The 144,179-nt window shown below is 40.5% G+C and overlaps 4 protein-coding genes across 10 annotated transcripts in view; 2 read left to right on the top strand and 2 right to left on the bottom strand.

Moving 5' to 3' along the window:
- Positions 1–43,560, top strand: part of LOC139356888 (uncharacterized) — an 81,370-nt gene extending 37,810 nt beyond the window's left edge. Inside the window, exons 1-6 of one of the 3 annotated variants that reach the window (XM_071072242.1) lie at positions 19,199–19,523; positions 20,402–20,497; positions 21,944–22,027; positions 29,839–29,913; positions 41,236–41,293; positions 42,817–43,560. In XM_071072242.1, coding sequence (XP_070928343.1) covers positions 19,442–19,523; positions 20,402–20,497; positions 21,944–22,027; positions 29,839–29,913; positions 41,236–41,293; positions 42,817–42,829 — 408 coding nt within the window. In that variant the 5' untranslated portion in view covers positions 19,199–19,441 and the 3' untranslated portion in view covers positions 42,830–43,560. Of the gene's footprint in view, positions 1–19,198; positions 19,524–20,401; positions 20,498–21,943; positions 22,028–29,838; positions 29,914–41,235; positions 41,294–42,816 lie in introns of those variants that run through there. The other 2 variants (XM_071072241.1, XM_071072243.1) reach the window with 2 other exon arrangements.
- A 31,807-nt stretch (positions 43,561–75,367) lies between these two features.
- LOC105499929 (GABA type A receptor associated protein like 1) lies at positions 75,368–85,593 on the bottom strand. The gene is made up of 4 exons (XM_011772817.2): positions 85,225–85,593; positions 80,326–80,404; positions 77,917–78,035; positions 75,368–76,708 (listed from the first exon to the last, which is right to left on the bottom strand). The coding sequence occupies exons 1-4, from the start codon at positions 85,312–85,314 to the stop codon at positions 76,643–76,645; spliced, it is 354 nt and encodes a 117-aa protein (XP_011771119.1). The 5' UTR covers positions 85,315–85,593; the 3' UTR covers positions 75,368–76,642.
- Positions 85,594–85,652: 59 nt separating this feature from the next.
- Positions 85,653–140,961, top strand: LOC105499926 (oxidized low density lipoprotein receptor 1). 5 transcript variants are annotated; one of them, XM_071072238.1, is made up of 8 exons: positions 107,327–107,466; positions 111,561–111,663; positions 126,903–126,991; positions 129,849–129,950; positions 132,049–132,294; positions 138,327–138,466; positions 138,790–138,905; positions 139,262–140,961. In XM_071072238.1, exons 2-8 carry the CDS (start codon positions 111,623–111,625, stop codon positions 139,401–139,403), a joined length of 876 nt encoding a protein of 291 aa, XP_070928339.1. In that variant the 5' UTR covers positions 107,327–107,466; positions 111,561–111,622; the 3' UTR covers positions 139,404–140,961. The 5 variants fall into 5 exon arrangements, with proteins under 5 accessions (XP_070928341.1, XP_070928340.1, XP_070928339.1 ...); XM_011772813.3 differs by having other exon boundaries at positions 138,737–138,905; positions 139,262–139,400; XM_011772812.2 differs by lacking the exon at positions 107,327–107,466 and adding an exon at positions 122,473–122,639 and having other exon boundaries at positions 111,569–111,663.
- Positions 107,460–120,092, bottom strand: LOC105499927 (transmembrane protein 52B). The gene is made up of 5 exons (XM_011772814.3): positions 119,444–120,092; positions 116,414–116,457; positions 112,995–113,033; positions 111,777–111,946; positions 107,460–108,882 (listed from the first exon to the last, which is right to left on the bottom strand). Exons 1-5 carry the CDS (start codon positions 119,540–119,542, stop codon positions 108,659–108,661), a joined length of 576 nt encoding a protein of 191 aa, XP_011771116.2. The 5' UTR covers positions 119,543–120,092; the 3' UTR covers positions 107,460–108,658.
- Positions 140,962–144,179: the final 3,218 nt, after the last annotated feature.

Here is a 144,179-nt window from a genome sequence, read left to right as displayed (position 1 = left end):
AATTTCTTTTTTGTGGTTGTCTGGATCAGAGTGCACAGTATCTCTGAGGTATGCCTGTATTTTACATAAGTAGAGTACAATGTCAAAACCAGGAAATTGACATTGGCACAATCCATAGACCTTATTCCGATTTTAGTAGTTTTATATATGCGTTCATTTGCTTGTGTGTATTTGTGTGTATGTATGTATGTCATTTTATGCAATTTTATCATGTGTAAATTCGTGTAACCGTCATCACATAACCTCTGATTTTATATTCCAGAAAATACTGGTCACCAATTATTTTGTTACTCTACAGTATGGTTATTAAAGAAGAGACAAATACTGAAACTTTTCCTTTATTCAGCAATTTTCATTTTAATAAGTTTGTTTATTAGGGGAGAGTTGCAAACATTTATTGAGCACACATTACATTGCAATTTTAGTGCTCAATATGTATGCCGCATTTCAATGTGTGTGTGTGTGCGTGTGTGCGTGTGTGTGCGTGCATGTATCAGGAATTCTATTACATCCAATGCTTTCTTTAATATAAATAAGATCACACAAATTTTCCCAGCAATATGAAATCATTTTAAATTCCTTCTACCTCTGATTATTCTAAATTCCTTCTACCTCTGATTATTCCTAGAGTTAAAGATCCTAACATCATTTTAAATTAAATAGCCAGCTTCTTATTGGTCATTCATTTTATCCATGGAACTTTTCTAAGAGTTGACTTTATAGGTCTTGCTCTGGCCTTTCCCAAGGAGTAGAGATGACCATTTCGTAGCTACAATCCAGTAAGGAAATATTTGCCATGGTGGATGTTTGCTATGTTGACTTTCAGTTCTCATTCAACATACCATTTTAATCTATGTTGTCCAATGCCTTTGCAGTTATATTTTGGGCATTGGAAACTGCCTTGTTGTTGTTCCTTCAAATATGGCATCATTTTACAGTTTCAATTTTAACTAAAGATTGCAAATTCAGCCAGGCGGAGTGGCTCATGCCTGTAATCCCAGCACTTTGGGAGGCCGAGGTGGGTGGATCACCTGAGGTTGGGAGTTCGAGACCAGCCTGACAAACATGGAGAAACGCCATCTCCACTAAAAATACAAAACTAGTTGGGCATAGTGGTGTGTGCCTGTAATCCCAGCTACTCCACAGGAGAATTGCTTGAACCTGGGAGGCGGAGGTTGCGGTGAGCCGAGATTGCACCACTGCACTCCAGCCTGGGCAACAAGAGCAAAACTCCATCTGAAAAAAAAAAATACAAATCCAATTATGGATATTGACCACATACATTACACAAACATTTCCCCTTTTTGCATCTGCATCAAGTTAAAAGAATCCAGAAAACTGCTTCCCACTAAAAGAAATAAGGAAATAAACAAACCAAACCAAAGCAACTACCAATTCCACATGTGGTTTAGGAATAGGCAGGATCCAAAAGAAACAAAATAATGTTCAAGTTATGCATGCAAGTAAATCTACACTGCCCAGTAGCTATTTACAAAGTGACATGTTTATGTAGTAAAAGAAGTGTGCAAAAGTGATCACAGAATTAGTAATACATATTTTGAATAAAACATTGACAGTCTCCCTGATTGTTTAGCATAGAAAGAAGTTCATGAAGCCAATGTGGAGAAAACATAACTTGTTTCAAAATTTCTTAATTAGAGTCCTTAATGTGTATCTTTTCTAAATAATAGATTAGTGCCTCATATGGGACCCAGCAAGGCCTAAGAACCTCCTGAAAGAGTTGCAAAGAGCTCAGCTGCAGCTGCAGCTTGTCAACTTCTATGCGGCTGGAAACAAGTTTCTCTGTGGTGAACTGTTGGGTGGCCCTTAGGGTTCTCATTCTGAAAGAACAAACCGAAGTCGACGTATTGGTCGCTTCCTAAAGTCCAAAGCCTGCGTAATGTCACTAAGTGTCAATGAAGTGGAACTGAGCCTCTGTCTTATAGCCTTTCGGCAAAACTGTCTACATTGCGAAGCTCGATGGTCAGTGTCTGCTGATGGAACTTTGGCATAAAGAAAAAGAGACATGGGAAGTAAAAGGATTCCCTAACTCAGAATAGTAAGACACATAAATACGCAAACAGGAAATGAAGAATCAGACCAGTAAAACTCTATCAGACTAACCAACTCACCTTCTAACATTTTTGACTAAACACTTACTTGGTACGCATTAAACAATTTATACATTCTCAAGTTCCAGTAGCCTGAAATGAATCTTAGAAAAAGAGTCTTATAAAGGATTATCACTAATATTTTATAATTTACCTCTAATTCTTTCATAGTGATGTATGTAGTCTATAATGGATTATATTTAATGATTATCTATAAAACCATTAACAATTTTTGAGTTTACTTTATGCCAGGCTCTGTGTTTGATTATTTTATAACATTTATTTCATCTAATCTTCATAAACCCTATGAAGATTTTGATAGTACTAGTTCTTAAATTTCATAGTTGAAGACACAGGAGATTATCAAGGAAACATGCTCAAAGTCAGCCAAGCAGTGGTCAAACTGAGTCTCACTAACCTTTGTCTACCTCTACCTCTAACGGATTAAAATCTAGAGAGCCATTTTTCATAACTGTAAGAAAATTATATTTTATTTTGCCTCAATTGTGCTGGGAATTTTTAGTTTTTGTTCAAATTTAGATAGATAAGTCACCACAGATATATTGAATGTAGGTTTATTATATAATAATAACAACATATATTTACATAATGTACACATATGTATATATGTGCATGCACACACACTTGACTATGTACTGACTGATCTTTTTTTTTTTTTTTGGTTTTTTTGAGATGGAGTCTTGCTCTGTTGCCCAGACTGGAGTGCAGTGGTGCAATCTTGGCTCACTGCAACTTCCACCTCCTGGGTTCCAGCGATTCTCCTCCATCAGCCTCCTGAGTAGCTGGGATTACAGGCACACACCACCATGCCCGGCTAATTTTTGTACTTTTAATAGAGACGGGGTTTTACCACGTTTCTCAGGCTGGTCTCAAACTCCTGACTTCGTGATCCACCTGCCTCGGCCTTCCAAAGTGCTGAGATTACAGGCATGAGCTACCGTGCCTGGCCTGATCTTTCTTATAGAGGTAAAATCCATATTTAGACAGATAATTAAACTAACTTATCCCCATAGTGTTGTATAACCTAGGGGTGATTTTTAAAGTTCTAGTAAGTTTTTAGTTACCTGTTTTATTTCCTAGTTTCTCTATTTTCATGCCTCTGTCTTCTAAGAAGCATAATTTAATTCATAAAAGTATCTTTCTATATATAACAATATCTAATTATGGGTTTTATAATACTTCAGTATATAAATAATTCACTTGAAAAGGATGTTGACACTAAAATGGATGGTCTTTTTTAAAACTTAAAATTTATTTGGATTTGTTTGAAGTTAGGTTTCATGGGAGGAAATGCTCTCATTATTTATATAACATTTTTTTGCAACCTAACCGTGAGAGGTCCAAGCGTTAAATTAAAAAAAATTTTTGGAGTTATTTGTATGTATGCATGTATTTGTGTATGAAACAAATACCAACAAATACTTATTGATTATACCAATCTCATACATACCTTTGCATTCTCCCATGGCTGTTTAACTTCAAACCTGTGCCTTACAATGCATATTCATCTTTGCTTTAGGTACAGTTTTGCCATGGTTTTTAATTATCAAAAAAACACAAACAAACAATTTTTTAAAAGAGGGTTTTTTTTTCATTTTTGTTTTGAGACAGAGTCCCGCTCTGTCTCCCAGGCTGGAGTGCAGTGGTGCAATCTCAGCTCACTGCAACCTCTGCCTCCCAAGCCATTCTCCTGCCTCAGCCTCCCCAGTAGCTGGGACTACAGGAGTGCCACCATGCCCGTCTAATTGTTGTATTCTTAGTAGAAATGGGGTTTTGCCACATTGACCAGGCTGGTCTTGAACTCCTGACCTCAGGTGATCCACCTACCTCTCCTCCCAGAGTGCTGGGATTACAGGTGTGAGCCACTGCACCCGGTGCCCAGTGAGGTTCTTTATAAGAACAAAACTATATAAACAGTTACAGGACCAGGTGCAGTGGCTTACGCCTGCAATTCCAACACTTTGGCAGGCCAAGGTGGGAGCATGACTTGATCTCAGGAGTTCAGGACCAGCCTGGGCAACAAAGTGAGATCCTGTCTCTACAAAACAAACAAACAAACAAACAAAAACAAAACAAAGCGCCACAAGCGAAATAAAATGCTGATTCAAAGACTATTTTGCATTCCAAACTAATTTCTAATCAGTCCTTATCAGGTAATTGTTCTTTCTGCTTCTTCAATCTGCTAAACACAAGATGTCAAACGTGAATAGTTTCAAGTGCTTGATTCTGCTTTTGGTAGATTGTAAACTTGAGTAGGTTACATAATCCCTTTAAGATTCTTTTCCATCATCTGTAAAACGTAAAATGCAACTAAATAATTTATTGGCAATATATCTGAGAATGGTTTAATGTATAAACATATAGGGTATTTAACACCTAATTTGTGCTCAAAACCATTAAGAAACATATTGATAGGACACAAGCTATTCATTATTAGTTACAGTGAGTTTGCAGACTGAACTTTAAACTTTCATGGAAATCTCTGGATTCTGATATGACCCTGGCCCCCTGTAAGACCTCAGTCATCAGTACACTTTATGTGTAATAGGTGTGGCTGACACATCGCACTATACGGTACAGAATGTTTCCAACCACAGAGTTGCTGCTGCCTGAAATAACAGTTAACACCTACACTGGTCTTGGTGTGACCGCAGGAGGTAGGGGATAAAGTGGATGGGTAATGGGTAGAGGAAATGGCGTGTCTGGTGAAAACAATAAGAGGCTGTTTCATACAATATTGGGAGTTGAAGCAATTTACCTGGGCAAAAAACAAAAGACATAGCTTAGGGAGGAGAGAAGAGACCAGAACTGAGGTTTACAAGCATGGATGCGGCTGATCATTACCACTATAACTGCACTATTTTTGTTATTCCAGCAAGTGTAACCATAGGAAACATTACTAAACTTAGAACTACGACACTATTTACCTGTTAAGAGAAGAGGAGGGAATAAGAAGGAGTCAATCACAAAGAAAGAAATAACATAAGAATCATAAAGCATTGATTGGACTATAAATCTAGTCATATTTTCAATGAGATGATTTTTAACTGGAAATTTTATTCTGATAATGTGCTTACAGATAGCATGTTTTGTAGGTGGAAATAATGGGCAGGTAAAGACACACACACAAAAAAACTTTAAGGTACCATGAAGAAAGATGTTAAATAGTACCTTAAATTATCATGGTGACTATTGATACATAAAGGACTCATTTAATATTGGAAGCTTAATGACAGGAATGGTTTGTCCCTGAGTTATTTCTGAACCCTTATCATGACAGAATGGTGACTGTAACAGAAATTTTTGAGACTAGACATAAAAATGGTTCACGCAAGAGGAAAAGAAAGCTAGCATATGGCAAAAATAATTCCTGGAATAAAAGTGACTTGACCAGCTATGATTTTACAGACGGTTTTTTTTTTATGAGACGGAGTCTCGCTCTGTCCCCCAGGCTGGAGTGCAGTGGCTCAATCTCCACTCACTGCAAGCTCCGCCTCCCGGGTTCACGCCATTCTCCTGCCTCAGCCTCCCGTGTAGCAAGGACTACAGGCGCCCACCACTGTGCCGGGCTAATTTTTTGTATTTTTAGTAGAGACGGGATTTCACCGTCTTAGCCAAGATGGTCTCGATCTCCTGACCTCGTGATCTGCCCGTCTCGGCCTCCCAAAGTGCTGGGATTACAGGCATGAGCCACCGCGTCCGGCCATACTGTTTTTAAAAGAAGCCATCCATTTCTATCAGTCACAAGACTCTCTACTTAAATTTCAATTTTAGCAACAACACAATCTAAAGGTAAGAATTTGTTTTATTAATAGAAGTAAAGTATTTTGAAAATACGGAAATGGTATTTTACTCCAGGTTAATATACAACATTGCTAGCGCGGTACCACTGGCAACATCAGTAGAGCCAGATAATGAAGAGAGCTCTCACAGGAATCGGCCAGAGATTATTCTTTTATATACAGTTTTCTCACCATACATTTAAAAACTTTTAGGTGGAAACTAAATGATGTGTAGGATTCAGAGACCCTAATTTCTTTTTTTTTTTTTTTTTTTTTTTTTTTTTTTGAGACTGAGTTTTGCCCTTGCTGCCCAGGCTGGAGTGCAATGACACCATCTCAACTCACCACAACCTCTGCCTCCCAGGTTCAAGCGATTCTCCTGCCTCAGCTTCCCGAGAAGCTGGGATTACAGGCATGCACCACCACACCTGGCTAATTTTGTATTTTTAGTAGAGATGGGGGTTTCTCCATGTTGAGGCTGGTCTCGAACTCCTGACCTCAGGTGATCCACCTGCCTCGGCCTCCCAAAGTGCTGGGATTACAGGCATGAGCCACCGTGCCTGGCCCAGAGACCCTAATTTCTTATCTGGAATTTATGGATAGAAATGTATTTTAAAATTTATTAGTTTGTATTTTAAAATAAATGTGTTTATACATACATGAATTAACAGCCCCATTGGCATTTGATGATGCACCCTGTAACCAAACACATTAATATTTCCACAGCAAAATGTATAAAACAAAAACTACGATTAGCTAAGTTCAGGTTTTGGAACCAAACTAATGAAAACATTTTGTTTATAGATATTTGGTTTTTAGCTTTATGGATAAGGAGTTGGAGACTTATCTCCTGTGTCAGTATGTGGATTAAAGTATACTCAGTTCTTTGTTCAAAACACCTATTCCCCCCTCCACATGTGGTTTCTTAATGATAATTTATCTGAGTGATTTTACACACATGTTATAGTAAACCTATGTATAGATTGGACAAGATAAGTTGAATCTCTTCACAGAATATTGTGTTAACAGGTCTTTTGTTGTTGTTGTTCTTGTTGTTTTTTGAGACAGAGTTTCACTCTTGTCACCCAGGCTAGAGTGCACTGGTGCCATCTGGGCTCAATGCAACCTCCACCTCCCTGTTCAAGTGATTCTCCTGCCTCAGCCTTCCAAGTAGCTGGGATTACAAGCGCCTGCCACCATGCCCAGCTAATTTTTTTTTTTTTTTTTTTTTTTTTTAGTAGAGATGAGATTTCACCATGTTGGCCAGGCTGGTCTCAAACTCCTGACCTCAGGTGATCCGCCCACCTCAGCCTCCCAAAGTGTTGGGATTAAAGGCGTGAGCCAGTGCGCCAAGCCAACAAGTCTTACTTTTGATTGAGTATGAAAAGTATCTTTCCCAAAATATTATGGTTCTATGCTTTGATAGATTTGGTTTCCCCCCCTCTGTCAGTCACTTTTCTCTTTGCCCTGCCTGGATTTCCCCTGTTCTGCTTGTTTCTTGGGGTGCTGATTCCTGCAACACATGTTTCACCGCCTCCATGGCTAACCAGCTTCCAGGTAGGTGCAGTCAGTGGAGCCACTGGGTTGAGATTTGGAAGGTGGGAAGAGGGGAGAAGCCTGTTACTTTGTCTTTCCCCTCTCTGCTTCAGGCTTTATCTCCAGCAGTGGCCACAGATGCTATGTACTATTCTGTTTTCTTTAATTTTAAGATTATTTTACTGTGATAGGAATACAACACGAGATCTACTCTATTAACAAATTTTGAAATGTACAATACAATATTGTTAACTCTAGGCACAATGTTGTGCAGCAGATCCCTAGAGCTTACTCATTTTGCATTACTAAAACCTTATTCCCATTTTCCACTCCTCACTGTCCCTGGTAACGACTATTCTGCTCCTTGCTTCTATGAATTAGACGATTTTAGACACCTCATACAAGTGGAATTGTGTTTTTGTCCTTCCTTCATGCTATGTGGTTTGAACTGCTGCCAAATAGCAACTTCTTCCTGGCAGGCACCAGCCACTGTGGTGCCAGTCCCATCAAGTGGTTCTGGTGAACCCACCTGCTCCCTTGTTTCTCCAGCTCTGGGAATAGTACCAGCTTTCTGTTTTGCCCGTATCTGAATTGTCTTCTTTCTCCTGACTGACTCTTGGAGTTCTCCAACTGTTTGGTAAATACCCTCCTGTGTTAACTTCCCTCTATGTAATGACTTGGCACAGAATTTGTTTTCCTGCCTGGACATTCATGAATACATCAACCTACCTTGAATAATATCTACTACACTCGTGTTCCCCTGACAATTTCTCTGTCTTTATGTCTGCCTATTTCTGCTCACTCCCTCCCTCTGATCTAGCCCTAATGCTATTTCTCAAACAAACCATTCGGTTTTATGTTTTAGAGACTGTCCACTATTTGAACAGTTCCTTTCTCAAATATTTTAGAAGCTCTCTACTGTCCAATGTCACTCATTTGACATTACTCAAATGACACCTCCTTTGGGATGCCTTCCTTGAACACATCTTCTAACTTTGTACCCACATCATTATGTATGCTCCACAATATTTCTTACAACAGAGCAAGAAGCCAAAGGTCGGTCACAGGACCAGCAACTTAAAGCCAAAATATAAAGTGGCATACCATTTTAAACATAATACTATATATGAACATTAGAGTAATTATATTTTTATTTGCCAGGCGCAGTGGCTCATGCCTATAATCCCAGCACTTTGGGAGGCCGAGGCGGGCGGATCATCTGAGGTCAGGAGTTCGAGACCAGCCTGACCAACATGGAGAAACCCCGTCTCTACTAAAAATACAAAATTAGCTGGGCATGGTGGTGCATGCCTGTAATCCCAGCTACTCAGGAAGGCTGAGGCAAGTGAATCACTTTGAACCTGGGAAGCAGAGGTTGCAGTGAGCCGAGATCACACCATTACACTCCTGCCTGGGCAATAAGAGCGAAACTCGGTCTCAAAAAATATATTTATGTGTGTGTGTGTGTGTGTGTGCGCTTTCATATTTGATATTTCTAACTTTATGGAGAAAGTATTTTATTATGTAATGCTGACATTAAACAAAATTATAGGCAATGTTAGAGAAATCAAATATTTATATTTTTATACAAATAATGAATAGAAGAGTGACATATAACCATCAGAGTATTTTATTCTCAAATTCACAAAAACGATAAACCAGAAGATTAAAGCTAGAAGAGATTAGTGGTTATTGGTATATTTAACAGAATTCAGATTAAAAGGCTCACATTTGTATGAGAATTATTGTTTCTCAAGATTTCGGAATTCTATTTATGTAACCAAAACAATTAGAATAATTCAGATACTGCCTGTGTAAGTTTACGGCCAAGGTTTCCCTCAATTTCCCTCTAAACTGGATATGTAGTCTTGCTCTTCACCTGCTTCCCCGGAGTCTCCAACTATGTAAGTAATTCTCAGATAATTGTCTCTCAGTCATTTTCAGTCATAGGAACATGTCATTTCAGGAATTCAAATTCCTAAATCCATATACTAACAAAATTTTTGAATTTTATGCAAAGTTAAAGTTTTTCTTTTTCCTTTGGCTCCAACTGAACTCAGATGAGAAAATCAGCACAGAAAAAGGTAGTGTAGATGACTTCTCTCTTTGTCTCGGGAGAGAATCTCAGGGAGTTCTTGCATACATCCCTACAGAGCCCTGCAACTACAGCTCCTGACATGGGTCATGAACCTGCACTTGTGTGTTGTGTGGTTTTGATTCTGCCTCACCCTCAAACCAGGTGTCTCATATTTTCTGTTAGAGCTCTGTATCCCACCCATCACTCTTCATGCATGGCAGCTGTCTAAGTATGCTATTGCTGCTGTAACAAATAAGCACAAATTTAGTGGATAAAAACAACAAAAATTATTCTCTTACAGTTTTAGAGGGTTGGAGTCTGAAAAGTCTTATGGAGCTAATACCAAGGTTACAGCAGGGCTGAATCTGTGCCTCTCCTCACCCAGCTTCTCATGTCTGCCAGCATTCCCTCACTTGTGGTTTTATCATTCCAGCTTCTGCTCCCATGATTGCACTGCCTCCTCCTTTTCTCTACTCAAATCTCCCTCTGCATCCCTTTTGTAAGGATACTTGGGATACATTTTAAGCCTACTCTGACAATCCAAAATAATCCTTCAATCTCGAGATCCTCAATCTCTTCTCACTTATGCTATGTATTTTTTGCCCTATAAGGTAGCATTCACAGCTTCCAATGATTATGACCTGGATATACTGGGCGCCATTATTCAGCCTACTACAGAATCTAGGATGAGTCCAGGTTATTCCCTGCTCTCATTTGGACACCTTTTACCCACAATAAACATTCACACATAGTTTATTTCATATGGATGTGCAGTGGGTTCCCAGTGGATCTTTCACAACTCTACCACTACAGACTTCTGGAAGCATGATTCTCAACACCTGTTTTTCAAACCACACCTCACCTCCATTCTCCACGCTCTTTTGCTGCATTTTGTGCAGCTGAATTCTAACAACTGCATCACACAGTCTTCCTCACCCTCTGACTTCTGTCTGTTTTCAACCACTGGGAGACATTGGTAGGAGAAGAGAAGCTAGGAGAAGAAAGTGGAAAAATTACATAATTCTCTAGCTCCTTCCTCATTTTCAGGTCCTGGAAATGGCTAGAATCTGTCCTGAACTCTTGGCATCTTCTGTTACTCAACAATGGAGAATGGCATGAACGTCATCCTGCTGCCCTACACAATATTGTCTAGACTATGGGTAGCTAAAAAATCTATTTGCAATTAATAGTAAAAAAATAAAAACTAGGTTCTGATTAAGTATTCTGCTGTATTTTGCTAGAATATTGGCTACTTAAATGTTTTCCATATAATTATTCAATAAATATTTATTCTGATATGGCCCATCTCCATTCTGATATACCCCGTGTTGAATTTTTTCTTCAGAAAGGAAAAGAGATTTTTCTCCTTCATTTAATCCAGTGATTATTTTTCATTTAAACATCAGGCATCTGGTTAATATACTGTAGGTGTGCAAAAAGTGTCACTGACACATCCTTTCATGGTGCATTCCTCTGTACAAACACTTCCAACCACAGTGTTGCTAGCCCTTGAAAGGACATTTAGCACCTAGACCACTGATGTTATTGTAATGATTCTCGGTAATTCTAACTTGGGTCATGAGAAAGGAGAAAGACATTTCTGATGAAAAATAATAAAATTCTACTGCAAGAGATGTTGAAAGTCAAATCTGTGTATCTGGCCCAGAAGCAGTAGGTTTCGCTTAACAGAGGAGAAGGAAATCAAAACTGAGATTTGCAAGCCTGGATGTGGGTGACCGCTATTAACTATCACATTAACATCGTTATCATTTGGACAAGCATGACCACAGGTAACAACATTAGCTTCAGAATCATGAAAGGATTTTTTGTTGGAAGAGGAAAGAGGGAGGAATGTAGAGACAGGTAATAATGTGAAATAACATGAGGCAGGAAAAATTTTGATGCAATGAGAATAAGAAATAATGTGAGGATGGAAAAATTATTGATACAAGTTATACATAAGATTATATAAGTGTTATAATCATGTTCTGAACATGCATTCTTTGAGATTTTGTCTCAATTGGATGTATTTAGGTAACGTAATTTGTAAACAGAAATAATGGGCAAGTGCATGCACATAAAGAAAACTCCTGAATATCTGTCATACTGCCCGCTTATATAAATCAGAATCCTTCACAATCTTGAACTCATTCTGCTTAGAAAAATAAAATGTGATTTGATAATAAGATTTCCAGAAAACACATTCAGGCATTTATATTAGAGAAACAGGAAGCTAGACCATTTTAAAAATCATTTTTCTTAAATTGTAAGTGACTAAAGCATCCATGAATACTATGCAGCCATATAAAACAATGAGATCATGTCTCTGCAGCAACGTGGTTGGAGCTGGAAGACATGATCCGAAGCAAACGAACACAGAAACAAACAGAAAATCAAGTACTGCATGTTTTCACTTATAAGTGGTAGCTAAACTTTGAGTACACATGGACACAAAGAAGGGAACAACAGACCCTGGGGCCTGCTTGAGGGTGGAGAGTAGGAGGAGGGTGAGGATCAAAAAACTACCTATTGGGTACTATGCTTATTACCTGGGTAATAAAATAACCTGTAAACCAAACCCTTGGAATACTCAGTTTACCAATGTAACAAACCTGCACAGGTACCTCCTAAAGCTAAAATAAAAAAATAAATAAAAATTAAAAAAATTTAAAAATGAAAACTAATGCTAACATGTTTTACAAAAAAAAAAAAAATGGATTGTAAAACACAATGAAAATAGCATACGTATCTGAGAAGCCATTTAACATATTAAACATTCCCTTTAAGAATGCGTAGGCATCTGTGCAAATCTGCTATATCTAAGGCAAGAAAGTTGTTCATACAGAAAAAAAAAAAAACCATGATTTGCATAACATGTTAGAAGAAGCAACTTATTCTTAGCAATCAGGAGCAAAAAACTCTACTTAAGCGGCAGTTTTTGGAAGAATATAATTTAAAACTAAGGACTTATTTTGCACATAGTGGTGCTTTTAAAATCAGTGGTTACCATTAAACACAGCTTATATCGCATACACAAGATAAGCAATAGTGTCAGAAAATAAATAGGAATCAAGACAGCACTGGTTCAGGGGCTGTTCTTGAATTCATAATATGTGGACCAAGAAAAGATGAGGAAGGTAGAGTCAGAAATTGCTTTTGTGTAATTTTGAGGAGGCCATACCAAAGCTTAACACTACCAGATGCCTGTAGATTGTAGCGAGCATGGAAGTCCATCAAATCCTTTGAATTTTAGCCTTATACGTGGCTCTTTTGATAAGATGGGTGCCATTTTCAGACTGTGAATGGCTTGGAAACCTGAAAACCTGACACGGATTATTTTCATAGGTCAAACGGAATGGCTTGAGTTGGCTGATAAGATTGGAATAGGAATACTGTCACCCAGGAAAGTGCTCACAGAGTGAGGTTCAACTGATAGCTACAAGAGAGGGTCAAACATCCATTGTAGTCAATCTGCCAAAAGTCGTAGGGGCAATGCCCTGTGCAATGGGGTCTCCTCCTCCAGAAAACAATAGGATCATCTTAGGCAGGAACCACAAGTCTGGCATGCAGCGGAAGCCTCTGCATCAGAAACATCCCGTCACTCTGTGCCAATCTATGATGGTTGCTGTGTTGTCATGTCCAGCATAACAATAGATCCAGGCAGCAGTGGTAGAGATCAGATAGTGTGCAGACTTTAAACCTTCCACAAAATTGAATCTGAAATGCATCACAGATGTATACATAAAAGGTAGATGTCCGCATTCTCTAACGAGACCAGTTGGAATCAAGCTGTTGATTGAGTCTACACTGTATGATCAATATTTTCTGAAATCTAAAACTTTTCTAAAACCCAAAGTCTATTAACACGTTTACAAAGCACAGGGACTAATTGAAGCAAAATCATAAAATAAACAAAAACATAATTTCAAAACAGTATATTACAGTTAAGATTGTATTCAAATACATTGTAATCATGATTCTCACATTCATCTGTGAAATATTTTTACACAATTTTAGAAAATAAGTGAAGTAAAAAAAAAATCATTTTTTCCATAGGCTGTTTATATCATAACATAATCAATTAATGGCAGAACTGAGTCCCAAATTCACAAATTCAGCTTCCAAATTCTACTCTCCTTCATTCTTTCTTTCTTTCTTTCTTTCTTTTCTTTTTTTTTTTTTTGAGACGGAGTCTCGCTCTGTCACCCAGGCTGGAGTGCAATGGCGCGATCTCGGCTCACTGCAAGCTCCGCCTCCCGGGTTCCCGCCATTCTCCTGCCTCAGCCTCCCGAGTTGCTGGGACTACAGGCGCCCGCCACCTCGCCCAGCTAATTTTTTTTGTATTTTTTTAGTAGAGACGGGGTTTCACCGTGTTAGCCAGGATGGTCTCGATCTCCTGACCTCGTGATCCACCCGTCTCGGCCTCCCAAAGTGCTGGGATTATAGGCTTGAGCCACCGCGCCCGGCCCTTTCTTTTTTTTTAAGATGGAGTCTTGCTCTCTTGCCCAGGCTAGAGTGCAGTGGCGGGATCTCGGCTCACTGCAGCCTCTGCGTCCCGGGTTCCAGCAATTCTCCTCCCCCCAGCTCCTGAGTAGACTAGCTGGGATTACAGGCGCCTGCCACCACGCCTGGCTAATTTTTGTATGTTTAGTAGAGATGGGGTTTCACCATGTTGGCCAGGCTGGTCTCGAACTCCTGACCTCAGGTGATCCACCTGCCTTGGCCTTCCAAAGTGCTGGGATTACAGGTGTAAGCCACCATGCCCGGCCTGCTCTCCTTCATTCTTTTCCACCATGAAGTGGGGAAATAATAATAAACTCAGTAAAAAACAACAACACCTGTCAGGTGCAGTGGCTCGCGCCTGTAATCCCAGCATTTTGGGAGGCTGAGGTGGGTGGATCACCTGAGGTCAAGAGTTCGAGACCACCCTGACCAATATGGTGAAACCCCGTCTCTACTAAAAATACAAAAATTAGCCAGGTGTGGTGGTACACCTGTAGTCCCAGCTACTCGGGAGGCTGAGACAGGAGAATTGCTCAAACCTGGGCATCAGAGGTTGCAGTGAGCCGAGATCATGCCACTGCACTCCAGCCTGGGTGACAGAGCAAGACTCTGTCTCAAAAAAACAAACAAACAAACATACGACAACAACATCTATCCAAAACCAAAATGGCAATTGATTTATTGAGGGACTAAGTCATCCCCTATAATAAAAATTAAAATGACTATTAATTAAGGAGTTAATAACATTTGTTTCTATTTTTCCCTTTTCCACTTCCTCCTTGCCTTTCTTATCTCAGTGAATGTATTAAAGGTCTAAATATTTCGTGCAAGAATTAGAACCAATAGTGGGGATACAGTTAAATGTGTGAGTCTCAGTGAGTCTACAGTTCCATGTACAGGGCATGTCTGAGACAGATCAGAAGCATCTCTACCTTTGGAACATCAAATATCTTCAATGAAGATGTTTAAAAAACAACAACAACAACAACAACCCTGTGAGGCCAACATTTGCCTTTGTATTTATTTCATTCATTCTGCTTAATTTCTTCTTCAGGCTTGACTTAAAATTTCTCATTTGTTGCTACTGCCATGCCCTAACCACACAAAACTAGACTTAATGATGAGTCACCTGAATGATTTTATTGCCGCTGATTTCTTATTTTCTATTACATATGCCTAATTAACTGTGGCATGCAGCTAAGTTAAATTTCATCTTCTCTTGTCACTAAGTGTGCAGAAAAAAATTATTAAAATTTTTAAAACAAAACTTCATCTTCTCTTTTTCTGTATCCAGATTGCATACTCTGATGATAGAGGTCAAGCTGCCTGGTGCTAATTCATATCAGGCTCTCAGATTTCACCTTGATTATCACTGGAAATTGACCATTATTTTACTTATTTTTTTTGGTCAAATTTTATGGTGGTGCTCACCTGTAATCCCAGCAACTTGGGAGGCTGAGGCAGGATTGTTCCTTGAACCTAGGAGGGGTAGGTTGCAGTGAGCCGAGATCACACCACTGCACTCCAGCCTGGGCAACAAGAGTGAAACTCCATCTCAAAAGAAAAAATAAAAATTTCTTACTTTCAATACCAAAATGTTTTGTTGTTATTTTCAAATTTTGACCACTGCCCTGAAACCATCTCTCTTACAGGAAGTGAGCAAAGGCCAAAAGGATAAAGAAACTAAAAGGCTGTGATAAACAGAAAATGTCAAAGGCTACCCTAGAGAAATGTATAACCATTTATACCCATATATCCACCTAGTCACTAAATATCCAAACAAAGCACAAGAACAGAAGACATATTACAATTTTAAATATAGATTACAAGTGTTGTGAAACGATAATTTACAAAATACAGACAACATCCAAGGCAACATTATTTATAATAGTCCTAAAAAGAAAGCAATTAAATTTCCATCAAAGACAGAGTAAGTAAACTGATTGAGAGTATATCATACAAAGAAACCACATACAAAAGTAAACCACAGCTGTCCAAAGCAACACAGATAACTCTAATAAATACAGAATAAAACAATGCAAAAAATGTACAGTTTCATTCTATTCACATAAATAAAATTAAAATAAGCCAAAAAGCTACTGTCTAAGAATATATGCATAAGAAGCAAGAAAATCAGAAGAATGGTTAATTCTAGGAGGAAGCATTATAATAAGGAGGATCAATTCAGGAAACACTCGGGGTGTGGTAATATCTATTTAGACCTAACTTTTATTATTATTCATTAATCTCTACATATGTTTTCTGTACTTTCAGAAAATGTTTGTCATATTTCAGAGGGAAAAATATTAATTGATTTATTTATCTAATTGGTAATTTTTATTATCATAAAAGTTTATCTTAAAAAGAATGGAGGATACACAAATGCAGTTTTGCATATTATCTCACTTGATATTAGAGGTATGACTAAAATAACACTCCATTGTAACTATGAACTTCGAATACCTGGTTTCTCATGTAACTCAACAATTCCCACAACACCTAATCCTAACTACATGCTTCGGATAAGGTAAACTTAAATCAAATCAGCTTTCCCCTGATGGTTGAAAGGAATATTTTCTTCCTGAAATAGTATCTCCAGAGCCAGACATCATGTGGATTTGCAGGCTGCATTAACACCACCACTGGTTAAAAAGATCAGCAAGTCAAGATTTCATTTTAAAATCGTCTAAATTAGTAATATTTCTTGTCACCTAGCAGAAAAAAATACAAACTTAATTTGTAGTGTTCTCTAGAACAACCCATTTCATCCCAAGCTTAATGATTTACCATGAATAAATTAGTAAGAAAGATGAGACACTCAGAGCTAGAAACAAATAAAAAACTAAGCACACAAGCAAACAAAGTACCTTAAAAAGAACCAGTAGGAACAAAAAAAGACAGAAGATACAAAATAACGGCTAGGCTTGGTGGCTCATGCCCATAATCTCAGCATTTTGGGAGGCTGAGGCAGGCAGATCACCTGAGGTCAGGAGTTGGAGACCAGCCTGATCAACATGGTGAAACCCCACTCTACTAAAAATACAAAAATTAGCTAGGTGTGGTGGCAGGCATCTGTAATCCCAGCTACTCAGGAGGCTGAGCAGGAGAATCGCTTGAACCCGGGAGGTGGAGTTTGCAGTGAGCCGAGATCACACCATTGCACTCCAGCCTGGGGGAGAGAGGAAGACTCCATCTCCAAATAAAAAAAAAGAAAAAGATACAAAACAACGATTACATCAATAATCAGACACATGGTATAAATTAATTGTATTTACCATGGTTAAGGGAACATAAGACAAATTTGGAAATGTGTTTAGAAAACAAAAAACTCTTTAAAATACATAAATGTATGGATTTGTAAAAGAACTAAATATAAGTTTTTGAAAGACAAAATAATATATTGGATATATTTAATGTCTACTTAGATATGGATGAAGAGAGAATTAATGAATTGAATGACATTTCTGAAGTCATTTTTCAAAATACAGCCCATAGAGACAAAAAGACAGCATGAAAAAGAAATCAAACATATGGCAGTTTAGACAAATGCCTCCAGGTAGCACAATTTAAATCTAATTGTGTTAAAGGGTTATATTAAAATTGTGAATACTACTGTTGAATTGAAACTTTTATTATTATTAAAAGACCCATCTTTTTACTACATTTTTCCTTAGAGTGTGTTTTGTCAGATATCAGGAGCTATGACACTTTAGTTTGATTAATGTTTGCATTATATAAATGTTGATCTTCTATTTTCAACCATTTCACATCCTTATCTACTAGATGTAGTTTTTGTAAATAACCTATAGCATTAAAAAAAAAAAAAAATTCTTTTTTGAAATGTAGTATCAGTCTGTCACCCAGACTGGAGTGCAAAGGTGCAATCTCAGCTCACTACAACCTCCGCCTCCCAGGTTCAAGCGATTCTCCTGCCTCAACCTCCCAAGTAGCTGGAATTAAAGACATGCACCATCGCTCCCAGCTAATTTTGTGTTTTTAGTATAGATGGGGTTTCACCATGCTGGTAAGAATGGTCTCAAACTCCTGACCTCAGATGATTCACTCACCTTGGCCTCCCAATATGCTGGGATTACAAGTGTGAGCCACCGTGCCCGGCCAACATTTTAAAAATTTTAAGAACTCATTGTGATAATTTTTAAATGTTTTTCCTGGAACATTTACAGAGTTTACCTTTACTGTTGATATGTCTGATGTACTATAATTTACATTAATTTATGCTTTCTACTTGTCCTGCCTGATCTTACATCCTCCACTCCACCCACCTTTATAACTTCTTTTGGAGGTACTTATTTTTCTCAATCTATTTTTTCTTCTATAATTTTTGAAATTTTACTTTCTTTTCATCATTTTATTACTCACTCTAGAATTTAATCCATGTATACGTGAATTATTAATATCTGAAGTTGATCATCATCTTTGCACTCTTCCAAAACAACTTAAGACCCAACAATGCTCCATAGCCTGCCAGTCAAATTATACGCTTTTGTTATGAAGTTTATTTCTATCCATCAAAGGTGAGGGCAGTTGACCTGTGGTTACTGTGGTGTGTATGTCTCAGAGCACCCATTAGACTATAAAAGAATTTCACATATGCACACTTCAGTCCTTTCAATGATAAAAATAAATTATGCTCATCAGAAACAGTAACACAAAAATAGAAAACCACATATGAAAAATACAAATTTAACAAGTTAATGACCAAAATATTATTACATTACAATCTTATCAGGTCAGACACATAAAGTTATTCTATTACAAACACACATATAATTATAGAATTCTTTCTACCAAAATGTAAAGTTATATTATATAATAATTTTATTACATAGAAATGAGTAATAATTGTTTTCATTATTTAATTTGACAGTTATTTTACTTTTTAAAGTAAAACATCCATTGGTCATTTGAAAAATTAGATAAAGCTATGAATAATTATGTTAGAGATTATATTGAGGGACTAGGGTTACATGTTGTGTTCACTGAATCATTTACAATGAACATAAACATTTATAATCACAAAAAAGGTATTTCTGAAAATCGGTATCTGTTACCATCATTCAAATGCAATGTCATTGATTTATATTGCATTATTTAGTCTATTGTTTTCTCATTTTTTAAAAAAATAGCAATTAAGGCAAAGAGGAAATCTTTATGGTTAATATTTAAAATTTTATCTTTAGAAATAAAAAAGTGGTTCATCATACATAAAAGAAAAAACAAATTTAATCTGTAAGAGTACATTATCTTTAATTTTCTTAAGTCAAAAACAGTTTACATATTAGCATCAGTGTAAACATCCTCTCTGACGTCACAATGTTAAGACTTCTGTTGCCTTGGTCCCATCTCATTCTGACCCTGGGCTCATTGGCCCTTATAATTTAATCTGAACAATGGAACCGGAGACATCAGCAGTGTCCAGGCTCTCTGATGATCTTCATCCTTCGCCAGTGGCAATTCATGAATTAAATACAGGTAAAACCAGATTCTGCTGTTATTGCTAAATAATCTCTTCTTTTGATGAGAAAATAATATTTAAAATAATGAGTTCATAACCAAGTGCTTTTAGAGGAGGATTTCAAAATCTTTTGTCTTTATAAATGAGTTTAAGATTTTCTAATTGAAGGGGATTTAAATCTCAGAAAATTACAGTTTGGTAAGTAAATATATACAATTGCACTAGGTGTAATATATTTAGGGGAATGTGATTGACTTTTGGTGAATGTCGTTGACTTTTGGTGTCTATGAGTTCTGTTTCACTTGTACTGAAGAAATACATGCAATATGCTGTGGAGAGAATTTATTTAGTGAGAATTAGATAAAGGCTTTTCCTGCTCCTTTCATTAAGATTAAATTCAACTTTAAGAAGAAGCAGAAATAGGCATTTAAATTAATTTGAGTATTTCTACTCTTGCTTCTATTTCCAATTTTACTGCAGATGCCAATGCCCATTATATTCTTACAATTACTATTCTACACCACTGGTATTATTACTACTACTAAAGAAAAACACGTATTGAGTGGTTAATATGTTTCAAGCATATACTATCAACTTTGTATACATTAACTTAATCTCTACAATATATCTATAAATGATTATTGTATTGTTACCTGTTTATTATATATCAAGGAACTAAGAATTTTTTGAATGAGTAAGAATTTACCACATTTCACAAAGCAAAAAAAAAAAAAAAAAGAAGCCAATTTTAAAACTTTCTTATGATTATAAAATTTGACAATTTGTATCATGTATAATATGCCATGTAATTATATGTTCATGTATCATATTAGTATGTGTATATACATATATCTGGATTATAGTTGTTGGATGCATTTTTTTTTATATTTTTTAGAGTTTTCTGAGGAAAGTACAATATACTCAGACCTCAAAGTTCATTGTTCTTCAAATACCCAGAATGGAAAAATAACTAAAACTTCGAAAACAAAAGGTAAAAAACATTTAAAACTCTAGATTCACTTTTTGGCTTAAATATTTTAATGAACTAATCATGAAAACAGATATTCTCGGGCTAATGTTTGAATCAGGATTTATTTCTTGTCCCTACACTTTTTAACGGATCATAGGAACCTACAGTGCTCTGTTAAGAGCAAATGAGAATGGTCAACGAGGCAGCGATAGACACAGTGACTTAGAGCAGGGTACCAAGGTCGTGGAAAAAGAATGTTTCAGGCCTGGCACGGTGGCTCACGCCTGTAATCCCAGCACTTTGGGAGGCCGAGGAGGGCGGATCACGAGCTCAGGGGATCGAGACCATCCTGGCTAACACGGTGAAACCCCGTCTCTACTAAAAATACAAAAAATTAGCCAGGCGTTGTGGCGAGCGCCTGTAGTCCCAGCAACTCGGGAGGCTGAAGCAGGAGAAGGGCGTGAACCCAGGAATCGGAGCTTGCAGTGAGCTAAGATCACGCCACTGCACTCCAGCCTGGGGGACAGAGCAAGACTCCGTCTCAAAAAAAATAAAACAAACAAACAAGGAATGTTTCATACACAATTTCCTGGTTTGATATTTTAATTTTGAAAAAGTTAAGTCTCTTTTTAGTGCTTCAGTATTTCTACAAATGGAGGATGTGAGATAGCTCATGATGAACATGATTAATGAATTTTTATTAAAACCGTCACAGAATACCTGTCTGGCCAACAGCAAAAGTTGGAGTTTTTTTCTTAACCTAGTTCTATTACAAAGATGAAAGATATAGTTAAAAAAAAAAAAAAAAAATAGGGAGGGGGGCCCGCCGTGGTGGCTCACGCCTGTAATTCCAGCACTTTGGGAAACCGAGGCAGGCGGATCACCTGAGCTCAAGAGTTCAAGACGAGCCTGGCCAACAAGGTGAAACCTCGTCTCTACTAAAAATACAAAAATTAGCCGGGCATGGTGGTATGCCCCTGTAATCCCAGCTACTGGGGAGGCTGAGGCAGGAGAATCACTTGAACCCAGGAAGCGGAGCTTGCAGTGAGCCAAGATCGTGTCACTGCACTCCAGCCTGGGGGACACTGCGAGACTCCGTCTCAAAAAAAAAAAAAAAAAAAAACACTTATGGGAGGGAAATGAACTAAATCCAGAGTAGGATTTCTGAAGTGCTCTTTTGTAGCCTTTGGAAGAGTTCTTTACTAGGGCAAGTTGTTAGTTCATAAACAGCTCATATCTACATCAAAATGTTAATATCTTCCCAGGATGCACCTAAATCTGCAAAATAATTTTTAGAATTACTCCCCCACAGGCTGACGTATTTTCCCACAGCACGGTGCTCCCATGAGCTTAGATTTCAGACCAATTCAAGTGGGTTAAATATTCTTGGCAAAAGTTATTTTTAGTATCAACTCCTGAATCTGGTTTCCTTTGATTACATTAGCCAACTTCTCTCTTTTTGAACAGTGTCTCCGTGGTGCATTGCTGCTGTGATATTTGCCTTCCTTTATATAATCACTCTGGTAATAGTTGCAGCTATGGTAGCTAAGAGTAAGTATATTTTAGAGCAATTTCATTAATTTTTTAATTACTAAAATATAATTTTAAATAGCCTTTAAATTTGGTTCTAAGGTTTTCATGAAGATATTTTTCTCATTTGTTATTTTAGTTATTTAAGAGTAATTTCATCAATTCAGTGTTTTGAGTTATCAGCAATGGCATAGGCCCAGGTGTCCTCATCAAAAGATGTTAGTGGATAGCTGAGTATTTTGACAGAAATGGAAAATAGTACCAGTATTCTATATTTTATTATATTGTTATTGACATTAGATTCATAAGCTGTGAGATGTAATAAAATGTGAAAATGTTTATAAATATTATTGGTTTGGCAGTTAAAAGTTAACTTATTATGATATCAAGTTCAGATCTTTTGAAAGAGCAATTTAATAGAGGCAATAGAAGATGGTGGGTAGAGAATCATCAAAAAAGGAAAGAAAATCATCAAGATATCAAACTGAGTCTGCATATTGCTTGCACTAAATTTGTCTTAATATTATAAAATATAAGTCTTTTAAAATAATAAATTTATAAAATAATCCATACTATAAGAAAACTAGAAACATGAAGTTCTTTTAATATAGAAAGTTAAGATGAATTTGATTCATTAAAAAAAGAAAACCCAAAACATATGAAGTTATAAATAGATATAAAGCAATTCTAATGTCAAAGTGAACTATACTAGTACGGAAAACAATATGTAACTTTTAGTAATAAACATCAACTTTTTTGAAATGTATGATTCCCTGTGAAGATACATACTATGATAAAATGACTCAGGAAAAAAGAGATAATTTGAATAAATATTACTATATACTGCAGAAAAAATAAGTAAATTAATCAAAGATGTGCCTCCAAATAGATACCTGGCTGATAATTTTTAAAGAATGAATTTGAGGTTGAGCATGGTGGCTCACGCCTGTAATCCCAAGACTTTGAGAGGCCGAGGCAGGAAGATCACCTGAGGTCAGGAGTTGGAGACCAGCCTGGCCAACATGGTGAAACCCCGTCTCTACTAAAAATAGAAAAATTAGCTGGGTATGGTGGCAGCCGCCTGTAATCCCAGCTACTCGGGAGGGTGAGGCAGGAGAATTGCTTGAACCTGGGAGGTGGAGGTTGCAGTGAGCCGAAATCACACCACTGCACTCCAGCCACGGTGACAGAGTGAGACTCCATCTCACACACACAAAAAAAGAACGAACTCGCATATATCTCAGTAACAGCAAATGACTACTAGATGAAGTGTTCAGTACCTACCAAAGGATGGAAGATTCTCATGCCACCCCACCTAAAATCAGTAAAATTAGTTTAGGATTATTTCTATGCACAGGAAAATATTTTAGGACAATATTCCTTACAAACAGAAAAACAAAAATTCTGCATAAAAGAGCCAACATAATACATCACTGTTATAATGATAAAATTCTGGTTTAAGTTGGGGATAAAAATTTGTTCACTTATCAAGAGGTGTTTCAATAGGAGATAATGAAATAAATACAAACATATTAAACTTGATTAAGAGTATTTATAAGAGCCTTCAGCAAATATTATCTTTCACAGTGAAACATTATAATCATTGTCAATAAAATCAGGAAGACAAGGATGACTGCTATAACTATTAGGATTCAACTTTTTTTGCATGTCTTCGGCAAGGAAAAGTCACAATGTAAGAAAACCTAGTGGCCGGGCGCGGTGGCTCAAGCCTGTAATCCCAGCACTTTGGGAGGCCGAGATGGGCGGATCACGAGGTCAGGAGATCGAGACCATCCTGGCTAACACGGTGAAACCCCGTCTCTACTAAGAAATACAAAATTAGCCGGGCGAGGTGGCAGCGCCTGTAGTCCCAGCTACTCGGGAGGCTGAGGCCGGAGAATGGCGTGAACCCGGGAGGTGGAGCTTGCAGTGAGCTGAGATCCGGCCACTGCACTCCAGCCTGGGCGACAGAGCGAGACTCCGTCTCAAAAAAAAAAAAAAAAAAAAAAAGAAAACCTAGTTAGACATAATATAAACCGGAATTGAAATTAACGACTGCAATTATATGCAGATAATGCGCTTTCTTATCCAGATGCTTTAAAAAGAAACTACTGGAAAGAAAGAAATAATCAAAATAAAAAGAACAGTTCAATAAGTAAACTCAATCCAAAATTTAAATAGCTTTCTTATATACCAGCAAGATATAATATTCAATTTCCAGGTCCACTTTTCAAGCCTCTTATTTGACATTTTTTCTTAGATAGCTTTAAAAATGCTTGGCATATTACTTTCAAGCAAACATTTTATATTCTCAGCCCTGGTCCTTACTAGGATCAAGAAAAAAATCAGATACTTTAATACTATTAACTTTCTCTGCATCTGTTGACCGAATGTCTAGTGAGGTGATGCTGGGGGCCATCTGTGTTATCTCACAGCCACTGAATATCTTGGCTCACTGAGCCAGTGTAATTCTCCACATCTGCACTCCTACCCATCTAACTGAGGCAATAACCTCCCGCTCTGTCTACTCCCTAAACCCCCAAGTGATATTACTATACCTACCCTTGATTCTTTCTAATCGATTTCCAGAATTGTCTCTTCAAAATGCAAATTTTATAAATTCACTTACATTTAATGATTAGTTTCTTAACACTGTGGATTCAGTGTAAATTTTAAAATCCTGAACATGGTTTACAAGGCCCTTCCACCCCTTCCACCCTTCCATACTTGGTCCACAGCTCCCTTCCCCAGCTAGATGCACACCCTTTCTCCTGAACCAGCCTCCAGCCACAGTTGTTCTTTTAGTTCATGGAATGTAACATCGGTAGTGTGACTGCGTAACTATTGTGCAAACAAGGATAACCGTAAGAATGACAGCAGATCATATTAACAGTTACTCTGCGACAACAGACATAAATCAGGATTTCTCTGGGAAAATTTGTGTGAATTGTAACTTTAGCCACGATCCTTCTTGCCACAGAGCATGTGCGCAGAATGCTCTTTTTTCATTCTGTGACAGGTAAAAGGAGAATTCAAATTATTCGCTTATAATTAGGCCAAATTTCTCTGTTATGATATCTTATGTACCAGTCATTTGTAGCATTTTCCAGTCTCGTGTGTATAATTATTTCTGTGATTATGTACTCAATGGCTGACTTCTGCTAGATTATCTTCATGAGAACAGAGCCTTTGCCTTTATTTGTTCAACGTTTTATCTTCTGCTTTTGAATAGTATGTTGACACATTGTAAATATTTAGTGAAATTTTTTTACTAAATAAACCGATATACCTAATAATGTATTTGGCATATATATATAAGAGACTATGATACTTATTAAAAGGCATAAAGAAGGTCATTAGTGAAGACATTATTATAAATTGAATATATATTCAATGTACCTTGGTGGGAAGATGAACGCTAAGATGATAATACTTTTCTAAATTCACCCAGCACTCATGTAATTTCAATGCAAGTGTATTTTCATGATAAATCAGTTCATTGTAAACTATACATTAAAGTAAAATTTTGTGAGATTAATAAAATACATATTGAAAGATGTATTAACACAAGAGGTAAGGATCTAGCCTTTCTAGAAATAAGGCTATAAGTGATTTCACATGATACTTTTATAAAGTAAATGTATCAAAATAAAAGAAAGGAACCTAATAATAAAGTCATATGCAAATATGTACAAATAATATAGAATGAAGTCATATGCACCTGTGTACAAATAATGTGTGCATATATATATGTATGCATATAAAGAAAATAAGATATAGTAGGCTCTTCAAAATGACAGATATCTAACAATAGGTAGGGAAAAATAACTTTTTTAAGAATATAAAAACTAAAAAATAATTTCTAGGTAGATTACAGTGCTAAAAATAACAGACCAGGAAAAAAAATGTTGAAACAGTTTGAATACATATTCAAATCCATATAATATTATCAAAAGTATAACAGTCAAAGAAGTACAAATAATTTTTTTAAAAGATGAGGCAAGGATACATAAGTAGGAAAAATGTCCAACTCTAAAGGTTGGACATTCTCATGGAAATGAGAATGAATTTTAAAATACATCATTTGCCCATTGAATTGACAAAAATAATACTTTTCCTCATAGATTAAAGTGTGGAGAACGGACCCTCTCACACAAATTTGATGTATGAAACTGTCAAGTTATATTTTACTTATATTTTACATTTACTTATACTTTAAAAATAAGAAAAAAGTATGTATGTACACATACAAACACATACACATGTATAAATTTACCCAGTTAAGTGGGAAAGACATGCAATAATCTATTAATGTGGAAGCAAGTGTTAGTATGGAAGCAATCAATAATCTGTTTGCTATGGAAACAAGAATTAACTAAATTTATTCATAAGCATGCAAAAAATTGAAAATGGTCAAAAAATATGTATACACGGCATTTTACACTGATTTTTGTGGTTTTTATTTTTTTGCTGAAGTAAATAGTGTCAGAGGGACCATGAAGGGAGGTGTTTTTCTCTTTTTACAGTATATATTCAATTTCTTTTGTAAAGTAAATTCATGTGTTACTTGTTTAAAAGAGAAAATAATTGAAAGAGGAAATTATACTCCAGAAATGAAAAATCTGTACAGGGACGTGTCAGACACACACAAGATAGTAAATAGCAAATGTAGAGGTATGGCCTAGGCCTAAGATTCTTTTTTTTTTTTTGAGAGGGAATCTCACTCTGTCAGCCAGGCTGGTGTGCAGTGGCACAATCTCAACTCATTGCAACCTCCACCTCCTGAGTTCCAGTGATTCTCCTGCCTCAGCCTCCCAAGTAACTGGGCTTACAGATACGTGCCACCATGCCTGGCTAATTTTTGTATTTTTAGTAGAAAGAGGGTTTCACCATGTTGGCCAGACTGGTCTCGAACTCTTGATTTCAGGTGCTCCATCCGCCTCGGCCTCCCAAAGTGCTGGGATTACAGGCATGAGCCATCATGCCCTGCCATATGGCCTAAGATTCTGATGGATGCTCCTCTGTAATGGTGTTGTGCTGTTACAGTCCAGATATATATATTGAAATGTATTAACAAGACAGGTAGGGATGTAGCCTTTCTAGAAATAAGACTGTGAGTAATTTCACATGATAAGTTTATAAAGTAAATATATCCAAATAAAAGAAATGAGTCTAATAATAAAGTCGTATGTCTCTCTGTACAAATAATGTGTGCATATATATGTGTATGTCTATATATAATATTATACGATAGTTTCTTCAAAATGACAGATATTTAACAGTAGATTTTGAAAAATAATTTTTTAAAGTAAAAAATAATTTTTGAAAAATAATTTTTTAAAAGTAAAAAATAATTTCTAGATAGATTATGGTGCTAAAATTAACAGGTAAAATATAAGGAAATATGTGCATGTGTGTGTTTGCATGTGTGTGTACATATATAGAGAGAGAAGGTATTATTCAGCCTTAAAAAAAAAAGGAAATCTTGCCATTTGGAAAACATGGATGAACTTGGAGGACATTATGCTTAGTGAAATAAGCCAGACACAGAAAATATTGCATGATATCACTAATACGTGGAATCTTTTTTATTTTTAAGTTGAACTTAGAGAAACAGAGAATAGAATGGTGGTTTCTAGAGTCTAGGCAGTAGAAGAAATGGAGAGATATTGGTCAAAGGATACAAACTTTCAGTTAAAAGATTAATAAAGTCTAGAGATGTAATGTTCACCATGGTAATTATAGTTAATGATAATGTATTGGACTCTTGAAATTAGCTAAGAGAGTAGATGTTTAGCTCTTAAGTGTTCTCACTACACACACACACACATACACACACACACACACAAGGTAAATATGTGAGGCGATGGACATATTAAGTTGCTTGTGGGAATTATTATACAGGTCTACTTACACCAAAATACCACATTGTACACCCTAAATATATACAATTTTTGTCAGTCATACTTAAATAATGCTGGAAAATAAATACAATTCAATAAAATGAATTACCACTCCATATAGAAGACTATTTTATTGCTAGAGCCAAGCTGTGTTTTATAGCAATTGGACATACTGCTTTGATAATTACACCTTGGTAATGTTTGAGAACACTAGCATAGTTTAAGTGTAGTGAATACTTACTTTTAAATGAAATAAAATATAAATTGGTAAAATATCCTGATAAACAGATGCTTTTCCCTCTGTTTTACTATTATCAAACTTTGTCCTAATAACCAAAAGGTAAGAGAGAAGCAGTTGAACCATTAGAAGTAGTTCCCTGCATCAAATGAGCTAATCCTATATGTTGTGAATTACCAATTAGAAGGGAAACCTTCAGTGGATATTAAGGGCTTAGCATAAATGAACCAGAAATCATTAAATATATGACAGAAATAGAGGAGGAAATGGTAAATAAACAAGAATATTCTTGGGTAGAAAAATAATTCATGCATAGCTTGCTTATGCAGTGATGCCTTAAGACTTAGCTTGATTATTTGGTTTCTCATTTGGGACAAGATAGGGAAGTGGTTGTTTCACGTTCAACTAAGATCATGTTCATGACTAGCCACATCCATCCTGTGAGAATATATTTAAAATACAGACTAACCCAATTTGGGAACAAAATGGAAAATTGCAAATTTGAGCAAATGGAAAACTGGTGACAATATTTTCCTCTTTTTCCATTAAGTCATCATAAGAAAAATACTCAACTTCAGTACTCTGGGTCTGGTGAGGGAACGATTCAGCAATACTTACGACATTTATTTCCATGAGTCTAGCAATGCATCTGGTACTCAAGCTGGAATAACTTGGTTCAGATAACTTAAAATCATAGGGATATGAGTTTGTACAGGACTAAACCAAAACCTTGTGGGTAAAATATTGTAAGATTCTGTTACTGGACAGGAATCAGATCTGATCTTAGTAAAGCAGAAATGTGGACAGATTTCTTCTACAATTCATGTCAAGTCTCCCAAATCTTTTATACGTGACCATGGACCATTAAGACTGAAATTAATTCAAATTAGGGATCTTTGTTCTTATTTTAAAAATTCAAAGTGTGCCATCTTTAGTGTCAGAGTCATAAAACTATAAAACACATCAATGCAAAATCATGTAGTTTAAAGATTTTATATATGAAGGTAGTTAGAAATATAACTGATAAAAAATAGTACAGTTGTGTAAATGGTACAATTTTGTATAAGTTTAATGTTAATGAATTAGAATTTTAGCATATAAATAATTCATAGCCTCTGAAGATGACTGAAAGGGTACCATTATTCAAGGTATGGTCTGGGGGTGCTTACTCTGGAGGTAATTTGTAGAAAATATTGGAAAGTAATAGTGGAAAACTAGAGAAAGAGAGTTTGCATAATACTAAAATAGCTCAGCATAAAAATAATGACAATCTGAGTAGGAAAAAGTTATGTTACTGTGAAGAAGGAAACAGATATATGAAGCATTGTCATGATAAACAGTACTTTGTGACTAATCAGATGTATGCTACGTCTAAGGTGTTTGCTGCAAAAATAGCATAGGTTGTTTTTTCCTGACTGCCTAGGTTAACTAACTGCTTAGAATAACATCAATCATATAGACAAACATGTGCTTATTAAGTCACCAGTCATTGACTCATAAATACATTTCATAAGTAAAAGTTCATACCTTAATATAAATTGCCAATGATAATTTACTATTTGTTCTTCATTCAATTAAAACAATGACTGCATAAATTGTGTTTAAGAAATGTTGGATATCTGTTTTGTTTGCCATCCCAAACGTTTGAAAGTGATAATAGTATTTTCTTTTGCAAATATTGTGAATTTCAGTTCATTGTCTTGAGGAGAGCCTGCAAAAGGCAGCCATTGAGACTGCACATTGCAATATAATATCACAAAACAAAGGTAAGTATTGGTTTACAATGGGAATGTTGGTATCTATCACACATAAGCTGTTTAAATCTAGACATAATTTGTAAATATATGTAAATATGTATTAGGTAAATATTCACTTTGTAAATATAAGACCAAAGTTAGTTAACAATGGTGTACTTATCAGAAAAACTCTCATAAATCAGGACTTCTCTTGCCGTTAGGGAGGACAATTGAAAACAATAATGCAAAAATTATAATTCACTGAATGACCGTAGGTGACAAAGTTATCTTCTTGCATGTACTTTTTGTTTGTCAAGGTAATTGGTCTTCCTCCAAAGAAAACTGACATTTTATATCTACTGAAAATAAAATCTTGGCATCAAGGAAATTTGTTCTGAAGCATTGAGCTCCAGTCCCACCAAGGCAAATAATGAACAATTGGAAGTGTTTCATGTGATATTCGTTCTTATATTTTCTTACACATCATATAATTATAAATAGAGAATTTTTAACATCTTGTGTTCATTTAAGCATGCTAAACTCAACATTTTATAAATTGGAGACATCTCAATCAAACTCAAAAGATCAAAATATGACCTTAAAATGGTTTTAGATTTTAAATATATTTGCATACAGAAGTAAATGCAAATATAAGAAATTTCAAATGTTGGCTAATAATGGGGGAAGAAATCACATAGACATAGAAACTAAAGGGAATCTGGTCACAAGTGGCACCTAAAAAAGAGCTAATATTTGTTGATTGCTTCAAATATTCCTGGTACTACATCAATGATTGTGGGCATTAACTCATGTATTTTCCCAGTAATCTTATGATACAAGTATTATCATTGCCATTGTTGTATTAATAAGAAAACCAAGACCCAGAGAGAATGATAGTTTTTTTCTGGGTATCAGAAATAGTAAGAATTAGATGCTTAAACTATGATTTAAGCTAAAAGAGTCTAACTCTAAAGATCAGGAACATAGCCATTACACTATGCTGACCCCAGAACAAAAAATCTTAATGAATCAAATTGTAAGAATATTGCTTCTTTGTAAATAGTCAGAGCTGCTTATACAAGCAGATTTACATTTTTCCACCCTGGATGTATCTTCTAAAGAGGAACAGTGAGAAAAAGAATAGTAGCTCTTCATAAGGACTATTTTGATACGAATTATTGTTTGGAATGTGAATAAATGTTTCCCCCCAGTAGATCCTAGCAAGCCAAAAGAATATAGATGTCTTTTATATTTTTGTTCTCCTCTACTATGTGACTATTACCTCTATATTATTTCTTCTTTTTCATTGTATTGAAGTTCTGTTATTGCCTTTAATGAAGACTTCAATGCAGATCAATGACGATAAATTTAGGGCATATATGCTGAAAATTTCCATACAGTATTCTTAGAAGGCACTGTTCATCATATCCTTCCCTATGATATGCAATATCATAATTGCAATCCTTCATAATTGCAAAAAAAGTGAGCGTAGACTTCACTTTGAATAACTTTCAACAGAGCATACCAGAAAGTCTCCTCCAATTGAATTACTCTCATCTCATCTACATATGGTGCTTCAAAGTGAACTTGTATATACACATCAGCAATGAGCTCTTTCAGCAAAAGCAAGCAAAAACTGCACACAAAGAGCAATGAATTTGCTAAGGCAATCGCTCCTATGGTCTATTACCTCAAAATTTGTTTTTTTGTTTTGTTTTGTTTTTTGAGACGGAGTCTCGCTCTGTTGCCCAGGCTGGAGGGCAGTGGCGTGATCTCGGCTCACTGCAAGCTCCGCCTCCTGGGTTCACGCACGCCATTCTCCTGCCTCAGCCTCCCGAGTAGCTGGGACTACAGGCGCCCACCACCACCCCCGGCAAATTTTTCTGTATTTTTTAGTAGAGACGGGGTTTCACTATTTTAGCCAGGAAGGTCTTGATCTCCTGACCTCCTGATCCGCCCGCCTTGGCCTTCCGAAGTGCTGGGATTACAGGCGTAAGCCACCGCGCCAGACCCAAAATTTGTTTTTATAAATCACAATTTCCCCATAACCTAGAGTAGAAGAGATAATATCTGAATTTTTCACAACTGATACAAAATATCAAACTATATATTATCAAAGGCTTATGAACTCCAGTAGGGCGAATAAAATGACAAGTTAGGTGTATCATATATAACTGTTGAAAAAAAAGACAAACAGAAACTTAAAGATAGGAAGAGAAGCAAAGTTTACTTTCAAAGGAGCAACAATTATAATGGCAGCTAACCTATAAAAAGGAAAAAAAAATGAAGGCTATATGATTACTGATTGACAACTGCCATAGTAAAATTCTATTCTCAGAGACAACTATCTAATCAAATGTGAATGATATGAGCATCTAATTATACTCCATAGGTAAAAGAAAGATCATTTAAGTAGAACAAAAACAATGTATTACCTTTATATCTGTATTAAGAAAGTACACTAGAAGAATATCCTTTTTTTTTTTTTTTTTTTTTTTTTTTGAGATGGATTCTCACTCTGTGGCCCAGGCTAGAGCACAGTAGCATGAACTCAGCTCACTGCAGCCTCCGCCTCCTGGGTTCAAGCAATTCTCCTGCCTCAGCCTCCCAAATATCGGGGATTACAGGCACGTGCCACCACGCCTGGCTAATTTTTGTATTTCTAGTGAAGACCGAGTTTCACCATGTTGGCCAGGCTGGTCTCAAACTCCTAACTTCAGGTGATTCGTGAGAGCTGGGATTACAGGCGTGAGCCACCGCGCCTGGCCCAGAATATTCTTTTGGTTTAAGAAAATGATCTCAGATGAGACCTCAAAGACTCTGGATAAAAGACAATGAAATAGGTAAATACAGATGTAAGTCTAAATGAATAGCAATTATATCAAACCATAAATAATGTCTACTATTTTAATTGCATAAAACTAAAGTTTACTACGTTACATTCACTTACATTAAAATAAGAGTTTTACTCTTATTTTTATTAAGAGTTTATTACTCTTTTAACTCAAAAGAGTAATAAATAGAACAAAAAAGCTCTAAGTTTCTTATAATGGCTGGGAAGATGTAAAGTAACTATATATATTGGACATTAGTAAGTCAAGGATGAATATTATGACTTTCAGAAAATGACCAAAATAATAGCAAAATACTCTATATAACTATGATGATGATGGAGGAATGCATCTTAAAAATGGAACAACAGTAATGTAATGGAGTAATTATCAATCACTAGAACAATATTTAATTAAGTCAATAAGAAGAATATATATTAGAATCATTCTTAGAATTTTATGCTGAAGGCTGTGGGCATTCTAGCAAGAACTATCTACTGTGTCTTTAGTGGGGTATTCAGGAGGTCATGGGTTACTCAGGGTGGATATTACAGAACAGAATAAATGCTTTTGATCTCAAAAGTAGAAGCATCCCCAGGTACCTCAGAATCACAGTATCCTTGTGTTCCTCTTTCCTATCAACTAAGTCTTGCTTGCAGACTAGTTCTAATTATCTCTGCTCATTGCTCCTTTTGCTACAAATGATTTAACTTTCTTTGGCTTCCTCATAGGTCTTATGGATTTCCTTTTCCCAAGGTTTGGTGTATATATCTAGAGCTTGGGAAACCATATATATTTTTTCAACCTCTTTTTCTAGTGAAAGATAGCCATGTGCATTTCTGTGAAGAAGTCATATTAAGAGTCTCATCTTCACATAATTCTTCACTCTCTATTTCTTTCAGTGACAAGCGAAGACATGAATTAAACGTTCGAAGTCCCCATTTAGCTCTATTTCTTCCCCCTGAGACATATATGTCTTTGGAAGGACTACTTTGTCTCCAGGTAGACTTAGTGGTAGTTGATTCTTCCAATTTTTTCAATAGCTGAAATTTCAAACATAGTCATGATCTAAATTTCTATTTTTCAATAGATTCTTTGTTCCAGGACTTTGTAGTCCCCAGATATAATTCCTATGAACAACTTATCACTGACTATTCTATTTTGGTTGAATTTCCCATTATTGTTCCCCCAAAGAGAATGCCTCCTATCCCAAAGTGGTTGGAGCGAATATGTGAATATGTTCTACTTCCAAAAGCCTATTATTCAGAAAGAGTAGTTTATATTCTGTGTTGAACACTGTCTACTAATGAAATAATAAAAACACCACAAATGACTCATGATACAAGATAAAAAACAGGGGTAGTGCATGGTGCCACTGAAACTTGTCAGAGCAAAAAGAGGTGAGCTTGAGCTAAGCACAACTGAACACAGTATAAATTTTACTACAGAAAAGAAATTCTGTTTCCTTTGGACTCATATGTTTATAGAGGTATTGGGGTAAGCAAGGAAAAACTGACCTAAGCTAGATACACTAGGTCATCAGCAGGCTAGCAAGTTTGTCTCCCTACAATTATAAAAATACTCAGAATGTTAAGTAAAGAAGTCAAGAAAATTTGGAATGTGACTCTCCAAGACATTAAGACATTCAAAAGTAGCCACATATATGGCAAAACAAAAAGCCACATAAAGACCCAGGAAAAATTCATGCTCCAAAAGACCTGAGAAGATCTCAAGCCTTTACCTAAGGCTAATCCCAAGGCCTAATGTACATAGTTAATAAATAGAGAATTGCCTTGGCACAGAGCCAGTCTTCAAAGATTGGGAGAGGTAGCTATTTTTTTCAAGGGCTCAATTTTCAAAAAACATCACAGGGCATACAAAGAAACAGGAAAATACAACCCATTGGAAGAAACAAAATGAATCTTTAGAGATTGTTCATGAGGGAGCACAAATACCAGAGTAGTGGACTAAGACTTCAAAATAACTGTACTAAATACGTTCAAAAAGTTAAAGAAAAAAACAGAAAAGTAACTAAAGAAAATTGGGTGATACATAGAACAAAATAAGAATATCAACTAATAGAAAATATTAATATAAAAATAAACCAAACAAATTCTAGAGATGAAAAATTAAATAACAGAACTGAAAAATGTACTGTTACTACAAAAAAAAAAAAAAAAAAAAAAAAGAATCAGCTACCTGGAAAGTAAACCATTTGAAATTATTGAGCCAGAAGACAAGAAATTTTTTAAAAGAATAGAGAAAAGTGAACAGAGACTAACAGATTTAAGGGACATTATTTAACAGACCAATATACCCATTATAAGTGTCATAGAATACGAAAAGAAACAGTATTTTAAAAATAAAGAAATTTGCCAAATTTGATTAAAAAAAAAAAAACATGAATCTACAAATCCAAAAAGCTTAATGAATTCCAAGTAGTATAAATGCAAAGAGATCCACGAAAAGATATAATCAAACTGGCAACAGCCCCAAAGCCAAGAAGCAAATCTAGAAGGAAGAAAGGAAAGAAGGAAGGAAGGAAGGGAGGGAGGGAGGGAGGGAGGGAGGGAGGGAGGGAGGAAGGAAGGAAGGAAGGAAGGAAGGAAGGAAGGAAGGAAGGAAGGAAGGAAGGGAGGGAGGAAAGAGAGAGAGAAAGAAAGGAAAGGAAGGAAGGAAGGAAGGAAGGAAGGAAGGAAGGAAGGAAGGAAGGAAGGAAGGAAGGAAGGAAGGAAGGAAGGAAGGAAAGAAGGAAGGAAGGAACCAAAACAAGAAAATATTTGTCACAAACAAGGGCTCCTTGATAAAATTACCAGTGGAGTGTCCAGCAGAAACTTTGGAGGCTGCAAGACAGAGAGGTGGTATATCTAAACTTGTGAATAAAAAATCTGTCAATCAAAATTTTACTATCTGGCAAAACTGTCCTTAAAAAATGAGGGTGAAATTAAAGCATTTCAAGATAAAAAAAAAAAAAATCGGAGGCAGTTTATTGCACTAAGCCTGCCCTACGAGAAAAGCTAGAGAGAGTTCTATAGAGTAAACTGAAAAGATGCAAAACAATAATTCATAATCATCATATAAAGATACAAAGATCTCTGGTAAAGATAAATGAATCAGCAAAATATAATGCTCAGCATCATTAAGATTCTGGTGTGTAATATCACTTTTTATTTTTTATAAGATTTAGAAGCAATCGAGTAAATATAATAATAAATCTATGTTAATGGTTACAAAATAAATGCAGATGTAATTTGTGATATTGATATCATAAAGCAGAGGGGTGGAGCTGTGTAGGAGTAGAGTTTTAGTTTGCCACTGAAGTTGTTAGTATTCATTAAAAATAGGTTGTTAAAAAATGTAAATATTATAAATAATCCTTAAGTTAACACAAATTATAGAATATACACAAAGGAAAGGAGAAGATAATAAAAATGTGTCTCTACAAAAAAAAAAAAAAAAAAAAAAAAAACAGCTAAACACAAAGAAAGGCAATAATGGAAAAAATGAGTGAGAAAATAACTATAAGACACCCTGAAATAAATAGGAAAATGGAAAATATAAGTCCTTCCCCATCAGTAATTGCATTAAATATAAATGAATTAAAATTCCCAATTAAAAGGCATAGATGGACAGAATTGATAGCAAAAACAGGATCTAACAAGAAGGTGTCTATAAGAGCTCACTTCAGATCTGAAAACACATATAAGTTGAAAATGAAAGAATGGAAAAGATATTCCAAGCAAATAGTAACCAAAAGAAATTGGGATGGCCATACTAATGTTAGATAAAATAAAAGTACATGTATATATAAAAGACAAAGAACATCATATATTAATAAAAGTGTCAATTCATCAAGAATAAATAACAATTATAAACATATAGGCACTAAATATCAGAACCTCTAAATATATGAAACAAACATTGACATAACTGAAGAGAGAAATAGACAGCTCTCCAATAATACTTGGATAATGTAATGCCTACTTTCAATAATGCAAAAAACAACCAGGGCAATAAGAAAGTAGAGGACTTGAGCAGCACTATAGACCAACGGGACCTCAAAGACATATAGAACACTCCATCCAACAACAGCAGAATATACATTTTTTTCAAGTGCACATGGAGAATTCTTCAGGACAGATTATATGTTAGACCACAAAGCTGGTCTTAATTAATTTTAAACAACTAAACTCATAGAAAGCATTATTTCCTATCACAATGGAATGAAACTAGAATTCATTAACAGAAGTACAACTAAAAAATTGAAAATTAGGTGGAATGTAAACAACACTTTTAAATAACCAATGAGTCAAAGAAAAAAATACAAGGGAAATTAGAAAATATCTTAAGGCTAATGAAATTTAAAACACGACATATCAAAACATATAGGATGCAACAAAAGTAGTGCTTAGAGGCAAATTTATATCTTTATATACATTGGAAAAAACATCTTTTTTTTTTTTGAGACGGAGTGTCACTCTGTCGCCCGGGCTGGAGTGAAGTGGCCGGATCTCAGCTCACTGCAAGCTCCGCCTCCCAGGTTTACGCCATTCTCCTGCCTCAGCCTCCCAAGTAACTGGGACTACAGGCGCCCGCCACCTCGCCCGGCTAGTGTTTTATATTTTTTAGTAGAGACAGAGTTTCACTGGGTTAGCCAGGATGGTCTCGATCTCCTGACCTCATGATCCGCACGTCTCGGCCTCCCAAAGTGCTGGGATTACAGGCTTGAGCCACCGCACCCAGCCAGAAAAAACATCTTAAACCAACAACCTAACTTCATCCCTTAAGAAACTAGAAAAAGGAAAAGAAATTAAACCCAACACCAGCCAAATGAACAATATAATAAATATTAAAAGATATGTACATAAAATAGAGTGGAAAAATAGAGAAAATTTAAAAAGCCAAAAGTTGGACTTTAGAAAAGATTAACAATATTAGTAAACTTTAGCTACAATGAATAATTTTTAAAAGTCCTCAAATTACTAGTAGAATATGAGACCCTGCATTTTAGCTATTTGGTACTGCTTTCTACAAGGGTTGAACTAATTTACACTCCCACTAACAGTATATAAATACTCCCTTTTCTCCGCATCCTCACCAGCATCTGTTACTTTTTGACTTTTTACTAATAGCCATTCTGACTAGTGTGAGGCAGTATCTCATTGTGGTTTGGATTTGCATTTTTCTAATAATCAGCGATACTGAGCTTTTTTCATATGCTTGTAGGCCACATGTATGTCTTCTTTTGAGAAGTGCCTGTTCATGTCCTTTCCCTCCTTTTCATTTTTTAATTAATTAATTAATTTATTTATTAAGACTGATCTCACTCTGTTACTCCAGGCTGGAGTGCAGTAGCGCAATCTCAGCTAACTGCAATCTCTACCTCCTGGGTTCAAATGAGTCTCCTACCTCAGCCTCCAGAGTAGCTGGTTTTACAGGCACGCGCTACCACGCTTGGCTAATTTTTCCTTGTATTTTTAGTTGAGACGGGGTTTCACCATGTTGACCAGGCTGGTCTCAAACTCCTGACCTCAGGTGATCCGTCCTCCTTAGTCTCTCAAAGTGTTGGGATTACAGGAGTGAGCCACCACGCCCAGCCTTTTTAGTGGGATTGTTTGTTTTTCTCTGGTAAACTTGTTTAAGTTCCTTCGAGACGCTGGATATTAGTCCTTTGTCAGGTGCATAGTTTGCAAATATTTTCTCCCAGTCTGTACATTGTCTGTTTACTCTGTTGATAGTTTCTTTTCTTTTCTTTTCTTTTTTTTTTTTTTTTTTTGAGACGGAGTCTCTGTCACCCAGGCTGGAGTGCAGTGGCGTGATCTCAGCTCACTGCAAGCTCCACCTCCCGGGTTCACGCCATTCTCCTGCCTCAGCCTCCTGAGTAGCTGGGACCACAGGTGCCCGCCACCGTGCCCGGCTAATTTTTTTTTTTTTTTTTTTTAGTTTATTTATTTTTTTGTATTTTTAGTAGAGATGAGGTTTCACCATATTAGCCAGGATGGTCTCGAGCTCCTGACCTCATGATCCACCGGTCTGGGCCTCCCAAAGAGCTGGGATTACAGGCCTGAGCCACCACGCCCTGCCCTCTGTGGATAGTTTCTTTTGCTATGCAGAAGCTCTTAAGTTTCATTAGATCCCACTTGTCAATTTTTGCTTTTGTTGTGATTGCTTTTGGTGTCTTTGTCATGAAATCTTTGCCCATTCCTGCCTGTGTCCAAGATGGTATTGCCTAGGTTGTTTTCCAGCGTTTTTATAGTTTTAGACAGAACTACCATTCAATTCAACAATCCCGTTACTGGGTATATACCCAGAAGAATATAAATCATTCTACCACAAAGACACATGCATGTGAATGTTCACTGCAGCACTATTCACAATAGCAAAGGCATGAATTCAACCTAAATACTCATCAATGACAGACTGAATAAAGAAAATGTGGTACATATACACCATGGAATACTATGCAGCCATAAAAAAAGAATGAAATCATGCCTTTTACAGGAACATGGGTGGAGCTGGGGGCTACTATCCTTAGCAAACTAATGAAGAAACAGAAAACTAAATACCACATGTTCTCATTTATAAGTGGGAGCTAAATAATAAGAACTTATGAACACAAAAAAGGAAACCACAGACACTATGGTCTACTCAAGGGGATAGGGTGAGAGAAGGGAGAGGAGCAGAAAAGATATCTATTGGGCACTAGGCTTAATGCCTCAGTGATGAAATAATCTGTACAGCAAACCCCTGTGACACATGTTTACCTACGTAACAAACCTTCACAGGTAGCCCCAAACCTCAAATAAAAGTTAAAAAAAGAAGACACTGTGGAAGAAAAGATGCCTGAATCTGAAGACATAACAATGAAAACTAAACAAAATGAAACACATTAAAGAGCATTTAAAAAGTGTATGAACAGAGTATCAGTGACCTGTGGGACAGCTGCAAGGGGCCCAACATATGCATAAAAGCAGTCTCTGGATACATAGGAGGGGGCAAAAAGTATTCAAAGAAATTATAGTTGAAAACTGAGATTTAAATAGTGAAATTGAAATGTTTCCAAATTTCCAGAACTATAAGCATATAGATCTAGAAAGCCCATGAACCCCAAGCAAAAGAAACATGAGAAAATCTACTCAAATGTACATTATAATTAAGTTCTTCAAAACTAGTGATAAAAAGTATTTAAAGCATTAGATAAGAAATGTTTTATGCAGAGGATTGTCAAACTTTGCTTATTAAAAGTTAAATTATTCTTTTTTCTTTTTTTTAACAACTGCCCACTGACTCACTCAGGACAGCAAAGCTAGTAATGCTATGTTCAATCAAGCATTCTAGGCCCAAGTCACACCTCACACCACTGCACTCCCAACCCTGGTTCATTCCCTCTTGTGTACAGACAGCTGTGATAGTTTTACTCCCTATCACCCCACCATTCTTCTTCAGTGTCATGTCTTGGTTCAGTTAAATCACTTTCCTCTGAAAGTTATTCCTCTTTCTCAAAGATGAAGAGTCTTCATGTTCTTACATTCTCAAGACACATCCTCTCATGGAATCCACTGTCTTCCCTGTAATGATTGTTCATTTAGTGCCCTTGCTTGTTTCAGACAACTAATGATTCTATACAATCATGAATTCAAATCTTAAGTAACATGAGAGAAGAAGAACTAACTTCTTATAACTTGAGAATGTGGTGGTGTTTGTTGGTTTGTTTGTTTTTTGGAGACAAGATCTCATTTTGTTGCACAGACTGGAGTACAGTAATGCAATCACAGCTCACTGCAGCCTCAACCTCCCAGGCTTGAGTGATTCTTCCATCTCAGCTTCCCAAGCAGCTGGGACTACAGGTGCACATCACCACGCCAGCTAATTTTTGTATTATTTATAGAACATACATAATACAGCTGCACATCACCACACACAGCTAATTTTTGTATTATTTATAGAACATATATTTATAGAACATAAATATGTTGCTGAAACTGGTCTCAAAATCCTGAGTTCAAGGAATTCACCCACATCAGCCTCCCAAAGTGCTGGGATTACAGGTATGAGCCACCATACCTGGCCTGGTGTCTTTTCAGTAACAAAACAAGAGTAAGGTTATCCACTTCAATAAGCAAAAAGCAGTAATTTAATTTGATGTGATTTTTAAGAAGATCTTTGTTTCCTCTGAGGAACTGGTATGTTGTCTCACCAGAATTCAGGAGAAATGTGTAATTGACCAGACCAGAGGTCCCCAAGCCCCAGGCCACAGGCCGGTACGGTGGCCTGTTAGGAACCGGGAGCACAGCAGGAGGTGAACGAGGAACGAGTGAGCAAAGCTTCACCTGTATTTACAACCACTCCCCACTGCTGGCATTAGCACCAGAGCTCTGCTTCCTGTCAGGTCAGCAGAGGCATTAGATTCTCACAGGAGCATGAACCTTGTTGTGAACTGCGCATGCGAGGGATCTAGGTTATGTGCTTCTTATGAGAATCCAATTCCTGATGACCTGTCACTGTCTCCCATCACCCCCAGATGGGACCATCTACTTGCACGAAAATAAGCTCAGGGATGCCACTGATTCAACATTATGGTGAGTTGTGGAATTATTTCATTATATATTACAATGTAATAATAATAGAAATAAAGTGCACAGTAAATGTAATGCTCTTGAATCATCCCAAACCATCCCCGTCTTGCTCCCATCCATGGAAAAATTATCTTTCATGAAACCAGTCGCTGGGGCCAAAGAAGTTGGGGACCACTGGACCAGATCATTCCTTGTTGTGTTTGCCAAAGAAATAGTATGAAAGGGCTGGGCACGGTGGCTCATGCCTGTAATCCCAGCACTTTGGGAGGCCAAGACTGGAGGATTACCTGAGGTCAGGAGTTTGAGACCAGCCTGGCCAACATGGTGAAACCCCGTCTCTACTAAAAATACAAAACCCCGTCTCTACTAAAAATACAAAAATTAGCCAGGCTTGGTGGTGCTTGCCTGTAATACCAGCTACTTGGGAGGCCGAGGAAGGAGAATTGCTTGAACCCGAGAGGCAGTGGTTGTAGTGAGCCAAGATCACACCACTGCACTCCAGCCTGGGCAACAGAGTGAGACCCCATCTCAAAAAAAAAAAATAGTATAATAACAAATAATCACTCACTGTCCCAAACTCCAGAATGAAAGGTTAACATATTAACATCTGTAGTTAATGCTAGCAAGGCAATATATGTTAGCTCCAGTTTATGAGACTTTAGAAATCCCAATTATAAAATTATTACTACATTAAATAAGTCGTTGATAATGATGGTAAATGGATGAAACATGGCACTTGTGACTGCTTTCAGTCATCCTTTCCTTAGCCAGAAAACATGCTCTTAAATACCTGAGACTCCTGGTCTGGATCTTCTCTAGCTTCACAGACCCAAGAAGCATATTACCTTAATATGCTATCCATTTTTAAAGTATTATGTGACTTTGAAACCACTTTGTACTGACTTGCTTCAACATATAATGGAAGTTAATAATCAAAGGGGTGTGGCAAATGTATGTGTTTAAAAGGTAACTGATATTAATACCCAAGTTTTATCTAGGTCAAGTAGAAAACTTTGGGACAAATACAAAAATGAGCCAGGCATGGTGGCAGGAGCCTAGTCCCAGCTACTCTGGAGGCTGAGGCAGGAGAATCAGTTGAACCCTGGAGGTGGAGGTTGCAGTGAGCAGGAGAGTTTGCCATTGCACTCCAACCTGGGCAACACAGTGAGACCCCTGTCTCAAAAAAAAGAAAAGAAAAGAAAAGAAAAGAAAGGAAAAGTTTGGAACAATGTAACACAGAAGTAGATGTTCTTAACCTTCTCTTTGTCTAGCTACAGAACCCAAACCAAGGGGTAGGATCTTTAATAGGAATAATATATGTTACTGAAAGGGCTCTGGAGCCTTTGGGTATGCTAAAATGTTTGGGGCCAAATGACTCAGGGGAACTTTTTTCTTTGCTCATCCTTTCCTGGTTTCCAGCACAACTCATAACAGCCCCCTTAAAAAAAAGAAAAAGAAAAAAGCTATCACCACCTTAGGAAATGTCAAGAGAGAGTGGTTGAGGAGATGTGAATGTTTCCTTCTAGGTTGACAGCCTAATGCACCAGGATAGAAATAAAGACAGAGATCAGGACAGAAGTTGAATTCCTAGGAAATCTGAGCATGACAGACAAGATATGTACAATAAGTGATCCTACCAGTTGGTCTTCGAGAAAACAAAAGGACTACTATACTCCTCACTTTGTTAGAACTGAAAACCATAAAGCTAGAGTGATGGCAGCTCCTGTGAACTCCAATGAAACCACAAAGGAAGTCATTGGGTCAAGAAATGCATTACAAGCCACCGTGAGGCACGACCACCCTTCTGCTTTGCAGAGTTCAGAGTAAGAGTCCCTTCCTGTGTGAAAGGCGCTGACTGCTACAGCCTCCAGGACACCTTCTTACTGCATATGTGTGATAAATGTGAGATTCATTATTTTGTTCTTTGTAGAAAATTAAGTATGAAATAATGTCTTACTTTTTTGTCAAGTCTTTTCAAGGTTGCTTCTCAATAAACTCTTTTTTAAAAAATTGACGATTTCCCCAAGAGTTTCTCCACTGGTTGCAAACCACATCTTTAATTTTCTTGGAAACATTTTGATATTATGATTAAGGACACTAGTTTGATACCAGATAAGGCAAGATATTAGTTTGAGTTGTGTCACTTATTATATTTATAACTTTGGTCCAGTTGAATTCCCTAATCTACTTTTTCCACATCTGTAAAATGAAGGGGATAAAAGTATCCTCATCACAAGGTTTTTCTAGGGATTGAATGAGAAAACATTGTTAACTGTTGTTATTGTTTCTTGTGTCTTCTTTGTTTGCAATTCAATAGTCTTTCTCCTTTGGTGCAGTTTTACGATTTCTTTTTCTTTCATGAAATACCTTATTTATAAAATCCTCATAATGTGGCAGAATCAAGGACCGCCTCAGCTGTTTATTATAAGGGATGTTAGGAACTCCCCTGTGCCCTCTTAAGCCTAATTTAGACTCTCCCCCACTGGTTGGCTGATGCCAATGACTCCATACTTGGAAATACATTTACATTGTTTATGGGTGGAATATTAGAGGACACATTATCCGTCATGTATAGCTTATTGTATGTGAGTTTATACCTGAATAATTATAGATGCAAATGGAATCAAAATTGGTATTTTCAAGTGTGAACGTGTTAAAATCTCCATTGTAACAGAATGGTAATGATGTTCTATCTAAGCATATGGCTCAAAGAAAAACAAAAAGTGCAATCATCAAGCAGAAAGTATATTTATGGCCAGGCATGGTGGCTCATGCCTGTAATCCCAACACATTGGGAGGCCAAGGTGGGCAGATCACCTGAGGTCAGGAGTTCAAGACCAGCCTAGACAACATGGTGAAACCCCATCTCTACTAAAAATACAAAAATTAGCTGGGTGTGGTGGCAGGCACCTGTAATCTCAGCTACTTAGGAGGCTGAGGCAGAAGAATCACTTGAACCCAGGAGGCGGAGGTTGCAGTGAGCCAAGATCATACCATTGCACTCCAGCCTGGGCAACAGAGTGAGACTCTGAAAAAAAAAAAGAAAGAAAAGAAAAAAAGAAGGAAGGAAGGAAGGAAGGAAGGAAGGAAGGAAGGAAGGAAGGAAGGAAGGAAGGAAGGAGGGAGGGAGGGAGGGAGGGAGGGAGGGAGGGAAGGAAGGAGGGAGGGAGGGAGAGAGGGAAGGAAGGAAGGAAGGAAGAAAGGAAGGAAGGAAGGAAAGAAGGAAGGAAGAGAAAATACATCTATATATAACTCATTTCACACAATAAAATACACATAAAAATAAAATCTTAAGAAGTTTATTGGTGTCAATAAAGCAGACAAAACGTACTTATCATTACCATAATTGTTTTCAACACAATATTGTTTTCTGTGCCATAAAGAACCATAGTCATGTACCATTTTTTTAAAAAGAGTGCCTCTCTATGTCTCCAATATTTTCTTCATAGCTTCTGATGCTGATTATTCAGAGATTTTTGATACTGATTTCTTGATCTGTAAAAGTCTCATAGACTTTTTTTTAAAAACAGGATTAGAAAAATTGTGGGGGACAAAAACAGGATCAGAGAATTTCCATTCCATCCTGTGATGGTGTCTAAATGATGTGATGAGCAAAACATGCAGGACCAACAATGTACATAACTTCACTGAAGTAGTGACATTAGCACCAGTGACAATCACGGTCAGGCATATGCACATTGCAGCTGTCTCCTGGCCAACAGTGATTGTAAGACTTCATATATTTTGAGAGGCATGCTAATTTCAGAGACATTAAAATGTAAAAAAACAATATGTATTAGTGCTATAGGGACATCCCCAAGACTAGGTAATTTATAAAGGAAAGAGGTTTAATTGACTCAGAGCTCTGCATGGCTGGAGAGGCCTCAATCATGGCAGAAGGGGAAGCAAACACGTCCCTCTTCGCTGGGTGGCCAGGACAGAAATGCCAAGTAGAGGGAGAAAAGCCACTTATAAAACCATCAGATGTTATGAGAATCACTCACTATCATGAGAATTGCATGGGTGTAACTGTTCCCATGATTCAATTACCTTCCCACTCAGTCCCTCCCATGACACGTGGAGACTAGAGGAACTTCAATTCAAGATGAGATTTGCTTGGGGACAGAGCCAAACTATACCACAATGTATCTTAGACTCACTGAATTAAAGAAAAAAAAATATGAAAGTGAAGCAAACTCTATTATAAAAATGAATAAGTCTTAAAAACATGCACAAAATACTGTATCAAGCCTAAGATTGAAAGGTATTAAATTTTCTAAAAATGTTATACAGAACTTAGCACATCTACTTACACAAAAAGTGTAAGTATATAAAAATTTAATACATCTACTTGGATAAGATGTTTGAAAAAATGAATTATAAATGTTAACCAACTAATTAAATCACATTCCAATAAATTGTTCTCAGGACTTAGATGATATTAGAAATATAAAAACTCAGACAGTATGATAAAGGTTAAACAAATTACAAATGTAATTGATGTTAGCTCAGTAGAAGTATGTGGACAATGCAGCATCATGGAAAATATTATTGATATAAATAGAAATTCCCCCCTGAGGTCAGGAGTTCAAGACCAGTCTGGCCAACACGGTGAAACCCCATTTCTACTAAAAATACAAAAATAGGTCAGGCGTGGTGGTGCAGGCCCGTAATCCAAGCTACTCGAGAGGATAAGGCAGGAGAATCACTTGAACCCAGGAGGCGGAGGTTGCAGTGAGCCGAAATCGTGCCACGGCACTCCAGACTGGGAAACAGAGCAAGACTCTATCAAAGGAAAGAAAGAAAGAAAGAGAGAAAGAGAGAGAGAGAAAGAGATAAAAGAAATTCCCTACTCCTTTAGACTAAGAAATATCTGCTGATTCTCCATTTAATGGGACTATGAAGGAAGACTTCAATGTGGTTCCTTATTTGAATTCAGTCCAACAGATGTGAAATATCTAAACACAGCCAAAACAAATGAAAACATCTCACATCAACAATCCTAAAAAATAAAAATTATTTGCACATTATAGGAATGATTTGATAAATGACATGTTGTTCAATATTCCATTTGGTCAATAGTTTTTTGGTATATCATTACAGAATAAAATAGAATATGCATTTTAATTTTATCCACAGAATAATATTGTATGCTAACATATATTGCTATACACCGTAGTGTAAATTCAAATTTTGTAGATATGTCGAAGAGTTTTCTCAGCCAAGTCACAAATCATGTTTCCTACACGATCTTGTGAAGCAATCGCTCTGTTGAAGCAAGAGGATAATTCTGAACTGCATAAGAGCCTGTTATACGCACTTCAACTATATCATTTATTACATTGCACTGTCATTGATGTTTATTAGTATGTCCAATGGAGTTCCTTAAAAAATGCAGTATATATTCATAATTTTAATACCATGTAATTTTATGTTTACTAGTATATAATAAAGATAAAATGTGTATATATGGAATGAAAAAAATCCCCACAATTTCTACATTCAGACTGTAGTGACAAATTTGCACTTATCTCTTTCCAGTCAGAGGTTTCTACACACAGAGAACCAAGAAAGGAGGGAGCAATATACAATTAAGTAGGACAACTTAATATAAATTCAACTTTACATAAATCCTAGGGAAATTATAAAATTTGCCCTCTCAATGAAAATGCTGTCATGAGATGAAATGCACTATATTTTAAAATATCATAACATTTCAAACAAACAAACAAATGCTTCTTTTTAAAGTAAATTGGCCAGGCGTGGTAGCTCACATCTGTAATCCCAGCACATTGGGAGGCTGAGGCAGGAGGATCACTTGAGTCTGGAGTCCGAGGTTACAGTAAGCTGTGATAATGCCACTGCACTTCAACCTGGTTGACAGAGTAAGACTTTTCCTCCAAAATAGAATAAAATAAATGTTTCTTAAGGGAAAGAAAACATGGAAAGAGAGAAACTATAATAGGAAATAAAGTACACATTGAAAGCATGGCAACACTTCCAAAAGTACTTTGACTGTCGTGGAAGTTGGCATGTTTAATTTAATCATACATCATGATCTGCATTTTGGCTCAGTGAGGACAGGTAGACAGTACACAGAAAGACAAATACATTTACAGAAAGTAATGATTAAATAATCAATATACATTAGTATGTACAGGTGTATTTAAATAGCTAAATTCAAACAGAGAGTTAAAAATTACTGGAAAATTGAGGTAAAAATAAACCAGATTTTCATGTATTTATATATAAGTGTATATATACACAGTATTTATATATATACTGACTACTGTATATATATACACTGTGTGTGTATATATATGTGTGTGTGTATATATGTCCATTTCAGAAAGTTAAATATATATATATAAAAATTTTTCTTAGACTATTAGTTGTTCCAATTGCTGGCTAGGTGGAATTGAGCTTTTCTTGTTTTATTTTATTTATTTATTTTTTACTTTTTTGAGATGGAGTCTTGCTCTGTCGCCCAGGCTGGAGTGTAGTGGTGTAATCTTGGCTCACCACAACCTCCACTTACCAGATTCAAGCGATTCTCCTGCCGCAGCCTCCCACTAATTGGGATTACAAGCAGGTGTCACCATGCCCTGCTAATTTTTGTATTTTTTTGTAGAGGCAGGGTTTTACCATGTTGGTCAGGCTGGTCTTGAACTCCTGACCTCGTGTAATCCACCCCCCTTGGCCTCCCAAAGTGCTGGGATTACAGGTGTGAGCCACTGCACCCAGCAGAAATTGAGCACATTAATTGACTCAGTGTCCTCATATGCAAAACGTACATAGTAATGTTATATATCTTGCTGCATTATGACAATAATCATTTGAGCTAATGCATGCAATTGCTTTACACAAAGCCTGGTATATAGTAAACACCAATAAATATTAACCATCAATATAGATTATATTTAAATTAAATCAATGCTGCATTACCACTCTACAGTAAGAGCAAGAGCATGATTTCTTCAATGAAGTTTTTTTTTTTTTTTTTTTTTTTGAGACGGAGTTTTGCTCATGTTGCCGAGGCTGGAGTGCAGTGGTGGCATGATCTTGGCTCACCGCAACCACCGCCTCCCGGGTTCAAATGATTCTCCCGCCTCAGGCTCCTGAGTAGCTGGGATTACAGGCGTCCAACACCACGCCAGGTAATTTTGTATTTTTAGCAGAGATGGGGTTTCACTATTTTGGCCAGGCTGGTCTTGGACTCCTGACTTCAGGGGATCCACCCGCCTTGGCCTCTCAAAGTGCTGGGATTACAGGCGTGAGCCACTGTGCCGGTCCTTAAAGTTTTAACAGTAACTGAGTTTATTGGAAATGAGAACTTTTTCCTTTGTTTCTGGCTTTATTTCTGGTTTCTAGAGCTTGATACCCCAGACACTGACTGAAATTGAGCGAATGAGTGTATTGGTCACAAATCGTAGTTTGTGAGGCCTTGAGTCTGGTGGGTAGGGACTGATTTGATTACTAATCTCCAGTTCCCTGTCCTGAAGCTGTTCCCTGAGCTCTGTTTAGGCATTTGCTTGTCTTCTTCTCTCTCTCTTTTCTTTTATGTTCCAGTTTCAACAACAAAATCATAGGACATAGAGTTCTATGACATAGACTTTTTTTTCTAAATCCCCCTAAATTGCAAGGGGCTTCAGAACTACTTTAGCAATCCTTTAAAAAATTGCCTGAGCGCTTGACCAACAAGAAGGGACCTATTTGCCACTATTCTTGGACCATTTCAGAAGCTCATGAACTGCTCACCACTGAAACCACTGAACAACAATTTCTAACCACATAAACAGGCAAGCTGTAGCAGTGAAGCCATCTGAAGCTCTTGCATGAGGTACTGACACCTTATTTTAGTCCCGCATACATGCAGCAATTAATTAGTTATGTTTATTAAAAATAAACATGGAATCATTGTATTTTGAAATCAAACTATAGTTGTTCTTCTCTACTCTGGTTTCTAAAACCACTACCAATGAGAATCCCTAATAAGATTACTCTTTCACATTATAACACCTTTATTTGCATACTTCTTATCCTGGTTAGATGTCTCATTCTGTAAAATTGTTATTAGACAGCTTTAAGCACTGATAAGGTAAATAACAATATCCAGATTTTTCACATTGTTCCATATCTTTCATTTTGGTTCCTTTTTTTTTTTTTTTTGATGGAGTCTCACTCTGTCGCCCAGGCTGGAGTACAGTGGCGTGACCTCGGCTCACTGCAACCTCCACCTCCTGGGTTCAAGCAATTCTCCTGCCTCAGTCTCCTGAGTAGCTGGGATTACAGGTACCTGCCACCACACTCGGCTAATTTTTGTATTTTCAGCAGAGATGGGGTTTTGCCATGTTGGCCAGGCTGGTCTTGAATTCCTGACCTCAGGTGATCCGCCTGCCTTGGCCTCCCAAAGTGCTGGGATTACAGGAATAAGCCACTGCACCCGCCTTCTGTTTTATTTTCTTAACTGAAAAAATATTTTATATATTTTGGGGGTTTGATGTGATGTTTTGATATATGTACACATTGTAGAATTATTAAATCAAGCTAATTAACATATTCATCGCCTCACATACTTTTTATGCAATAGATCTCAAAAGCTTATTCCCATTGCCTAAACTGGAATTTTGTACCATATGACCATCATCTCCCCATTCTCTTTCCCCCAGTCTCTAGTAACAACCTACTTCTAGAAGTTTTTTTTTTTTCTTTTTTGAGATGGAGTCTGGCTCTGTCGCCCAGGCTGGAGTGCAGTGGCGCAATCTCGGCTCACTGCAAGCTCTGCCTCTCAGGTTCACGTCATTCTCCTGCCTCAGCCTCCTGAGTAGCTGGGACTACAGGTACCTGCCACCGTGCCCGGCTAATTTTTTGTATTTTTAGTAGAGACAGGGTTTCACCGTGGTCTCAATCTCCTGACCTTGTGATCTGCTCGCCTCAGCCTCCCGAAGTGCTGGGATTACAGGCGTGAGCCACTGTGTCCAGCCTACTTCTAGAAGTTTTACTTTTTTAGATTCCACATTTAAATGAGATCTTGCAGTATTTGTTTTTCTGTGCTTGGCTTATTTCACTTAGCATAATGCCCCCCAGATTCATCCATATTGTCACAAGTAGCAGAATTTACGTTTCTTTTAAGGCTGAATAGTATTTCACTGTGTATATGTACCACGTTTTTAAAACTCATTCATCTATCAATGAACACTTAGATTGATTCCATATATTGACTGTTGTAAATAACGCTGCAAAAGAAGACATGCAAACGGACGACAGCATATGAAAACATGCTCAGAGTCACTAATCATCAGGGAGATGCAAATTAAAACCACAGTAAGATATCACTTCACACTTATAGACTGGCTGTTATCAAAACAACAAAAACAGAGATAAGTATTAGTGAGGCTGTGGAGAAAAGGCAACACTTTACACAGTGTGGTTGCAGTTGTCAAGTGGGATAACCATTTGTAGGAGACAGTATGAAAGCTCCTCAAAAAACTAAAAGTAGAATTACTATACGATCCCAGCAATCTTTCTTCTGGGTATATATCCAAATGAATAGAAATCAATATGTTGAAGAGATATCTGCACTCCCATATCTTTCATCTATTTTTGAATAAACCATTCACTATCAACCAGATGGTACAGTGGATAACTGATTTGGATTTTGGGGGAGAGGAGTGATTGAAGATATTTTCCTGTTTATGTCCAACCTGGAGGTGGATGTGTTTGGTTAATATTTATCAATGATTTTGTTCATGTCACTATGAAAAGTAAAATTATAAATGTATCCCACACTAGTAAAATGAAATCAGCATGACATTGACGTGTAAATATCATGGTCAACACTTCAGAAGACAAATCAAAATGGAGTGTTGAATGAGAAATTAAAATCAGCACATATATCGCATTTTTCTCATATTGCTCTCATTTGACTAAAAGTTGCAAGACAGTCACCCTTCTCTGGAAAAAAAGAAAAAAAAAAAACAGTAAGAACAGGCCGGGCGCGGTGGCTCAAGCCTGTAATCCCAGCACTTTGGGAGGCCGAGACAGGTGGATCACGAGGTCAGGAGATGGAGACCATCCCGGCTAACACGGTGAAACCCCGTCTCTACTAAAAAATACAAAAAATTAGCCGGGCGAGGTGGCGGGCGCCGGTAGTCCCAGCTACTCGGGAGGCTGAGGCAGGAGAATGACGTGAACCCGAGAGGCAGAGCTTGCAGTGAGCTGAGATCCGGCCACTGCACTCCAGCCTGGGCGACAGAGCGAGACTCCGTCTCAAAAAAACAAAAACAAAAACACAGTAAAAACAAGTAACAAAGAAATCCAGTCAATTATGGGAGAAGTTTCTGCAGTTCAACAAGAGGAATCGAATGACCTATAACAAAACAGCAACTCAGACTGTGATGTCATGAAAACCTGCTTTCCAACACCAGAGGAAGAACTTTCAGATGCAAGCATGTTTCTGAGGAAATACTTACATACTGAGGGATTAAGACAACATCATGTCTGCAAAGCACTTGAGTAAATAGTACAAAAATATCAATTCTGTATGTGAATGTGTGCATATACATGTATGCATATATATACACACACACACATAAACAAATATGCACATATACACACATACTATCCAAGATCAGCCTTAACCTTCTCCTGATCTTGACTACAATTTTAGACAAATTTCTTCCTAACTGTAGTTCCCCGGCCTCCCTTTTCTTACAGTATTTACTTTAGAAAACATGCAGTTGTAAATTATTTCTCAGCCTCTTTGAGGTGTAAATCTTTTCCTATCTCTTGCCAGTTTTACAACTCAGTAATGTCTTTTTCAAGGACCCAGAAGTCTTCTCTTTGAAATATAACCAAGAAAGATTACATTGAAGAAATCTGAGTCAAAACTAGCTATCTATACATTCTTTGTCTCTTTCTCACAATTTTTTCTGTAAGTCAGAAATTATTTTTATTTTATGAAGGTAAAAATCCCTCCCTTCCTGAGTTTATTCATTAGTTAGAAAATTGGTAAAGAAAAGAATCAAGTACTTCTCCTGCAAACTATTTCTTATACAAAATGTAACAAAGAGTAACCTAATAATTGATGAGGTGAAGTCATTATTTATGAAAGTACTTCAGCCAATAAATGAATAGGGAATGACTGAATTAAACTTTCAACGTTTTGTGTCATGAATTAAGGGAGCTAATTAATGATCATCAGTTGCTGCTGACGTTACATAAAAGAGACACTAGATAGTAAGTGCCTCTAAATGGAACTACAGTACTCTTATTATGAAATAGTAGGGCTTTTTCCCCCTCATAAAATTATTCCAACTGGAATTTTATCAAGTATCTACCTTGCTATCAATACACAGAATATATAGAAAAAAGAAGAAGATGTTGAACCACATACAGAGGTGCAATCAGTAAATCAAGACTGTGGAAAACCCTAAAAGACAAATGACTCAATGCATGCAAGCAACAAAAACAATAGCAAAAACAAAGGTAAAAAATATTACTAGCCACAATAGTGAATCCCTGTATAATTTACTTAAAAATAGGAAACATACTGATTTAAATGTACTTAAAAATCAGGGAAATGTACTGACCAATAAAATCACATGATGTCTGATATTTCACCTTGATTGGGGAGTGAGTCGATACTTGTTGAAGTTGGGTGATGGGCACGTGGTAGTTCACCCACTCACTCATGATAGATAGATACACACTCACCTTGATTGGGGAGTAACTTGAAGCTGGGTGATGGGCACAAGGTAATTCATTAAGCTAGTGTGTCTATATTAATTAACGTTTACATTTTTTGATAACAAAAATTCAAATAATGTAAAGACTCTTGTGTCTACATTAGTCACTTGGTGCAGAGAACATAATTGAAGATCTATTCTACTAATTTCATCATGGTCAGAATAAGATCATGGCATGAAGCTGAACAATGAAAGCAAAGCAAAGAAAAGACATGTAGAAAGTAGAAATGAGGGCTGGGCATGGTGACTCAGCCTGTAATCCCACCACTTTGGGAGGCCGAGGAGGGCAGATCACTTGAGCTCAGAAGTTCAAGACCAGCCTGGGCAACATGGCAAAACCCCATCTCTACAAAAAATAGAAAAATTAGCCCAGTGTGATGGTGCACACCTGTGGTCCCAGCTACTTGGGGGGCTGAGGCAAGAAGATAGCTTGAGCCTGGGAGTTCGAAGCTACAGTGAACTGAGATCATGCCACTGCACCCCAGCCTGGGTGACAAAGTAAGAACCTGTCTCCAAAAAAAAAAAAAAGAAAGTAGGAATGACTATCCCAGAACACCTTGACAGTCCATTTGTGGTAATTTTCTTCTAGAGCAGATTACTATGGTGAAACCAAGCAAGAAAATTTGGCACTGGGCAAAGTGTTTAACAAAGAGAAGATGGGGCTGAGCGCAGTAGCTCACGCCTGTAATCCCAACACTTTGGAAGGCTGAGGCGGGCGGATCACCTCAGGTCAGGAGTTCAAGTCCAGCCTGGCCAACATCATGAAACCCCATCTCTACTAAAAAATACAAAAATTAGCTGGGTGTGATGGTGGGCACCTGTAACCCCAGCTACTTAGGAGGCAGAAGAATCTCCTGAATCTGGGAAGTGGAGGTTACAGTGAGCCGAGATCATGCCACTGCACTCCAGCCTGGGCAACAAAGTGCAACTCTGCCTCAAAAACGAACAAAAGAAAGGAAGGAAGGAAAGAAGGAAGGAAGGAAGGGAGGGAGGGAGGGAGGGAGGGAGGGAGGGAGGGAGGGAGGGAGGGAGGGAGGGAGGGAGGGAGGGAGGAAGAGAAAGAAAGAAAGAAAGAAAGAAAGAAAGAAAGAAAGAAAGAAAGAAAGAAAGAAAGAAAGAAAGAAAGAAAAAGAGAGGAAGGAAGGAAGGAAGGAAGGAAGGAGAAAAGAAAGAAAAAGAAAAGAGAAAAGAAAAGAAAAAAGAAAAGAAAAGAAAAGCTGGTGCCAACTTGGTATCCTCCCCAGAGGGCAAGTCACACCTTTAGTCACACCTTTTATCTGGACAGAAGAAGCAATTCTCCTCCATCTTCATGGTACCTGGGCTTATTAGAACCTGTGCTCCTACAGATTAATTATACAAGTTTGTTTGTTATATAATAGATTCTCTTACTTTGGAGATTTATTCTGTCCTTGATTCTTTTCCCCATCCTTGGCCACTGGCCCATTAGAAGCCTCATCTCATGATACTGTATAAATATTTTCTCATCTTTTTTGTTGAATTAAGCTAAAACAGGTAAGTGACCACGCACAACAAAAGATAAAGGAAAAGTCTTTGGTGAAAGTTATCCCCTCAATATGGCTTTTTAGAATTCTTGAGCTTTTTGAACATCTTAATAACAGTAAGGTAAACACCGAAGACTCCCTTCCAAGGTTTTGAAGGCCCAAGTAGCTGGACGAACTGGAAAAATCCAGGGTCCAGATACCATAAATATGATCTTCACCCTACTCATTGCTGTCCCTGGTTAGGTCAGATTCACACAACTCGAAGTGAAAGAATCATTATAATCATGTTATGGATTAAAAATCTCATAAATTTAGACCCAAATGGGCTGGCTTTGTCTCATCTCACCAACTAAATTTGAACACATCACTTTGTTTGTTGAACTAAAATATGCTAGGCTATTTTGGACGGGATGTTTCCGGTTTTGTGATTGTTCTCCACATATAATAAGTCATTAGGTCAGTGAATGTACTTTTCAAAAATATGACTCTGGTTGTCTCTTTCTTAATCATCATATTTATTAAATTTCATTCTCATTGAGATTCAAATTAAATTATCTGCCAAGAATCAGTTCTAAGAATGTGGACTTTTCCTACCTGTTGCTCAATTTATATATAGAAAAACTTTAAAGGAGAAGTTCCTTCTAGAGAGGTATGGCTATTTAATAAATATTATGTGTGTGTCTGCCAGCCTAGTGCCTGACACATATTTGTAAAGTAGTGAAATTATTCAGTGAATGAAAAAGGGCCGGATGCAATGACTCCCACTTGTAATCCCAGCACTTTGGGAGGCCAAGGCAGGTGGATCTCCTGAGGTCAGGAGTTCAAGACCAGCCTGACTAACATGGAGAAACCCCGTCTCTACTAAAAATACAAAGTTAGCTGGGTATGGCGGTGCATGCCTGTAATCCCAGCTACTCGGGAAGCTGAGGCAGGAGAATCACTTGAACCCAGGAGGTGGGGGTTGCAGTGAGCCGAGATCACACCATTGCGCTCCAGCCTAGACAACAAAGAGCAAAACTCCGTCTCAAAAGAAAGAAAAGAAAAAAGAAAAAAAGAGAAACAGACATGTTCTCTGGCCTCATGGAAACTATATTCTAATAAAAGAAATTATAAAATTTAAGTTAAAAAGCAAACTCAAAACAATACAAGTTCCAATATGTGTTGTAAATGAAACAAAAAAGTGTTTGAGATTGACAGCAACAGTGGAGGGGCCCTAGAAACTTTAACTGGATGATCAGAGATTGTAATATCGATGCAGGATTTTTCTTGGCCCTTTTGCCGGACTCCCGGCAGTGGTGCCCCATCTACTCGGCCCACCGTGCTCTGCCCGTTGAAGGAGGTAGCACATGAGCAAGTGAGTAAGAGATCTGGCCAGCCACTCCAAGCACCAACACAGGAGCAAGCTCCATGCAAAGCCCATGGCCAGACCAGGCATGTCACCTTGAGGGGAACATGGCGGCACCCAGGCATGGGTGCCTGCAATCCCAAAGCCCCAGAGGGGGTGTGAGTGTGCTAATTAGCTCTTTTAGTTCTACCATCCACAGTCTGATAAATGGCTGTGTGTTAGCAGCTCAGCTGGCTACTGAGCCTGTAGCTGCCAGTGGAGTGGCTACCCTTAACTTGCGAAGGCAAAGGGCCAGTGTGACAGCCTCCACCTGCACTTAGTGGATCCCAAGCTTTTGTCCAGCATCCAAGAAGAATGAGGTCACACTTGACAACTGAAGAATGGTAAGAGCAGAGAATGTTATTGAGCAATGAAAACAGTTCTCAGTGGAGAGGGGAGCTGGAGAGGGGACAGGAAAAGCAGATCATCTTTCCCCAAAGTCAGGTTGTCTCCTCCCTGAAGTCAGGCTATCTCCCCTCTACTGACTGAGGCCTTTATAGGAACAGAATGGGGGCGGGGTAGGCCATTAGTAGTATTGGAAAAAGCAACATTCAATTTGTTAAAAGGCATTATTCAGAAAGAACCCATCAGAAGAGAGCCGGCAAACAGCAATGGAAGTTCTCACTCTGGTCTGTGGGTTTCAGACTGTTTTTGACTTGAAGGTAAGGTTTTCCCAGGGACCCATCTCTATCTGTCTAGGATTTCTCTGCCTCCTGCCTCTATTAATATTCAAGTTATGACAAAGTATGAGAAGGAGCTGGCTATACAGAGCTAAGAGGGCAGCGGTTCAGTGGAAGATACTAGGTATGTGCACAGCCCTGACTGAGACAGGAAAGAATTTAGTGTCATTCAAGAAACTAATAAAAGGCCAATGTGGTTTGTGATTAATTGGTGAGAGGGCAATTGACATGTGACATTGGAGGATGGGGAGATAAACAGAGGATTGCTTATATGCACAACCTCTAGTAAATTGGAACATTATAAACAGTATTACTTAGATGTATATTCTATGGCAACAGAGTTCTATTATTATCATTCTATTTGTCTGTTTTCCCCCTAAGACAATACCAATCTAACTTCTAATCTTTTTTTAATCCTCAGAAGAAACATAATCTCCCAAATAAACAAGGAATATTTGAGAAAAGATGTTCCAGAAATGCTGACTTCCTTTTCCTTTTCCTGCCTCATCCTCCTCTATCCACCTTAGCATAAGGAAGTTATTTGTCAATTTACAACAATCTATAGAGTGAGAGAGTGAGAACAAACTCAGTTCTAATAGCAGAGATTGTTAGTGGAATTTATAATTGATACCTGCTTTTTGGATTGAAGTGAATCTATTGACAAAATTTGAAGTGAGTTGTGTGTGCCAATTCATCTTACGGTAAACACACATACTATCAGAGGTGTAAAAAATGACTAGGATTAAAACATTAATCAAATCTTTCTTTGTTCTCCTTTCTCTTCCCCTTTTTTTCTACTCAAAACAAATGAAGGGACAAATCTATGTTATATTATTATTTTTTTAGGTGCTTCTATTTCTTTCAGTAATTGCATTCTTGGATCTGCATCACTGTTACTTTTTGTTTTAGACAGAATCTTACTCTGTCACCCAAGCTGGAGTGTAGTGGTGCAATCTCAGCTCACTACAACCTCCACCCTCCGGGTTCAAGCAATTCCCCTGCCCCTCAGCCTCCCGAGGAGCTGAGACTGCAAGCATGCACTACCACACCCAGCTAATTTTTGTATTTTTAGTAGAGATGGGGTTTCACCCTGTTGCCCAGTCTGGTCTCGAACTCCTGGCCTCAAGTAATCTGCCCGCTTTGGCCTCCTAAAGCTCTGGGATTGCAGGTGTGAGCCACCACACCCAGCCCACTGTTACCTTTTGGAACAGAGGAAATATATCTACTCTTCTGAAACAGAAGTGTTAGTATTTCATCTAGATGCTGAAAGTGACACCAAAGTCAACAAAAATGTGCAATGTATCTTCCTCCTTTGGGGGAAGATTTAAAAATAAAAATTGACAATGAACAAGCTTACTTCTTATTTTTTCTCTATTGTTAAAATTCTGTGGTTTTGTTTACCAAAAAGTGACACTATTTTTAATAACTGATTGAAAAGGAAAATCATTGCAGCCAGTGAGGATTAAGGCTGTGGTGTTATTGGGTGGGTCTGGCCTGCCACCTAGTGGCCATAAGTACAATGACCACACTCGTTTTGGAAATGGAGCCTCCCTGAACTATGAAGGAGTAGGAGGGAAGAGTTAGAGGTGGGAGCTGCTTTGCAAACTAGCTTAGCAATGTCTTTCAGTCAGATCAAAATAGAAGACAGATGACAGAAGACAGGTGGCTTATTTTCTTAAAGATGTACAAAGAAGCTTTATGCTACAACCTCCACTTTTACGTAGCATGATATAGTTTGGCTTTGTGTCCCCCCACAAATCTCATCTTGAATTGTAATCCCATAATCCCCACATGTCATAGGAGGGACCCATGGGGGTCGTTTCCCCATGCTGTTCTCCTGACAGTAAGTGAGTTCTCATGAGATCTGATGGGCTTATAGCCATCCAGCATTTCCTCTCCTGGCACTCATTTTCTCTCCTGCCGGCCTGTGAAGAATGCACCTTCTGCAATGAGTGTAAGCTTCCTGAGGCCTCCCCAGCCACGTGAAACTGTGAGTCAATTAAACCTCTTTTCTTTTTAAATTACCCAGTCTCTAATATTTCCTCGTAGCAGCGTGAAAATGGACTAATACAGTAAATTAGTACCGAGGAAGTGAGGCACTGCTATAAGGATACCCGGAAATGTAGAAGGCAAGCGACTTTGGAACTGGGTAGCAGGCAGAGGTTGGAACAGTTTGGAGGGTTCAGAAGAAGATAAGAAGATGTGGGAAAGTTTGGAACTTCTGAGAGACTTGTTGAATGGTTTTGACCAAAATGCTGATAGTGATATGACAATGAAGTCCAGGCTGAGGTGGCCTCAGATGGAGATGAGGAACTTGTTGGAAACTGGAGCAAAGGTGACTCTTGCAATGCTTTAGTAAAGAGACTGGTGGTGTTTTGCCCCTGCCATAGAGATCTGTGGAACTTTGAACTTGAGAGACATGATTTAGGGTATCCAGCAGAAGTAATTTCTAAGCAGCAAACTGTTCAAAAGGAAGTAGAGTATAAAAGTTTGGAAAATTTGCACCTTGAACATGAAATAAAAAAGAAAACCCCGTTTTCTGGAGAGAAATTCAAGCCAGCTGCAGAAATTTGCATAAGTAACAAGGAGACAAATGTTAATCACTAACTGGGGAAAATGTCTCCAGGGCATGTCAGATACCTTCCCAGCAGCCACTCCCATCACAGGCCTGGAGGCCTAGAGGGGAAAAATGGTTTCATGGGCTGGGTCCAGGTCCCCCCTGTTCTGTGCACCCTTGGGACATGGTGCCCTGAATCCCCGCTGCTTAAACTCCAGCTATGACTAAAAGGGGCCAAGGTAAAGTTCAGGCCATTGCTTCCAAGGCTGCAAGCCCCAAGCCTTGGTGGTTTCCATGTGGTCTTGAGCTTATGGATGCACAGAAGTCAAGAATTGAGGTTTGGGAACCTCCACCTAAATTTCAGAGGATGTATGGAAATGCCCGAATGTCCAGGCAGAAGTTTGCTACAGGGGTGGAGCCCTCATGAAGAACCTCTGCTAAGGCAGTGCAGAAGGGAAATGTAGGTTGAAGCCCCCACATAGAGTCCTCTGTGGGGCACTGCCTAGTAGAGCTGTGAGAAGAGGGCCACCATCCTCCAAACCCCAGAATAATGATCCACTGACAGCTTGCAACATGTGCCTGGAAAAGCTGCAGGCACTAAAAACAGCCCGTAAAATGAGCTGGGAGTAGGGATGTACCCTGCAAAGCCACAGGGCAGAGATCCCCAAGGCCCTGGGAACCCACCTCTTGCATCAGCCTGAACTGGATATGAGACATGGAGTCAAAGGAGATCATTTTACTGTAACTTTAAGGTTTAATGACTGCCCTATTGGATTTTGGAATTGCATGGGGCCCGTAGCACATTCATTTTTGCCAATTTATCCCATTTGGAATGGGTGTATTTACCCAATGTCTGTACCCTCATTGTATCTAGGAAGTAACTAACTTGCTTTTGATTTTACAGACTCATAGGCAGAAGAGACTTGCCTTGTCTCAGATGAGACTTTGGACTTGGACTTTTGGGTTAATGCTGGAAAGAGTTAAGATTTGGGGGGACTGTTGAGAGGGCATGATTGTATTTTGAAATGTGAGGACATGAGATTTGGGAGGGGCCAGGAGGGCAATTATATGGTTTGTCTTTCTATCGCCATCCAAATCTCATCTTGAATTGTAATCCAATAATCCCCATATGTCACAGGAGGGACCCAATGGGAGGTAATTGAATCATGGGGGTGGTTTCTCCCATGCTGTTCTTGTGATAGTGAGTTCTCATGAGATCTGATGGTTTTATAAGTGTCTGGCATTTTCCTTGCTGACACTCATTCTGTTTCCTGCTGCTCTGTGAAGAATACATCTTCTGTTATGATTGTAAGTTTCCTGAGGCCTCCCCAGCCATGCAGAACTATGAGTCAATTAAACCCCTTTTCTTTATAAATTACCAAGTCTTGGTTATTTCTTCATAGCAGCATGAGAATAGACTAACACATAATGAAATCTGGCTGGGTGCAGTGGCTCATGCCTGTAATTCCAGCACTTTGGGAGGCTGAAGTGGGCAGATCACCTAAGGTCAGGATTTCAAGTCCAGCCTGGTCAACATGTCCAAACCTTGTCTCTATTGAAAATACAAAAATTAGTCAGGCGTGGCGGCAGGCACCGTAATCCCAGCTACTCAGGAGACTGAGGCAGGAGAATTTATTGAACCCGGGAGGTGGAGGTTGCAGCGAACCAATGTTGTGCCACTGCACTCCAGCCTGGGTGACAGACTGAGACTCCATCTTAAAACAACAACAACAAAAAAGAAATCTAATTTATCAATTAAGATTATCTTAATTTCTGCAGCACTGCAAACATTGACAGAGAAGGAAATATGGATCTGGCAAGAATTATATTCTTCTTCTTTTTTTTTTTTTGAGATGGAGTCTCACTCTGTCACCCAGGCAGGAGTGCAGTGGCGCGATCTCAGCTCACTGCAACCTCTGCCTCCTAGGTTCAAGCAATTCTCTGCCTCAGCCTCACCAGGAGCTGGGATTACAGGCACCCGCCACCACACCTGGCTAATTTGTGTATTTTTAGTAGAGACGGGTTTCACTGTCTTGGCCAGGCTGGTCTTGAACTCCTGACTTCATGATCCACCCGCCTCAGCCTCCCAAAGTGCTGGAATTACAAGCGTGAGCCCCGTGCCTGGCCTACTTCTTTTATTTAAAATAAGGCAAATTCAGAAGAGGAGCTCTGTATTAGTGAAGATTCTCTGGAGAAATAGAACCAATTTTACATATAGCCATGTATCATTTAATGATGGGGAAATGTTCTGAGAAATGTGTTACTGGGGGCTTCATCATTGTGTGAACATCATAGAGTGTATTTACACAAACCTAGATGATACAGCTACTACACAACTACACACCTAGGCTGTACAGTATAGCCTATTGCTCCTAGGCTACACACTCATGTGGCACATTACTGGACCGAATGGCACAGGCAATTGGAGCACAATGGTATTTGTGTATCTAAACATAGAAGAGGTACAGTAAAAACATGGTGTTATAATCTTATGGGATAACCACCATGTATACAGGCTGTCATTGACGGAAATATCTATATGTAGCACTTGACTGTATATAAATGCATATAAAGCCTATATGTATATAAATGTCTACATATAAATAAAGAGAGAGATTTATTATTTTTATAGGAATTGGCTCATGGAGGCTTATGGAGGCTGAGAAACCTCACCATCTGTCTGCAAGCAGGAGAACCAGGGAAGTCAGTGGTATAATTCAATCCAAGTTTAAAGGCCTGAAACCAGAAGCTGTGGATGTCCCAGCTCATGGACAGAAAGAGGGATTCTCTACCCTCTACATTTTGTTCGATGGGGGCCCTCAATGGATTGAGTGACACCTGCCAAAATTGGTGGGAGAGGATCTTCTTTACTAGGTCTACTGATTCAAAGGCTAACCACTTCTGGAAACACTCTTACAGAAACAGCCACGGGTAATGTTTCATTACCCATCTGGGCATCCCTTTAGCTCAGTCAAGTTGACACATAAACTTAACCATCACAAGCTGCTATTTCCAGGACTGTTCCCAATGTGTTGTTAAACAAAGAGCAGCCAGTTGAATTGACCACAACCCTGGCTATGCATATCACTTAAGAGGCTTGTAAAAAGTAAAGATGCCATGAATTTTACATTACGTGAATTTTACCTCAATAAAAAGGAGCCTATGGCATACGTAAGGGGGAGTAGGGGGAAAATTAAAAAAAAAAAAATGTACAGTTGCCAAACCCTCCTCGTGTCCTCCCCAAGAGTGATGCAGAATTGGGGCCCTGCCATCAGACGTTTTTGGGAGCTCACCGCTGATGGTCATGTGCAGCCAGGGTTGGAAAGCACTGCAGAGCTTGATTTTGTTCAGCAGGATGGATGGGGATTTTAATTGAATGGAGCAATAAAGACCCAGGGTTTTTGGGGTATTTTTTGGTTTTTTTGTTTGTTTGTTTTTTTCAAGAATAAACAAACAAAACTCCCAACATTACAGCAGTCATAAGTAGATTGTAAGAAACCAATATTATCCAACTTCAAAAAACAACGATTAAAAGATTAAAAGAGGTCGGACGCGGTGGCTCACGCTTGTAATCCCAGCAGTTGAGGAGGCCAAGGTGGCGGATCACTTGAGGCTGGTAGTTCAAGACCAGCCTGCTCAACATGGTGAAGCCCTGTCTTTACTAAAACTACAAAAATTAGCCAGGCATGGTGGCAGGTGCCTGTAATTCCGGCTACTGGGGAGGCCGAGGCAGGAGAATCGCTTGAACCCAGGAGGTGGAGGTTGCAGTGAGCTGAAATTGTGCCACTGCACTCCAGCCTGGGTGACAGAGTGAGACTTCATCTTTTAAAAAAAAAAAAAAAAAAAAAAAAAAAGACCAGCCTGGCCAACATGGCAAAACCGTCTCTTCTAATAATACAAAAATTAGCCAGGCGTGGTGACACACGTGCCTGTAATTCCAGCTACGAGGAAGGCTGAGGTACAAGAATCACTTGAACCCCAGAGGCGGTGGTTGCAGTATTGTGCGACTGCACTCCAGTTTGGGCGACAGAGTGAAACTGTGTCTCAGAAAATACATACATACATACATACATACACAAATAAATAAAATTTTAAAAACTCAAAGGATTTTAAAATTTTCCTTGGATAGGCCCCAATAAATCTGTTCTACAAAAAACATACCTGAATCATGGTCCCCAGGTCTTCATTCCTTGTTAGCCCTAGATATGTTGGATTGTAGACTTATTTTTATACGGATTATTAATTTATCTGTTAATTTCTCTCATTCATAGCACTTTATCTAGTCGTCTCATGATTCCATTTGCATAGATAAAACTGTGTTTAAAATGCTGTTTTCTGTACACTAAGTCCTCATTTAACATCAATAGTTTCGGCTGGGCGCGGTGGCTCAAGCCTGTAATCCCAGCACTTTGGGAGGCCGAGATGGGCGGATCACGAGGTCAGGAGATCGAGAGACGATCCCGGCTAACACGGTGAAACCCCGTCTCTACTAAAAAATACAAAAAAATAGCCGGGCGAGGTGGCGGGCGCCTGTAGTCCCAGCTACTCGGGAGGCTGAGGCAGGAGAATGGCGTAAACCCGGGAGGCGGAGCTTGCAGTGAGCTGAGATCCGGCCACTGCACTCCAGCCTGGGTGACAGAGCAAGACTCCATCTCAAAAAAAAAAAAAAAAAAAACGTGTAACGAAACAAATTTGATCATAGGCTAATTGATATAAACAAGAGTTACTTTCCCACAGCATGTTTCCGGTCAGAAAAGACCTAACCTTTTTTTTTTTTCTTTCTTTCTTTCTTCCGTTTTTTTTAGACAGTGTCTCACTCTGTTGCTCAGGCTGGAGTGCAGTGGTATGATCTTGGCCCACTGCAACCTCCCGCCTCCCTAGTTCAAGCAATTCACGTGCCGCAGCCTACCAAGTAGCTGGGATTACAGGCACCTGCCACCATGCCTGGCTAATTTTTGTAGTTTTAGTAGAGACGGGATTTCACCATGTTGGCCAGGCTGGTCTCAAACTCCTGACTTCAGGTGATCCACCCGCCTCAGCTTTCCAAAGTGCTGGGATTACGGGCATGAGCCACCGCGCCTGGCCAAGACCCAAACACTTCTAATAGTTCACATTGAAATAAATGTGAGTTATACATACATTTAAGAAAGATTAATAAAAACAAGTAAGATAACTATTTACCCAAGTTATGGTGAATTAGTGAGTGACAGTTGTCCTAGTAGTGGCAGTGGGTTAAACCGAGGAGTAAATGTTTGCAAAGTGAAAATTGTCAGGAACACTTTCTCCCACCAGAGTTCAACAAGCAATAAAAAATATGGTGAGCTGCTGGAGCACATTAAGACCACATCATTTATTGTTCAGTATTTGTATGATTAGCATATAATTTACACATTTTTATTTTACAATCATTGTATTCATTCATTCATTCATTCATTCATTCATTTTCCAACTCACTTATACCAGCTCAGGGTCCTGGGTGGTCGAGGTTCTTCTCAGCAACTCAGAGTGGATGTAAGGTGGGAACCAACCCTAGCCTGGACGCCATTCCATCACTGACCTCGCTTATGCACCCACATACACTCAAACTGGGACCACGTAGGCCCGCCAGTCCACCAAACGTGCATAACTTTGAGATGTGGAGGCGCACACAGACTGGGGAGAATGTGCAGACTCTACACAGACAATAACCCTCCCAGGAGGCAATTTTTTTTTTTTTTTTCTCAACAGCGTAACAAGACCTCAAATGAAACGATATTATTCGAGAACCTGCTGTAACTGTGTATCAGTCACTGTTTTAGAGCCATGGAACATGTTCTTCTGGAGATAAATGACAAACCTTTAAATATATAACTCTAGGTTTGTCAAATAGTATTAAGTATTTTGGAAAAGAGTGAAGCAAGTAGCTGGGACTGGTGGCTCATGCCTGTAATCCCAGCACTTTGGGAGGCCGAGGTAGGCAGATCACGAGGTCAGGGGTTTGAGAACAGACTGATCAACATTGTGAAACCCCGTCTCTACTAAAAATACAAAAATAGCTGGGCATGGTGGTGGATCCCTATAATCCCAGCTATTCAGGAGGCTGAGGCAGAAGAATCGCTTGAAACCAGGAGGCAGCAGTTGCAGCGAGCCTAGATTGCACCATTGCACTCCAGCCTGGGTGACAGAGCAAGACTCCATCTCAAGAAGAAAAAAAAAAAAAAAAAGATATCAGCGAGACATTGTGGCTCACGCCTGTAATCCTAGCACTCTGGGAGGCTAAGGTGGGTGGATTGCCTGAGCTCAGGAGTTCAAGACCAGCCTGGTCAACATGGTGAAACCCCATTTCCATTGAAATACAAAAAAGTAGCCGGGCATGGTGGCAGGTGCCTATAGTCCCAGGTTCTTGAGAGGCTTTGGCACGAGAATTGTTTGAAACTGGGAGGTGGAGGTTGCAGTGAGCCGAGATCACACCACTCCAGCCTTCCAGCCTGGGCACTGGGCAACAGAGCAAGACTCTGTCTCAAAAAAAAAAAAAAAAGAAAAAAGAAAAAGTAAAGGTCAGATAGCTAAAATGTAAAACTCTGGCCTTCCAAAGGATTAGTATCGTTCTGCAGTCCTGAGCAATGGAGAGCCACACAGGCACACTATCTGTGGGAATGTGTGACATCTTTATCCCTCAGGGTTGCAGCTGTGATGATCATAGCCCTGATAAAACCAAGTGTCCTATTTGTCAATGTTCTCCAAGGAACTACAGACGAATACAAGCTTCTGTCTACAGTCTTGCAAATGCTACATTTAAAAAAAATTTTCCCTGCTATTGGATGTCTCTTGATATGTTTCTCTTGCTAAATAAATAATTGCATTTCTAATATTATGTTTCAAGGAAAAGACAGGTAAGTAAAACCTGAAATCAGAACCGTGCATTTGATAGCCTGTTTACTGTTCTTGTTTGCTCATATGAGGGACACATTGTGGAGTGTAACAAGCAGGATAGGCACTTAGATCTTATAAAGAAACTGTGTGTGCAGTAAACATAATGGGTGGGTAATGTTCTTTTTACACAAGCTATAGCTATATTTCAAACTATCCCTTATGACTTGTAAAGTTTTCTATATTAAGATATTATATTAGATACGCTCAAAACATGTTGTTAAACATTAAGATACTTTTCTGAAGTGCTGGACCTAACACATTGACATCCACCAAAAGAACAGGGGTGATTTTGCAGAATAAAAACAAACCAGGAATGTTGGAAATTTGCACTTTGATTATGAGATTCTTTAAGGCTCTAAATTCTTTGCCAATCAACCTACTACTCAACCCCATTTAGATGTGTTGTACTGGGTTGAAGTGCTCCTACCCTGCAATTCATGTCCACCTGGTAGCTCACAAGGTGGCCTTTTTTGGAAGTAGGGTTTTTGAAGATGTAATTAGTTAAGATGAGATCTTAATGGAGTAAGCTGGGCATTAAATCCAATGCCTGATGTCCTTGTAAAAAGGCAATGTCAGGCTGGATGTGGTGGCTCACACCTGTAATCCCAACACTTGGGAGGCCCAGGCAGGAAGGTCACCTGAGGCCAGGAGTTCGAGACCAGCCTGGCAAACATGGTGAAACCCCATCTCTACTAAAAAAACAAAAATTACCTGTGCGTGGGAGTACGCCTGTAATCCCAGCTACTGGAGAGGCTGAGGGAGGAGAATTGTTTGAACCCGGCAGGCGGAGGTTGCAGTGAGCCAAGACTGCACCGCTGCACCCTAGCCTGGGCGACAGAGTGAGATTCTGTCTCAAGAAAACAAACCACCAAAAAAAAAAAAAAAAAAAAAGCATTGTCAAGATCCATACACAGAAAGCAGAATTAACTTGTTTATATCAATTAGCCTATGAGATAAAATATGAGATAAAAGATTCCTAATTGCTTGGTTAAGCAATTAATGCTTAATATTTCAACAAGAAGAGTCTAGATTAACTTGAAAAGTTGAGGTGGATAAGCTCTAAAAGTTAAGAAGTAAATCTCTTTTCTTAATACTTGCATTCACATGCTTACTTTTATTCATTCCTTCATTTAATAATCATTAGCTCCTCATCGTTTGGTGACTACCAGGGACGCAGAGACAAATAAGACGTGTCCCAGTCCTTGTGGAACCTAAAATACAATCTGGCAAGTGATATATGTTGAAAACAAAATAGACAATAGAAAAGAAAGAAGCAAAGTAGAATGTATGGATGATTTAACAGAAGTATGGAGATACAGGATACAGTGGCTGCACGAAGAATTATGTTGCTGAGTTTTCCAAGATAGTGTTGGAGGAGATATTAGGGACCAGTTCCTAGAAGAGCGTCCATTATGCTTTTCTTCCATAATAATACAATTTTGAGCCAGAAGCACGTCTATCTTCTTTTTTTTTTTTTTTGAGACGGAGTCTTGCTCTGTCACCCAGGCTGGAGTGCAGTGGCCGGATCTCAGCTCACTGCAAGCTCCGCCTCCCGGGTTCACGCCATTCTCCTGCCTCAGCCTCCTGAGTAGCTGGGACTACAGGCGCCCGCCACGTCGCCCGGCTAGTTTTTTGTGTTTTTTTAGTAGAGACGGGGTTTCACCGTGTTAGCCAGGATGGTCTCGATCTCCTGACCTTGTGATCCGCCCGTCTCGGCCTCCCAAAGTGCTGGGATTACAGGCTTGAGCCACCGCGCCCGGCATGTCTATCTTCTTTAAGACATAGTTGGTCTGTCTTCTTCTTGACCTCTTCTCCCATCTGACCACAGTGAGCAGAAATGCTGCCTTTGACCTTAAGGATGAGGGCCACACCTAAATAGGAAGGAGTGGATGGTAGGAGCAGTCTGGGCTGCAGGAAGAAAATCCTCATAATGAAACCTGGACTTTGACATGAGAGCAGAATGAACTACTATCTTGTGTGAGCCAGTGTTGTTTTAGTTGTTCCCATCACTTATAGCTATACCTAAGCCTCACACAGGTGTTCCTGGAGTGAGTTCATTGGGCAGATGGCAGAAGGAAGAATACTACAGATAGAGACCAAAATACAGAGAAAGCCTGCGGTGTAAAATAGCCTGTGTGTAAACAGCAAGCAGAAGCAACTCAGAGAACAGGGAACCGTGACAAAGAGAAACTGAAACAGTCTATAGCTTCAATATTCTCTCCTGGCAAACCCCCACATGCACTCATTTAGATGTCCTAATTTGTTTTGACCATGGATGAGGACCAACGCCTGAGATTTGCAATTAACTGGATTTGATCTTGCTACATAGGTCAACATTAGTCAGCTACCTAATCTTGGAAAAACTAAACCTTCTTCCTTCCTGTTGCAGCCAAATTAAATTAAAATACTCACCTAGAGTTTATTTTCAAAGATGATATGTCTAGCACAATGATTTATATATAATAATTCACCAATACAGGTTTGACCTCTTTCCCTGCTTTTCTCCTTTAAATTCTCTTCTGGCTTATTTGTGGGTATTTCTGAGGCGTGGGTCTCTGAGGGATGTGCCATTTGGGGATTGTAAAGTTGACTAAAAGACAGTAAAGAAAAAAAGACATATAATTTGCCATTCCGTAACTAGCAGTTCCCCACACTGGACTGAACTCAGGGGGAGAAATGCTTCCGCCCAGGATGTCTGGATTGCAGAGAATATCTGATCTAACCCTCTTCGGAAGGCAGAAGTTCGCCCTGTCCATTCTGCTCCAGGTGATATAAAAACTAATCGATGGGAGTTGGTTGTATTTGTTGATGTGTGTACAGCATATTTGTCTGGACATTTTGTAACTCTTTTGCCAAAAATATCAAAATAAAATGATGTATGACATTAATTCCAGCCTAAGAAGGCTGGAAAAAAAAAATGATGTACTCTGTCCCACATCTAGGTTTTACCTGCTGCTGTGGAAAAGGAGGCCCACAGTAATCACCTTTGAGGAGACACAGCAGCTACTGCCATCAAGAAAATCAGTCCAAGGCTGGGTGCGGTGACTCACGCCTGTAATCCCAGCACTTTGGGAGGCCAAGGCGGGTGGATCACTTGAGGCCACGAGCTCAGACCATCCTGACCAACACGGTGAAACTCCAGCTCCACCAAAAATATACAAATTAGCCAGGCATGGTGGCGCATGTCTGTAATCCCAGCTACTTGGGAGCTTGAGGAAGGAGAATCACTTGAATCTGGGAGTTGGAGGTTGCAGTGAGCTGAGATCACACCACTGAACTCCAGTCTGGGCAATAAAGACTGTGTCTCAAAAAAATAAAAACAAAATAAAAAAGAAGAAAGAATAAAAGAAAAAAGAGAAGAAAATCCGTCCCAAAGGAGCGTCTAACAGAAAGAAGAGACCTCCTCAGTGAGAAAGCCATCTTTTGAGCTACCCAGTTCGGCATATTCTGCTGTTTTCCTTGATCCATGCCACATCCTGCATTTGCTATGACCAATAAATACAAGAGAAACAATCAGAAAGATTTCTGCCAGCTAGCCTAAGTTATTGCCTTTTTTTATTTTTTTATTTTTATTTTATTTATTTATTTATTTATTTTTTGAGACGGAGCCTCACGCTGTCGCCCAGGCTGGAGTGCAGTGGCGCAATCTCGGCTCACTGCAAGCTCCGCCTCCCGGGTTCCCGCCATTCTCCTGCCTCAGCATCCCGAGTAGCTGGGACTACCGGCGCCCGCCACCGCTCCTGGCTAATTTTTGTATTTTTTTAGTAGAGACGGGGTTTCACGTGTTAGCCAGGATGGTCTCGATCTCCTGACCTCGTGATCCACCCACCTCGGCCTCCCAAAGTGCTGGGATTACAGGCTTGAGCCACCGCGCCCGGCCTGCCTTTTTTTATTTTTGAGACAGAGTTTTGCTCTTGTCTCCCAGACTGGAGTGCAATAGCACGATCTCCGCTCACCGCAACCTCCGCCTCCCCAGTTCAAGCGATTCTCCTGCATCAGCCTACCAAGTAGCTGGGATTATAGGCTCCCACCACCACGCCCGGCTAATTTTTGTATTTTCAGTAGGGATGGGTTTTCACCATATTGGCCAGGATGGTTTCGGGCATGAGCCACTGCACCTGGCCAGTTATTGCCATTTCAGTTTCAAGTAAAATGAATCTTAATATGTAAGAATGCTGTTTAAAGGTTTGCAAAGGATTTACTTAGTATTGGCAACAATGTATGATGTAATTATCTTATCTACTTGAGAAGCAAATGCAGAATTTTCTTTTTTTTCTTTTTTTTGAGGTGGAGTCTCACTTTGTTGCCTAGGCTGGAGTGCAGTGGTGCAATCTTGGCTCGCTGCAACCTCTGCCTCCCAGGTTCAAGCGGTTCTTCTTCCTCATCCTCCCGAGTAGCTGGGACTACAGGTGTGCGCCACCATGCCCAGCAAATTTTTGTATTTTTAGTAGAGACAAGGTTTCACCATGTTGGCCAGTCTGGTCTTGAACTCCTAACCTCAGGTGATGCAACTGCCTCAGCCTCCCAAAGTGCTGGGATTACAAGCATGAGCCACTGCGCCCAGCCTGGAAATGCAAATTTCATTTGTACAGATGATAGACTAGCCCACGTCCCGGCTCTAGTCAAGCAGCAGAGCTGGGATTCAAGTTGTTTCCTGCCTCCAGAACAGCTTTCTAGTAAGCTCCAAGGGTTTCCCAAAGTTACTTGACTGGTCTGTTTGTAACGTGTTTTTCTGGATAATTTAAGTTGCCTAGTGTTCAGTCCTATCAGAAACTACTATTTCAACATTTTTGAATGCCAACCATATGCCATTCACTGTTCCGACCAATTTTTGCATATCGGTACACAAAAGGTTTCTGCCTTCCTGCATCTCAGGATCTAGAGAGAGAAGACAGAATAAACTAGAAAATTATGTTAGATGATCACTGCTAACCAAAAAAAGATAAAGATCAAGGCAGAGAATGACTAGGAGAAAGGAAAGTGGGTGGAAGGTGTCGGAATATTAGAGATGTTCAGAGTTGGTCTCCTTGACATAATATCTAAGACTTGAAGAAGGTTAGGAACTAGCCAATTTTAGCAGGTAAAATATGGCTTATTGTTACTCTTATTCTTCGAATACCAGGTGCATATTGCTTAAAGAAGCAATAAAGCCATCATCATTCTTTTACTGAATGGTATGAAGCAACTTTGAGCCTACTGCAAGTGTAAAAATAGAAAACATGTTTCAACTTCTCACCCAAGAGTTCAGGATCACTTCATTCAAGTTCTAGGAGCTAAGTACTTCTAAACCGAAGTCCTAAGGGTCTTAAATACACTGCTTTTGAAAACAGAACTATTGAAATAGACGGCCGCACACTGATGAGAACACACCAGGAGAATGACTTGTCTTTTGTTAGTCTCTGTTGAAAACATGCACACCTGCACAATGGCATAGTGAAATGTCATTTGACTACTTCTAAGGTTGATCACTTCTTGTTATTTCAAACTCTGAAAATAATCTAGCCGTGGGTACATGTACTTAAGAAGTGCCCATAACTGGGAGGGGAAAAAAAAAAAGGAAAAGAAAATGAGGTAGGGCCCTACACAGGGTAACTAAGCTGAGATCATCAGTCACAGCTTTTGGAAGAGAGATTCTAGTTTTTGTGTGTGTGGACTTTTTGTTGTTGTTGAGCTATTTATCAAAGGTGAACAAAGGGGTGGGCCGCTGGGCAGCGGGCACAGGCGAGGAGGGAATTCTCCATTACTCAGATAGCCTGGACTCAGAACCACCAACGGCAAAATGGACTTGTTCCTGAAATACTTGGTAGTTTCGTGCAGCTAAAAATAACTGAAGTTAAATAAATATTTGTAGCTTGCTTAAATCTGGCAAAGTAAAAACATCCAAAAGAAACCACAGCTAGAAATAGCTCATTATAAATTTTGTATAAGAACTAATATGAATTTATCAACCAGTTCATTTTCCAAAATGACTGAATTTTTCATTATTACAGCTGACGTGATGCTGTACCCATGGGCAGGTGGATATGCATGCCCCCTCCACATACCACTTCAAAATTACACCATACCTGTTCTATCTGATGGTTCCACCACCAATAGAATACAGAATTATACGCTTAATAAGTGTAACCTTCTTTTTTTTTTTTTGTTTTTGAGGTAGAGTCTCGCTCTGTCGCCCAGGCTGGAGTGCAGTGGCTGGATCTCAGCTCACTGCAAGCTCCGCCTTCCGGGTTTATGCCATTCTCCTGCCTCAGCCTCCTGAGTAGCTGGGACTACAGGCGCCCGCCACGTCGCCCGGCTAGTTTTTTGTATTTTTTAGTAGAGACGGGGTTTCACCAGGTTAGCCAGGATGATCTCGATCTCCTGACCTCGTGATCCGCCTGTCTCGGCCTCCCAAAGTGCTGGGATTACAGGCTTGAGCCACCGCGCCCGGCCTAAGTGTAACCTTCTCAAGGCAACTGTAACTGACAAGATTTGTGTCCAAAGGGCCACTGCAGGGACCAGGGGACTGCACTGCACCACTCTGGGGGGCTCTATTCACATTATATAGTGATGAGGCAGTGATCTTGTCTGCCTGGTTACTACTGTACATTAATCATAATTTGCTTTGTTCTCTTGCAACCTTAACTTCTGATTGCACAATACAGTAAAAAAAAAATTAACAAGTGCACGATGCTTTGAAAGAGGAAAACAAGTCAGCATTAGGGGAAAAATCAAGAAAAGCAGAATAGTCTGCTGTTCATAAGTAGAATGATTTGTCTAGTCTCCCTCCACCTGACAGGGTAAGAGCCACACTGGGGAGCACTAAACCTAGATAGCACAGACATTGTGTGTCTCTTGATGGAAGAGGTTTCAATTTTTATACTACATACAGAGTGACCACGTATTTTGTCCACTGGGGGGTCATGTAACTGAAATAAGGAACCACTAGTAAATCAATCAGGACAATGGGCATTAATTCAAGACTCTCCTTGGCAAACTTAGATGTATACTTACCCTACATATATTTGAGATCCTTCTACCAAAGTATATCGAAGAGCTAAGGACTCACTCATCTTTGATGTTCATGTCCTACCAGCCTCCCTAATCTCATTCGACACATCTTTCAAACACTATCCCCAGAGAAAAGCAAGTCAATCAGAGCAAGCCAATCTAACAATCTAATCTAACATGGAACATCGGGCCAGGTTAATGAAGGGCTTCTTAAACTACTTTTAGCTCATGACAAGCCTCACAGTGGCCTGACGGCACCAAGAAGCATTAAAAGCTTGACTAGCCGAAACCAAGACAGTGGCGCTCAGAAGCACTGACCTCCAGTAAAGGGCCAAATCCGGCCGGGCGCAGTGGCTCAAGCCTGTAATCCCAGCACTTTGGGAGGCCGAGACGGGCGGATCACGAGGTCAGGAGATCGAGACCATTCTGGCTAACACGGTGAAACCTCGTCTCTACTAAAAATACAAAAAACTGGCCGGGCGAGGTGGCGGCGCCTGTAGTCCCAGCTACTCAGGAGGCTGAGGCAGGAGAATGGCGTGAATCCGGGAGGCGGAGCTTGCAGTGAGTCGATCGCGCCACTGCACTCCAGCCTGGGCGACAGAGCGAGACTCCGAGACTCCGTCTCAAAAAAAAAAAAAAGAGTGCCAAATCCAATCCAGACTGCCAAAACAACTGGTGTGCCTTTTGCCTCTGAATTTGGCTGTTAAACTCCATTGTTCCATAAAATCAGACAGCTTGTCTAAAATGGTAGGTAATGTCCTATCCAAGGAAAAAATTTGTTCCTTAGAAAAATCCAGAAGTAGGCCTAAAATAATCAAAGCCTACCTGGCAAAGACACAGCCCCTAAATTCAAACTATCTCTTTGGTTTAGCAATGGCCTATAGTCTCTTGCTCTACAGGGACTGTTCCAGATGTGTACAGAGGGTTAGGATCTGCTATGTTTGCTTTCTTTTAAATCTTCATCCAGTCTCATTCCTAGGTAGTGGATAAGTCTGTTAGTTTCAAAATACAGTTCACATCTTAACTCAATTAGCTTCCTTTTGGTTTTATTAGGGAACAGCACCTTGATATTTTTGTCAGTAGGGACAAGTGTCCATTTTCAACGGCTTCATCAAAACTCCGTCATCTTACATAATTTTCTACATGTGGTGCTGCTGGGCATGGATCTTTTATAACTTCCCATTTCCTTTTTGGTGACCTTGATATATTCCATAACTCTCTACAGAGGTAGACGTCACTTGGGGATATGACTGCAAGAGATTAGAGAGGGTTAGAGATGGGTTTTAAGGTTCTTCATGAAAGAAGTTTGCACTAATGTTTTCCATTGTCTCATTTAACTTGCATGCTCACAGACCACCCACATATTTATTCCTGAATGACTGAACAAGACTTTCATACGGTCAGAAGACACCAAGCTTGTTCTGATGCTGGGAGCCTTGCTTAGGTGCTATTTGCTGCTTTGGGAGATGGTGGCTTCAGACTGACCAAGTTGTAATGGAAGAGTAAGGTGTGGTTGGGACCTACAGCAAAACCTGGTGCAAAAGGCAATGACTCTCGGCTGGGGGTGGTGGCTCACGCCTGTAATCCCAGCACTTTGGGAGGCTAAGGCGGGTGGATCACCTGAGGTCAGGAGTTCAAGACCAGCCTGGCCAACATGGCGAAACCCCATCTCTACTAAAAATACAAAAATTAGCTGGGCATGGTGGCTGGTGCCTGTAATCCCAGCTACTCGGGAGGGTGAGGCAGGAGAATCGCTTGAACCCAGAAGGTGGAGGTTGCAGTGAGCCAAGATCGCGCCACTGTACTCCGGCCTTGGTAACAAGAGCGAAACTCCACCTCAAATAAAAAGGCAATGACTCTCAAACTTCAGTGTGCAGCAGTCATATGAGCTTGTTAAAAATTAGACACCTACGCTGAGATTCTGAGTCAGCTAAATCTGGGCGATGGCCTAGACATCTGCATTTGTAATTAGCACAGCCCACCCCTTACACTCCACGTAGGCAGTCTTCCACCTTCAGCTTTCAGAAACACATAGAACAGTGACAATGCACTTATCTTTGGAGGAGAAAATCACATACATACACACACACACACACCCCTCCAACGCAGCAGGCACACTGCCCCAGCGTAACATTCACCCTTGAACAGCAACTCCTGCTCACTAAAGACCTGAGTAAATATATATGGGTCTGACCATATGTGAACATTCGTCATGAACAGCTTTCCCCACTTAGTTCTTTTGTTCAGAGTCCACATATCATCTATTCTAATACACACAAAATAAAGACAACATTGCTGAACTCAGTGGATTTTTAAGGTAAGCAATTATTTTATTTCCTTGGCCTGATGGCATTGACTTCATTATACAAGAACTTGCAGCTGACAGAACTGACACAAAGATTTCCCCCAAGAGGAAGGACCCTTTTCATTAGCAGAGATGAATTGAAATGTCATGTCTGAGTGCAATTCCTGCTCCCCACTCCCACCCCACAAAACCCCAAAAGTGAAAATAAATCAATAAAATCCCCATGATTTACTAAAAGTCATCCCTCCAAACCTTTCTAACTAGCAGCTGCAGTGGATGATAACCAAGGAGGGAAGCAGCTGGCCATCACATAGCATTCCTGTGCGTGTGAGCCTGAAGGGACAGCAGCATGGGAGCAAGAATCCTGAATGAGAGGTGTATATAATTACCTTACTTCACACTTGCTCCCTCCCTACATAAGACATCTCTGTCCTGATACATGGAAAATACTAGAGGAGATGCTAAGAGTGGTTTTAGTCTACAACTGGAAATGCCTGAGACTTAAATTCCAAGGTAGGGGTGAGATAAGGGGCACCAGAGAGAAAGAACAGGTTAGACAGAGATGCTCAATAGTCTTGTCAATTCCAGTTTAATGCTATTTAATAACAAAACAATCTTCTTAATCATAACCACCTTTATGTCTAACCCCTATTTTCCAAAGGTAAGAGATCGCTGTCTAAATTTCTGGGTTGTGGTCTACTGCCACCCCTGGGGTGGTACTGTGATGTTTGAGTGAGACTGCAACTGGGATGGGAGAAAAGAAGTGTGAGACAGGAAAGAACAGGGGCCACAATGCATCAATTACAGTGGGTCTCTTTTGGTCCCCAGGTATGGTCCACTACCACAAGTCCCCTTTCCCTACCTGTCCTGTGCAAATGTCAAAAATAGAATCGCTGCCCAAAGAGAAGGGAGCACAGGGAGTTGCTGCTGGACTACCATCATCTCTGGCCCCAACTTGTCCACCTCCTGACCCTTCTATGAAACTGCACAAAAATGAAATCTCAGGAATGCTGTGAAATTACATCATCCGTATTCCTCTACCAAAGCCAATCCAACAGCTCTGTCCTGACATGCTTTCTCCCTGGGCCGAGGAAGCAGCAAAAAATATCAATTGAGCATGTGAAAATATGATGACGGTGTGTGCGGTGTAATGTTTCTAGATGTCTTCACCTTCTGTCTCCTCGCGGTGGGAGTCACCCTCTTTCCCCAAGTCGCACGCACACCCCTCCCCTACCCCCAAGTCCAGGTGCTCCCATCTGCTGGGCTTCCAACCACTCATTTCCCATAGACACTCTCATCACTGTAGGCCACATACAGAAAATAGTCTTCCTCATGATTGTCCTAGGGGAAGAGATAAGACAACAGTTTAGAAAACATATTCATTCATTAGCTCTAAGATGCTAAGCCTCACACAAGCTTGTAAAGCAGGTATGGAAGGTATCGTTCATCCCCATTTAAAAGGGGAGCAAAGAATCAGGAGATGTGGTTGGAATTACACTTTGAGCTCTGAGTTCACAAACAAAAATCCTTCACTGAAAACATATTACACATAGGTATCAGGGATATGAAGATGACTGGGGCACAGTACTCACTCTTAAAGAGCTCAGTCCTAGCAAGGGGAACATAGATACCACAGATGGGATATATAAGGGGCAGATACTAACAGGGAATATATGCTATGCAATAAAAGTTAGATTCAGGATTATTATAAATTTATGTAATCCATTAATAGGGCATAATGAGAAGGAAGCGTCTTATGCAAAATACTGCAAAAAATAATAGTTACAATCCTAGGTTATATTTTTAGTAATAATAAAGTCCTTTACTATAGTTTCTCCAAATTCTGACACTTCCAATTAAACAAAATCACATAAAAATTATTCCTCCTCAGTTTATCTGTTAAGACAAATGAATCCATTTACAGACTTTGCCTTAATTTTATATTTCATTTGATCTGATTCATTGTGCCCAGATAATGTGGAATCTGTTTCACAGTTTTCGTTTTGTTCTAAGAAGAAGTTTCCCCCTGTTTAGATCAATGTGTTTGTCTCAAGCCAAAACTTCAGAGTTCACAGAGGAAGCTGACTGTAGCGGAGGCTGGCCTCAGAGTTAGAAGCTGGCTTTACTATTATGTGCTTTCTCAATCTGTTGCTAAATGGGAGTAAAATAATGAACTGGATTCTGAATGCATCACAAATTACAGGCTACCAACAAGAAGAGCAGGAACTGTGATGGGCTGATGCTTTGGAACTTTTGCTATCAGGAGTCACTTCCTGCTGTTTCAATAAACAATCCCACATTAAACACTATAGTCAGACAAGACTGAGAAGAGATTTCAAAAGGATTAAATCTAGTAGAGTGCCTAATCCCTGAAAAACAAGTGGTATCTAATCTCTCAGAGCCTTACACTGCCATATGTAAGAGGATCCAGATAAATAACACCTTCTGCCCCACTTCTCAGTTGTGTTATCAACATATACTAGAACAAGAGCTAGAGGATGCCAGACTGCCCTGGACGGCATCCAGTATTGTTCGGCTAGAACCATTACCTCATACAGTTGGCCCATGGTAGCACTGGTGGGAGGGATAGTGTTGTTGACAAAGAAGAATAAGGCGTCCTCAGGTCTCAGGTGGATTCTCTTCCGGATTAAGAAGTAGAACTGGCCAACTGGATGATGGAAGAAAAAGGCAGACAAGAAAGGAAGAAAACAAGGAATTAGTAGAATGGTAAGTCCTGGAAAAAAATTCAGTTGCATTTTTTCCCCTTAGAGTCAGTACCAGTTTTATATACCACCTGAGAAGAGCCAAATACTATCCTGGAGCTTTCAAAATAAAAAGGGAAACTCAGAAGCCCGTACAGTCCCTGATATGCCATAGTGGACTTTATTCCTCCTTTCCTCTCTTATTCAATCTCAGACCTCATGTTAGCATATCCACTCAAAGCCTGAGGACTACGCTGAAGGAATACCACATGCATCCAGACCAAAACATTCCCATCATTGTCTAAACCCGACTTGAAACACTTTCCATCCCCAGACCCACCCTAAGAAAAGCTTAGCAATGAAAGGGGTCCACTGGACACTGGTCATCTTAGCACAGTCACTCAACTCAGTGTTGGGGCATTAAATAAGGTTCAGTGCTTTGCCTTTACCTGAGAATACTGAAAACTTTCTAGATGGCTGATATTCAAACCTGTTAAATCTGAAGCAAATCAACAAAATCTTTCCAGTGTCTCCTGGATGCAGTGTGTATTCCATTAAGGCTCAAGATGAAGACTGAATATATGTCTTATAATCCCAAACAAAATCTACAAAACTTATTTTTAAAAAAATGTAGCTTAAGAAGATGTAATCAGGAAACTCTAAAGCATAATCCTCTCAAGAAACCAGACTGGTTTTCTTTTTGGAACAAATTGACATCACAATTAACAAAGCTGAATTTTTTTTTTTTTTTTTTTTTGAGGCGGAGCGTCACCATGTCACCCAGGCTGGAGCGCAATGGCACAATATCGGCTCACTGCAATCTCTGCCTCCAAGGTTCAAGCAATTCTCCAGCCTCAGCCTCCTAAGTAGCTGAGATTACAGGCGCCCGTCACCACATCCAGCTAATTTCTGTATTTTTAATGAAGACAGGGTTTCACCATGTTTGCCAGTCTGGTCTCAAACTCCTGACCTCAGGTGATCTGCCCACTTCCGCCTCCCAAGGTGTTGGGATTACAGGCATGAGCCCCATGTCCGGCCACAAAGCTAAATTTTATTTTTTTGAGACAGGGTCTCACTCTGTCACTGAGACTGGAGTGCAGTGGCACGATCTCAGCTCATAGCAACCTCTGCCTCCCAGGCTCAAGTGATTCTCCTGCCTCAGCCTCCCAAGCAGCTGGGATTAGAGGCGCCTGCCACCAGGTCTGGCTAATTTTTTTGTATTTTTAGTAGGGATGGGTTTTCACCATGTTGGCCAGGCTGGTCTTGAACTCCTGACCTCAAATGATCCACCGGCCTTGGCCTCCCAAAGGGCTGGGATTACAGGTGTGAGCCACCATACCCAGCCAAAGCTGAATTTTAAAATTGGTTTAGGCCCAGCACGGTGGCTCGCACCTGTAATCCCAGCACTTTGGGAGGCCAAGGCAGGTGGATCACCTGAGGTCAGCAGTTCAAGACCAGCCTGGCCAACATGGTGAAACCCTGTCTCTACTAAAAATACAAAAAAAATCAGCCAGGCGTGGTGGCAGGTGCCTGCAATCCCGGCTACTTGGCAGGCTGAGGCAGGAGAATCACTTGAACCCAGGAGATGGGAGGGTGCAGTGAACTGAGATCACACCACGGCACTCCAGCCGGGGCTACAAGAGCGAAACTCCATCTCAAAAATAATAATAATAATAAATTAATTAATTAAACAAAATAAAAATAAAAGGGGTTTAAATAATGGGCTTCTGATCCTTTCTTTCAATGTCTTATGCTTTGCTGTGTCAAAATCCAACAAGACATGGTGATGGGAAAGAACTACTGAGTCTTTCTTCTTTTTTTTTTGAGACAGAGTCTCACTCTGTCACCCAGGCTGGAATGCAATGGCGCGATCTCGGCTCACTGCAAGCTCCACCTCCTGGGTTCACACCGTTCTCCTGCCTCAGCCTCCCAAGTAGCTGGGACTACAAGGCACCCACCACCAAGCCCAGTTTATTTTTTGTATTTTTTTTAGGAGAGACGGATTTCCCCGTTAGCCAGGATGGTCTCGATCTCCTGACCTCATGATCCGCCCACCTCAGCCTCCCAAAGTGCTGGGATTACAGGTGTGAGCCACTGTGCCCAGCCTGAGTCATTTTTTAATCAGATAACTCTGGGGCATCCCGCTTACTTCTTTCAAGTATGCACTGCCTCTCAATCTCACAATCTCATGCATATAATAAGGATCTGGAGAGCTCTGTCAGGGGAGGAAGGGTCAGGGGAGGCAAAGAGCATTACCGGTAAGGTCAGAGGGCACTAGGTACTTCCTCTTGTCCAGATCAGGCACCCTGGCTTTTGGAGCCTTCTCTACAATCACCTGGAAGGAGAGGAGGAGAGTAGGAATGAAAACTACAGAAGGCAATCTAGTATTTTTCCTTCCACACCCTAGAGTTCCCTAGTTACTACTGGAAATGAATCTGTCCAGGACACCTGTTGCATTTCTTATCCCCCCACCCCTGATAAAATTATATGAAAAAAAATGGGCTTCCTTAGTGAGGTTATAGCTGCATTACTAAAATAAAAATAAACTAGAGATTGTACATGATGAAAAGTAAAAAGAGCTTTGATTTTAAGTAATTACAGGTTATCCGTAAGATCTACTATAGGACATATACCTACTGGTATTTATTTATTTATTATTTATCTTTGAGATGAAGTCTCGCTGTCGCCAAGGCTGGAGTACAGTGGCTCCATCTCAGCTCACTGCAACCTCCACCTCCCGGGTTCAAGCAATTCTCCTGCCTCAGCCTCCTGAGTAACTGGGATTACAGGCACACACCACCATACCTGGCTAAGTATTTGTATTTTTAATAGAGATGTGGTTTCACCATGTTGGGCAGGCTGGTCTCGAACTCCTGACTTCAAGTGATCTGCCAGCCTTGGCCTCCCAAAGTGCTGGGATTACAGATGTGAGCCACCATGCCTGGCCACCTTCTGGTATTTAATTAGAGCATCAAGAAAACTGCGTTTTCTCATACGATCCTGATCACCTATAAGTTATTATTCCTTATAAATACGATTTATTAAAGGTACCAATAATGTGGTTTGAATCTTATACTTTGTCACAATTTCCAAGAACTGTAAAGATTGTTCAAACGCTATTAAATGGAAAAGAAACAGTGTTAAAACAAGTCTGACAATGACATCCTATAATACGATGTCAGTACAAGCCATTAATAGATATTGATTATGTTAGGACTTTAAGGGATTTTCAATGTCCACATTATATACTTCTATAATACTTCAAGTTGTATAAAAATCATGTATTTTTGTACTAGATCTATAAAAATATAAAAGTTTTTTTATACACTAAAACTTCCCAAACAGAAAGTATCTATTGTAAAATCACGAGCTTTAGGCTTTAGATTGTTAGGCTTTTAAGGGATTTCTGTCTACATTATATTGAACTACATATATATAGTTCAAGTTGTATAAAAATCATGTATTTCTGTACTAGATATATACCAATTTAAAAGTTTTTTTTATACACTAAAACTTACCAAACAGAAAATATCTATTGTAAAATCATGAGCTTTAGACTTTTAGTTTAGAAAATATAATCACTGCTGGGCACAATGACTCACGCCTGCAATCCCAGCACTTTGGGAGTCTGAGGCAGGCAGATCACCTGAGGTCAGGAGTTCGAGACCAGCCTGACCAACATGGAGAAACCCCGTCTCTACTAAAAATACAAAATTAGCAGGGTGTGGTGCCACATGTCTGTAATCCCAGCTACTCAGGAAGGCTGAGGCAGGAGAATCGCATGAACCTGGGAGGTGGAGGTTGCGGTGAGCCAAGATCGGGCCACTACACTCCAGCCTGGGCAACAAGAGCAAAACTTGATTTCAAAAAAAAAAAAAGAAAAGAAAATATAGTCATTTTAGTTAGAAGATAGGGGAAATGCAGAAAAAAAAGTGAAGTTGCAGGAAAAAAAACACTGTACAAGTACTTCTAGTGGTTGTGTGATCTTCAACAGGTCACGTAACCTCTCTCTCAGCTTCAGTATTCCAGTGACTTTTTTTTTTTGAGGTCCAGAGTCACATTTGTCCCCCAGGCTGGAGTGCAGTGCAACCTCCACCTCCCGGGTTCAAGCGATTCTCCTGCCTCAGCCTCAGGAGTAGCAGGGATTACAGGCGCATACTACCACGCCCGGCTAATTTTTGTATTTTTTAGTAGTGATGGGGTTTCACCATGATGCCAGGCTGGTTTCGAACTCCTGACCTCAAGTGCTCCACCTGCCTCAGCCTCCCTAAGTACAGGGATTACAGGTGTCAGCCACCGTGCCCAGCCTGAAAACTTTCTAACACATCTTTAACAAAGTCATGCTATTAATATCATGTGAATGTGAGTAATAAATAAAAGTTTACATGAAAATGCTTCATAAATTATAAAGAATTATCTAACATAATTAACTTGGGGGGGGGAGTTTGAACCTTTTAAATTAAAAGGAACAGATTAAAATTAGTTTAAAAAAACAAAAACTTATGTTCTTGTAGAAAAAATCCTGAATCAGGAAGACCAGAGGGACATGATCACATTTTAAATTTAAAAATAAAAACTGAAATAGGGTAATGTAAGCCAGGAATTAAAAGGAAAAGGCAGAAAGAGGCTAGCACTGTGCCCCAAAGGAACTCTGAGACCTAGCAGTAAAAGAGAAAAACCACAAAGGAAGACAGAAAAAGAAAGTGATAAAGCAGACCGCAATACCTGGAGGGAAGGCAGGGGTTTGGAGAGGAAGAAAAGGGGGAGGGGTAATTATTAAAGGATTGGTTTCCCAGAACCAAGGTTAAATTTCCAGGAATCCCAACTCTACTCCTCACTATGGTAGACCCTGGGCTAGATGCTTTGCCTCTTTGGGTCTCAGTTTTCCTCATTTGTAAAATGTGACTAATACTCAATAGAGCTATGAATTTTTAAAATAGACAATCTGTTTCTAGCAGTCTTTTTGATATGTTGTGTCTTTGAAGATAATTTCAAGATCCCACCAACCCCTCCTCTCTGAAGGCACAAGCATACCTCTTCTTTTCAACTGTTAGCTCTGAAGAAATATTGGTGGGACTAAACTCTGGTTATGCGAGCAGTCAGGATACGCCACTGCTTGAATAACACCAATGGTCAAGCTGGAATGGGCTTTAGGAACCACTACTCTAACCCTCTTTTCTGTAAACAAGGCACTCTATCTAGCACAGCAAGATTAAAAGTTCTGCCCAAGGATGCAGTGAATTCCCAGAACTAGAACCAAATCAAGGAACCTGCGTCATAACTAGAAAGAAGGTCACAGACTGAGCACCTTGGGAGCAGCTCAGCGCTGGTTAAAACATAACCCTAGGGAAGCTGAAATCTGAGTGACAGTCTTAATGGCTTAAAAATTATCACAGGAGTAAAACATTTAACACCAAACTATGAGCATGAAAAGAACAGAATGCACTGAAATATTCAGAATACACATAAGTATTTATCTATTTCCAATACTTAACAGTGTGAAGTCCACAGCACGTCATTAATTCTGGTTAATAACAACTATATTAGAAACTGAGAAACAGTATGGCACGGAGGTTAAGGTCTCCGAGAGCTCCACAGTCCGTCAGACAGGGTTAGAATTCCGGCTCAAACACAGATCAGCAATGTGAAACCTTTAGGAAGTTACCGCATTTCTTTGTGCTTTGAATACTCCGTCTGTAGAACGGGGATTATAATCGTGTAAAGATTAAGCGAATGATTACAGACTGAGTACTTATACTGCTACTGTAAACTATTAGTAAAATATGACTGTATTTTTTAAATATCATTGCTCTAAAGATTGGTATCACCAGAACTCGGCAAAATTTTCAGGTATCCAAGGTCCAGAAACCAGCAAAGTATTTTGTCAAGGATCCTTTACCGAGTAAGGGATTAGCTCACCCCTCTATAAACTGAAAACCCTTTGGTAATTTCTGAGGAATGGAAGAGCCCTAATGACTTTTTTTTTTTTTTTTTTAAAGGAAAAGGGGTACAAGAGGTTTCTACTGCTGGGCTAAGGCCCTGCTGGCTTCTGGTAGCTATAAAACCACGAACGTTAGGTAAGGATTAGAGAAGAAACCCAGAGTGGCTGCGAATCAAGATAAGACATCAGATAACAGCAATTATTTTACCATGATGTGACATGTAATCCTGATGTTCCTACCTGAAGATAAAGAGCACAATTTTAAAAATCTCTGCTCCTCCATTTCCAAAATCCAACAGCTGCTGGTCCCTTTACCACTTAAAAGTCATACTCTGCCCTCCAATTCGGCTGCGCAGCCCACATTAGAGAAACACCAGGCAAGGGGCGGGGGAGGGGGTAATGGGGAAAACGCCCGGATGGTGAAAGACACCTAATGTTTCTTCTCTGTTCCTACTCACTACCTGCGCTAGTTTTAACTACTTAAGCCGGTGTCCAAAACACAGAAAAAACGTCTCAGTCCTGCCTTATCGCGTGCAGGTGCCAGGTGATCAGAAATCAATACCGGGGGAGGCTGGCTGTCCCCACACATTTCCCGGAGCCTAGAACGATGAGGCATGAGGGCTGTTGCGCAGAGAACGTGACCTTGTTTTTCAGGCCCGGACTGTCTTGTGCTCCCCTACCCCCCTGTAATGCAAGAAAAGAACCGAATAGCTTCTGAACCTTTTCCTCCCAAGCCCAATGATATGACAGCCAAAGTCAACTTCATTAAAGGAGAACCAGCCAAGGCAGAAATCGACCGGGTTTGCGCAAACCTCACCGCACAGCACAGTGTCCCCGCGTTCTTAAAGGGAGCCAATCCACGGCCCTGATCTAACCACTCTCGCACACAGGGGCGCTATTTTGCGCACCTCAACCCACACAGGGTCTCAGTATTGCTGAGACCGTGTGGGTTGCTGAGTCACTGAAGATGGCAGCTCGGCCCCAAAAACACCGTCAGCCCTGAAGTGGGGTTCAGGCCCCGGGCATATGTGGTTTTAAAAGCTCCGCAGTCTGGACGTCCATTGGCTCGGGCACTGAAGGGCGTTCAGGATTAACTAATTATCGGCACCTCCCTTCCCCAGAGTCGCCTGGGCGCCCCAGGGAAGCCATCTCGACTCCCAGCCCCCGCCCCCGCGGGCCCTTCCCCTCCCATCCCCCCGCTCCTCTACACTCACGGGGACCCTGTCCGGATATTTCTTCCGGATCTTTTCTCCTTCCTTTTTCCGATACTCAAAGGGATGGTCCTCCTTGTACTGGAATTTCATGATGCACCGCAGGGCTTCCGAAATTCCCCGCGCGGGGCCTGCCTCCTTCGCCGCTGGCCCTGTCCAGCTCCCTCCGCCGACGTCAAGGTGTGCTCAAATAGCTACAGAAACGTCCGCTCCCGGGGCAACAGCGCTGGGCCGAGCGTGCAGAGGGGGTTCGGTGTGGGGGGGAATCTCGGGTGAGCCTGCCCGGAGATAGAGGAGAGCCAGGTGGAGAAATACCGGCGGCTTTTCGCTGGAGCTGCGAGCACAAAAACAGTTGGGTGGCGCGTCGGGCTGTGACGTCACCCTGCGCGTCCCGCCCCGCCCCCCAGGCGCCGAGGGCAGGGGGCGGCCGAGTGCTGTCTTAACTGCGTTTCCTTTCTGGCTAACGTTTTTCAAAATCGATGTCATTGCAAACATCAAAACATTCTAGTTGTGTTTTATTTTGTGACTGTGAAAGACGGTTTTAAGACAAAAACAATTTTAAACATGTTTTATTCCCCCTCCACTGTTTTTCTTGGTTTGGCCCCAAAACAAATACAAAAGGCGAAAATCCTTTTCCTGCTGGTTGGGATCCAGCCTCAGGGGAAAAGAGGCCCAGGCCTCCTGGGATCCCTTTGGCCAATGCAGAGCTGTCTCGTGCTTGCACCGTGCCCTCTGCGCTTTCCGCTGCCCCTCCCGCGGCCCTCCTCCCGCGCTGGCGTCACAGTGTTTGGGCCGCGCCGCAGTTCGCTCCTGAACAGCAACATAAACAGAGCGTGACTCAGGAATTTGAAGAGAGGAGTCAGATGAAGGACGCGGAGTGTAATCAAGGTCCAAAGGAGACGTGATGTCAGTCAGGACTACGGAGGGCTTCACGTACAATCAAATACAGTAATGATTCACTTTCTAGCCGGACGCGGTGGCTCATGCCTGTAATCCCAGCACTTTGGGAGGCCGAGGCAGGGGGATCACCTGAAGTTAGGAGTTCGAGACCAGCCTGACCAACATGGAGAAACCCCGTCTCTACTAAAAATACAAAATTAGCTGGGCGTGGTGGCCCATGCCTGTAATCCCAGCTACTCTGGAGGCTGAGGCAGGAGAATCGCTCTAACCCGGGAAGCGGAGGTTGCGGTGAGCCAAGATCGCGGCATCGCACTACAGCCTGGGCAACAAGAGCGAAACACCGTCTTAAAGAAAAAGAAAAGAAAGAAAGAAGTGATTCACTTTCTGCCATTAACTCAGAAAGGAGGCTTGTCTTCTGGAAAAGAGAGTATCAAGCAATTTAGGTGATGACCTCAATTCTTCCCCCACATCTTATTTAGTTCCAGTGGTTAGGTATCCCTCACGTGGCTGGAAAGCGCTGCCTGGAATGCCAGTGGAAGATTGGGCATTGCGGCAGGTGCGGCGAAGCCTCGTTCTCGCTTTCCCCACCTAGAGTCAAAGAATAAAGACCTTCCAACCAGTACGGTAGGCAGCGACACGGAGGACCGTGGAGACTGCAAAGAAAAAGAAGAGTGAAAACGGGCTGCGTTGCCCATACAAGCCGGGTGAGTTCTGAGAAATATTAGACAACAGCAGCCCCATGGCCTATCTTCTTCAGTCGGGGTCTCAGTGTCTCTAATTTTAAAAACACCCACAAGGGGACAGGCGCGGTGGCTCACGTCTGTTCTCCCAGCACCTTGGGAGGCCCCGGCCGAGGATCGCTTGAGTTAAGGAGTTCAAGACCAGCTTGGGTAACAGGGCAAAACCCTGTCTCTACAAAAAATACAAAAATTAACCAGTCATGGTGGTGCGCTCCTATAGTCTCAGCTACTGTGGAGGCTGAGGCAGGAGAATCGCTTGAACCCCGGAGGCAGTGGCTGCAGTGAGCTGAGATCGCCCACTGCACTCCAGCCTGGGAGACAGAGCGAGACTCTGTCTCAAAAAGAGTAAGTAAATAAAAATAGGCCAGACGCGTCGACTCAGTCTGTAATCCCAGCACTTTGGGAGGCCGAGGTGGATGGATCACGAGGTCAAGAGATAGAGACCATCCTGGCCAACATGGTGAAACCCCGTCTCTACTAATAATACAAAAAAAAAAAAAAAAGAAAAAGGAAAGAAAATTAGCTGAGCGTGGCGGCGCATGCCTGTAGTACCAGCTACTCCGGTGGCTGAGGCAGGAGAATCGCTTGAACCCGGGAGGGAGAACCAGGGAGGGTTTAGCTATATTTGCATCAAAACTAAAATGAGGCCAGGCGGGGTGGCTCAAGCCTGCAATCCCAGCACTTTGGGAGGCCGAGGTGGGTGGATCACAAAGTCAGGAGATCGACATCATCCTGGCTAACACAGTGAAACCCCGTCTCTACTAAAAAATACAAAAAAATTAGCCAGACGTGGTGGCGGGCGCCTGTAGTCCCAGCTATTGGGGAGGCTGAGGCAGGAGAATGGTGTGAACTCAGGAGGCGGAGCTTGCAGTGAGTCAAGATCGCGCTACTGCACTCCATCCTGGGCGACAGAGCGAGACTCCATCTCAGAAAAAAACCAAAACAAACAAAAAAACCTAAAATGAGCAACTGAAAATTAAACTATTTTCAATTTGAAAATAAGACCTAAAAATTATAAACATATAATGTGATACAATAACTCATGGATTTTCTTTATTTATTTTATTTATTTGTTTGATACAGAGTTTCTCTCTTGTCCCCCAGGCTGGAGTGCAATGGCTCCATCTAGGCTCTCTGCAACCTCCATCTCCCGGGTTCAAGCAATTTTCTCCTGCCTCATCCTCCTGAGTAGCTGGGATTACAAGGCGCCCGCCATCACGCCCAGCTAATTTTTTTGTATTTTTAGTACAGACGGGCTTTCGCCATGCTAGCCAGGCTGGTCTAGAACTCCTGACCTCAGGTGATTCGCCCATCTCGGCATCCTAAAGTGCTAGGGTTACAGGCGCGAGCCAACGCGCCCTGCCCTCATGGATTTTCATACATAAAGACTGAAAAATGCCATGGAGAAAAATAACATGAAGAAGTGGGACTATATGATTCATTTTCTTGTGCCAGTAATGAAACTTAGTTGCTTTTATTTTGTGGGTGTGTTTTTACATTTTTATTTATTTATTTATTTATTTATTATTTTTTTTATTTTTTATTTTTTATTTTTTTTTGAGACGGAGTCTCGCTCTGTCGCCCAGGCTGGAGTGCAGTGGCCGGATCTCAGCTCACTGCAAGCTCCGCCTCCTGGGTTCACGCCATTCTCCTGCCTCAGTCTCCCGAGTAGCTGGGACTACAGGCGCCCGCCACCTCGCCCGGCTAGTTTTTTGTATTTTTTAGTAGAGATGGGGTTTCACCGAGTTAGCCAGGATGGTCTCGATCTCCTGACCTCGTGATCCGCCCGTCTCGGCCTCCCAAAGTGCTGGGATTACAGGCTTGAGCCACCGCACCCGGCCTTATTTATTTATTTTTGAGACAGAATCTCGCTCTGTTGCCAGGCTGGAGTGCAGTGGCATGATCTCCGCGGACTGAAACCTCCTCCTCACAGATTCAAGCGATTCTCCTGCCTCAGCCTCCCAAATAGTTGGGACTACAGGCGCACACCACCACCCCAGGCTAATCTTTGTATTTTTAGGTAGAGATGGGGGTTTCACCATGTTGGCCAGGTTGGTCTTGAACTCCTGACCTCAAGTGATCCACCCTCCTCAGCCTCCCAAAGTGCTGGGATTACAGGTGTAATCCAGCCTAAAGAAGTAAATTTTAAATTAACACAATCAAGTAAAATATTTCAAAATGTCTTATTTAACCAAAACCAAAATACTACATTAAAAAGCTCACATTTTCTCAAATATCTTTTCAACGTTTCTTGCACTTTTTTAAATGATTTCAAGGGTTAGAAGTTTTTTCAGTCTTTTATGAACATTTTTAAACATGTAGAGAGTTTTGAAAAATAGTATGATAAACACCAATATAGCCTTCACCTAGATTTTTTTCCATTTGAAAGTAAATTAGAGGCCAGGCATGGTGGCTCACGCCTGTAATCCCAGTACTTTGGGAGGCCAAGGCGGGCGGATCACGAGGTCAAGAGATCAAGACCATCTTGGCTAACGCTGTGAAACCCCTTCTCTATTAAAAATACAAAAAATTAGCCGGGTGTGGCCGTGGGTGCCTGTTGTCCCAGCTACTGAGGAAGCTGAGGCAAGATAATCGCTTGAACCCGGGAGGCGGAGCTTGCAGTGAGTCGAGATTGTGCCACTGCACTCTAGCCTGGGTGACAGAGCGAGACTCCGTCTCAAAAAAAAAGTAAATTAGAAACATAACACCACCACAATATACAAATTATATCCCCCCTGAGAATAAGAACATGTTCCTCCATAACCACAATGGTTATTACACCTTAAAAACCACTAATATTTTCCATTATCTAATACAGAGCTTATATTTATATTTCCTCAATTGCCCCAAACATGCTTTTTATCTCCCCCAATCAAGCATTTGAATCTGAAAACAGGTGGAATTTACCATAAAGATAGGTCTGATTTGATTTAGGGTCTTTGTGTGTGTGTGTGTGTGTGTGTGTGTGTGTGTGTGTGTGTGTGGACATGGGGTTTCACTGTTTTGCCCTTTGGCTAATTGCAACCTCCACCTCCTAGGTTCAAGTGATTCTCCTGCCTCAGCCTCCCAAGCAGCTGGGATTGCAGACATGTGCCACCACACCAGCTAATTTTGTATTTTTAGTAGACATGAAGTTTCGCCATGTTGGTCAGGCTGGTCTCGAACCCCCGACCTCAGGTGATCCACCCGCCTCGGCCTCCCAAAGTGCTGGGATTCCACTTTGGGAGGCGCCACTGCACCAGGCCCAGGGTCTCTTATATTATCACTTTTAAATTGATATATGAAACCAGAATTTTAGTGCATTGGTCTCCAATGAGAAATACAATAGCTAGAGGTTTAGTTATTCACAGCCATTTTCAAAATTTGCTTGCTAAACTTGGAATTTAAATAAGGAATTTTATTACTTAATTTGAATTTTTTAGTAAGCTGCCATCCACAAATCAAGTGTCAAACACCACCAGGATGTGCCTGGCTGACTCCAAGACTAGGAAAATATTTCCTGCCCCTGAACTATACATGAGTGGATCTTCCTCCTTAATAATTGTGTGCTCACATTGCTTCATTGCAGCTGCCACTACCTTAGTTTAATCTTCATTTTTTAAAAATTTTGGCTTAGCTCTGATTATCTGTTACTATATAGCAAACCACCTCAAAAGAATGGCTTAAAATAATAGCATCATCTATTTTGCTCACAAATCTGAAGTAATGGGGCTCAGCTTTGGTTTTAGTTAGTGACTGGTGATAGCGTCTTCTTGGAAAGCTTCTTCACTAGCAGTTTTGGTAGTTGGACTGGGAAGACTCAAACAATTGGCGTTCCTCAGCCGCCTCTTTCTCTGTAGGATCTCACCATGGGTCTCTTCCCATAGTGTCTGCAAGCTAGCTAGACTTCTTTCATGGTGCCTAGGGGCTCTCTGGGCAAATTTGCCAAAAGAAGTCAGCAGAAAGCACATGGCCTCTTGTAATCTAGTCATTTTAGTTTCAAAGGGACACTTCTGCCTCATTCTATTTCTCAAGGCAGTCACAAAGTTCTGCTCAGATTCAAAGGAAGGTGCTACAGACTCCACTTCTACCTGGAGGAAGTATTGGAAAATCTGAGAATATGCTTCAAAATCACCACTATTGGGCCAGGCGTGGTGGCTCACGCCTGTAACCCCAGCACTTTGAGAGGCCAAGGCCAGCAGATCGCCTGAGGTCAGGAGTTCGAGACCAGCCTGACCAACGCGGAGAAACCCCGTCTCTACTAAAAATACAAAATTAGTCAGGCGTGGTGGCACACACCTGTCATCCAAGCTACTTGGGAGGCTGAGGCAGGAGAATCACTTGAACCTGGGAGTCAGAGGCTGTAGTCAGCCAAGATCGCAGCATTGCGTTCCAGCCTGGGCAACAAGAGCAAAACTCCATCTCAAAAAAAAAGAAAAAACAGCACTATTACTCAAACACATTAGTAAATAGTGTTCAGTCCTGTCCTTCCCACTTCTAGGAAAAAGAGAGCTCATTGATGCCAGACTAAATGTAATAAAACTATATTTCATTGTGTCATTTCTCTTGTTGATATCATTCAGTGGTCAGCGTTCTCTGCAATCTTTGGGAGATAGTTCAAATTCTTTACAAGGGAAATAGAGTACTCACAATCAGGCTATTGTTTCTCTCTTGAGCCTCATATATAGCCATTTCCTATTATTGCACTCTATGTTTCAGGCATACTAAATTATTTTCCCTGTATTGCTATTGTTTCAGACCACTGGATATTCAAAGCCTCCTTCCTGTGAAAATATTTTCTTCCTTTTTTTTTCTGATTAGTTTCTATAAAATGTTCAGGGTTTAGTTCAGACATCGTCTTCTCTAGGATACTTTTGATCTTCTTTACCTGAGTTCTGAATTCCTTCTAGGCACTTGCAAAGCATTGTGTGCTTATCTTTGTCATAGCACGTATAATGATGCATTGTTCATTAGATAACGTGATGCCAGCTGGGTGTGGTGGCTCACACCTGTAATCTCCCAACACTTTAGGAGGCTGAGGTGGGCAGATCACCTGAGGTCAGGAGTTCGAGACCAGTCTAGCTAATATGGTGAAACCTTGTTTCTACTGAAAATACAAAAAGTTAGCCAGGCGTGGTGGCTCGCACCTATAATCCCAGCTACTCGAGACGCTGAGATAGGAGAATCGCTTGAACTGGGAGGTGGAGGTTGCAGTGAGCTGAGATCGTGCCATTGAACTCCAGCTTGGGCAACAAGAGCAAAACTGTGTCTCAAACAAACAAACAAACAAAAAACATGACGCCCATGACATCTCCTTGTTTTTTTTTTTTTGGCGGGGGGTGGGATGTATGTATGGTTTCAGAGGTAACTACTCTTTTTACATTGACACCACATGGTTCTAGTGGAACCCACCAATCATAAAATCTCACTGCCTTGACCATAAGATTAATCCGAATTTTTCCTTAGAATTTCTTGCATATGAACTAAAGAAGCCCCTTCTTCTTTGATGATGAAGTTTAGATAACATCTTAGTCCATTCCAGCTGCTATAACAAAATACACAGACTGGGTGGTTTATGAACAACAGAGATTCATTTCTCACAGTTCAGGAGACTGGAAAGTCCAAGATCAAGGTGCCAGCTGATTAACTGGTAAGGGCCCGCTTCCTCATAGACAGCTGTCTTCTCACTCCAACCTCACATAGCAGAAGGAAAGAAAGAGGGTTCTGCCTCAGGCCTCTTTTATAACGGCACTAATCCATTTATGAGGGTTCCAGTCTCATGACTTAATCACCTACCAAAGGCCTCACCTCCTAATAATATCATCTTATGGGTTAGGATTTCCATGTACAAATTTGGAGATGATACACACATTCAGACCATAGTGGATGATATGAGATCAGGGGCTGCTATTGTTTTGGTCTCAAGCAGTCACCAGATAAATGAGATAGATAAAGATAACACTCAGAGAGGCAAAGGTATATGACAGGGATAGAGAGAGATAGAGATACATGCAGAGTTTGGGGGAGTTCTAATGGCATCCAGGTTCCTAGTTTCAGATAGTCTCTTCCAGTAGCGAGAGAGAGATAGTTTTTCTTATTTTCTGTATATTATGGTGTTTGACATTTAAAAAAAAAAAAATTCTGGCTGGGGAGAGACTGTCTTTACCAGAGCTAACCAGTTCGTAGAGATAGCAAGGGCTCAGCTGAGAACATGCCTTTGATATACAAACTCACCAATCTAGAGCTATACCTCCTATATCCAACCTGTATATTCCAGGAGGCAACATTTCTCTGCCTTAATCATAGGAGGACCAGTTACCAGGCAACCAGGGACAACCTTTGTGGTTTAGAGCCCATAGAAGTATTTCAAACTAAATTGTTTACCTGTCCCTTTCCTGTTTTTCCTATGGCAACCCCATTGAACGCTTTGACCTAAACCTTACCCTCGCTCCTGTCTTCTTTCCCCTGACCTCCCTGGTGTCTTTCTGATGTGTGACCTGTATGGCATGCTGTGACTGCTGTCTCTGCAACTTGTGAGTAAGCTTTGTTACTCACAAGTAAACAAAAATTACTTGTCAGAAAATGTTTTCCTGAGTCTCCTCTGTCTCCTTTTGTGTCCTCCCTGACTGACTACCTCATAAAAGAATGCAAAAACAGCATATATTGTTTTTATGTTGTCAGGGCCTTGGATAACTCATGACACAAAGACTCAAAATACACAATATAGCATCATGAAAGGAGCAAAGGATAGACTTCTAATTTAAGACGGTGGAATGAAAAGGTATTTTTGGCTTTGCTGTCTCCTGAGGCGGCGCTAAAACAACTGTGTAATGGGTTGAATTGTGTCGTCCAAAAAGATGTTGAAGCTTTAACTTCCATTATCAGTGACTGCGTCCTCATTTGGAAACAAGGTATTTACAGATAATTAAATTAAGATTAGATCTTTCGAGTGGATTGTAGTCAATATGACTGGTGTTCTTATAAAAGGGGGGAAATTTGGACACAAAAACAGGCATGAATAAAGGAAAGAGGATGTGAAGACACAGGAAGAACGTCATCCACAACCCAAAGAACACCTGAGGATACTAGAAGCTGGGAGACAGGCATGGAACAGATTCTTCCTCCCAGTCCTCAGAAGAACCTCACTCTGCTGACACTTTAATATCAGCCTTTCAGCCTCTGGAACAGTGAGACAATACATTTCTGTTGTTTGAGCCATCTAGTTTGTGGTGCTATGTTACAGCAGCTCTAGGAAATAAAGATAGACTGTAAAGAAAAAAAGAAGTAAAAAACTCACAAAATCAGGCCAGGTGCGGTGGCTCATGCCTGTACTCCTGGCACTCTGAGAGGCTGAGGCTGGCAGATCACCTGAGGTCAGAAGTTCAAGACCAGCCTGGCCAACATAGTGAAACCCCACCTCTACTAAAAATACGAAAATTACCCAGGCATGGTGGCGTGTGCTTGTAGTCCCAGCTATTAGGGAGGCTGAGGCAGGAGAATCGCTTGAACCCAGGAGGCAGAGGTTGCAGTGAGCTGAGATCACGCCACTGCACTCCAACCTGGGTGACAGAGTGAGACTCCATCTCAAAACAAACAAACAAACTACCTCACTACATCAGAGAAAAGGGGGAAGTAGGAATCAATTTTAAACTCTAGAAAGAAGGCTAACAAATGATAAATAACTTACAAAGTAGACTTAAGGAACGGAATCTGAAGTTGGCAGTAAAAAAAGTCTAAAGTAGCCTACTCATTAGATGATTTAGAAAGGCACAGGCATTTTTACTACCAAGTTATCTCCTTAGCCCTATATAGCCATGTAATTTCTTCTCTCCCATCCCCGTATAGTCTTGAGATTTATTCTTTATAGAGAAGAAACAAAGAGTCTATGAATTGGAAAAGCTAGAGGAAAAGGGCTCCGTAGAAGACAGCGTACTGAAAACAGGAATATTAAGTGAGAACTTCCATACTGACTCCTAAATCCCCAACCTTCTTCCTTCGAGTCTGTTCCAGTTACTCAACCCAGCCGACAACCTGCCCAGTAGAAGACCATGGTTGGATGCATGTAGAATTCTACAAGGTTGTTTGCATGCATGTAGAGTTTCTTTCTTTCTTTCTTTTTTTTTTTTTTTTTTTTTTGAGACAGAGTATCGCTCTGTTGCCCAGGCTGGAGTGCAGTGGCGCGATCTCGGCTCACTGCAATCTCTGCCTCCCCGGTTCAAGCGATTCTTGTGCCCCAGCCTCCTGAGTAGCTGGGATTACAGGAACTCACCACCACACCGAGCTAATTTTTGTATTTTTAGTAGAGACAGGGTCTCACCATGTTGACCAGGGTGGTCTCCAACTCCTGACCTCAAGTGATCTGCCTGCCTCGGCCTCCCAAAGTGCTGGGATTACAGGCGTGAGCCACCGCACCGGGCCGTGCATGCAGAATTTCAAATGAGCTTTTGTAGCATCCTGCTTTCAAATATAAGAAGACAGCAAGTAGTCAAAAATCTCCAGGGATTTGAAGGAAAGGTCCAATATGACTCAGTAAGAGAAAAACAATTTGAAGAAAATTAAAGATTACTCAGGGAGATAGAAACACCAAAAAATTGTATCATTAACATCCTCGGAAAAAGAAGAGGAAAGATTGCTTCCATGAAACAAAAACAGCTGCAGCCAAATAACATTTAGAGAAAAAAAATCTTAAAAATTGAAAGTATGAGAAGAAAAAATTCAGGAGAAATATTAGAAGAAAGTTAAAGGAAATGTCCTAGAAAGTCAAGCAGTAAGACCAAAGAAAAACAAGAAAAGGGGGCAGGGAAGGTAAATTAGAAGTCCCACATTCAAATACGAGGAATCACAGAGAAGCAACAGGGGAGGGAGGTCAGATTTGTTTAAAGAGGTGAAATGTTAGAAATTCGCCATTCAAATAATAGGAGTCTCAGAGAGATGACAGAAGAGGAGATCAGCTTTTATTTAAAGACCTATGCCTTTAATTTTTAAGGGAAATTATTTTCTTCCGAGAATTTTATAACAAGCTATAGTATTGTTTAAGTGTGGGGGAAGCTCAAGACATTCTTAGACATGGCAACTTTCCCAAAATTCACCTTTTTTTTGAGACTGGGTCTCGCTCTGTCGCCCAGGCTGGAGAGCAATGGCACGATTTTGGCTCACTGCAACCTCCACCTCCTGAGTTCAAGCAATTCTCCTGCCTCAGCCTCCCAAGTAGCAGGAATTACAGGCATGTGCCACCACACTGGCTAATTTTTTTGTATTTTTAATAGAGACGGGGTTTCACCATGTTGGCCAGGTTGGTTTCAAACTCCTGACCTCAGGTGATCCACCCGCCTCTGCCTCCCAAAGTGTTAGGATTACAGGCGTGAGCCACCTTGCCCAGTCCCCAAAATTTACTTTTAATGTTCTTGTTTTCAGTAAGAACCCCCACAATGAGAAAATAAACCAAGAAAGAAAAAGATGTGGGATTAAGGAAGCATAATTTTCCTTTTAGAAAGAGATGATGAGAGATGAAAGATAATCTATAAGATAATGAAAGTGATTAATACATGTTAGTATATTAATGTGCATGTTTTAAATATGTTATTATATATGAATATATATATCAACTCCCATAGTCCTCATATAATATAATGTAGGTGTACTCATTTTTCATCATTTTACAGTTGAGGAAATTGAAGCTAGAAAGATTAGGTGACTACAGCAAGATTGGACAGGGAGTAAAGAGCAGAGCTACAATTTTTACCCTTAAAGCCCAGTATCGGCCGGGCGCGGTGGCTCAAGCCTGTAATCCCAGCACTTTGGGAGGCCGAGACGGGTGGATCACGAGGTCAGGAGATCGAGACCATCCTGGCTAACACAGTGAAACCCCGTCTCTACTAAAAAATACAAAAAAACTAGCCGGGCGAGGTGGCGGGCGCCTGTAGTCCCAGCTACTCGGGAGGCTGAGGCAGGAGAATGGCCTGAACCCGGGAGGCGGAGCTTGCAGTGAGCTGAGATCTGGCCACTGCACTCCAGCAAGGGGGACAGAGTGAGACTCCGTCTCAAAAAAAAAAAAAAAAAAAAAAAAAGCCCAGTATCAGGCTCTTAACCATTAATGCTCCCTTTCTTGTTTCTAATTACACTGATCTAATCAAAATTAAGATATCATCATATTTGGATGATAGGAGGGCGTGAGAAATATTCAGATGTGTGATGCTAGCAAAGGTGGAGGTGGTGGTAAAAAAAGAGCCTCATTTTCATCTTTTATAATGGCAAGTCAATAGATGGTTTCCAAACCAAAAATAAAAATCAAGAATAGCAACATATGTATAGTATTTGAAGAACTGTAGGCCTAAAAATACCAGCTAAAAAGTAGGGAGTAGAAAATATGTGTGTGGTGGGAAGGTGCTATTTTTCTTCACAAGCCTTGCGGGGCTGTTTGAATTTTCAATCTGTAAGGATACATATATTTAATTTTAAAAAATAAAACATAAATTAAAAAATAAAAGGATCTAGGCACAGTGGCTCATGCCTGTAATCCCAGCATTCTGGGAGGCTGAGGCAGGCAGATCACCTGAGGTCAGGAGTTTTTTTTTTGTTTTTGTTTTTTTGAGATACATTTTTGCTCTTTTTGCCCAGGCTGGAGTGCAGTGGTGCAATCTCAGCTCATTGCAACTTCCACCTCCCAGATTCAAGTGATTCTCCTGCCTCAGCCTCCCAAGTAGCTGGGATTACAGGCGAGCAAGTAGCTGGAATTACAGGCAAGCGCCTCCACGCCTGGCTAATTTTATATTTTTAGTAGAGATGGGAGTTTCACCATGTTGGCCAGGCTGGTCTTGAACGCCTGACCTCAGGTGATCCGCCCGCCTTGGCCTCCCAAAGTGCTAGGATTACAGATGTGAGCCACCATACCCATCCTCTTAATCAACTTTTGTTCTCACTGAATTGGATTTGCATTTATCAACTTAGGTATTTACTGAGTTTGAAGTTACAACTCTTTGGGAGAGAGAGGATAGTACTCAACTTTATCATTTATGGTAATTAGTATTAATATTGGAGGGGAGAGCAGGTCCTAACTATAGTGTAAGAGAAGAGCACACAAGAGAGATCCTGTATAGGCAAGTTTGATACACAAAGTCGGAATTAAAGAAAAGTCTAGATACTTGTAGCACTGGTATCATTTATCAAACAGGAATAGCAAGAACCAAAGGGTAACAGAAACAATTTAAGGTTTGGTACTCGGAGGCTGAGAGAGAAGAGGCGTTAACTGAGTCTGCCTTATTTCATAACTTTGTCCATAAGTAAGATTTTATCATAGAAATTAAAGAGATTGCCTTTAGGGTAGCTCCTTAGCCGTAATGGTCACCCTGTCTCCTGTATTTTACTTCTCTTTTTCATTTTTTAGTGACAACCAAAGCATCTTAAAAGTTACATTATCCCTTTTTCCTCTTCAAGAACTTGTGATGGCTTTCATCGACTGCAGGATAAAGTCCAAACTGCTCAAGCTCACATTTAATGCCTTCCATAAAAAGAAACCAACCTGTCTTCCAGATTAATTCCTGTCACATCACTCCTGGAATTTTCACCAGTCTCCATGATTCACATTGTAATTTTTTATATCTTTTCTTATAAACAGAAAATGCCATTATACCATGTAATTAATGTTTAAAATTCAAATATCCTTTAAATTTCAACACTGTTTACTTTTTTTTTTTTGGAGACGGAGTCTTGTTTTGTCGCCCAGGCTGGAGTACAGTGGCGCGATCTCGGCTCACTGCAACCTCCGCCTCCCGGGTTCAAGCGATTCTCCTGCCTCAGCCTCCCGAGTAGCAGGTACTAAAGGCACATGCTACCAGGCCCAGCTAGTTTTTGTATTTTTAGTAGAGATGGGGTTTCACCATCTTGGCCAGGATGGTCTCGATCTCCTGACCTTGTGATCCTCCTGCCTCAGCCTCCCAAAGTGCTGGGATTACAGGCATGAGCCACCACGCCCGGCCCTACACTGCTTACTTTCTTTTTTTTTTTTTTTTTTTTGAGACGGAGTCTCGCTCTGTCGCCCAGGCTGGAGTGCAGTGGCGCGATCTTGGCTCACTGCAAGCTCTGCCTCCCGGGCCCACGCCATTCTCCTGCCTCAGCCTCCCGAGTAGCTGGGACCACAGGTGCCCGCCACCACACCCGGCTAATTTTTGTATTTTTTTTTAGTAGAGATGAGGTCTCACCGTGTTAGCCAGGAAGGTCTCGATCTCCTGACCTTGTGATCCGCCCGCCTCAGCCTCCCAAAGTGCTGGGATTACAGGCGTGAGCCACCACGCCTGGCTTGCTTACTTTCATAGTACCCTTCCCAGACTTCTAAAGTTGTGAGGCACCCTGGGGCGGGAAATAGCACAATTCTGGGTTAACCAAGGTGGAGATGCCAGTGGAAGGACATTGGCCACCACTACTCAGTGACAGCATGTCACATATTTTCCACAGTTGAACTCTCCATGTATCTTAGACAATCCATAAATCACTGAAATCATCACTGAAATCATTTTCCCAGTTGGCTTGCTCAAGGGCAGATATCCTGCCCTGACCTCTTTGTTACCTTCCAGCCAAGCTACTTTACCCGAGGAAAAGAAAACAAAACCTACCTTCCCCAGAGTTCGCCATTTCAATCTCCTGCCACTTAAATTTGTTAAACAATTCCTGTTTCTGCTTTATTTCCTTACTCTCATATGCAAGTAAATGCAAGTAAATGCTAATTAACTGATAAAGACTGATAAAGATCGCAAAGCTGGGCCGGCACGGTGGCTCACTCCTATAATCCCAGCACTTTGGGAGGCCGAGGCAGGCAGATTACCTGAGGTCGGGAGTTTGAGACCAGCCTGACCAACGTGGAGAAACCCCATCTCTACTAAAAATACAAAATTAGCCGGGCGTGGTGGCACATGCCCGTAATCCCAGCTACTTGGGAGGCTGAGACAAGAGAATCGCTTGAACCTGGGAGGCAGAGGTTGCAGTGAACCAATGTTGCGCCATTGCACTCCAGCCTAGGCAACAAGAGCGAAACTCTGTCTCAAAAAAATAAAAATAAAAAATAAATAAAATAAAATAAAGATCTTGGCCGGGCGCGGTGGCTCAAGCCTGTAATCCCAGCACTTTGGGAGGCCGAGACGGGCGGATCACGAGGTCAGGAGATCGAGACCATCCTGGCTGACACGGTGAAACCCCGTCTCTACTTTAAAAAATACAAAAAACTAGCCGGGCGAGGTGGCGGCGCCTGTAGTCCCAGCTACTCGGGAGGCTGAGGCAGGAGAAAGGCGTGAACCCGGGAGGCGGAGCTTGCAGTGAGCTGAGATCCGGCCACTGCACTCCAGCCTGGGCGGCAGAGCGAGACTCCGTCTCAAAAAAAAAAAAAAAAAAAAAAAAGATCTTATAGCCATACCTACAAGGCCAACTCAATTAGAACTGATGCTGCAGTTCCTGAGCTAGACTTGGAGGGAAAACAGGCTACTGCAAAGCACTGTATACTGTTGTATTTGCCTGTAAACCACTGACAACTAGTCATCACAGCCATAGAATGTGTCAGACCCAGCCTCCCCACTGAAGAACAGTTTGTTTGTCCTTGTGTAAATTTAATATAGGTTCATCTTTCAGGTTTCCCGCACAGATTAGGAGTTTTGTGTTGTCAGGGTCACTTCCTCCTGCTATGCACGTATCAACACCTTCTTTCAGAAATTGACAACACACTGGACACAGCCCTGACTCCAAGAGTTTTGGTTTTAGCAAGAGTTGACGAAAAGAGTCAAACTCTAAAATATTTGAAGATGTTTATGCTGAGACAAATATGAGTGACCATGGCCCATGACACAGCCCTCAGGAGGTCCTGAGAACATGTGCCCAAGGTGGTCGGAGTGCAGCTTGGTTTTATAGATTTTAGGGAGGCATGAGACATCCATCAAATACATTTAAGTAATATCTTGGTTTGGTCCAGAAAGGTGGGGCAACTTAAAGTGGGCGGGGTGCAGGCTTCCAGGCCTGGGCGGGGGTGGGGGGCTTCCAGGCAAATTTAAACATTTTACATTTAAACATTTTTTCTGGTTGACAATTTGTTGAGTTTGTCTAAAGACCTGGGATCCATAGAAAGGAAGTGTTCAGGTTAAAATAAAAGATTGTAGAGACCAAGGTTCTTTTGAAGTCTTATAGTGGCTGTCCTTAGAGACAATAGATGACAAGAAGGATTTCCTATTCAGATATTTAAAAGGTGCCAGACTCTTAGTTAATCTCTTTAGGATTGGGAGGGCCCGGAAGAAAAGATCTAGCTATGTTAATAGAGATGATGATGATGATGATGATGATTTTTGAGACGGAATTTCTATCTTTTTGCCCAAGCTGGAGTGCAATGGCACAATCTCGGTGCACTGTAACCTCTGCCTCCTGGGTTCAAGCAATTCTCCTGCCTCAGCCTCCCAAGTAGCTGGGATTACAGGTGCATGCTACCACTCCGGGCTAATTTTTATATTTTTGGTAGAGACAGATTTAACCATGTAGGCCAGGCTGGTCTCGAACTCCTGACCTCAGTTGATCTGCCTGCCTCAGCCTCCCAAAGTGCTGAGATTACAAGCATGAGCCACTGCAGCCAGCTGAGATTCTTTATGGATGCAAATATTCCCCCCACAAAGGACAGCTTTGCAGGGCCATTTCAAAATGTGGCAAAGAACCATGTTTTGGGGTAAAATATTTTGACTTTCTTCTTTGTCACATGTCATGCCAGAGTCAGATGGGAAAGTAAGTCATGATATACAGGGTTAAATAAAATCCATCTGATGAGAATTTATGGTTAGTAGGGCATGACTCCCCAGACCCCTTAGATAGGAATTAGGGTAAGATTAAAAAATCAGAGCTTAGTCCTCACAAGTAAAAAGTGATAGGAAGGCTGGGCATGGTGGCTCATGCCTCTAATCCCAGCACTTTGGGAGGCTGAGGCGGGTGGATTGCTTGAGGCCAGGAGTTTGATAGCAGCCTGGCCAACATGACAAAACCCATCTCTACTGAAAATACAAAAAAAAAAAAATTAGCAGGGCGTGGTGGTGCACGCCTGTAGTCCCAGCTACTTGGGAGGTTGAGGCAGGAGAATCACTTGAACCCAGTAGGCGGAGGCTGCAGTGAGCGAAGATCATGCCACTGTACTTCAGCCTGGGTGACACGGCGAGACTCTGTCTCAAAAAAAAAAAAAAAGGCCGGGCGCGGTGGCTCAAGCCTGTAATCCCAGCACTTCGGGAGGCCGAGACGGGCGGATCACAAGGTCAGGAGATCGAGACCATCCTGGCTAACACGGTGAAACCCCGTCTCTACTAAAAAATACAAAAAACTAGCCGGGCGAGGTGGCGGGCGCCTGTAGTCCCAGCTACTCGGGAAGGCTGAGGCAGGAGAATGGCGTGAACCCGGGAGACGGAGCTTGCAGTGAGCCGAGATCCGGCCACTGCACTCCAGCCTGGGCGACAGAGCGAGACTCCGTCTCCAGAAAAAAAAAAAAAAAAAAAAAAGTGATAGAGGATGTGGTTTTTTTGTCCAGTGTAATCACCCTTGACAGTAAGTTGAAAAGACCGCAGATTGGAGCTGCCTGGCTCAGAGGGTTTGTGCATATTTATGTTATTTGAACTGAGAAAGAGGGGCCAGTGCATTTCCTCTGCTTAAAATTATAGGAGAGACCTAGAGAACAATTGTGTTAAAAATCATGTTTTTAACCACTTTGTTACTTTTGTTTTTTCAATTGAGCACAGCTTAGAATTCTGTTGGAAAAAAAAAAACATAATTTTACCACCACCTCAATGTTCCTTTTCATGCCCATCATCATCTTTTTTTTTTTTTTTTTTTTTTTTTTTTTTTTTTGAGACAGAGTCTTGCTCTGCCACCCAGGCTGGAGTGCAGTGGTGTGAGCTCGGATCACATCAACCTCTATCTACTGGATTCAAGGGATTCTCCTGCCTCAGCCTTCTGAGTATCTGGGATTACAGGCATGTGTCACCATGCCTGGCTAATTTTTGTATTTTTACTAGAGACAGGGTTTCACTATGTTGGCCACTCTGGTCTCGAACTCCTGACCTCAGGTGATCCGCCCGCCTCGGCATCCCAAAGTGCTGGGATTACAGGCATGAGCTACTGCACCCAGCAAGCTCCCCATTTTTAACTAGGATTTTTTACAATATTCTCCTAGTCAGGATTAAGATCTGCCTTCCTCACATTTCAGCTAAGACCTCAAACTTTCATCAGGGTATCTTTCTTTACATGATGGAGCTTTCCTGCAAATAAAACGTTAAGTCACCCATCATTGTCTTCAAGTTCAGTTACCGAATTGCTTGGTGCAAGGCTGAGCAGTGTGCCACTTCAACTTCATGCACTGCCCTCCCTTTATAGTATACAATTCATACTAAACTACTGTATGCTAAAGGGAAGAAATTGGTTGAAAGAGAAAAATTAAAGGAGTGAGAGGGAAAAAAAATCAAGAGGGTGAGGATGGGGAGAGATGATCTCATTTATGTCCATATATATGAATATATATTTTAACTTGATAGTTTCCAAACTTATATCCTCCTGTCCAAACCCCAGAGTCTCAGAGAGGCATAACCAACAGTTTCCATGCAGTCTCCTGTGAATTATCTTAAAAACATTACAAAGCTAAATGACTAATGTAAAATTCCTTTTTCTTTTGTTTTTCACGAATTGAGGCTTTTCTCATTCATTTCCAAAGAAAACTTTGACTTAATCCATTAGCATGTTTGAGTTTCTTTTACTGTTTAGTGCAGTAGGACTTGTCTTAGATTAACTTGGTACATATTTCACCAGTGAATGCCTTATTTCTCACTTTTAGAAAGCATTGTTTACATTTTCTCTTGAATCTGGTCTTTCTCCAGTCTTCTCCATACTAATAAATACCTGTACTTTCCATGCATCAGCTCAGGTAAATGATCTAGAAGTCGTTCTTCACTTCCTTTCCTTAATACATTTTCCTCTCCAATTCAGCAGCAAGTCCTGATGATCCTATCTCCAATATCTCTCTCAAATTCCTACATTTATCTCTCTCTCCCTTTATTCTCACCACACTCATCCTATCCACAATCATCTTTTATCCACTATTCTTCAGTACCTCTGAAGACTTTCCCTGATCTGACCTTTGACTTCTGACCTTCTGACTTTCCCACTCCACTCCATTCTCCTGTAGCACTGAGAGTCATTGTCTTAAAATTCAAATTGCATCAAGTGACTTATTTAAAATCCTTCCAAAGGCCAGGCATGGTGGCTCATGCCTGTAATCCCAGCAGTTTGGGAGGTCGAGGCAGATGAATCACCTGAGTTCAGGAGTTGGAGACCAGTCTGGCCAACATAGTGAAACCCCGTCTCTACAAAAATTACAAAAATTAGGCGGGTGTGGTGGCTCATGCCTGTAGCTCCAGCTACTTGGGAGGCTGAGGCAGGAGAACCACTTGAACCCAGGAGGCAGAGGTTGCAGTGAGCAGAGATCGCGCCACTGCACTCCAGCCTGAGCGACAGGAGGGAAACTCTGTCTAAAAAAAAAAATCCTTCCACCGCTTCTCAATACATTTTTTGTTGTTGTTGTTGACAGAGTCTCGCTTAGTTGCCCAGGCTGGAATGCAGTGGCACTATCTTGGTTCACTGCAACCTCTGCCTCCTGAGTTCAAGCAATTCTCCTGCCTCACCTCCAGGGTAGCTGGGACTACAGGCACGAGCCACCACGCCCCGCTAACTTTTGTATTTTTAGTAGATATGGGGTTTTACCATATTGGCCAGGCTGGTCATGAATGCCTGACCTCAAGTAATCCACGCTCCTCAGCCTCCCAAAGTGATGAGATTATAGGCGTGGGCCACCGCACCCAGTCTCTACTGTTTTTTCTGTCTATTTTTTTTTTAAGTTTCTCAGGTTTACCAAGGCTTTTCTTATCTTCGAAAATGCTTTTCCTATCTTCGAAGATGCTTTTCCCTTATTTTGCTTCTCCCAAGTATCCTCTACCCTCTCCTATTTGTTGTCCCCTCTCAGTCTTTGTTTAGCTCTTTGTATTTATAAATCTGCTATTATTTTATCTTGCTTTTTCTTTTTTCTTTTTTTTTTTTTTTTTTGAGACGGAGTCTCGCTCTGTCGCCCAGGCTGGAGTGCAGTGGCCGGATCTCAGCTCACTGCAAGCTCCGCCTCCCGGGTTCGGGCCATTCTCCTGTCTCAGCCTCCTGAGTAGCTGGGACTACAGGCGCCCACCACCTCGCCCGGCTAGTTTTTTGTATTTTTTTAGTAGAGACGGGGTTTCACCGTGTTAGCCAGGATGGTCTCGATCTCCTGACCTAGTGATCCGCCCGTCTCGGCCTCCCAAAGTGCTGGGATTACAGGCTTGAGCCACCGCGCCCGGCCTGCTTTTTCTTAATATTCCTGAAAATGTAACTTTGTGAAGATGTAAACTCTGTGAAGACCGAAAGGCAGAGGACCTGTTTGTTTGTTCTGTATGCTCTACACTATTATTGGTACATAATTTCTTTCTTTCTTTTTTTTTTTAAAGAGACAAAGTCTCGCTCTGTTGCCCAGGTTGGAGTGCAGTGGCACAATCTCAGCTCACTGCAACCTTCGCCTCCCAGGTTCAAGCGATTCTTCTGCCTCAGTCTCCTGAGTCGCTGGGATTACAGGCATGTGCCACCACACCCACTACTTTTTGTATTTTTAGTAGAGACAGGGTTTCACCATATTGGTCAGGCTGGTCTCGAACTCCTGACACTGTAATCTGCCCTCTTCGGCCTCCCAAAGTGCTGGGATTACAGTCGTGAGCCACCGCGCCCCCAGCTGGTACATAATTTCTTAAATCATATTTGCAGCACACACACACAAAACCTGTTAAATGATTGTAATGCAAGCACAACTAAGATTGATTATTTATTTATTTATTTATTTATTTATTTATTTATTTATTTTATGTTTTTTGAGACGGAGTTTTGCTCTTATTGCCCAGGCTGGAGTGCAGTGGCATGATCTCGGCTCATTGCAACCTCCACCTCCCAGGTTCAAGCGATTCTCCTGCCTCAGCCGCCTGAGTAGCTGGGACTGCAGGCCCGCGCCACCACACCTGGCTAATTTTTGTGTTTTTAGTAGAGACGGGGTTACACCAGGATAGTCTGGAACTCCTGACTTCAAGTGATCCACCCACCTCGGCCTCCCAAAGTGCTGGGATTACAGGCGTGAGCCACCGTGCCCAGCCGAGCCAGTGTTTGAACAGTAGATGTGAAGAAAGTTAAAAAGGATTTTAAAAAAATTGAGAACAATAATGATGGCGATGGAGGTGATTAACAGATGTATTAGATTCAGTATAGAAATAATTGAGGCCAAAGGGGTGCAAATAACTCGTGACCAAATGGGAGGGTTACGGGAGTGAGCGACTCCACGTGACTGAGGAGCAGCACATGTGAATCAGATTAGGAAAAGGCACACTATGAGATGGAGACAGGGGACAGAGTAGCATGTCACGGTTGGAAATGATTCTATATTTCAAATAAGGGGGTAGGGGCTAGGAAGTGGCTGTGGGGCAGAGAGATTCCTTTAGAATAAGACCTTATAGGCAAGATTTCCCCAAGATTTTCTAATGCCAATGAACGTTTTACCTTTGTCAAGTCTGTGGTGTCCTGGTGCCTGAATAGAAGAGCCTAGAATGTCTTCTGGAATGTGTCTTTGAGGACTGAATGACTCATCTGGCAGCAGTAAAACAAAGTCACTTCAGGCACTATTAGCAATGCATGCATTTCAATAATTCCCAGAGCCAATTTGTTAAATGACTCAGGATAGTTTCAGATCAACAGCAGGTTATACTCAGAACATTTTCCCCTCTGGGCTAAGTGAGCGTTCCAAGAATGTAGTTAACAAGGAGCTGCACTAATTAGCCAATCCCTGGCTCTGTGTTGCCTCTCTGAGTACTGGAGCTAATTAATTGGCTAATAAACAGTTAGATTTCTCAAGTATTCCTTACCTCTACCCAGAATATATTAAGAGGAATCACTTATATCTGTTGTTGTTTACCTCAATCAACAAGTATTTATTGATAAACATAAAGCCACTTCAGGTGTGACAACAGTAACATGGCTGGCAAAAATGGGAACATAGCTCTCGGAAAAATCATAGTAGACAAGGGAAGGTTAGATGACAGTAGGAAGAATAGCATACATATGCATAACACTTTACAAATTATGCCGCATACATTTAGCTTCTTTGATCTTCACAACAACCTTCTGAGGTGTTATTATTCCCTGTTTTCTAGGTGAGAAAACTGCTTTAAAGATTTCAGGCCAGGAGCGGTGGGTCAGGCCTGTAATTCCAGCACTTCGGGAGGCCAACGGGGGTGGATCACCTGATGTCAGGAGTTCTAGACCAGTCTGGCCAACATGGTGAAACCCCCTCTCCACTAAAAATACAAAAATTAACTGGGCATGGTGGCGAGCACCTGTAATCCCAGCTACTCGGGAAGCTGAGGCAGAAGAATCGCTTGAATCCGAGAGGTGGAGGAGGTTGCAGTGAGCCGAGATCATGCCATTGCATCCCAGCCTGAGCTACAAGAGCAAAACTCCATCTCAAAAAAAAAAAAAAAGAAAAGAAAAGAAAAAGGATTTCAGTGACTTATCTAAGGTGAGTAGTTTTTCCCCAAATATGCATCACTTCCTCGATTTTCCGATAATACTTTGGGAGGTGGTATGATATGTGGATAGATTAGCACTACACTGCCGCATGGTTCCTAGGAAGCATTCCATCCAGGCTTAGCTCACCATTTAGTTTTTGCTCCAAGAACTGGAGAGATGTGCCGATAGGCTTAAAGGAGAGTGTATTTTCTACCATGGCTCCACTAGGTGGCAGTGAGGGCCACCACTAGAGACTAGCGTGAGTCACTACAGAGTGTTGTGGCTTTAAGTGGTCCAGGCAAAACAGGAAAGAAGCAAAGCAACACTATTTAAACCTTTAGAGTTAAAACAGGGTGCATGTGTACATGCATGTGTGCACACGTATGTGTCTGCAGTGCAGAGGAACTGAAGAATTAATCCAACTGTTACTGCACAGTATGTACACTGTGTACACAGCATGTGTACATGCATGTGTGCACACGTATGTGTTTACAGTGCAGAGGAACTGAAGAATTAATCCAACTGTTACTGCACAGTATGGTTCTGTGAGTATGGTTTTTCATACTGCGGAGGGGCAGGACCAGAGGAAAGAAAGACTGATATTTGGCACTTGAATACTATACTGTGTTCTTTTAGCCCGTATCAGCAATCCCATCCCTAGCTTTTAGATATCCGGGTGGGTATGTTGTGCTGTCTAAGATGATCATTGTCATTTGGTGTAAAATTGATTGCTGTCTCAGAAGGAAAGATGCATGCATTCAGTGCATTAATGTTGATGGCTGTGCTAACACTGTTGTCTTTCTTTTCCACTTTATCGCAATGGATTAGCTGACACAGAGAGACGCAACTGGCAGTATCATGTGGGTACAGGAATTTTATATGCACTCAATAGTTGAAGGAATTCAAGACACCTTCATGTTTTCCCGGTTTAGTGGTAATCAGCGTGGCTAGAGATTACTTGCAGATTTTGACCATTGGATAAAAAAATTAAGAGTTCCCAATTAGAGCATTCTGTATCAGAAGATATAAAGGCCTGCGAATGAAGAGTAAGAACCATCTTTCCCTGGAATGATGGTGTTAGATGCCATCCTAAAACTTCTGAGGGTTAGAAAAGAATGTGTTCCATTTTCCCACAGACTCTGGACATACCTCCACCCCAATTTATAAAATGGCAGCCCTCATCAGTTCCAAGAGTCAACTATTCAAGTTGACTCCTTCTCTATCGGAGGCAGCTGCTTTTCTTCAGGCACTGGGGGTAGATCAGGTGCTTTCTGCCCACACCTGGCTACTGTGAAGCGACTCATATGAAGAGCTTCTTCATACCCTGGGAGGGTGTCCAAAGAGGAGGGCAGTTGGCCCAGGGAGCTGTGGGAGTGCGCCACAGCCAGGATCCTCCGAGCTGCAGGGCCAAACACCGACTGCAGAGCTGTGAAGAAAGAAGGAACAGAGCTAAGGAACTAAGGGAAATGGGACACCCTCAGACAGCACAGACTTACTTCCCACTTAACTGTCGCTTCATTTTTAACAAGCATCCGAACTCATTGTCACTCCTTGCCCCATATTTTATGAATATCCTTTGAAGCATGTTTACAACCCGGCTTCCTGCTCTGCTAGAAGGACCTGTTTTCTCTGGTATCCTCAAATAATCTAAAGAATGTTTCTGCATCTCTCTCTCTCTTTTTTTTTTTTTTTTTTTTTTTTTTTTAGACGGAGTTTCGCTCTTGTTGCCCAGGCTGGAGTGCAACGGCGGATCTCGGCTCATTGCAACCTCCGCCTCCTGGGTTCAAGCGATTCTCCTCCCTCAGCCTCCCGAGTAGCTGGGATTACAGGCACGCACCACCATACCCAGCTAATTTTTGTATTTTTAGTGGAGAGGGGGTTTCACTATGTTGGCCAGGATGGTCTCGAACTCCTGACCTCAGGTGATCCACCCGCCTTGGCCTCCCAAAGTGCTGGGATTATAGGAGTGAGCCACCGCGCCCGGCCAAGAATATTTCTGCATCTCAACCCTGCCCTTTCCCTTTTCAGACTTAGATCCCTTTCCCCCAGCCCCCGATACTATAGACTCCTTAGGATTATTTATTTTTACCTCATCTCTTTTCTTTTTTTTTTAAGACAGGGTCTCACTCTGTCACCCAGGTTGGAGTGCAGTGGCACAATCTCAGCTCACTGCAATCTCTGCCTCCCAGGTTCAGACGATTCTCTTCTTCCTCAGTCTCCCGAGTAGCTGGGATTACAGGCATGTGCCAACATGCCTGGCTAATTTTTATATTTTTATTAGAGGTGGGGTTTCACCATGTTGGCCAGTCTGGTCTCGATCTCCTGGCCTCAAATGATTCACCTGCCTCGGTCTCCCAAAGTTCTGGGATTACAAGCATGAGCCACCATGCTCAGCTATTTTTTTAATTTTTCTTTTTCTTCTTCCTTTCCTTTTTCTTTCTCTTTCTTTCTTAGATGGTGTCTCACTCTGTAGCCCAAGCTGGAGTGAAATGGCGCCATCTGGGCTCACTGAAACCTCCACCTCCTGGGCTCAAATGATTCTTGTGCCTCAGCCTCCCGAGTAGCTGGGACTACAAGCCTGTGCCACCACGCCCTGCTAAATTTTGTATTTTAATAGGGACGGAGTTTCACCATGTTGCCCAGGGTGGTCTCAAACGCCTAAGCTCAGGCGATCTGCCCACCTTGGCCTGAGCCATGGTGCCCAGCGTTGGTTATCTTTTTTTCCTAAGACGACAGTGAGAAAGGGGAGGTAGGAAAGGTGAACAGCAACACATCATATCATTCTATTTTTGATGTTGTTGTTGCTGTTGTTTTGAGACAGGATCTTGCTCTGTCACTCACCCAGGCTGGAGTGCAGTGGCATGATCTTGGCTCACTTCAACCTTTGCCTCCCGGGTTCAAGCGAATGTCACGCCTCAGCTTCCCAAGTAGCTGGGATTGCCGGTGCGTGCCACCACGCCCGGCTAGTTTTTGTATTTTTAGTAGAGATGAGGTTTCATCATGTTGGCCAGGTTGGTCTCGAACTCCTGACTTCAAGTAAGCCACCCGCCTCAGCCTCGCAAAGTGCTAGAATTACAGGCAGGAGCCACTGAGCCCAGCCATTCTCTTTTCAAAATAAATATCCACATTTTGCCAGCTGGTGTTCTGACTGGTACTGGCTCTTCAATTTTAGGAAAGAACATAGTCCAGGCACAGTGGCTCATGCTTGTAATCCCAGCATTTTGGGAGACAGAGGCAGGTGGATCATGAGGTCAGGAGTTTGAGACCAGCCTGATCAACATGGTAAATTGTTTACACCAAGAATAAAAATAAATAAATAAATAAAAATGAAAAAAAATTAGCCTGGTGTGGTGGTGGCTGCTTGTAATTCCAGCTACTCAGGAGGCTGAGGCATGAGAATCACTTGAACCTGGGAGGCGGAGTTTGCAGTGAGCTGAAATCCCATCACGGCACTCCAGCCTGGGCAACAGAGGGGGACTCCATCTCAAAAAAAGAAAGCAATCAATTTTGGCCGGGCGTGGTGACTCACGCCTGTAATCCCAGCACTTTGTGAGGCGGAGACGGGTGGCTCACAAGGTCAGGAGTTTTGAGACCAGCCTGGCCAAGATGGTGAAATCCCGTGTCTACTAAAAATACAAAAATTAGCCAGGTGTAGTGGTGGGCGCCTGTAATCTCAGCTACTCTGGAGGCTAAGGGAGAGAAGTGCTTGAACCCGGAAGGCGGAGGTTGCAGTGAGCCTGAGATTGCGCCAGTGCACTCTGGTCTGGGTAACAGAACGAGACTCCATCTCAAAAAAAAAAAAAAAAACAAACAAAAAAAAATGTAATGGAAAGAATGGAACCGCAGAAGAAAGGGAAAGTGTCTTGTAATCACTGAGAAAATGTTAAGGCTAAAATTTAGTGTATCAAGACTTGAAATATAAAGAGCTGAAAGTACATGCCATTAATTTCTTTAAAAATATAAAATAGTATAGAAAATAGAAAAAGTAGATTTCACAAAATCCAAGACATTTTGAAAAAGGCATCTGTTTGGAGTTCAAAATAGTTTTTAGCAAAGTAACTAGTTATAAACTGGCTAATTCTTCCTATTCAATACTTCCAACAGCCTCCAATATTTCACTTCCTTCTTTATCGTCATCCAGACAGACCCTTGAGAACACAGCTTCAATGACAGCCCAGGTCACTGCAGCATCAGGCTTCTGGGAATTGTGAGTCGTGGAATCTTTAATATTACTCGATCAGTGGTTCTACGCCTTTGCACTCTTTTCGTTATTCATTTAAATGGGGTCCTTCTCCCAGGTTAAAAGGTCAATGTACTCACATGTGATAGTGCTCTGGAGAGTGCTGTCGTGATCGAAAGCAATGACAGTCACTTCATAGGGCGGTGGGCCCCCATCTTCCCCATTTTGCTGGCGGCTCAGACAGCAGCAGCGGAAGCACAGGGAAGACAGGCCGCACAGCAGAAGCAGCGCACCAATTCCCACCAGCAACCTGCAAAAGCCCGTGGGGCAAGTAAGACTGGGATCTGGCTTTTTTCCCAGCTCTGCTGTAACCAGTCTTTAATGTCTGAGTTTTGATTCTTGTTTAAATATTTTATAGAATAATTATAAACATTTTAATTTATAATTTTAATTTCAAGGCTTTTGCTTTATAGATAACCTTATTTTGTCAGCTGGAGTAAGTCAATCCATTAGAACAAATAATAAGACATTTAAGGTAATCTGAGGGGGCTGCTTTCTTATTCTTTTCTGAGACAGAGTCTTGCTCTGCTGCCCAGGCTGGAGTGAAGTGGCATGATCTCAGCCTCCTGAGTAGCCAGTACTATAGGCACATGCCACAACACTCGACTAATTTTTTTTTTTTTGAGACAGAGTTTCGCTCTCATTGCCCAGGCTGGTGTGTAATGGTGCGATCTCAGTTCACCGCAACGTATTCCTCCTGGATTCAAGCGATTCTCCTGCCTTAGCCTCCTGAGTAGCTGGGATTACAGGCATGTGCCACCACGCCTGGCTAATTTTGTATTTTTAGTAGAGACGGGGTTTCTCCAGGTTGGTCAGGCGGGTCTCAAACTCCTGACCTCAGGTGATCCACTCCCTCGGCCTCCCAAAGTGCTGGGATTACAGGCATGAGCCACCGCGCCCAGCTTTTTTTGTATTTTTAATAGAGATGGGGTTTCTTTATATTGCTCAGGCTGGTCTCAAACTCCTGGCCTCAAAGTGGTCTGCCTGCCTCAGCCTCCCGAAGTGTCGGGATTACAGGTGTGAGCCACTGCACCCGGCCAGGCTCTGCTTTTTAATTCACTAAAGTAATCTCCTTTGTGGAGATATTTCTAGAACAGACTCTGAGGGAAGCACACAATAATGGTTTGATGTTTGTGGAGGAGATGGTATTGAAAAAGGAAATCCTGACATATTGTCACATAGGTAGTGATGAAGTAATGAAATCTTACTCCATGAGATGCTAAGTAAGTAGGCAGGCTGTCATTTTTAATGACCCTGAGAAATACAGTGTCTTTCTCGGTATTATAAGTGAAACTTACCATATATACCAGAGATGTACCCAGTCTGTGGTCAGGCAACTATAAAGAAAGAATAAAGTTTTGTATATTAAAAATATAGTCAATCCCTGTTATAACTCCAGACTCAGAAATATGAGTTACAATGTGATGTGATACCTTGTTATAATAAAAGCACTATGGGTTATGTTTTTTAAATTCAATGTAGCTAGTTGAATCTTTTGCCAAATTATATGCTTTAAATAGTACTTTATACTATAGATGGCACTGTCCAAGTCATTTTGTAAATCATTATAAAACAAACTAGTGGTTATTAGAAGTGTTCATAGAAAACATGTATGTGCCTGTTGTAAACATTTATGATAAAAATTACCAAGAAAGGGCCAGGCTCGGTGCCTCATGCTTGTAATCCCAGCACTTTGCGAGGCCGAGGCGGGCAGATCACAAGGTCAGGAGTTGGAGACCAGCCTGGCCAACACAGTGAAACCCCGTCTCTACTAAAAATACAAAAATTAGCCAGCCGTGGTGACTCCATCTCAAAAAGAAAAAAAAGAAAAAATACCAAGAAAGAACTTGGAATGCAAGTTTACAAAGAGTAACTTTGAAAATGGATGTAAAAGTTAGGACTCGTGTAAATTTGAGGTTAATAAAATGTAAACATAAAGAAAATTTCAGTTATGAGTATGAAAGTCATACAATCACATTTGTAATTTATCTTTTGCAAGCTGTTGCAACACTCCCACTGAGAATGTAGGGGAAAAAATACTGAGTTTCTTCCTGCTATACTCTCCCAGCCCTCTGACACCAGATGTGTGGGTGGGGATTTCCCTACACAACAAGCAAGCAATCTTCCAGCAACAGACAACAGCTGAGTGTCCTCTAATTCAATTCAATTCCAACACTACCTGCCTGGAGATAGGATCCGATCCCATAGGGTAAGGGCTCAGTCCCCTAGACTGCTCCCCAGAATTCTGATGCCAATCACAAGTTGTTTTGCCTGTGCTTCTGACCAACTGGTTACAAATTGGGGGTTCCCTGACTCCCTCTTGGGGTTGCATTAATTTGTTAGAGCAGCTCACAGAACTCAGGGAAACACTCACTTACATCTACAGTTTATCACAAAGAATATTACCGAGGATGCGGATGAAGAGATGCATAGAGCAAAGCATGTGAGAAGGGACACGGAGCTTGCATGTCTTCCGAGTGCACCACCCTTCAGAAACCACCACCTGTTCAGCTGTACAGAAACTCTTCAAATCCATCCTTTGGGATTTTTATGAAAGCTTCATTATGTAGGCATGATTGATTAAATCATTGGCCATTGATGATCAACTTCAGCCCCTCTATTTTCCTTGGATGTTGAGGGATGTGGCTTTAAGCATTCTGCCTTGGTCCTTCCAATGACCAGCCCCACCCTGAATCTACCTAGGGGCTGCCAGCCACCAGTCAACTCATTAGCATGTAAAATGATACTACTTACTTTGGGGATTTTAGAAATTGTATGCTAGGAGATGGGGACAAAATCAAATATATATTTCACAGTATCACACCCACCGTAAAGAGTACCCTAATTTTTCACATCCAAGATCAAAACTAATATATATATCCACTGAGACCAAACAGGAAGAGGGAAAAAAGTAGAAGCCAACTTTACCATGATGAGAGCTAAATAAATGTTCTGTGTTCACTATGGCAACTGTAAATTTTCTCTGTAAGAATGAAAAAAAAAATACGGATTTTATGGGAGAAGGAGTAGAAGATAAGGTCAGAAACTGGAGAATGAGGTGAGGCAAAGTATCTGTGTATGTTTGAAGAGTAGTAAATTTTGTTATTTAATAATTCTTTCTGATACATGAATCTACTGAAATCTAGTGAATCTATTTTTATTCTCTGGTCACACATTTATAGAAAATATAGTTTTTTGGCCGGGCGCGGTGGCTCAAGCCTGTAATCCCAGCACTTTGGGAGGCCGAGACGGGCGGATCACGAGGTCAGGAGATCGAGACCATCCTGGTTAACACGGTGAAACCCCGTCTCTACTAAAAAATACAAAAAATTAGCCGGGCGCGGTGGTGGGCGCCTGTAGTCCCAGCTACTCGGGAGGCTGAGGCAGGAGAATGGCGTGAACCCGGGAGGCGGAGCTTGCAGTGAGCTGAGATCCGGCCACTGCACTCCAGCCCGGGTGACAGAGCGAGACTCTGTCTCAAAAAAAAAAAAAAAACGAAAATATAGTTTTTTTTTGTTTTTTCACTGAACAATGACTCCTCTTAGTTTTCCCACATTTCTTACTTGTTGAAAATTCCTCTGGTTCTAATTAGATTCTGGTTTATAGGAAAGGACTCTTCCTATGGTGGCAGAGGTGTAAAACCTCAAAAAGCAGTTATCAAGTAGTCAACACACAATGTGCATGTGAAGGTAATCAAGGCCATCACCATTTCCCTGGGTTTAACAGACCTGGCTATCGGGAAACTCTTCCCATGGCTAAATATGTATTTTTCTTCATCCTAAACAAGTTTTTATTCAAAGTGCCCCCTACTTTTTAAAATTTTTATTTTGTAGTTTCTTTAAGTGGAATGACTCTTGCATATTTATCTTCACATCCTCTGTGTCTACATAAGACCTAAGTGTGGCAAGTTTGGATTAGTTGACAACTACATCAAAGTGATAGCTAAATGAAGTCTGCAATAAATGTTAACATGCCCTAAAAACTAGAAAATACTTTCAAATTTATTTTTTATTTTTTTATTTTTTTTATTTTTTGAGACTGAGTCTGGCTCTGTCGCCCAGGCTGGAGTGCAGTGGCCGGATCTCAGCTCACTGCAAGCTCCGCCTCCCGGGTTTACGCCATTCTCCTGCCTCAGCCTCCCGAGTAGCTGGGACCACAGGCGCCCGCCACTTCGCCTGGCTAGTTTTTTGTATTTTTTAGTAGAGATGGGGTTTCACCGTGTTAGCCAGGATGGTCTTGATCTCCTGACCTCGTGATCCGCCCGTCTCGGCCTCCCAAAGTGCTGGGATTACAGCCTTGAGCCACCGCGCCCGGCCAATACTTTCAAATTTAAAGTGATAATGTTACTTTGGAAATCACCCAAATATGTACGCCAGTGACTAGATACCAAACCCAGTCTGTCCTGGTGAGTCACTGAGAAGCAGGGCTAAGGAAGTCTTTTGCAAGTCTCTACGACTGTATAAGTTGAGATTAATCGTGCTGCTTTGATGGGAAGATAGGCTTGGGGTAAAAACATGCTGTCAGCAGTGTTATTTTGAGCGCTTTAAGATGATACAAACACATGTCTTTATTTTGTGATAACTCATCTATGAGATCTATTACTTAAGTAAAAATAAATAAAAGGAAGTCATAGATGTCTAATGACATCTTGACTGTCTTTAGGGTAGTGATGTTTTTGTCTGTTGCTCCTTCCTCCCAGCTTGAACTCTATACTTACTGTTCAGGATTACCACAGTTTTCCTCGCATCTCGTCCCAGAAAGCTGTAGAAAGAGAAATTGTCTTATACAGGGAAATTGTCATGTCTGCTGTGTTCAGCTGCCTACCAATCATCTCTCATGGTTGTGCTGTGTTAGATCAACCAGTAAGGAAGTCACAGTCTTAGGGGCAGTCTATTTAGGACAGCCATTTTCATCTCTCCCATACTTGCTGGCTTTTGTACTTGAGGTAAGGGAACCGTGAAGAATGAATATCTTGTCTGTTGTTTTGGTGGTGGGTGAGCATCACCCTTTGTGAATGAGAGGTAGCCATTTACATTAAATTGTCTGCAGTAGAAAATTCCTGATCTCTCTGTCCCTTGGGATATTGCTATTGTCCTCCTAACTCCTGCCCAGTTGAATTCTACACCACTGCTCATTTTTATCCTCTTAGTGTGACAATGACTATACAAAGGAAGAAGGGGAAAAGCAAGGGGACCAGTGGGACAGATGGTCTTCTTTATTGAATAGCTACTAGATACCAGTCAGACTGCTAACAACTCTGTTATTTTGTTTGTTTGTTTGTTTGTTTGTTTGTTGTTTGTTTGTTTTTTGAGTCTTGCTCTGTCACCCAGGCTGGAGTGCAGTGGCATGATCTTGGCTCACTGCAACCTCCACCTCCCGGGTTCAAGCAATTCTCCTGCCTCAGCCTCCCGAGTAGCTGGGACTACAGGCACGTGCCACCACGCCTGGTTAATTTTTGTATTTTTAGTAGAGATGGGGTTTCACCATGTTGGCCATGCTAGTCTCGAACGCCTGACCTCAAGTGATCCACCCGCCTCTGCCTCCCAAAGTGCTGCTGGGATTACAGGCATGAGCCACCATGCCCGGCCATGAACTCTTAATATTTCATAGCATTTAATCACAATAACCCTCTTGGTGGGTATATTTAACCTTATCTTGAAAGGTTAAGGGACTAAGGCACAGGGTTTTAAGTAATGTGACCAGGTCAGGCATGGTGGCTCACGCCTATAATCCCAGCACTTTGGGAGGCCAAAGTGGGCGGATCACAAGGTCAGGAGTTCGAGACCAGTCTGGCCAACATGGTGAAATCCCGTCTCTACTAAAAATACAAAAATTAGCCAGGTGTGGTGGTGTGCACCTGTAATCCCAGCTACTCTGGAGGATGAGGCAGGAGAATTGCTTAAACCTGGGAAGTGGAGGTTGCAGTGAGCCAAGATCATGCCACTGCACTCCAGCCTGGGAGAGCAAGACTCCGTCTTGGGAAAAAAAAAAAAGCAAGAAAGAAATGTGACCAAATGTACACACCTATTGATGTAGACAGAACTCAAATCAAACCCTATCATAGATATGTGTTGAAAGAATCAATAACACTGGGGACAAGTTTTCTCTAACAATTCCTCGATATTGCTATCAAGTCCCTTCTACTCCTTCTACAGAAAACAAAAAACAAAAACAAAAAAACAAAATTGTCCACTCTTTCTTCTACCTGATTTTTTTAGTTGACTTCCTCTTTCAAAAACTCATTCAAGGCTGGGTGCAGTGGCTCACACCAGTAATCCCGCCACTTCAGAAGGCCGAGGTAGGTGGATCACTTGAGGTCAGGAGTTTGAGATCAGCCTGACCAACATGGTGAAACCCTGTCTGTACTAAAAAAATACAAAATGAGCCAGGCATGGTGGTGCATGCCTGTAATCTCAGCTACTTGGGAGGCTGAGGCAAGAAAATCACTTGGACCCTGGAGGCGGAGGTTGCAGTGAGCCAAGATGGTGCTATTGCACTCTAGCCTGGGGAACAAGAGCAAAACTCCGTTTAACACCACCACCACCACCACCACCACCACCACCACCACCACCACCACCATTAATTTAATTCTAGAAGCTGCTTCTGTCTTCTAATAACTTGAGTGCTCTGATATTTCAGGAAAGCAACCACAAAGTCCCTTAGAAAAGAAACAGAGATTTGTAACTATTGGGAGTTTATGGTGGGCAGTGAAGGGGTAAGGAGACACACATACTCAAAACCTATCAGTTGAAAAGGATTTGTAAAAGGATGAATAGCCAGGCTTTGCAGATAACATTTGAGAAACCCCTGCTTGTGTTTTCATTTGAAAGAAATGGCCACTGAGGATGACAAAGCGTGTGTTTCTTCCACCCAACCATGGTACTTTCTTTCACTTTCTTCACTAAAAGTAAGAGAAGCCTAAAGTGCTCAGCAGAGAAAATGCCACTTTTCAGGCTTGTTGCAAAGAGAAAAGAGAGGAAAAATGAAGGAAAGAGAAGGCAAAGGAAGTGAAGAGGAAGCAAAAAGAAAATATAAGAAAAAACGGATTTTCAGATACCACTTTAGCTGGTCTATTAGCAAAAAAAAAAAACAAACAAACAAAAAACCCTCAGCCCACTTTGTACAGGGGCCATACTGGAATCTGAAACTATCCAGTTTTCTTCATTTGCTCTCCTTCTTGCTAGATGGCATAGCTCTATACACTTCCCCATGACGATTGCTTAGAATCCCTCAGTCCAGTGACCCTTTTCTCCACTAATGGATTACTCAGAGACTTCTCATTCATTGTAGGCCCAAAATATTTTAAAAGAGCCCTCCCTCTCTTATTTCTAGACTAGACACACCTAAACTGCTAGAAGAGGGTTAGAAATTCCTGGATGGGAAATTCCATTTAGGGGAATCACATACCTAGTTTTCATAATCTGTTTGGAATTTTGAGGGATGGGTGATAAGATGCTAAAAGAGAGAAATATACTTCAGTGACACTTTTAAAGTGCCACGGCAATCCTGCGTGTTTCCATGCTCGCTCTAATTTCTGTCCCCCTTTTCATTGTCGTTGCCGTCAGTCACACATGCATCTATGCAATCTCGTAATACTAAGGAAACTTTGTAGTGTATTCATTTCCCTACGACTCCCTGGGTTCTGTATATGTCTCCCCACCCCGCAGTTCATTTCCTCTCAGATTCTTCTGAGTTGATTAATCTGGGGAAAAATATTGTCTCTCTGCTTTTTCACCACTGAACTCACCAGGATGCAATGCACCAGGGCAGAGGCCGTCGCGACATGAATTCGGACTCCCATCAGGCTGAATTCCTGTTTCTTCAGAATCTTGCACTGGGCATCCATTGCCTCCTTTCAATGCTCTGTGCCATATTTGACTTCTTGACCTAGAATTCTTAAGGAGAGAAACTTTTCTCAGGAATTTATCAGCTTTTCTCTCTCTCTTTCTCTCTGTCTCCTCCTCTGTCTCTCTCTGGTTATTATTTTCTATGGCCTTTCCCTCCTCTTTTTTCCTGGTTTTCTTCTTTATTCTTATTACTATTTCTCTGGCCTCCACATTTACTTCCTTTTGCCTTCTTTCTTTCCGTTATACTATTAATTCTTTCTACATCTTTAAGTTTCTTTCTCTTACTGCTCCCAAAAAGGAGACATGCAAAGAGGACATATGTGTCCTCTGTAGTATTTTTCTAGACAGTGATGAAAAACTTGGCGTAGAGGATAGTCAAAGGCAGATTACTGGTGATCAAATATATTCTTTTCTTCATCAGAAAACTGGTTATATTCTTGATCCTTCACCAGAGTACTCTGGAGTGACTGTTGCAGGATGAAAGTCACCCTGCTACTCTCCTTTCTTCTCTCTCCATGTGATTAACAACCCTTTCTTGCTCTTTGAAACCCTCCCCTTCACTATGTTGATAATCAACTCTCCTGGTTCTGGGTCATTTATCCCTAACCGCTGGGGTAAGACTGAGAGGTTGCCAAATGAACAGGAAATGAACAGGAAAGCCATCTCATCTTTGGAGAAAACAGACTCGAAGATGAGAAATCAAGTTGGAAGATTAGAATTTTCATGTGTTATCAGTGACATCTTCCTCCACCCTGACTTCACTTCCCATTGAAATGGATAACTGAGAAAGACATTTTTTAAAATGTCATTTAAAACCAAATTTTAAAAAAGCAAATGTATAGCTTGCTTTCTTTCTTATCTTTTTCTTTGTGCCTTCTCTCTCTCTCTCTCTCTCTCTCTCTCTCTCTCTCTCTCTCTCTGGTAAAGTAGTGATGTGATTGACAAATAAGTTTTGCCACTCAGGAAAATAAAACCTAAGGTCAGAATAAAAACAAGCACACACGCAAGAGCATAGAATAGTTATAATGAAACAAATCTACAGAAACAAATGCGGCCGGGTGCCATGGCTCACGCCTGTAATCCCAGCACTTTGGGAGGCCAAGGGGTGCTGATAACTTCAGGCCAGCAGTTTGAGATCAGCCTGGACAGCATGATGAAACGCTGTCTCTACTAAACATACAAAAATTAGCTGTGTGTCATGGCAGGCACCTGTAATCCCAGCTACTTGGGAGGTTAAGGCAGGAGGTCGCTTGAACCCGGAAGGCAGAGGTTGCAGTGCATGGAGATCACACCACTATACTCCAGCCTGGGCGACAGAGCGAGAATCTGACTCAAAAAATCAAAATAATAAAAGTAACAAACGAATGCTGTATGAATGATTTATACTTAAGTAGGTGATCTTTTACTTAATACCAAATATTTAATAAAAATATTATTATTATTATTATTGGAGACAGAGTCTCTCTGTCGCCAAGCTGGAGTGCAGTGGTGTGATCTCGGCTCACTGCAACCTCTGCCTCCTGGGTTCAAGCAGTTCTCCTGCCTCAGCCTCCTGAGTAGCTGGGATTACAGACACCCACCACAACACCCAGCTAACTTTTCTATTTTTAATAGAGACAAAGTTTTACCATGTTGGCCAGGCTGGGATAAGAAAAGTAGATGTCAGTTTACAGTGATATATCTATCTCAATCTCATAAGAATTGAATAAAACCTCCTTTCAGGGCCTTTCTCGCTCAGTAAATCTAATTCTACTGAGTGATTGTGGAAGGGAGACTCTTGAGTGGGTGATCATACTCTAAGGGTCCTCACACACAGCTTGATGATGGGATATGAGAATGGAGGATATAACCTGTTTTTGTTGTCAGCTAAGGAAAACAAATAATGAGAGAATGGCCTGGTACAATCCTGGTGATTTAAAATCTGTCAGTTTCAAAACAAAATGAGCACTGACAGTCTTTTGTTTTTTACTTTTTTAAATTAGGCAACTGGGGTTAGGATGAAGAGTAGTTTCCAGATTTCAGTTGAAGACTTGGCAAAGGTGGACGGTATTTTATAGGACAAGGAGAGCAGAGCTTTAGGTGGCCTTCCACTAAATTGTTATGTGATTTCTCCAGTCCTTAGTGTTCCCATTCATACAACAGGAGCGGAATACCCACTTGACCTGCTTTAGATGTTATTTCCTAGAGCAAATGAAAATAAAAGACAGGAAAGCATTTTGAATAGGATGTTTCTATCATGAGTGCCATGTACATGGGGAACGTATCATGAACCTTTTCCTTCTCTTTTTCTTGGCAGAAAGACAGTAGAGCACCAAGGCCTAAAGCCTAGCCAGGATACCTGGGTTTAAATACTTGGTTTTGTCACTTAGGAGCTGTGTGATCTTGGAGCAGGTTATTAGATCTCTGTTGGTTCACTTTCATTTTATATAAAACGGGGATAATAACAGTAATATTTATTTGATAGGCTTATACAGATTAAATAAGTTAATGTGTGTAAAATTAATATAATAGTCCTAACTGATATTTTTTGTGTTCACTAAGATTATTTTGATTTTCACTGAATTTTACCAATGACCTTTACTTTCAAGATTCTGCATAATTACTGTCCTTTATGCTTCTCTTGTATATTTCTATACCATTCCCTCTCCAGACCACATTTTAGTTTCCTGAGATTCTAATTCTTGGGTATTTTTCCTTGCTAGCCTGGCCACTTCTCCCAACCATGCCAGCCTTCACCTGCCTAAACAGGTTTCCTGGTTAACATGACTCCCTGCTCGCATTGCACTTTTCTAACACATGATTGCCATCATCTTTTTGCCCTCCAGCTTCCAAACAGGTTTGAACAAAATGGGTTCTGTTAATGACCTTGTGACTTTCCTTTCTTAGAATTATTATTACCGTTTTCTTTTTTTTTTTTTTTTCTCACCAGATTAGTCCCTGGAAAAACAAAAGTTTGTTTTTATTCTAATGAATGAGACTATGCCTTGGGGCAGCTTTAACTCTGAATCCGGTCCCTAACCAAGCCTCCATATAGGGAATGATGAAAGAAGAAAGAGAATTCAGGCAACAAGACTGAACAAAGCACACATTGGACAGGTACAGAAGGGCAGGTAGCTGGGGTAGAGGGAAATGGTCTCATTACAATCCTATACGATCTTGTGCAGTTCCATTAAGCTTGTGAATCATTAGCTTATAACCAGGTAGTTAAGGACTTGGAGTGGAACCAGCAGACGGTGCATGTACATAGACTTTTACACCTATGCCTCAGGGAATAGTTATACAACTGGTGTAACAAGTGTAGCCAAAAAAATTGCTTACTCTGGTTCCGTTGATCATTCTCCTTTTGACTTTGCGTAAGTCAGGTGGCCAACTATGGATTTCTTTCCTCTCTGTGCCTCAATAAAATAGAGGCCAGGACTATTATTACTCTGAGGCATCAACCTCAAACTCTAAGTCAGTGGGCAGGGCCGCAGCCCTGACTTCAAACATAAATAATACAGCAGACGTTGTTTCATCTTTGCAACCCTTGGGAGACCCCTTGGGAAGTGTTTCCATCTAATGAGCCATGATCACAGCACAGGGACTGAGCGACAGCCTCAAAGGCACTGAAATCAGTAAAAAGATTAGAGTTAAAAAAGTTAAACAAGATGGAAGGATTCAGTTTATCGTAGAATGTTTTAGGTTTATATGCTGTGTAACACATCACCACAAATTATGTGAGCCGCAAGGTAAAACAACATACTTTTATTATTTCAAAGTATCTGTGCGTCAGAAGTGTGGGCACAACTTAGTTGGGTCCTCTGCTTGATGTCTCACAAGGCTGCAATCATGGTGGCTGCTGGGCTGTGCTCTCATCAGGCATTCCCAGGTGACCCTGGGAAGATTCACTTGTAAGCTCTCTCAGGCAGAATTTATTTCTCCATGGCTGCAGGATCCATTTAAGCTTGCTTTTAAAAATCTAGACAGAGAGATAAAGATGGAAATAGGAGAGGGAGAGTGACTTTAGCATAATAGTCACTATACCTTACATAAGCTTATGTAGATGATCACACACATTCCCGCACTTCTGCTACACTCCAAGTCATAGGTCTCACTCACACTCAAGGCGAAGGATTACACAAGATCATGAACACCAGGAGGCAGGGATAATGAGAGCCCCCTAAAATTTTTCAAATCTGGCCGGGCGCGGTGACTCAAGCCTGTAATCTCAGCACTTTGGAGGCCGAGGTGGGCGGATCACAAGGTCAGGAGATCGAGGCCATCCTGGCCAACACTGTGAAACCCTGTCTCTACTAAAAAATACAAAACAAAATTGGCCGGGCATGGTGGCGGGCGCCTGTAGTCCCAGCTACTCGGGAGGCTGAGGCAGGAGAATGGCGTGAATCCGGGAGGAGGAGCTTGCAGTGAGCCAAGATCGCGCCACTGCACTCCAGCCTGGGCGACAGAAGGAGACTCTGTCTCAAAAAAAAAAAAAAAATTTCAAATCTGTCCAGTTATCTGCCACACAAGGACTGTAGAAACTATCCCACTGATCTTTAAAAAGAGGATAAACCCAAACATCCATCAATGGATAAATAAAATGTAGAATGTGGTTTATATATACAAAGGAATATTATACAGACTTAAAAAGGAACAAAATTCTGGCACATGCTACCACATTGATAATTGAAGACACAGTGCTAAATAAAATAAGTTAGATACAGAAGGACAAATATTGTATGACTCCACCAGTAGGAGGTGCCTAAAATAAACCAATTTACAGAAACAAAAAAATGGAATGGTGGTTTCCAAGAAAGGAGAAAGGAATTGGGATTTGTATTAGGTCTGTGCAGAGAAAGAGGATCAATAGGATGTGTACATACGTAGAAATAGATTTATTATAAGGAATTGACTTTTATGATTATAGAGTCTGGTAAGTTAAAATCTGGAGTGTGGGCTGCCAGACTCGGCTGGCAAGTGAGAACTGGGAGAGTTGATGTCTTAGTTCCAGTCCATAGACGGCTGGAGAATTCTTTCTTATTTGGGGGAAGGTTAGAAGTTATTTTGTCGTTTAGGCCTTCAACTTTTGGATGAGGCCCACCCACATTATGCAGTGAAATCTGCTTTCCTCTGCTGATTAATATGTTAACCTTATTTAAAAGCATCCTGTCTGGGAACCCCATGGCCCAGTCAAGAAGACACATAAGGGCAACATGGTGGCTCATGCTTGTAATCCCAGCACTTTGGGAGACTGAGGCGGGCGGATCACTTCAGGACAGGAGTTCAAGACCAGCCTGGCCAACATGTTGAAATACTATCTCTACTGAAAACACGAAACAATTAGCCGGGAGTGGTGGCGGATGCCTGTAATCCCAGCTACTCAGGAGGCTGAGGCAGGAGAATTGCTTGAACCCAGGAGGCGGAGGTTGCAGTGAGCCGAGATCAAGCCTTTGCAATCCAGCCTGGGTAACAAGGGCGAAACTCCATCTCAAAAAGAAAAAAAGACACATAAAATTCAATTCACCATCACAGGAGTTATTGCTTGTTGGGTACAGAGTTACAATTGGGGAAGATGGAAAGTTCTGAAGATGGATGGTGGTGATGGCTGCACAACAATGTAAATGTACTTAATGCCACTGAACAGTACACCTAAAAATGGTTAAAATGGTAAACACTTTATGTTCTATAATATTCATGGCATCCAAAATAACTGAGTCAGTAGAGAAATGATAACATGCCCTTTTCAGTGTGATATCGTTTCAGTGTTTTTTAATTCTTTTTTTTTTTAATGGAGTCTCGCTCTGTTGCCCAGGCTGGAGTACAGTGGCACAGTCTCAGCTCACTGCAACCTCCACCTCCCAAGTAGCTGGGATTACAGGCTTGCAACCAGGCCCAGCTAACTTTTGTATTTTTAGTGGTGACACGGTTTTACCATGTTGGCCAGGCTGGTCTCAAAATCCTGACCTCAAGTGATCCACCCTCCTCGGCCTCTTAAAGTGCTGGGATTACAGGCATGAGCCACTGTGCCTGGCCAACGCTTTCAATTTGTTCTCAAATACTCTGCACATAATAAAAGGAATACAGGAAACAGGGAGGAGGAGGGAAATGGAATCCTCATTAGGCTGTCAATATTGGTAATTTTTCCTAACAGTTTCTTATATGTTTTATTTATTTATTTTATTTCCATTCTTCCTTTGTCTATCCTTTTCTTTTCACTTTTTTTTTTTTCCTGGAGCAATTTAAAGTAAATGCTGGATATCATATCATTTTGCTTATAAATACTTCAGAAGACATCTCCAATAGATATATATCCGGTTAGGAGGTTGTCAAGGGAAAATAGATTAAGTATTCTATCAGTAAATACATACAGACATACTTACGGGTCTCTCATGTGAGAGTCTTTGTGACATAAGTCAATCACGGATTTTACTGAAATATATTATTTGATGGGTAATTCAACTGTGCTGACTATTAGTACTATACAAATAACTATTATCTATTGGGTTCTTATTATGCTCCAAGTACAAAGTTTGTCATTTTTACCCAGTTCGTCATTTGAATTCCTATAGCAATGTGACATTTTTCACAAATGTAGTGTGAAAAAGCTTGTCATTCTTACCCAGTATGTCATTTGAATTCCTATAGCATCGTTATCAGGTAGACATTATCCCTAATTTCCAGACAAAGACATATATTCAAAGTATTAAGATTTTCCAGGACTGCAGACTAAAGGAAAGTACTGAAACTAGCTCTTTCTGGTTTCAAAGCGCTCTCTGCTGCTATGTTACACTGGCACTATATGAAATAGTAGCCCCAGATAAATTCTAAAATTACCCAGGACACCATTGCTGGAAATGGGAACCATATGTGATTCGCCCCAAAATTCTCAGATCTATCGCCAAATAAAACAGTGAAAATTAAAAGAGAATATATGTGATTTCTAAAAGACACCATATAGAAACAGTCTGCTAAGTGAAATTAGCAAACAAACATTGCAATCAAATATTTTGGCCCAAAATTCTAACACATTTTTCACAAATGTGGTGGGACTTACTCTCTTTGAATTTCAGTTTCTGTATCTGAAGAGTGGGTACAATATTTCTCCTCTAATGCTCATGAAAAATAGTTCTCCCTTTCATAAATTGCTTAGCGAAATATCCTGAAACACCTTCAGAATCGCCACTTTCTCCACCTGCAATACACATAACTCAAGAATTTGCGTCAGCGAACTTCCCAATATGAAGCAAAGCCTCTCCTTCCTCCTACCAATGATTGAGTCATTCTTCTATTAGATAACAGTAGCTATTTAAATACTTCAGCAGAAGCTCACATATTTTTAGTTTGTTGAAGTTCGTGACTGCTTCACTCTCTCATTCTTAGCTTGAATTTGGAAATGACTTTTGATGACCTAAAGATCCAGACTATGAAGGACCAGCCTGATGAGAAGTCAAATGGAAAAAAAGCTAAAGGTACTAGGGATGGGAAAATGTGTACAGGGAAAGAATCCCAGTGTTAGCCCCAAAATGTAAATTCACCGAAATATGGGATTAGAAAGCTAAACACCCAAGTATGGGAAAAGAGAATTAATACCATTTACTTAAAAGAGAAACAAGAAGGCTGTAATGATGATGATGATGACAACTTATTTATAACAATTTATACTGAGTATTTACTACAGGTTGTTCTATATGCTATTCACTTTAAGTGTATTATTTCTCGGAATCTTCACAACATTTTGAGATTGTCACTATTACTATCTCCCTTTTACAGAGCGCTAACTGGGCATCAGGAGGACTGACAACATGAGTTTTATGGAGCTAATAAGTGGTAGAGCTAGGACTGTACCACAAACTCCCATTTATCCAGAAGTCAATACATCGGAGGGCTCGGGAACCAAATTTATCTGGTGTATATAATGATAATTTCTGTAAGTGTCCTTCAGGCACTACAAAAACCTGAAGTACCTCAGGAATTATGCAGGCAAAGTAAATGATATTCAGTGTAGTTTAGCATTAAGTTACATTTTGGTGTGTACTACTGCTTTGAAAAACTATAAGTTCTGTTTGACACATATAGTAAATTAAATTGCATAGGTATAAATTAATTCATAATCCCAGTTCCACAGACAATCTGGGTAAATTGCCTTTTATTCTATATCCATTCTGAGGGAAATGAACAGAATATAAGGAGAGAAAGACAGAAACGTATTGTCAGAAATTTGAATAAAGAAATTCCAAATTATATTTCCAGAAACAAAACAGAAATTTCTCTCAATAGAGAACATAAGTGTGAGCATGGAGTGATTTAACATTTGAGCTAACGAACTAAATTGCTATAAAAATAGTGCTGGCATTTATAGGTAAAACCAGAAGTGAACAATAGTCATTTGTTTCTTTACTCACTCATTATTTGTGTAGTAAATATCGAGGGCCTGAATTTACAATAATCATGAGATTGATTCTTCTTTCAGAATCTTGGTTAGATCAGGTACCTTCTTCAAATAATCGGATTGGTTTCTGATTAGAAAATCACTAGTAGGGGCAGCAGTTGGATTAATGATCTCTGCCTACCAAGGACACAGGTCAAAAGGGAATCTATAGAAAAAGGGAACACGTACCTTCCTTCACAGGGTCCTGTGATTTTCTTTTTCCTCTAAAAATTCAGTTTTTCATTATTTAAGAGTGATGAGGCCAGGCACAGTGGCTCACGCCTATAATCCCAACACTTTGGGAGGCTGAGGTGGCCAGTCATGAAGTCAGGAGTTCGAGACCAGCATGGTGAAACCTCGTCTCTACTAAAAATACAAAAATTAACCTGGCGTGGTGGTGCACACCTGCAATCCCAGCTACTCAGGAGGCTGAAGCAGGAGAATCGCTTGAACCCGGGAGGCGGAGGTTGCAGTGAGCCGAGATCATGCCATGGCACTCCAGCCTGGGCAACACAGCAGGGCTCCACCCGCCCCCCCAAAAAAAGAAAGTGATAAAAGTATCTGATGCCCTACAGTGTGGAATGAACAGTGACCAGAGAGTTGAAAGACTGGTTGAAAGATTTACATAGAGGTATTTGCCCCTGAGGCTAGAACTAGGCAATTATTTGCAAAAGACACAGACAAGCTACAGCTTCTCTGCTAGCTTGCCACACACACTCTAGAAGCCAATAAGTATTGAATCAGAGGATGAACCATATTTATCCCTGTCAAGTTTCTATCTTCTTTTTATCATTTGTGGAGTTTAACACAGTACCTTTGACATATGAGAACTTTGAATATATCTGACTACTGCTTGACTTGGATCATTATACATTCACACTGGAAATTATATTATTATAATATTTCAAGTCACATAGCTACTGACAATTAGACTAAAGACTTATTTTTGGGTTTTAGCATTTGTGTGTTCTTAAGCAAGTCATAAACCTTTCAGTCTCCTTATTTGCATACAGAGGATAACGATATAAGTACCTTATTTGTTTATCTCACAAGGTGAGGAAACCAAATACATTGTATGGGATGTGTTCCTACAAAACCAGTAATATCTGTGTTGTTTTTTTTTTTTAGTGGTGGAACACATAATTGGATATTCATACACCTGTGAGCTATGTGATATGTTTTTTTCAAAATGGTGAATATTTCTCTTGTAAAATCAAGTCTACACTTGGTGTGAGTGTAGGATATGCTGTTAATATAAGCTAAATTAATATCAAGGTTTCATCCCTACTTTTCTTTGATTAATAACCCCAGTTCCAAGTTGTAATTTTGGTGGACTCATAATTAAATAGCATAAAATTATTCATAAAGTTATTTGAGGTAATCTCAGTTGATTAACTGAAGAAAGCTTGTTTGCTTTATGTCTGACATTTGTTTATGTTACTTACAAAACACACTGTGTGTGTGTGTGCGCACATGTGTACACGTGTTCTATATTAAAAACGTCAGGCTCTCTGCACTGTGGATGAAGTTGATTCAGCCAAGCTGGACTGTGAGTTTCTTGAGGAGTAATTGTGGGGAAAGTAGATAAAGTATAAGCTTTAGAATCATATATTTAGATTCAAATATCTAGTATTGAATCCTGGCTCTGAATTTATTGGCTGTGTGACCATGGATAAATCACTTAAATTCCTTAACTCTCCCTATTTTCCATTCCTAAATGTGTATGATGAATTATTTGCAGAGCCATTTGGAGGACTAGTGGTATGGAATGCAAACTATTTATGTCTATTTACTAAAACATAAACAGTAAATCACCAAGTACAGACAGGTTCCAGAGAATGGTTCACTTACTTGTTCCCTCTTTTTTGTCTTTCTGATTCTATCCTCTGTCACTCTAGGCCTTCAGTTTCTTTATTCTCCATGGTGGTGCCTGGTTGCTGTGACTCTGGCAGTCCTCTGCCTGGGATTAGTAGTGACCATTATGGTGCTGGGCATGCAATGTAAGTGCTAAAATAAGGAACTGATGTTTATTGGGGTCGGGGTGTTGGAAATGAGGTTAATAAATATGGTTTATAAGTTCCTTTCATAACAACTACAAACAGCCTTGATATAGATTCATTTTAGGCAAAATGTTTTTAGAGTGACCATGAAAATAAATGGGTATATTGTTCACCTTCAAATGGATAGAGCCATGAAATAAAAATTACAACTGGCAGGCATTTGTTTGTTTGTTTGTTTTGTTTTGTTTTGTTTTCATAACTTCATGGAAAGGCTGGGTACAATGGCTCACGGCTGTAATCCCAGCACTTTGGGAGGCCAAGATGGGTAGATCACCAGAGGTCAGGAGTTCAAGACCAGCCTGGCCAACATGGCAAAACCCCATCTCTACTAAAAATACAAAAATTAGCTGGGTGTGGTGGCACATGCCTGTAATCCCAGCTACTTAGGAGGCTGAAGCAGTAGAATCGCTTGAACTGGGGAGGTGGAAATTGCAGTGAGCTGAGATCACACCATTGTACTCCAGCCTGGGCAACAGAGCGAGACTCCATTTCAAAACAAACAAACAAACAACAGCAAAAAAACAACCTCATGGATAGAGCCTATTTAAATTCTAGAATGATGGATAAGATAATAACTTAAAGTTACTAATCTCCGAGATCATCTGAGAGGCCCAAAAGTAAAATAAATTTTATTTAGCTTGCGGAGTTTTGATAGAGATAATTAAATACCATTTTAATGTTAAGAACCAGAAACACAATCTTAATAAATAAAACATTTAAAATAAAAAATGTTTCACATTTATAATAAGAGCATTTAGAAAAGAGAAGATATTGAGGAAAAAAAAGAAGTGAAAAGAAGGTCCGGAGTGGCCAAGAAGGAAAGAAAATGGTGCCCAACATTCACCTGACTTGCCTGTGAATTTAGGTTGTAGATCTGAGTTGTTTAGGCTACCCAGGATCCAGGTTATTATGGTCATTGAAGTGCTACTTGCTTCTTAACTGCTGTTCAAGTTCACAAACTATTTTATTTTAAATTTGTGAATACTTAGGGCCTTTCCTAGTGACTAGGAGAAGTGCCCTTGACTCAGTGGTGGTGGTCAGAAAAATCTTCTGAGCCTTTGATCACCTTATAACAGGATCAAAGCTGCCTTCAAACCAAGCGGTCTACTTTGTATTGCACCATCAAAATCCAGGAACTGAGACATTTGACCCTTAACATGTTATTGCCTGCTTGATTTCACAACCTTCACTTTATCTTCACCCTTCCTAAAATGTACTGTGGCCAAGGGGGAAAAAAAAGAAAAGAAAAGAAAAAATGCTTTGGGGACTCTTGTGACACAGTGTGTGTGGCTGTCTCAAAAAAGGGGTGTATGTCACAGTTCTTAAAATTAGGAAGTCTGGAAGACTAGACAGAATGGGAGGAGATATAGCAGAGGAATTAAGACATAAATAGAGTAAATCACTGATGACAATTCCTACTAATAGTCGCTGAGTCTGGTGGGTGTCTATTTTAGGTTTTCCTTATTTCATTTATTCTAACGCTGTACTGGTTATCTTGTGATTGCTTTTAATTTGTAACTCAATAAAAAAAAATCTTGGTTTTTTTTTTTTTTTTAAGACAGAGTCTCCCTCTGTCACCAGGGTGGAGTACAGTGGCACTGTGATTCCCCTGCCTCAGCCTCCTGAGTAGCTGGGACTACCGGCGCGTGCCACCACCCCCAGCTAATTTCTTTGGTATTTTTAGTAGAGATGGGGTTTCACCACGTTGGCCAGGATGGTCTTGATCTCTTGACCTCATGATCTGCCTGCCTTGACTTCCCTAAGTGCTGGGATTACAGACCTGAGCCACCGTGCCTGGCCAAAATCTTGGTAATTTTTTAAAAAATTACAAGTGGTTGCAATGTTCCTGACATTAAACAAAATACTGCAGGAATATTCAAGAACCTCCCAATCTGTAATTTCTGAGTAAATTTGGGTCATTTTTCAGCAGCTTATTTATTGTCAAAATAGATTTAATTCTGTTTTGATTTCCTCAAAAAGTCCCTGGAGGGATTTTTATCTGGACTAGAACTAGAGTCTTAACGCAACTGTGATTCAGTGTCCCAGGTGTCTAACCTCCTAAAGCAACAGCAAACAAACCTAACTCACCAGAAAAATAAACTGGAGGGACAGATCTCAGCCCGGCAACAAGCAGAAGAAGCTTCACAGGAATCACAAAACGAACTCAAGGAAATGATAGAAACCCTTGCTTGGAAGCTGAATGAGAAATCCAAAGAGCAAATGGAACTTCACCACCAGAATCTGAATCTCCAAGAAACACTGAAGAGAGTAGCAAATTGTTCAGGTATTGGGAGAAGAGTGGGTGAGGAGACATAGTGGAAGCTTTCTGTCCAATCGTAACTATTTTTTGGAAACAATTCTGGGCTCAAAATTGGTCTATTGTTATGCGTATCATTATTCATTCGTAATGTTCTATATAAGAAGTTCTCAATTTCTTTTTCTTTTTCTTTTTTCTTTCTTTCTTTTTCTTTTAGATGGAGTTTTGCTCTTTTGGCCAGGCTGGAGTGCAATGGTGCAATCTCTGCTCACTGCAACCTCCACCCCCTGGGTTCAAGCGATTCTCCTGCCTCAGCCTCCCAAGAGTTGGGACTACAGGGGCCCGCCACCACGCCCAGCTAATTTTTGTATTTTTAGTAGAGATGGGATTTCACCATGTTGGCTAGGCTGGTCTCGAACTCCCGACCTCAGGTGATTCACCCACCTCAGCCTCCCAAAATGCTAGGATTACAGGTATGAGCCACTGCACTCGGTCAATTTTTGATTTTTTAAATTTTATTTTATTTTTTTTATTTTAAATGGGGTCTTGCTCTGTCATTCAGGCTGGAAAGCAGTGGTATGATCTCAGCTCACTGAAGCCTCTGTATCTTGGGTTCAAGCGATTCTCCTGCCTCAGCCTCCTGAAGTGCTGGGATTACAAACATGAACCACCACGCCCAACTAATTTTTGTACTTTTAGTAGAGACAGGGTTTTACCATATTGAACAGGCTGGTCTCAAACTCCTGGCCTCAAGTCATCCGCCTGCCTCAGCCTCCCAAAGTGCTGGGATTATGGGTGTGAGCCACTGTGTCTGGCAAGAAGTTCTAAATATTTTTATCATAACAACCCTATGCTCTGTGAAATCCTTGAGAAATCTGATTTAATTAAGCATAGCTTTTGGTGGATTTAAGTTTTCCTTCTTTATAAGAGCCTCTTCTTTTTAAAATTTTAGTTTTGAGATTTGTCTTTCTTTTTTATTTTTTTATTTTTTTATTTTTTGAGACAGGCTTGCTTCGTCACACCCAGGCTGGAATGCAGTGGTGTGATCTCAGCTCAATGCAACCTCCACCTCCCAGGTTCAAGCGATTCTCTTGCCTCAGCCTCCTGAGTAGCAGTTTTGAGATTTTTCTTTTTTTTTTTTTTCTTTTTTTTTTGAGACGGAGTCTCGCTCTGTCACCCAGGCTGTAGTGCAGTGGCCGGATCTCAGCTCACTGCAAGCTCCGTCTCCCGGGTTCACGCCATTCTCCTGCCTCAGCCTCCTGAGTAGCTGGGACTACAGGCGCCCGCCACCTCGCCCGGCTAGTTTTTTGTATTTTTTAGTAGAGACGGGGTTTCACCATGTTAGCCAGGATGGTCTCGATCTCCTGACCTTGCGATCCGCCCGTCTCGGCCTCCCAAAGTGCTGGGATTACAGGCTTGAGCCACCGTGTCCGGCCGAGATTTTTCTTGAAGAATTCTGCCACCCCGACCCCTTTCCATAGATCCTTATCTCTTTCCATTCCAATGCGTTTTAGTCATTGTGTTTCTTTTTCTTTGGGGTCTTTTTGTCCTTGTAACTGTCTACCCCAAACTCGACATTAGCTCATTCTATGGCATTATTTCTTAAAGTGTACTACATCAACTTATTTTATTTTATTTCAGTTTTTGGAGATGGAGTCTTTCGCCCAGGCTGGAGTGCAGTGGTCTGATCTCAGCTCACTGACACCTCTGCCTCCAGGGGTTCAAGCAATTCTCGTGTCTCAGACTCCTAAGCAGCTGGGATTACCGGCACCCATCACCATGCCTGGCCTTTTTTTTTCTCTTTTTTTAGAGGGAGTCTCGCTCTGTCCCCCAGGCTGGAGGGCAGTGGCACAATCTCGGCTCACTGCAACCTCCACCTCCTGGGTTCAAGTGATTCTCCTGTCTCAGCTTCCCAAGTAGTTGGGATTACAGGCACCCGCAACCACCCTTGGCTGATTTTTGTACTTTTAGTACAGACGGTATTTCACCATGTTGGCCAGGCTGGTTTTGAACTTCTGACCTCAGGTGATCCGCCTGCCTCGGCCTCCCAAAGTGCTGGGATTACAGGTGTAAGCCACTGTGCCGGGCCCATCAATTTCAATAGAGCCAATGGAGGCAGACTGGCTTGCAAGCCTTACGCAGATACTTCAGATTAGACGAAAATCTGAGGAGTCCAAGCAGTCTATTTATATAAGAAAAAATGAGTTAATTTTAGTTGTCTAAAGGGACTCAGAATCCAGAGGCAGGCAGAAATAGTAGCATCTATAAGAAGACTATGATGTGAACTCTGATGTTGTTACAGAAGCTACTGTGTTATTTGGTCTTTCTGCGCAGTATGTCATTAAACCAGACATATGGTTTTAGGCATAGGGAGAGTGAAAAGGTGTGAGATAGAGTCATTCAGAGGTACTTTATTTCCTTGGAGGTGCATAAATTAGTACCCTGCTGTCAGGATTAGTAAACAACTTCCTCTAATAAACAGAGATCTCTCTAGCTTCTTGTTTGCACAATTTACTTAATCTCAACCACATAATTTCTTTGAATAAAGAGTATATAATAACAGTTCACAGGTACCTAAGTTTTTCCTTGATAGGTGAAACATTGAGACCCGGATAAAGCGAAATGATAATAAAAAGTAATTTTGTGTAATGTTTTGCAGTTTATTAATCCCTTCACTATTTAGAGGTCATTTACGTTTTCAAAATTAACAGAAATTTTTAGACAAACTAATTTTTAGCAAGTGTCAAACATATTTAATCTCTTTAAAGTTGGAGCTTGCAAGGAAATGAATATTACCACCTTCAAGAAGGCTTAAAGGGAGAAGGTTTATCTATTAAGGATAGGAATGTTTATAAAAGTGGACATAACCACATACTAACCAATGATTTATGTAACAGGCAAGGCCTAAGAGAATTTTGTCTTTATCAGTTGTATGAGATTAAACCTATAACAGGACCATCAGAACTATCTCCCAGAGATGCCCTGGATGAACAACTAATGAAAAACAATAAGTGATACGTCTGATGCTGGCAGATATACCAAGTAACGTGTTCCATTCCTTGACAGTGTCAGATAAAGGCTAGTTAGTAGAGATACCAAATAAACTTCTGCCTTTCATCAAAAAGGCTTTTTTTTTTTTTAGATGGAGTCTCGCTCTTGTTGCCCAGGCTGGAGTGCAGTGGCGCGATCTTGGCTCACTGCAACCTCCGCCTCCTGGGTTCAAGCAATTCTCCTGCCTCAGCCTCCTGAGTAGCTGGGATTACAGGCGCCCGCCACCACGCCAAGCTAATTTTTGTATTTTTAGTAGAGATGGGGTTTCACCATGTTGGTCAGGCTGGTCTCGAACCCCTGACCTCGTGATCCACCCACCTCAGCCTCCCAAAGTGCTGGGATTACAGGTGTGAGCCACCACGCCCGGCCCATCAAAGAGCTTTGAGAAGTCTTTAAAAAGTAATACTAAAATCCCACATTAAGAAAAAAAAAAAGCCAGGTTTTTCCAGTTTGAGGCAAGTTTTATCTTTTTTACTAAAAAGTCTGTGGTCTTCAATGTATATATGAGGGAGGAGAGATACTGAGAGGTTATTACATGTTTGCTTTAGGCCAACAAGCTAGTGAGATGCAGGGCCTTTGCAGGAATAGACTACATTTAGCAATGGAATGTGTGGTGATTCTCAAACTTTACTGTATGTAAATAGATTGTTAAAAGTGGCAGATTACAGATTTACCTCAAGATTCTGTATCAGAATGTCTCGAGAATGTCACTGAGAAACATTTCCTCAAATGGTTTTAACTTAGAAGTTTGAAAGGTAGTATGTTAGAAGTGGTGAAACACCCAGACTCTAGCGTTACATTGTCTGGGTCCAGATTCTCCTCTATGTGTCAAATGAAGAAAATGACTGGAACCTATCTCAAAGAGATACTATGAGGATTAAATGAATTAATATCTGTACAGTACTTCCAACAGTTTCTGGCACATATTGAGCGATATTTGTGCTTGTTAAATTATAGAACAAATACAAACATCACTTACTATGTTTATTTTTGTGCACACACACACATACACGCAGTTAGTTTAAATACTACATTTTGTGACGTGTCCTTCTTACTTTGTCATAACTTGGAAAACTTGCCCAGACTGGGTTTTTAGTCCACAAAAACTTATATATATATCTAAATATATTTTTTTGAGACAGTCTTGCTCTGTCACCCAGGTTAGAGTGCAGTGGCATGATCTCAGCTCGCTGCAACCTCTGCTTCCTAGGTTCAAGTGATCCTTCCACCTCAGTCTCCCGAGTAGCTGAGACGACAGGCGCACACCACCATGCCCAGTGAATTTTTGTGTTTTTTGTAGAAATGGGGTTTCACCATGTTGCACAGGCTAGTCTGGAACTCCTGGCCTCAAGCGATCCACCCATCTCAGCCTCCCAAAATGGTGGGATTATAGGCATGAGCCACCACCCCCAGCCAAAAATGTACATATTTTTATATTTACATAATATGATGGGATTAGGCAAACTAAGAAGTAAGAAGCTTGCATTGACTGCTTTCAACTTGGTCTCTTTTTCTTTTTATAAGCATCAGTTTGGTGAAAAACCAACTTAGTGTTTTGTATGCTCTTTCTCATTCACTTTTTTCTTTGGTTTTTCAGTTCCTCCCACTTCCTCCTCTCTGATAAAGCCTACTCTTATTTAGTGGTTTTATGCCACAGTGAGAATGAAATTAAAATGCTGCCTTTCTCAAAGATTTTAATTTTTCACCTTTTGGTTGTAGTGTAGACCAGAGTACTTTGTTTCCCCTTGAGGAGATGGAAGAGATGATGATGATGATGATGGTGATGATAGTGATGATTTGGGGGTTCCTGAAAGCATCCATAAACATGTAGACATTGGTATATTTTACCTATTGTCTAAGTTCTGTTTTTGGTTTGGTGGACTCCCTGTGAATTTTGCTACTGAAAATCTCCTTATTTTCTAAAATCTTATTTAAATTGATTAAATTTAAATCACTTTTATATTAATATACTATGCAACAACTCTGTACAAAAGAAATATAGTATGTGCTATATATCTATCATTACAATTTCTAGTAGCCACATAAAAATGAAAAAGAAGCAGATAAAATTTATTTTAGAAACACATTTTGTTTAACCCAAGATATTTGAAATATTAATTCAATACTAATCAGCATAAAAATTTTAATGGGCTATTTTACATTCTTTTTTTTTTTCAAACTAAGTTTTCAAAATCATTTGTGTGTTTTACACTTATAGTACATCTTAATGCAAACTAGCCAGGTGTGGTGGGTCATGCCTGTAATTGCAGATTTTGGGAAACTGAGGCAGGAGGATTGCTTGAGGCCAGGAGTTCAAGACCAGCCTGGGCAACATAGCAAGACCCTGTTTCAATTAAAATATATATATTTTTAAGAAATGCAAACTAGCTATATTTCTAGTACTCAAAAATCACATATGGCTACTGTATTAGAGCACACATGCCTAAAAGCAAGGCACATAGTATTTAAGCCTAAATTCATTATTCAAAGATATGAAGTTTTAAAATCCATAGCATTACTTTTTAAAAACAGCAGAATGGCTATTAAATATCTATTTCCCCAACCCTCACTTGCTTTGTTTCAAACACAGTTTCTAAAATTATATGCTAGCCTAACTTGCTTTTCATCAGGGGAAGTGAAAATGCTAAATGGGAAGTACATTTAGGTTGCTAAAATCAGTACGCTTTCTTTCTTTCTTTTCTTTTTTTTTTTTTCAAAAAATGGAGAAATAAGGACTCTGGGGCTATTTAGGTATTTGAAGAACATGGGTAAAATTTTACTTAAGAAGTAGTGTGGGCAGGGCGTGGTGTCTCACGACTGTAATTCCAGTACTTTGGGAGGCCTGGCCTACGTGGTGAAACCCCATCTCTACCAAATATACAAAACAAAAACAAAAACAAAAATAAATAGTATGCACCTGAGAGGACTAAGGGGATAATTGATTTAAGAACTGCAGAACTGCTTTTACACAAACATAACTGACTGAGTAGATATACTACCCTTCCCAGCTCCTTGTCCGCAAGACTGGATCTGGCATGAAGAAAACTGTTACCTATTTTCCACGGGCTCATTTAACTGGGAAAAGAGCCAAGAGAAGTGCTTGTCTTTGGATGCCAAGTTGCTGAAAATTAATAGTACAGCTGATCTGGTGAGTGTTTATGGATGTTTGTTGGGCTGAAGTATTGGTTGACAGGGAAATGAATCTGGTTTAGACTGTCACTGCAGGAATTCTTGTTTGAGAGCCAAAATGTCTGTTTTTTTAGCTTAATCTGATCACCAATTTTGTGCATGACCTTGGACTGACAGGCTCTGTAGTATCTCTAGGCTTCGGTAACTGTTTGCATAAAACAATCAAGGGGATGTCAGAAATCCCTTTTGGTTCTTTAGTTTTGTGGATCTAACACTAACTGACTTTCAGATTCTAAAACCACCACGTGGATTCCACAAACTCAGAACCATTACTCCCCACAGGACTTCATCCAGCAAGCAATTTCCTATTCCAGTTTCCCATTCTGGATGGGGCTGTCTCGGAGAAACCCCAGCTATCCATGGCTCTGGGAGGACGGTTCTCCTTTGATGCCCCACTTGTAAGTTTCCCATTCTTCTTGATGCCTCTCTTCTTGTCAGTTACCTATTCTTTGCTGAACCTGCTAGTGAAGTCACTGCCTGCATTCCACCAATGTTCTCTTGTTGCCAGAGAGAAGCTTGGGGGAAATTTCTCAAAGTCTCCTTCCTTACCTCTTTCCCAAAAAGATTTACTCATTAACCATTCAGACCTTTTCTTGAGTTTTCCTTCCCACGTTTATTACTGATTGGAGGCTTTAAGATAAAAAGTTTCAAAAGCTAAGTTTCTGAAACAAGGTGGCAGTAAACCTAAGTTTTTTGTTGCTGTTGTTCTTTTTTTTTGTTTTTGTTTTGTTTTGTTTTGTTTTCCTGCCTGCAGATTTAGAATCCGAGGTGCTGTTTCCCAGACATACCCTTCAGGTACCTGTGCATATATACAGCGAGGAGCTGTTTATGCGGAAAACTGCATTTTAGCTGCCTTCAGTATATGTCAGAAGAAGGCAAACCTAAGAGCACAGTGAATTTGAAGGCTCTGGAAGAAAAGAAAAAAGACTTTGAGTTTTATCCTGGAATTTAAGCTATTCTTTGTCATTTGGGTGCAAAGCATGAGAGCCCAGAGAACTGTCATTTAGCTGGCTCCTTCGCAGAAAGTGGGGCTACAGGTGCCCGGCACCTTTATGTCAACATGTTTGATTCTAGCTATCTGTATTATTTGACCTAGCTTGTCCCAAGCTTCCCTGCCAGCCTGATGTCCATTTCCCCCTTTTTATCTTAAAATTTGACTCCTCTTGAAGCTTGAAAATCCTCTGCACTGAGTCTTTTTTACCTCATTATCACCTTCCCCTCACCCTCCTAAAATTGCATAAAAGACAGAACATGGAGAACTTACTCAAGTGCAGGCAGAGACCAAAAAGGGGAAACACGTCTGGAAAAAAGTGCACATGAAGAAATAAAGAAGGACAGAAGCCATCCCGAAATGAAGAAACTCATGTTCCTAACTGTAAAAGATATCACTCCTTGGTTTTTAAACTGTGGTCCATCTCCAGACTCTTACCATTTACAGACAGACAGACACACACACACACACACACATATTTTGGGACAAGTGGGGAGTCCAAGAAAGTACTTAGTAAATGAGTGGTGTTTTCTGTGAGCTAATCCACAACCTATTACCACTTCCTGAATCAGTTATTATTTCTTCATCTTTTTTTCTACCAGAGAACAGACTAACAGCTTTAACCCTTCACAACAGTTCTTGTTAGAATCATAGGATGTGTGGCCCAGAGGTAAGAATAGAATTTCTTTCACTAAAGAACACACACCTTTTGTAGATGACCGCTTCTCAACTCTGTTTTGCTATGCTGTAATTCCGAAGCATGTAAGACAAAAAAAATGAAGACACTCAATCTAGAACAAACTGAGCCAGGTATGCCAATATTGCTGAATAGAAACAGATAGAATTAGAAATAGATCTTCTATTTTTAGGCTTCTATTTCCTTTACACCCACTCTTCACAGCCTATTCTACTTTAAAGGAAACCTTTTTATTTTGGTGCACATAATCTAGCAGGAATCTTTTTTTTTTTAAGAGCTGTATCAGCCTTACGAAGGTACGAGATGTTTGCTTTTGTCAAAAGCTTTATTCAGATATAATTAACGTAAAATAAACTGAACATATTTAAAGTGTACAATTTGATAAGTTTCACACCTTGTGGAGAACATGCATACCACAGTTAACATATCCGTCATCCCTCAAAGTGTCACAATGCCCCTCCCGCTGACTCCTCCCCAGAAAACCACCAATGGGCTTTCATTCTGCATTTTGTAGTTTTATGTGAATGGAATCATATAGTATGCTTTTTTTTGTCTGGCTTCTTTCACTTTGCATAATTATTTTGAGATTCATATGTCTCCATCTTGCTGCTCGTATGAATTCATTCTTTTAAATATTTGTTGAATATTCCCTTGTATGGATATACCACAATTCGTTTACCCATTTACTTGTTGATGACATTTGGGTTGTTTTAGTTTTGGGATATTACAAATAAAGCTGCTGTGAACATTTGTGTACACGTCTGTATGAACATAGGATTTCTTTTGCCTTGGGTAAATACTTAGGAGTATAATGTTTGGATCACACAGTAGGTGTATGATTAACTATTTAGGAAACTGCCAAACTGTTTTCCAAAGTTGTACCATTTTACATTCCTACCAGCAGTGTATGAGTGCTCCAGTTCCACTTCATCCATGCTAGAATTTGATATGGTTCGTCTTATAGTTTTAATGATTCCAATAGATATTTAATGGTATATCCGCATAGTTTTAATTTGTATATCCTACAAATTTCTGTTTGTTTGTTTGTTTTTGAGACAGAGTTTCAATCTTGTTGCCCAGGCTGGAGTTGGCAGTGGCGCAATCTCAGCTCATTGCAACCTCCGCCTCCTGGGTTCAAGCAATTCTCCTGCCTCAGCCTCCCAAGTAGCTGGGATTAGAGGTGCCCACTATCACTCCCAGCTAATTTTTGTATTTTTAGCAGAGACGGAGTTTCACCATGTTGGCCATGCTGGTTTCAAACTCCTGACCTCAAGTGATCTGCCTACCTCAGCCTCTCAAAGTGCTGGGATTACAGGTGTGAGCCACCGCCCCAGGCAAATTTTTATATATTTATTTACCATCTGTATTAGGTAACTTCGGTAAAGTAATTCTACAAATCTTTTGAGAATTTTTACTTAGTTCATTTTTCTTACTGTTGAGTTTGAGAACTCTATATATTCGGGATAAAAACCTTTTTATCAGACATGCATCTTGAAATGTTTTTCCTGTCTTTTCTTTTCTTTCTTTTTTTTTTTTTTTTTGAGATGGAGTCTCACTGTTGCCCAGGCTGGAGTGGCACGATCCCAGCTCACTGCATCCTCAGCCTCCCAGGTTCAAGTGAGTCTCCTGCCTCAGCCTCCCAAATAGCTGGGATTACAGGTGCCCGCCACCATGCCTGGCTAATTTTTTTGTATTTTTAGTAGAGATGGGGTTTCACCATGTTGGCCAGGCTGGTTTTGAACTCCTGACCTCAAGTGATTTGCCCGCCTTGGCCTCCCAAAGTGCTAGGATTACAGGCGTGAGCCACTGCCCAACCTGTCTTTTCATTCTTTGAACCATATCCTCATAAAACAGAAGTTTTTTTTATTTTAATGAAGTCCATTTTTATATTTCTGCTGCCATTTGTAAGAACTCATTGCCCAACTCAAGGTCACAAAAATTTTCTCCTGTGTTTTTTTTTCTAGACATTTTATAGTTTCAGGTTTTACACTGAGGTCTATGATTTCTTTGGGGTTAATTGTGAGTTATGTTTGTTGAAAAGACTATTTTTCTTTACTGAATTGCTTTTGCACTTTCTCACCAATCAGTTGTCTGTATATGCGTGGGATTATTTCTAAACTCTCTATTTTAGTCCATTGATTGTTGTATTTTTATATTTGTGTATTTTTACACCACCACCACATTATTTTGAACACTGTAGTTTTATAATAAATCTTTTTTTTTTTTTTTTTTTTTTTTTTTGAGACTGAGTCTCGCTCTGTCACCCAGGCTGGAGTGCAGTGGTGCGATCTTGGCTCACTGCAAGCTCCGCCTCCCGGGTTCACGCCATTCTCCTGCCTCAGCCTCACAAGTAGCTGGGACTACAGGCGCCCACCACCACGCCCGGCTAATTTTTCGTATTTTTTAGTAGAGACAGGGTTTCACCGTGTTAGTCAGGATGGTGTCGATCTCCTGATTTCGTGTTCCGCCTGTCTTGGCCTCCCAAAGTGCTGGGATTACAGGCTTGAGCCACCGCGCCCGGCCTATAATAAATCTTAAAATCATGCAGTGACAGTCCTTCAAATTTAATTTTCTTTTTCAAAGTTACTTTGGCTGAACTATGTCACTATCTTTTCTGTATTGATTTTTGAATTGGCTCATTAATTTCTACAAAAACTCTTTTGGAATTCTGATTGTGATTACATTGAATCTACAAGTCAATTTGGGCTGAATTGAAACCTTAAAAATACTGATTTTTCTGACTCTTGAATAAAGTATGTCCCTCCATTTATTTAGGTATTTTAAAATTTCTCTGAGCAATGTTTTGCAGTTTTCTCATACAGATATTTTTACATATTTTATTAGTTTACCATATATATTTCATAGTTTCAATGCTACTGTACATGGAAATTATCATTGGTAATTTTAATTTCCAAATGTTTATTGCTAGTATGGAGAAATATAATAGACTTTTATATATTAACCTTATATTCCGAAACCTTGATAAACTTATTTCTTTCTTCTGGTAACTTTTTTTGTAGACTTCATCAGATTTTCTATGTAAATAGTCATGCTGTGTGCCAGCCGAAGCACTTTTATTTTTCCCTTCCAATGCTTTTATTTCTTTTCCTTGCTTGAACCTCCCGTTCAATGCGAAATAAAAGTAGTGAGAACCATATCCTTATTTGGAACTTGATCCTGAGAAGAGATCATTCAGTATTACACCACTAAGTATGGTGTAAACTGTATGTTTCATAGACGTCCTTAATCAGTTTTAGGAAATTCCCTTTTATTCCTCGCATTCTTAGAGGATTGATCAGGAATAGGTGTTAATTTTATCTAATATTTTTCTACATCTATTGAGAGGATTATATATACATTTTTATTAAAAACATTTCTAGTCTTTTGGTTTTTTTGTTAAAAATTTCTAGTCTTTTAATGTGAATTACACTCATTCATTATATAAGGTTAAAACAATTTAGGATTGCATTATATTAATGGATTATATCTGTTATGTGCATTATATTATTGGTTATTTCTTTTAAAATTTGGCTTAGAATGTTTGCAACTATATTTATGGTTTTTTTGGTTTGGTTCGTTTTGTTTTGGTCTTTTAGAGGTAGAGTCTTACTCTGTTGCCCAGGCTGGACTGCAGTGGCATGACCACAGGTCACTGAAGCTTTGACCTCCCAGGCTGAAGTGATCCTCCTGCCTCAGCCTCCAAAGTAGCTGGGACAACAGTGACCACAGGCATGCACCATCATCCCCAGTTAATTATTTGAATCACAGAGAGAGAGACAGGCTCTTCCTATGTTGCCCTGGCTGGCCTTGAAATCCTGGGTTCAAGTGATCCTCCTGCCTCAGCCTCTCAAAGTGCTGGGATTACAAGTGTGACCCACTTTGCCGGGCCAGTAATTTTTTTTTTTTTTTTTTTTGAGGTGGAGTCTTGCTCTGTCGCCCAGGCTGGAGTGCAATGGCACAATCTTGGCTCATTGCAACTTCTGC

Source organism: Macaca nemestrina, chromosome 10 (genome assembly GCF_043159975.1).
Source record: "Macaca nemestrina isolate mMacNem1 chromosome 10, mMacNem.hap1, whole genome shotgun sequence".
Taxonomy (NCBI): domain Eukaryota; kingdom Metazoa; phylum Chordata; class Mammalia; order Primates; family Cercopithecidae; genus Macaca; species Macaca nemestrina.
The sequence above is the reverse complement of the archived record's forward strand: the minus strand, read 5'-3'. Positions and strand labels throughout refer to the sequence as shown.

Excerpts from the sequence above, each read along its gene's own strand:
- LOC105499929 (XM_011772817.2), bottom strand. The coding sequence starts at position 85,314 with ATGAAATTCCAGTACAAGGAGGACCATCCCTTTGAGTATCGGAAAAAG. Across the intron at positions 80,405-85,224 it reads AATATCCGGACAGGGTCCCC|GTGATTGTAGAGAAGGCTCC; the intron begins GTGAGTGTAGAG and ends CTCTCCTTCCAG. Across the intron at positions 76,709-77,916 it reads CCATGGGCCAACTGTATGAG|GACAATCATGAGGAAGACTA; the intron begins GTAATGGTTCTA and ends CTCTTCCCCTAG.
- LOC105499926 (XM_071072238.1), top strand. The coding sequence starts at position 111,623 with ATGACAGCCCAGGTCACTGCAGCATCAGGCTTCTGGGAATT. Across the intron at positions 129,951-132,048 it reads TATGGTGCTGGGCATGCAAT|TGTCCCAGGTGTCTAACCTC; the intron begins GTAAGTGCTAAA and ends ACTGTGATTCAG. Across the intron at positions 138,467-138,789 it reads TTAATAGTACAGCTGATCTG|GACTTCATCCAGCAAGCAAT; the intron begins GTGAGTGTTTAT and ends TACTCCCCACAG.
- LOC105499927 (XM_011772814.3), bottom strand. The coding sequence starts at position 119,542 with ATGGATGCCCAGTGCAAGATTCTGAAGAAACAGGAATTCAGCCTGATG. Across the intron at positions 116,458-119,443 it reads CCCTGGTGCATTGCATCCTG|CTTTCTGGGACGAGATGCGA; the intron begins GTGAGTTCAGTG and ends CTCTTTCTACAG. Across the intron at positions 113,034-116,413 it reads AACTGTGGTAATCCTGAACA|TTGCCTGACCACAGACTGGG; the intron begins GTAAGTATAGAG and ends CTTTCTTTATAG.